At 46.4% G+C, this 121,896-nt stretch overlaps 1 protein-coding gene and 1 non-coding gene across 2 annotated transcripts; both read left to right on the top strand.

The window, feature by feature from the left end:
* The first annotated feature begins 17,562 nt into the window (after positions 1-17,562).
* LOC127222013 (small Cajal body-specific RNA 3) lies at positions 17,563-17,703 on the top strand. Its single transcript, XR_007834521.1, has one exon. It is a non-coding gene; the product is annotated as a small Cajal body-specific RNA 3 (non-coding RNA).
* A 3,589-nt stretch (positions 17,704-21,292) lies between these two features.
* Ypel2 (yippee like 2) lies at positions 21,293-69,066 on the top strand. The gene is made up of 5 exons (XM_051187893.1): positions 21,293-21,499; positions 41,097-41,410; positions 65,490-65,533; positions 66,287-66,395; positions 68,710-69,066. The coding sequence occupies exons 2-5, from the start codon at positions 41,294-41,296 to the stop codon at positions 68,797-68,799; spliced, it is 360 nt and encodes a 119-aa protein (XP_051043850.1). The 5' UTR covers positions 21,293-21,499; positions 41,097-41,293; the 3' UTR covers positions 68,800-69,066.
* Positions 69,067-121,896: the final 52,830 nt, after the last annotated feature.

Here is a 121,896-nt window from a genome sequence, read left to right as displayed (position 1 = left end):
GGTGCATCTGACCTGTTCTAGATGAATCCAAGTTGACTCTCTGGAACTTACAAGAATTCTTTGAGTTTGTGAAAAGGTATGTTTTAGACATATTAGTATTCCCATTGTTTGTAATCTGTGCTGAAATCCACATCGCACAAAAGGTGGTTACTCCCTTAGTGGTAGTATTCTGCCAGGTTAATAGCTTATCAGGATTTTATCAATTAATGTTAAAGACTATGATCTTTTGGAGTCTTAATATAACTATAGAGAGCTAGGTGTTGGTGGCACGCCTTTCATCCCAGCACGCAGGCAGAGGCAGGCGGATCTCTGTGAGTTTGAGACTAGCCTGGTCTACAGAGCGAGTTCCAGGACAGGCTCCAAAGCTTCACAGTGAAACCCTGTCTCAAAAACAAACAAACAAACCAAAACCCCATATATATTACATTGTTGCTGGTGTGCTGGCGTATGCCTATCATCCTGCACTACTGAAGGATAAGACAGAAGAATAATAAATTTGAGACTAACTTGAGCTATGTAGTGAGCACTAGGCTAGTGCAGCCTTCACTACATCATAAGATGTTGTCTATAAATAAATAAGCTGCCTAGAATTATAAGCTAAGTGAATTAAGTTTCAATGAACTAATAAATCAATCCTTTGTATGTCTAAAAATACCCCAGGCAAGGAGGTGTCTCTTCACAGCCTCCCTCTTCTCCTTTCTCCAGCCTTCTCCTTGTCCAGTAGCCCTGCCTACGCTTCCTGGCTGGCCAGCGGCCAGTGTTTTATTCATCAACCAATAAGAAAAACATATATACAGAAGGACATCCCCCATCATTCCCCGACATGTGTGGTATAGTCACATATTGTACTGCTTTTTAACGACTTTAAATGCATCAGCAGATCTTCTTTTATTTTTCAAGACAGGGTTCCTCGGTAGCTTTAGAGGCTATCCTGGAACTCACTCTGTAGACCAGGCTGGCCTGGAATTCAGAGATCTGCCTGCTGGGATCAAAAAGCATGGATCAACGTTGCCTGACTGCATCAGTAGATTTCTTGAGCTTGTAGATTCAGTGTTTAGGAGACAGGGGCAGAAAGGTTTCAAGTTCAAGGCCAGCATGAGCTATGGAGAACTTCACACACACACACACACACACACACACACACTTTTTTTTACCTTTTTTTTTTTTTTGTAAGAAATAACTGTACTGGTTACTTTCTTGTTTTTGCTACAAAAAAAAAAAAAAAAAAAAAAAAAAAATACTTACTAGGAGCCTGTATGGTAGCTCACCAGATAAAGGTACTTGTCTGTTGCCAAAACTAACAATATGAGTTCAATCACAATCACAGAGACATACACGGTGGAAGGAGAAATTCCTGCAAGTTGTCTTCTGACTTCCAGGCACAGACAAAATTAATAAATGTAATAAATAACTTTTTGTTTGTTTGTTTTTCAAAACAGAGGTTCTCTGTGTAGCTTTGGAGCCTGTCCTAGAACTCACTCTGTAGACCAGGCTGAACTCAAACTCACAGAGATCCTCCTGCCTCTGCCTCTCAAGTGCTTAGATCACCGCCCAGCACAAAAAAAAAAAAAAAAAAAAAAAAAAAAAAAAAGTGTCTGGTAAAAGTAACAGGAAAGAAGGTCTTGTCTGGGCTCTCAGTTTGAAGGTGCATTGGCAAGGGGGTCATGGTGGCAAGGATGAAGGTAGTTGGTCCATCGCATCCATAGTCAGGAAACAGGCTGGGAATTCTTGTGCTTGATTCACTGCTGGAACAACACATCCAGGGTAAATTTTCCCATGCCAATAAACAGAATCCAGGGAAACCCCACACATGCCTAGCAGCTTTATCTCTGGGAGATCCTGTCAAGACAACAGCTTTAACCATCACACAACAGCTTTCAGGATTCAGTCTTCCACTGTGGTTCAGAGGTCCACAGAGGTCAACCCAGGTCGTCCGGCTAGGCAGCAAGCGCCTCCATTGACTGAGCCACCTTGCCACCCTGAGGTTCCTAGACTGTGGGCTTTCAGGTGTCTACTGGAGGAAGTCAGTGTTGTCTTCACCTTTGATCTGGCAGAGGTCATGACCTACCTCCTTCTAGAGAAATCTAGACAGAAGTGATCAGCATACTACTGGAGCAGGGACTGTTCATGGTATTATCTCTCCTTCTTAGCTGTTTATTTTCTGTGCCAAGAAACTAGATATACCAGATGGGAGCTGCTCTGCCACTGTCATGGCCAACCTCCCAAAAAGCTGAAGGCTACAAAGGTACACTACACTGCTGCCTACGGTGTAGAAAGCCATAGCACACGAGTCACAGGAGTATTTGAAATGCTGGTGTCTGTGGTTTGTGGGTGTGGCAGTACAAAGGAAACAGATCTGGAGATCAGCTGAGCCCGTGGGAAGGAATGAGGAACTTACTTACCTTCTTCAAGAGGAATGTCCGCGAACCTGCACCCACGCAGTCATTCGAAAGCATGCAAACACTTTAATTTTTGTTTAAAAACATTAAAAAATACATCTTGTTATAAGCTATAGATAGCTTAATTTTTTAAAAAAGTTTCCTTCCACTGGAACTTCTTTTAGGGAACCCACTAGTCTGGTAGTAAGACAAAAATTCACACACACACACACACACACACACACACACACACACTGGCATACATACATACATACAACTTTTATTCTCTTTTGAGGAAGTTGGTCTTACCACTTCTACCATCTCCCTCTTCCTCAGCTAAATGTATATCAAGTGTGTGATAGATGCTCCTTAAAATTTCAAGTAGAGGGGCTGGAGAGGTGGCTCAGTGGTTAAGAACACTAGCTGCTCTTCCAGAGGTCCTGAGTTTAATTCCCAGCAACCACATGATGGGTCACAATCATCTGTAATGAGATCTGGTGTTGCAGAGGTTCTTGTCCACATGGGTCCTGCCACCCTTCTCAGCCCCAAATAAACACACAGAGACACACATTAATTATGAAACTATTGGCCAATGACTAAGGCTTCTTATTGGTTAACTCTGTCTTAATTATTAACCCGTTTCTATCAATCTATGTATTGCCACAAGGCTGTGGCTTACCCGGTAATGCCCCAGCATGGTGTTGCTCCTCTGGCAGCATGACGACTCTGTGTGGCTGGCTCACTCTGCCTGCCTTTCCCAGAATTCTCCTCTTCCAAGTCCCACCTATCCTCCCGCCTTATTGGCCAACAGTGATTTATTCATTAACCAATAAGAGAAACATACACAGAAGGACAACCCCCACCAGTCTGGTGCCCTCTTCTGGCCTGCAGGCATACATGCAGACAGAACACTGTATAAATGAATAAATAAATCATAAAAGTGGGAGGTGGAAAGATGGCTCAGAGGTTAAGAGCACTGGCTGCTCTTCCAATAGTCCTGTGTTCAATGCTCAGCAACCACATGGTGGCTCACAACCATCTCTAATGAGATCTGGTGCCCTCTTCTGATATGCAGGCATACATGCAGGCAGGATACTGCATACTAGATAAGTAAATTGAAACCTAAAAGAGAGCAGTGCCTGCTCTTCTGGAAGAGCAGGGTTCAGTCTCCAGCTCACAGCAGCTCACAACTGTCTGCGACTCTTGTGCCAGGGGATCCAACACATTGATCTCTGTGGGTATGCCCACGGTAGAACCACAAATGACGGAGAAAAGAAGTAAAGGAGAAAGTGGGACCTCTCTTTTAAGTTTACAGCAAAATTCTGATAGTCTTTTTAGTCCAACATTTGCAGTTAGAAAAAAACAATAGCAAAGAGCCAAATGTGGTGGCACCTGCCTGAGATCCCAGCACCTGGGAGTCTGCGAGCAGGAAGACTGGTTCAAGTTCAAGGTCAGCCTGGTTTACACAGTGAATTCCAGGCCAATTATAGATGGCTATATAGCAAGACCCTGTCCCAAAAACAGAAAAAGAAAAGAAAAATATTGAAGTATCTAGTGAGTAGATAACACTCTGGCATTGGTCAGTATTTTCTTGCTACAGAATCAGTCAAAGTACTTCAAAACAGGCTGGAAAGATGAAGGCTCAGGGGTTATGCTGTCTTTCCTGCTCTTGCAGAGGACCTGAGTTTGATTCCCAGCCCCTATACTGGATAGTTAACAACTGGGTAGCTCACAACTGCTTGCAACTCCAACTCCAGGAGATCTGTCACCCTCTTCTGGGCTCCAGGAGTGCCTGCACTCACATGTGTACACACTTATATATACCCACATAATTAACAATAAATCTTTAAAAAATATCCTTCAGGCTTGGCGGTGGTGGTGCATGTCTTTAGTCCCAGCACTCGGGAGGCAGAGGCAGGTGGATCTCTGTGAGTTTGAGACCAGTCTGGTCTATAAGAGGAAGTTCCAGGGCAGGTTCCAAAGCCACAGAGAACCCCTGTATTAAAAAAAAAAAAAAAAAGCTGATTGACTGATGGCTAGGAAGAATTTTGTGGTAGAGAGGATGCTGGAAGGATGAGGGTGGAGTCTCAGGAGTCAGGAGGAGGCATCATGAGACACAGAGAGAAGGAGGAGGTAAAGGAGGCTGGGCAGCACATAGATAATAGAAATGGGTTAATTTAAGTTACAAGAGCTAACTGAAAATAAGCCTAAACTATTGGCTGAGCATTTATGATTAATATAAGTCTCTGTGTGGTTATTTGGGAGCTGGTTGGTGTTCCCAAAGAAAAACTCCACCTATAGAAGTCAGCGGGTGTTATGGGGTTTCTGTTTTGAGACAAGGTCCCACCTTGCATCTTAGGCTGGCCTCAAACTCATGAACTTCCTGCTTCAGTCTCCCCAGTGCTGGGGTTTTTAGCACATGCTACCATGCCAGGCAGACAGTAGATTCTAATCCTTAGACAAAGCAGAGACATCAAATACAGCTACTTTAGCCTTCTCGAAGTAGAGACCAAGAACAAAATGGCCCTGTGTCACCATACACTGAAGAAAATGCAGGATCATTGAGTTAGCTCGTTGGGTAAAGATACCTGCTGAACAACTTGGAAACCCATGTTTGGTACCTGGAACCCACGTAAAGGTAGAAGGAGAGAATGACTCCACAAAATTGTTCTCTAATAAACACCCACGCACGTTCACTCATGCGCACGCGGACACACACACACACACACACACCAGACATACACCCAAGAGAGAATAGTCAATTTTCTTCAACAGTGCATGCAGAGAGCCCATTATCATTTAATTTACTCCCTAGTTTCCGGCTTACAATGTATCATGTTCTAGGGACACAGTAGAGAAAAAACGCACACAAGGTCCTATTGTGAGTGTGCACGATAAAGGCTTTAAGCCAACCGGGAGCAGTTTGGCTAACCTATGATTGCCTGTGTTGGACCCAGCTGCAGTGCCTCCTTCTCTAGGAGCAGAAGGGCCCATGTGCTGATCCCAGCTGGCTCTGGGGAAAGTGGTCATTTCCCCTCTCGCCTCTCAAGACAGTGCCGAGGACTGCAGGTAAGAGCTGCTACACAAGGCACTAATCGGTTTTGCTTCTGTTTCCCCATCACTGGGCTGTGTCCTCTTATATTTTTGAAATATGAGATTGTTCACCAGATATTTCTGTCTTTATTCAATATTTTAAAGATAGATCTTATGAAGTTCAGGGAGCATTAAGTTCAGCAAGCAAGTTCTCTACCACTGAGTTATATTTACTACCCCTGCTACCTTTACCCCCAGCCCCTAAACCCCCACCCACAAGACAAGGTTTCTTTTCTCTGTAGAGCCCTGGCTGTCCTGGAAATCACTCTGTAGGCCAGGGTAGCCTTGAACTCATAGAGATCCACCTGCCTACCTCCAAGCTACCTTTATTGTTTAAAAGAAGGCATATTATTGGGGGGGGGGAAGACCAGAAGAAGCCATGAGGTCCCCTGGAGCTGCAGCTGCAGTGTGCTGGGAACTGAACTCTGGTCCTCTGGAAGAGCAGGAAGTGGTCTTCACCACTGAGCTGCCATCTCTCCAGCCCTGAGACAGGTTCTGATAGACCGGGTCTTGATATGTAGTCACCTGATTTTATGTCTCTGCCTTCTGAGTATTAGGATTATAGTTCTGAGACCACAGCCTATGCCCAGTACTCTTCTCATTCCCATATTAAGACAATTGAAGTAGAGAGGTCTCAAGCTGGGTGTGGTGGTCCATGCCTTTTAATCCCAGCACTCAGGAGACATAGGCAGTCAGATCTCTGAGTTCAAGGCCAGCCTGGTCTACAAACTAGTTCTGTTATACAGAAAAACTCTGTTTCAACAAAAAAGCTCTCACTGGAACTGGCTTTGTAGAGCTGAGCTTGAACTCACAAAGATCCAAGTGCTTCTGTCTCAAGAGTACTGGGACTTAAGGTGTATACCACCATACCTGGCTGAAAAGCATGGGTTATGCTAGCCATTATATAGAAAGCTGTCTCAAGAATGGCAGAGAATTCTCTAACTAAAACATCTGTGTTGTACATACTTGGTTTAAATCTTGAACTCTTTGTTGACCAGGGCTTTCCATTTTGTGAAAGCCCTAAGCAATTTCAGATGGTTTGTCCTTGCATGGAAGGCTGCAGGAGGGACACAATGTTTCCTGTTAGAGCCATTTCTCAGAGCAGTAGAGCACCCTGCCTCTTCCAAGCATTGCAGGTGGCTTTGAGCTCTCTCTGTATTGAAGGGAGGCTTTAGATTCCTGACCCACATTCTTGACCTCTTTCACACTTCCTAATTCTCCGCTTCTGAAATGGCTTTGTTATAGGAGTGACGCAATTCTCCGGGTGGATGGATTTGTGGATTGTGCAGAACCAGTGAGTGAGATTGGTGAAGAAGTGATTATTGAAAACGGCATTCATCCAGGTTAAATGACTATGTGTGCGTGTGCATGCACACACGTGTGTGCATGTTCTTCACAGTGTGTGTAGAGGTCAGACGACAACCTCACATGCCTTCTACCTGGTTTGAGACACAGTCTCCTCATTGTTCACCACTACAGACTAGCTGTCAGGCTGGTGATCTTGGGGGACTGTCCTGTCTCTGTGTCTTGTCTGCCTCTCAGGGCACTGGGATTGCCAGTGTGAACTACCCTGACTTTCCATGGGTTCTGGAGACTCAAACACGGTTTTCACACTGTACAACCAATGCTTCACCCACTGAACTGTTTTCCCAGCCCCATTGCACTCCCTTTCTTTTAGAAACCGGGTCTCACTAAGTTGTGTTCCCTGGCCCAGCACTTGCTGTGCTGATCAGCTGTCTGTGATTTTGCAAGCAACCCTCCTGCCCTCCCTCCTCAGTGCTGGGATTACAGGCATACCCTGGCATATATGGGTTAAATGAGTCTTTGGAGGCCATACTGAGGGTTACAGCCTGTCATGTACTAGGCAAGGACTTCACCACTGACCATAATCCCAGCTGTTCTTTAAAACACACACACAGAGAGCTGAAGGGAAGGCTTAGCTGTTGAGAGCACTTGTTGCTCTTGCAGAGGACTCAGGTTCTGTTCCCAGCACCCACATAGTGGCTCCCAACCACCTGCCACTCCAACTAGCCAAATAGCCATATATACAAACTAAAATAAATACATCTAAAACATCAAACAAACACAACCAGCTTCTTACCTAGTCAGGGTTTTGCTAAATTGTACAGGTTGGCCTTGAACTTTATGAACCTTTTTGCCTCAGACACCCAAGTGGCTGGAATTACAGGCCTGCACCAATCACCCAGCCCAGCAAATCAGATCATTCATTTCCTTCAGTGCCACAGCCTGACATCACCCCAAACCATTTCCTTCCTGCATTACTGCAGAAACTCCTCCAGCTTCTTCCATTCTCAGCCTATTCTTTTTGTTTTGTTTTGTTTTTGCTTTTGCTTTTCGTGAGACAGGATTTCTCTGTATTACTTAGGGGCTTGTCCTGGAACTAGCTGGACTTGACTCAACTCACAGAAATTTGCCTGCCTCTGCCTCCCAAGTGCTGGGATTAAAGGCATGTGCCACCAACACCCAGCAGCTCAGCCTGTTCTTAAGGCAGCCACCCAAGCAGTCCAGTCCATTTGGCTCAGTAGTAAGAGCTCTTGTCTCCTCTTGCAGAGGACCTGGATCCATTTTTGAGCAGCCACATGACATCTCATAATCACCAGGAAGTAAGTGTGGGCATCAGCCACTCATGTGTGCACAGACATACATGCAGGCAAAAACACTCATACTCACAAAATAAACCAGTCTAAAAACAAAGTTGGGCAGGGGTGGTTCCCGGTGAGTTCAAGGCCATCCTGTCTATATAGAGACCCTGAGGGAAAAGAAAGGGAGAAGGAAAGGACAGTGTGGATGTGATGGTGCATGCAGTCCCAGCACTGCGAGACTAAGGCAGGGGCCTTGAGCTCCACACCAGTCTGGGCTGTAATGAGACCTGGCTCACAGAAACAAACGGAAGACAGCCACAAAAAAAGAGACATCAAAACAACAGTCATATTGTGTCTCTTCTCTAACCAAAACCCTCCACGTGGAGGCTGATGACACCCTTTTTTTCCAGCTTCAATCAGGAGACCCAGTGCCACACACACACACACACACACACACACACACACACACACACACACACTTTTTTAGTGTTTTGAGACAGGATCTCTCTGTAGCCCTGACTGTCCTGGAACTCACTGGGTAGATGAGTCTGGCCTCAGACTCACAGAGATCCACCTGCGCCTGCCTCCCAAGTGCTGCACTAAAGACAAGACATGCCTGCATGAATAAAATCTTTAAATAATCCCTCCTTTGATTTTCTTTTTCAACAGCTAAGCCAAAGGCCGTCTGCGGCCCCTTCCTTCCCCCAGCCTCGATTTCTCTGCCACAGCCCTCACTCTTTCCACTGCTCAGTGAATTGTGACCTTACTAGTGCCTCTCTCCTTCCCCACACACTCTGTCCTGAGGCCCTTGATGGGGGAAACTCTTCCATCTCTTCCATGGGTGAAACTTCTCAGGAAGTACATGGTCATCAGTCCCCCAACTGGGAGTTACCCTGTGGGGCTAGAGAGATGGCTCAGTTGATACAGTGCTTGGGAGGCAAATATGAGAACCAGAGCCTGAACTCCAGCACCCTGATTAATTAAAAGACCCTAGGAATGGTCCCCAGAACCCACAATCCAAAGGAAAGCTTCAGAGGTAGATAATGCTGCTCCCAGAAACAACAGGCCATTACACAAAACTTCCAGTTCCATGTGTCTGTTCACAGAGGCCCCAGAGACCTAATACAGACTATTGCCATCGTCCCTCCTTGCTGGGCCCTGGACCATTGTAGCTGCGGTCTCAGAACAATGCTCCCAACTTCCTCTCTGCATCTTATGGTGAAAGTGAACTCAAGATAATCCTATGCCTATGGCTTTGCACTTTTAGGACTATCTTTCATCTGTGAAAGTGCCATAAACTAATAAAAAACCTAGCTCTAGTAATTAGGTGACCTTTAAAACATTTTATTAGGTTATAGCAAAATGTGGCCAGGTTTTGTATAGCCTGTGGCATTGAATATTGGCGTAATCTTTTAGAAGAGTACGGAAGACAAGGAGAACAAGGACTGGAGATGTGGCTTGGTTGGTGGTGTGCTTGCCTCACACGGACAGGATTCTGGGTGTTGCCAGGCAGTGGTGGAGCATGACTTTAATCCCAGCACTCGGGAGGCAGAGGCAGTCAGAGCTCTGTGAGTTTGAGGCCAGCCTGGCCTACAGCTCGAGTTCCAGGACAGGCTCCGAAGCTACACAGAGAAACCCTGTCTTGAAAAGCTGGGGTTAAAAAAAAAAAAGGCATGGCTGTGGGAGTGGGTGAGGGGTAGACAAGGTGACTCAGCAGGTAAAGATTCAGGGTGTCAAGGTGAGGTCACCCAAGGTGAGCCCCAGAATCCACCTGGTGGACAGCTGACATCCCCCTCCCCAGGCACACAGCACCCCAATGCACAAAATAAAAAAGGATTATTTTTTTGATTACTTTTTTGGGGTTTGTTTTGTTTTAAGCCACAGCATGATATCCCATACCTCTAATCTCAGTGCTTGGGAAGCTGAGGCAGAAGGACAAGGCTAATGTGAACTGCATAGTAAAATTCAAGACAGCCCTGACAGACAAAACAAAATAAGCAAAACCTGTCTTTAAAATCCTAAATAAAAGAATGTATCTCCCAGCTCCCAAAACCAGAATTGTTTGTCCTCCACATTATAGCCGGGTTTTTTTGCTTGTTTTGTTTAACTATAACTTTCACAGTTCTTGGCCTCAGATTTTAAACCTCAGGGCCTGTCCTAAACACTGCAGGGTCTCTGGCCTCTGCTTACTAGAATGACAGTAGTGGCACTCCCAGAATGTCTTTTGATCTTGGCAAAATTTATGAGGCTGGGTGTGTGAAGGAGAACTCGAACTAATAAGGGATGACCCAGCTTGGGGGTGTGGTGGGGTGTGTGTGTGTGGTGGTTGGCTATACCCAAATTCCACCACAAGAGGTCACCCTAGACCCCATTATGATTTGAATTAGTCCTACACTAGGCTTTGAGGACTACCAAATAGTTTATTATTTGATGGTAAGTGATGAAGCTTAAACTAAAGCATTGCTGGTTCAAAAGAGTCCCAAATAAATGATGCACACATTCTAAAGAGGTACCACACTCCTTTTGTTCTTTCTTAAAACGGTAACGTACGTACGCGCGCGCGCGTGTGTGTGTGTGTGTGTGTGTGTGTGTGTGTGTGTGTGTGTGTGTGCGCGCGCGCTCTGTAACTGCTGTAGAGAAAGCCAACAGACACAAACTATAGTCTGATCTCTCGGGTGGTGCCAGTAAGATCAGAAAAACACCACCATGTAAAAATCTCAGGAAATGGGAAGAATAGGATTTAAAATGTACTTATGGGTGCTTTCCCAATTAATAAAACTGGGAAACTGGGGAGTTGGAGGATATAGCACACACCTTTAATCCCAGCAATGGCGGGTGGATTTCTGGGAATTAGGGGTTAGCCTGATCTACATACTGAGTTTCAGGCTAGCCAGAGCCGGAAGCATGGATCCTCCTCGCTGTTGGGCTCCGGATGCTACATTCCTCAAGAGAGATTTCCTAACTGTGGCTAGTAGTCATCTTGCTCTAGTCTTACTGGGTTATCCTGAGGGTCAGATGAACGTGTTTTGAGATGTCCAACAACCCACAAAGGGCACCACTGCCTCTGGAATGCAGTAGCTTTTGTGGCCCCTTGCCAATCTTTCTGCGAATTGTAACATGGAGTGTATGGACACTGGGATGGTCCAGACCAGAGAGCTGAGAAGAGGGTTGCCAGCTCCAGATTCCCTTTCTGAACAGGTCTTGGGGTAAACTGGGTGTGGTGGCTCATGTCTGTAATCCCAGTGTTTTAGGGTTTCGATTGCTGTGAAGAGGCCCCATGACCATGACAACTGTTATAAAGGAAGACATTTAATTGGGGCTGGGTTTTACTTTCAGAGGTTTAGTCCATCATCATCATGGTACAACATGGCAGTGTGCAGGCAGACACGGTGATGGAGCCGGAGCTGAGAGTCCTGCATCTTGATCCTCAGGCAGCAGAACCAGTCCGCTGGGCGTGGCTTGGGCATATATGAGCCCTCAAAGCCCACCTCCACAGTGACACACTTCCTCCAACAAGGCCACACCTACTCCAGCAAAGCCACACCTCCTAATAGTGCCACTCCCTGTGGGTCAAGCATCCAAACACATGAGTCTATGGAGGCCGTACCTATTTAAACCACCACACCTAGTATTTGGAAAGTCCAGTTAGAGGAGATTGCCTCAAGTTTGAGTCCAGCCTGAGCTGTAAATAGTAGGTTAAGTCAGCATAGGTGTCTTAGGGTTTTTATTGCTTTGATGAAACACCATGACCAAAGAACAAATTGGGGAGGAAAGGGTTTATTTGCTTATGCTTCAGCATTGCTGTTCATCACTGAAGAAGTCGAGACAGGAACTCAAACAGGACAGGATCCCGGAGGCAGGAGCTAAAGCAGAGGCCATGGAGGGGAGCTGCTTACTAGTTTGCTTCCGCTGGCCCCCTCAACCCACCTCCTCACAGAACACAGGACCATCAGCCCAGAGACAGCACCACCCACCATGGGCGGGCCCTCCCCCATTGATCACTAAATGAGAAAATGCCTTACAGCTGGATCTCAAGGAGGCATTTCCTCAGCTGAGGCTCCTTCCTCTGATGACTCCAGCCTGTGTCAAGTTGACACACAAAACTGTCCAGTACAATGGGACATAGTGTGAGACCCTGTATCAAAACAACAACCTAATTGGGGAGGCAGCTTAGTCCCTAAAGTTCGTATGACTCAAGCAGGAGAGGACTCAATCTTGAATCCCCAGCACAGTGTAGAAGCTGGGCCTATAGCCACAGTCCTAGGGGAGGGCAGAGAGGGAGAGGGCTGGAGCTCATTGGCCCACCAGTCCAACTGGATCAACGCATGAGCTCTGGGTTCAGTGAGAGGCCCTGTCTAAAAAAATAAGGTGGCGAGGAAAACATCAAACATTGGCCTCTGGCCTCTACATTCATGTACACACATGTACACCTGCACCCAAACACACACAACAACTTAAGATGTTCAGGCTGGAGTGTAAGGATTCAGGCATTATGCTGGCCTGCCTCTGTCACCTGGCAGAATGCACTCAGGCAGTACCCTGGTCAGCCCAGGGTTCCATGGCTATTAGTCTGCACAAAGGTGCAAAGGACCCTTTAAAAGAAAGACCCCGCCCACTTATGCTCCCTCTCTCCCGCTGTTCCCATGGGACAGACAGAACTTTTCCTGTCTCTTCTGTCCTCTCTGTGTCTCTGTGCCTCTTCACCTCTGTTCTCTTTCCTTCCCCCTCTCCTTCCCCTTTCTAATAAAACTTCTCACTTAAGCTCTGCCTGGCATGTTTGTCCCCTGACTCGGTCACCCTCGCCTGCCATGGAATCTGCCAAGGCTCCCCATGCGCATTATCATCACATGAAGCATAGTTTAAGGATAGTGTTAATGTACATGTACACAAGACCCTAGGTTTAATCTCCAGCACTGGCACTGGCCAAGGTTGAGGAGGGAGGGGGAAGAGAGGGAGAGAGAGATCTTGCTAGTCTTGGTTCCTTGTGGTTGATATAGGCCAAGCGTCCACTAAGGAGGCTGTAAAAGGATCTAAATAGAGATCCAGGCCAGCTTGGGCCTAGAGTACAAGGCCAGTCTTGATTCTGACAGTAAAAAGTAAAGAGAGCTGGTGGCCAGGCATGGTAGCGATGCTTCTAATCCCAGCATTTAGGAAGCATGAGCAGCTAGATCTTGGTGAGCTTGAGACCAGGCTAGTCTATATAGGGTGTTACAGGGTCATATAGGGAGACCTTGTCTCGGAAAGACACAGCTCTGTAATTCCAGCTTTTGGGAGGTGGAGGCAGGAGGGTCGGAATTTAAACCTAGCCATCTATGGTTGTGCACAGCTTTAATTCTGAAGTTCAGAAGAGGGCATCAGGTTCCCCAAGAGCTGGAGTTATAGGTGATTGTGAGCTGTGTTGTGGGTGCTGGGAACCTAATTGAGATCCTCTGGGAGAGCAGCCAGTGCTCTTAACCACTGAGACATCTCTCTAGCCACCCCACCACGCCCTGTTTTAGGGAGAAAAATATCTATCTTGCAGGTTGCCTTAAGAATGGATCAGATGCCTATTGGTGGTCATGCACTCCTTTAGTCCCAGCACTCTGGAGGCAGAGGCAGACAAATCTTTAAGTTCAAGGCCAGCCTGGTCTCTAAAGTGAGTTCTAGGACAGGCGGGGTTACACAGAGAAATTCTGTCTGAAAAAAACATAAACAAATAAAATAATGAATCACATACCTCTCTGTATGTGAGATACTCTGGATGAATAGAAACAGCTATTTTTATTAAAACAAGTTCATGCCCAGAAAGGTCCAAGGTACTTAGCAACAGTCTGGAAGGCACATCTTTTAGCTACATTCATGCTTGAAAACATTGACTTGGCCAGAGCTGAAAGCGTTTATTGTACATAAAGAAACAAAGCACAGTTACAATGTCTGTCCACACAGGAAGATGGCTCCAGGCCCTCCTCTGTGATGTAATGCCACGGGACTTTACTGATGGGTGTTGGGGGAACATGCAGTCAGCCTGTGAAGGGTTCTCCCCCCTCCCGGCAGGGGCAGAGTTGGAAGTTTTCCCAGGTGGGATGGCAGTGTGGGAGTGTGTAGCCTTTACCCTTTAGGAAGTTTCCATTGTAGTTTTTTTTTCTCTTTAATGCAGCCTGCCCCTTTTATTATAGATCATCCAGAAGTTTCGGGTTCAGCGTGTTCATACTTGAAAGCAGGGCTGCTATCGTCAGATCAGCACACTGACAGCCGACCCTATCCATTGATTCCCACTGGATTCAACTCAGCCGGGAACCTGTCAGGAGGAGCCACAGGTGCCAGGTGCTGGAAACGCACTGTTGATCTGATAAGTTCTTGCCAGTGGAGCCTGGCAGAGAAGACAGATAGCTGATAACTCTTCCTAGGGAGTGTGGAGGGTTGGGTGATGTAATGGAGCTATGAATAAAGTGCTATTCAGGGCACTGGGGAGAGAAACATTAATTTCATTAGGGAGGGTAAAGGAAAGTGCTCTAAAGAGACATTCGATCTGCTCTTTGGACCAAGGCACCAGGCAAATAGCTTTTCTTTTCTTGTCCAGTACTGGACATCGAACCCAGAGCCTTGAACATTCTAGGTGAGCACCGTTCCCCAGAGCTGCTTCTACTTCCTTGTTGTTATATCAATATTATTTATCTGTTTTAAATATTAAAGATTCTCTCCAGGTTTGGTAGATGCATGTGTTGAGATAGATTTCAGGTGACAGGGTCCTTTTAAAGGGACTGGCCACCCCCCCCCCCGCAGGAATAGCTGGAGTATGGTGGTGGTACAATAGCAACTGGCAAAACAAAGGAAATTCTCTAGGTTTATATATAGACTTTAGAAGGTAGGGGGTCTCTGAGCTTAAAGAGGAAGGGTTTCTAAGATCAGCAGGTCTGAGAAGCCTGATAGATGGGATATAATGTGCAAATATAGGAAGCTGATCCTATTGTTCCCAATCTTGGGGCCTTTACATGTTAGGAACTTCAAAGCTTAGGGAAGGTGCAGGTGGAGTGTAATGCATGGTATACTGAACTCAAGTTTACATTATAAACCAGGCCAGCCTTGAACTGATACAGATGTTCCTACCTCGGCCTTCTGAGTGCTGGAATTACAGGTATAACCCACCATGTTCTGCTTATTTTAATTTTTTTGTTTTATTTTAAATTTGGGATGTTTTGTTTGTTTGTCTGAGACAGGTTTCTTTACATAGCTGTCCTGGAACTTGAACTCAAAGAGATCTGCCTGCCTCAGACACAGGCCTCCCATACCCCAAAATTGGGATTGAAAACATGCACTACTAGGAAGGCTATTTTGATTTTTGAGACAGGGTATCACTCTTTAACCTAGGCCAGCCTTGAATGTGCAGCCATCCTACTGCTTCAGCCTTATAGGTTGCTAGGATTGAAGGTTGTTGGAACGCCCAACTCTCAGATTCTCAGCATTAAAGAATGAGTAAGGGGCAACTAGAGAGATGGCTCAGTGGTTAAGAGTACTGGCTACTCTTCCAGAGGTCCTGAGTTCAATTCCCAGCAACCACTTGATGGCTCACAACCATCCATAATGAGATCTGGTGCCCTCGTCTGCCCTGTAGGCAGACAGACATGCAGGCAGAACACTGTATGCATAATAAAGAAATCTAAAAAAAAAAAAAAATGAGTAAGGGAAGTCCAAGGAAGGAAGTCCTTTAATCCCAGCACTCTGGAGGCAGAGGCAGGCAGATTTCTGTGTGTTTGAGGCCAGCCTGGTCTACAGAGCTAGTTCTCAAAAAATGAAAAAGGAAAAGCCAAAATACAACCCACTGCTTTATATGATAGTTTTAAGTTAATAAAAACAAAAAAGAAGGGTGGGATGTGACTTATTTGGTAGAATTCTTGCTTAGTGTGCACCAAATCCTGAATTTGATGCTCAGCACTACATAAAACTGGGTATGGTGGCTAAATGCTTATAATCCCAGCACTTCAAAAAGTAGGGGGAATCCTTGGCTACATAGAAAGTTCAAAGACAGTCTGTCTGAGTTATAGATGGTCTCAACACAGAAGTATGCTTAAGCCCATGTGTGTGCGCAGGCGCACACGCGTTTGCACGCACACACACACACACACACACACACGACAGACACACATACACACGACAGACACACATAAACACGACAGACATACAGTCACACACAGAGAACTTAACTTGGTAGTACACACCTGTAATCCCAGTATTTGGGAAGCTGAGTGAGGCAGGAGGATAACTGTGATGGTGATGCCAGCCTGGACTACAGATTTTGTCTTTGTCTTAAACAATAAAACAAAATGAAGGCATATAAAAGTAATTTTGAGGCTGTAACTATTGCTCTAAAGGTAAAAGTGTTAGTATTCAGGCATCTGTACTGGCCTGCCTTTGGGGTCCTGACAAAATACATCCTCAACTGCAGTCACTAAGTGTACCACCTGTGCCCATTTGCTACATTCTCTTCTAAAAGTAGGGCTTTGCCCACCTCCCTTTTCTTGCTCTCTTTCTCTTCTGCTATTTTTGTCCTCAGGGACCTGTCTCTGCCCTCTTCTCTCTTCCAATAAACCTTCCATGTGTGCCCTGTTGTGTGGCATGGTTCCTTCCCACTGTTTTTTAAACTATTACAAAATAAGGGCTTGTACAACCTAAGTAATAGGTTTTCTGTCCACTGATAACAGATTTCTCTGCCGATGCAGTAAGTCAGATCAAGTATAACGACAGGTTTATTTTAGCAAAGCCACTCCGGGTGGGTTCTCCAGTCCCAGAGATGGAGGCCAGAGAAGCCACATGCCCAAACGAAAGCAGGGAGATTATATAGGTTGTAGGTGAGGAGGAGGATGTGTCAGCCAGGAACTGCGTTTGTGCCCAAGTGTGCTCAAAAGCTGAGTGCTTCAGAAGGTGACTTCAGTGGCTGGTGACTTCAGGGTAGGAAGCTGCAATAGCAGCCAAGTATGTGGAACTGAGCCTTTTGGTGCCTCTCCTCCTTTTGGAGACTCTTGAGTGGGTGGGGTTTGGAGAGGGGGTGGCGGAATGGGACTTCCTGGATCAAGTAGAGTTGAGCTGGAGGTTCTGACAGAACACCGAGGACCTGAGTTTGACCCCTGGAGTTTAGGGATGACTTAGCCACAAGTTCTCAGGACAGGTAGCCTGGAGTATGCAGTGAAAAGAAATGACAGGAGTAGCAGTTGGCCCTTGAGGACTCTCCTATAGCTGTCAACGTTTACAGTGCTTCTCTCTAATCTGTAAGCTCCCTTCACTCTGAATGAAGGTCTGGAAGGCTGGCTGAGTGGCTAAGAGTACTTGCTGTTCTTGCAGAGGATTGGGGTTCCATTTCCTGTATCCATATCACGTGGTTCACAACTGCCGGTAGCTCCAGCTACAGGTAGTGGAACACCTATTTTCAGCCTCTGTAAGCACTACATGCATATGGTGCCTACACATACAGATACACACACACACACACACACACACACACACACACACCAGTTAATAGAACCATCGAAGTCAACCATGTAGACAAATGAGTAAATATCTTTTGTCTGCAGAAGGCAGCCATCCAGCATTAACACGGAGGTCTCTGTCTGACTTGGATAGCTGGCTAAAACTTTTGAATTGCCACTCTAAATATATGTCTTTCTTATTTCATTCAACATCTCTTCAAGTTAAGTGTACTGGGTTATAGAAGCAAACAAAAGAGCAACAAAAAATAAGGAAGAAAGCCAAGTAAAGCTAGTTCTCCAACTCCCCTCCTCCAATCTCTACTTTTGCAAAACAAACAAAACCAAAGTGGAAGTCCAGAACTGACCCCTACAACTTGTTCTTTCCTGACTTCTACATTTACACAAACACACAGCAAAATATTCTTTAAAGACTGATCTTGAAAAATGAAAAAGAAGCCAGCCATGGTGGCACACGCCTTTAACCCCAGCACTTGGGAGGCAGAGGCAGGTGGATCTCTGTGAGTTCAAGGCCAGCCTGATATACATACTAAGTTCCAAGACAGCTGGGGCTACAAAATAGAAGACTGTCTCACAAAAAAACAAACCAAACAAGTTAATGAACTTAAAAAGAGAAAACAAGCCAGGTGGTGGTGGCATACACCTTTAATCCCAGAGCTCAGGAGGCAGAGGCAGGTGGAACTCTGTGAGTATGAGGCCAGCCTGGTCTACAGATCGAGTTACAGGACTGAAAAGGCGGTTAGACAGAGAAACCCTGTCTTAAGAAAAGAAAAGACAACAAAAACAAAGGTGACTTTGTTCACAGCTATAGCAGGGAAAAGAATGGCTATGAAGGCTTTGGGATGAATAAACTTGGCTTGGCAAAACTCCCTGAGACAGCCAGGCTGATAACACGCCTGTGGGACCAGGAACCTTTCGAACTTTTATCGCCACAATTCTTTTTTTCTTAACTGAGTCTTTTGCCTCTGTGAACATTTGTTGCTGTCCTTCTACACATTGCTTCATCCCTGTTGTTGCCCTGAGGATAAATATCTGTCTATTCTCAACTGTCCATTGGTCTGAGTCTCTTTCCTTCCAATAGGTTCTCAGAATAAGTCCTAGTCAAGCAGGAAATGGTGCTCAAGATGGGCACTGAGTCAATAAATGTGTACCAGGGCCAGAGAAGGTGTTTGGGTTTACAGAGAAAGAGAGCCTAGCACTTAGCTCCCCCCCCCCCCCACACACACTTTGTTTCAGTTGTCCTTTCTCCCGCATCATCAGCTCACAAAGCTTGGCTCCTTTGGCTGGGAGGAGGCATGATGTTTTTATTTTTATTTTTTGCTGACGGGTTGACTCTATTGTTTTCCAGCCGGGTGTTTTCTCCTGCCTCTTCTAATCGCCTGCAATCACACAGCAGGCCTGCAGGGGTCCTCAGAGCACCCCACACCAGACCAGGTCTTTAGCTAATGTTATCTTTTATTTAAACAGAAAACAGGAACCTCCATTCTTGTTACATAACATACCAGTATCCTGTATCCCAGGGTATATAGAATCTACTGATAGGGAGTAGGGAACTTGTACATGCAAATATACTCACTAACACAATATTGCAGAAATGTAACAAGTTTGATTTTCTGGTTCCTTATTTGAAACTTTAGAGTTGGAAGGGACTTCGAAAAACATTTTATTTCAGCCCTCCTTATTTATTTTTGCAGCAGTAGGAATTGAATCTAGAGCCTCAAGCACACTGAGCAAAATATCTATTGAGCACCATCTCCAGTGCCCCACCTCCATTTTAGGCTGTGAGAACTAAGGCCTAAGGATGCAAAGGAACATACCCAGGAGGCAGCCCTGGACTAGTAACCAAATCTAAAGAATTTAATACATATTTTCTTTTTTTTTTTGTGTGTGGTTTTTCCACACGGTTTTCTCTGTGTAGCTTAGGCGCTTCTCCTAGCACTCGCTGTGTAGATCAGGTTGGCCTTGAACTCATGGAGATCCACTTGCCTCTGCCTCCCAAGTGCTGGGACTAAAGGTGTGTGCCACCACCGCCTGGTTAGAATTTAATATGTATTCTTAAAGATTAAACCTTAAACCTTTCAAGTTTGTGATTAATTAGCTGGAGGCTTGTTGCCCCAGGATTTAGACTTTTCATAGTAGTCAATTGTAAACAATGGGTGTCTTTACACTTAAATCTATACCTGCTAGCTAATATGAGGCAGTTTTGTTTTTACTAACATTGGTACTGAATTCATTCCTAACCAAGTAATGCACATTACCTGAAGACAACTTGATTGATAGCATGCATATTAAAAACAGCTGGGTGGAGGAGTTACAGGTGAAGTCTTGAGTCACCTGGGGATCTACCTAAGCGCCACACTGGGATTATGTGTAAATCACTATGGGGTGGAAGACAGAAGTTACCTGGGCCTTCTGCAGCAGCTCACATCCAGAACCATACTTTTCTTTTTTTTCCTTTTCTTTGTTCCCTTGTAACCTAGGAGGGCTTGGAACTGGCTATGCAGCTGAGGGTGACCTTGAACTTCTCATCCTTCATCTGCCTCCACTTCCCAAGCACTTAGGTTATAAGGCACGGTCCACCCTGCCCAACTACCATGCATTTTTCTTTTTAATTTTATCCTTTCTAAAATGTCAGTGAAAACATGTTTATGCCCCCATGCCATGCAGACCCCCAGTGGCTCAGAGAAAAGGTTGGATCTGCCTTGTCTTTTGGCTCTGGCAGGAATTCTTTATCAAATTGACCTGTTTTCCGGCTGGGAGACTCTGCCCCACTCCACCCACCTGGTACCTCCCTGGATTTCCCGACTGTCATGAGTTTATTTTTTAACCTTCTCTTCCTTGAAAAGCACCACCCCACTGACCCAGAACGACAGCTCCTCCCCTTTGGTCATTTTGATCATTTGGTTGGTTGGTTTCTCTGTAGCTTTGGAGCCTGTCCTGGAACTAGCTCTTGTAGACCAGGCTGGCCTTGAACTCACAGAGATCTGCCTGCCGAGTGCTGGGACTAAAGGCATGCACCACCACCACCAGGCTAATTTTTTTGTTTTTAATTTTGACCATTGTTACTCTACTTTTTTGGTGCTAAGCGACCTCATTAACCTCTGAAGACCCTGGAAAACCATCAACAATAGAGCACCCCAATTCCTCCACAGTCCTTCAGCATGCTCTACCCCCCCCCCCCCAGCACTGGGGATTGAACCCAGGGCCTCGAGCACACCAGGCAACCCTTTCCTAGTTTTAACTGGTCGAAATTACTAGCAGGGCAGAGAGAAGAGAGAATTGTCTCAGCTTCTGAGCTGACCATGGGTGGGCCTGGTGAGACCGGTATTATCTTATTAAATTCACCTGCCTTGAAGTCTGAGCGCCACTTGTGGTAACTTAAGCTCTAGGTCAGGAATTAAAAGCGAATTACTATCTAGGTGCTCCTAGCAGAAGCACTGTAAATCCCACTTTCCAACATAGCCCCGGGTCCTGGGAATCCCAGCAAACCCAAACAAACAGCTTCCTATCTTGGAGCTCACCCATCCCAATCGTCTCTCCTCCCAGCCCCGCCCGCCTGCTAGCTGCCCAGACTGGCGGGACCCGGACCTCGCCACACTCCTCGCACGCGCGCCCCGCCAGGGCAGAGGGGCGGGTGGGGGTGGGGGGCGGAGGCAGGGGAAGCAGGGGCGGAGTTCCGTCCTCCGTTGATTGGCTCCTCGCTGATGGGCTGCGGCCGTCCCGGACCAACCAGTGGCGTGTTGCTATGTGCTGAACCGATGGGATAGGCGCGGGGGCGCGTCCGTCACCCGACAAGCCCCCGGCCCGGACTCGGAGGGATGCGGAGCGGCAGTGGCGGCGGCGGTGGCGGAGACTGTGGCTTTAAGAGTGCGCAGGGAGCGCTAGAGTCAGCCGTGCAGTCCTTCGTCGCCAAACACTCCGGAGCAGCCGAGCCCGGCGCTGGCGGGACCGGGCAGCCTGCTGCCAGGTAAAGGGATCGCTGGCCGGTCGCGCGTAGGCGTGGGGCTCAGTCCGCGCGGGATCGGGCTGTGAACCCTGCAAGGCGGTCTGGCTCTTGCACAGCGCGCAGCCCAGCTCGGTCGGGACGATGCTAGTGAGGTCCCTCGGGGGCTCCCGGAGGGTTCCCGGGGCTCCAGGGGCGGGGAGCGGGCTGCCGCGGCCACGTGACCGGTTTGTTTACAAACACTGGCGCGCGCTCAGAGTTCGGGGCTTGGGGACGACTGTGAGTTGACGGGCGGTGGTGGGGAACCGCAGATCTAGGCGCTGCCGTTTCCCTTGTTTGGCTTGATTGCCCCCGCGGGTAGCACACGGTGACAGCGGGCTGTGTGGTCTGTGTTTCCACCCAGATACTTGGGTCTGGGGCACACCGCCCTCAAAAGTCCCCGAGTGCTTTGCCAGCCCCAGGCCGAGGGAACCGCAGCGAGTTCCTGCCTGGACGCTTTCCGGCGCCTCCCCAGCGGCCTTGCCAAGGGGTGGTCGCGAACTCGCGCTGCCAGACTAGCTGCGGAGGCCTCTGCGGAGGGTCCCTCCCCGGAGCTGGCTCCTCTCTCTCCCTGCTTCAAGTTTCACCTGCCTGGTTGCTGACTCCCTTCGGGTGGTTTCCTGAAACAGTGGGGCATTGCTGGCTCCTCGCAGCTGGAGGGAGCATTCCTGTTCCTTTGGACCCCTTCTGTAAAGCACTGCTTGCCACCTCTGACTTCACTTTCACCCACCCTTTTTAAAAAGGCTGAGTGGGCATCCTCCAGTTTACCCAGCCTATCACAGTCGGGCCGCTGGAAATGGCAAATGGGTCTGCCCAGGAGCTGTGCTGGGGTTTTTGCTTTTTGGCCTTGTTGATTTGTTGTTGCCACGTTGGAGTGTCTTTGAGCTACTGACTTGGAGAGTCTAAGGGGCTAACAAGGGCCCTAGCTACTTCGTTCTAGCAAGATGGCTCTCTGTCCAGAGCACTGAACAAAACTACAGATTACTTTTCTGTACCCCATTTATTTACAGGACATTAGAGGCACAAGAGAATTACAGTGGATGCTTGGAGCTCTGCGGTAGTCTGGTTTGTGGGTTCAGAGTCTGTGACCAGTCAGGTGGGGTTCACATTTCCTTACCTTTCCTTTTTCCCACCCACTGCCACCGGCTTTACCAGTTTTCCACTTTTTTAGTATTTAATGCTGATAGTCTTACCTTCAAGGAAGTTCATTCTTTTTAATATAAATTTTAAAGTTCTTTAGTTTACAAAATAATGGCTTTATCATGACATTTTCATACATATGTATCATTGTGCCTGGTACACACTCACCTGTGTGTGTGTCCCTTCATGTCCTCCCCTACCCGCCCCTCCCCCCCTCCTTTTGTCCTGTCTGTGATGAGTGGCTGTGTTCTGACAACAAGCCTAGCCTGAGGAGAGCTGGGTAAACTTCCCTTTGGCACTGTGGTTTGCTCCCTATTTCATGACTGGATCAAACAGGATGGCGTGGGGGGGGGCCGGGGCTCATGCCCTGCCTCCGTTGGGGGCTCTACTTAGCAGTTTAGAATTCAGTGATACCATTTCTTTGATCTCTCTGCTTGAATTGAGATAGATGTGGATAGCTAGGACTAGTGGTATATGACCAAACCCAGAACCCTTAAAGTAGAGGCAGGGGGAATTACTGTAAGCTTGAGGCCAGCCTGGTCTGTATAAAGGGGTTCCAGGGAGACAGTCTTGTGTCAGAAAACAGAAACCTTTCAGTTTTTAGAGCCTTGATTTTTCAAGCTTTTGTGGGCTCCCCAGTAAGGAATACATTATAGCACTGTGCATTGGCCCACTGCTGAAAGAATTTCTGGGAAGCAGTGACTATTACCTGCAGCATGCTGATCTCCCCCCCCCCATTAGAAAAAAATAAGCTGGTGGTCATGACTCATTAATTTGATTTCCTAACCAAATGGGTCATGACCTTCAGTTTGAGAAACATTGGTTTAGGGCGGAGGGCCTCTAGCCTGAATGTGCAAGATGGCCAGAGTAATGTTTAGAAATACTGTGGTTAAAAGAAAGACATACATGTATATGCATTTTACATACACATTAAACATATATGCATATGTATAGTGTGCTAATCACTCCAGACATGGTGGCATACTACAGCCCCTGCTGGCTTTGAACTTTTCTGCAATCCTCCATCCTCAGCCTCCATAGTGGAGAAATTACAGGCATTTGGCACCACACACCTGTTTCGAGTTGCCAATTGGTTGGGGCTGCTGCATTTGGATGATGATGCAGGTAGCTGGTTAGAATCTCTGGTCTGCTGGGAGTGGATGTGAAGTGCATGGTCAGGTCCCTATGTTACACTTGGGCGCAAGCTTTCTTTCAGGTCCCCCCTTTGTAAGGGGGCCTGGCAAGGTGGTGGTCCCACCTCTTAGGAGACATTGGCTGTCAGATCTCTTCCGCATCTCAGCACATTCCAGATTAGCTGGGACTACACAGTGGGACCCTATCTCAAAGGCCCAGGTAAAGAGGGTAGGTCTTGCAGCCTGCTGCACTGTGGCTCAGGTGAGGCTGCTGCTCTCTCTGTTCTGTAGCACTGGCTGCTTCTGAGTGCTGGGGGGGGGGTTGGGGGGGTTTGGGGGGTTGGAGATGTGAGCAGAGCTGCTGTGCTGTTCACAGATTATGTGCATTCTCATTGTCATAATGATGTTAATGGTTTTGAGGCAGTCACTGTGCCTAGGGGATTAACAACTGGCCAGCAGAAGAAAGGATTGATTTTGTTTAATGTCTGGCTGGTATTCCAGACTGTGTAGCCTGAGGGAAAGGCAGGCTGTGACTTTATTTTGATTTGGGGGTTGGGGGTTAGTCGGGGACTTGTCTAACATCAGATGTTAATAAGAGACTCACCTTCCTAGAGACTCTTGCCTAGTCCGCTGTGTATGTGTGTGTGCAGGTGGGTCCTCTATCTTAGTCATCCAGTTCCTGATGCTTTTACCTCTGCCTTCAAGCACACACACAGACAGGAACACACACCAGTGGAGCTGTACATTTAAATTTCCCATCTTATTTTGTCCAAATAGGTTGGTAGAAGATATTTCTTTGAATTAAAGCTGCTTTTACCTATACAAATGACATTTAATTATCCAAATTCAGCTTGTACTATGGTCCTTCTTGGCAAAGAAATGCCTTGTAGGACAGCATTCACTGGGAGATTGTTTAACATTAATAACTCTCCATTTGGCCTTGCTGCTCACATTCAGTATATCCAGTTTTGAGCACACAGAAAAAAAAATAATAAAAACAAAATGACAGCCATAGCTGTGGAGATGAATGCCTTTAATCCCAGCACTCAGGAGGCAAAGGAGGCAAAGGCAGGTGGATCTCTGAAGTTTGAGTCCAGCCTGGTCTATAGAATGAGTTCCAGGACAGCCTACACAGAAAAGCCTGTCTCCAGAAACAAAAAACAGACACCACCAACAAAAAGCAACAAGAGTGGCAAGGGATAAGAAGTTTTAGGAAAAGCAGAGGGAAAGGATTGGAAAGGAAATCAGGCACCGTTTCCCTGGTAAACTATGTCAGCATTTCTCTCGGTCTGTCAACCCCAAACCCCTGGGTAGTGTTGACAGGTTCAAAGCATCATTCTGAATGGAGAGCCAGCCAGCGCCCTTGTGCCTGCCTGCCTGCCTGCCTGCCAGCTAAAGGTATTTGTTAGGTCTGACAAGTTTTTGGTGATGTTATCCATAACAAAAAGTTGCTGTCTGCTTGGATCTGTTAAAGATTGCATCTGCCTGAATTTCCCTGTGAGCTGTGGCAGGCTATACCTCAGGCACTTCATTCTCTGTGCCCTCCCTGGGTCTTCCCCACGGCCACCCTCATCTCTGCTGCAACCCCTTGGGCCTTAGTGAAGTTCTTGAGACATACATGCTGTTTTGAGTCTCTTAAGGTGCTCACAGACTGTCTTGCCCAGGCTGGCTTTGACTTAACCTCTGTGGCCCGACTTCTAGGATCACAGGTGTGCATCACCACACCCAATCTAAGCCTCCCCCCACCCCCCTTTCTGGGTCCCAGCATTTCCTTTTTGAAGATTTATTTTACTTGTATGAGCATTTTGTCGGCATGTATTTACTGTGCCAGGTTAGAAGAGATTATCAGGGTTCTCTAGAACTGGAGTTATGATGGTTGTGAGCCACCATGTGTGTGCTGGAAACAAACTCAGGTCCTCTATAAGCAACAAGAGACATAGTCTCTAACCCTGCTTGTTTTTGTTTGTTTTCTACTGTTTTCTTTTTATGGATGATAGCCGGCCCCTCCCTGACTAGTTATCAGTGCTGCTCTCCTCCTTGCCCACAGGCTTTCTTAATCCCTTAATTTGGTTTTGACAGGGTCCCTTGTATCCCAGGCTGCTCTTGAGATTTCTTACCTCCAGCCTCTATCTCCCTAATGGTAAATTACAGGCTCAGTTCTATGTCTTGCTGGTATTTCAACGTCATGCATACTAAGCAAGAAATCTACCAACTTTATTATTATTTTAAAATGCTTACTATCATCTGGAAATATATTGTCAACTTGCTTATTGGAATGGAATATTGAGCCTCCATCTGTCTGATTTGCTCACTGTTGTCAATACTTGGCTTTCAGCAGGTGCTGGATAAATTCCTGTTGGTTAAAAGCATAAATGACCAAAGGACCCAAGATCTAGTCTCTAAAATAGGAAGCTGCTGCTTTTTTATTTTTTATTTTTCCCTCTTTTGGCTTTTTGGGGCAGGATTTTTCTTTGTTGCCTTGTTTGGTCTACAACTCACAGACCCACTGCCTCTGCTTCCCAAGTGTTGGGATTAAAGGTTCGAGAGAGAAGATGAGAATTAAGAAAATTCTTGTCTCTTTCTTGGAATGAAGATAATATTTTCAGAATTTCTTTTGCAGCTTGTATTTTACACAGTATTTTAATTCTTTTTTTTTCCCTTCCATTTATATGTTGCTAGTTCCTTAAAGCTCAATGGTCACTTACTGCTAATAAACATCTCTTGCCTCTTCCACAGACTTTACTCTGTTCCTCACGGTTTTGTTTTGTTTTCTTGACATGCATTAGCATTTCTATTAGTAATCACACATTTCATTAATGTCAGTAGGCCCTGTAGTGGAGCTGAGGGCCTGGCTTTAGAATCAGGAAGAACCGGATAATTAGCTCTGTGACCTTGGGCAAGCTACAATTCTCTAAATCTTTGGTCCTTATTTGTAAAATGGGACTAATAATAGTTGCTATCACTCAGGATTTATGAAAGGATTAAGTGAGAGAATGCTGGGGAAACTGGGCCTAGAGCTTGGCACCTAGGAAGCACTCGGTGCCTGCTATTAATAACAGCATTAATAGTGCAGGTACCTTCCCATTTGCAGCTGGCAGGAGTCCATTCCCAATCGATTCACTTGGCAGAGTGGTGGGCAACTACCAAGTCTTGATTTAAGTAAATTAAAGGTCAGAGAAGCACTCAGATCTTACAGAACTAGAATGGAAATTATTTTATGTGTAGAGTTGGCCTCAAGCTCACAGACTTCTGCCTGCTTCTCAAAGGTGTGCACCACCAAGCCTGGCTAGAATGGAATTGTATACAGACTGCTGTATTGAAGCACCTTTGAGGTGGGGTCTCCCTGTAGCTTAGTTTAACCCAGAGCTCACTAGCTCCAGCTGGCTGCTCTTAATTGTAGCTTCCGGTTTCGGATTTAGTAACTTTGAAAGAAGTAATATTTGTGGAAGTTTAGAAAAAGCATGCTGTTAGCTGGGAGGTGGATCTCTGAGTTCAAGGCCAGCCTGCTCTACAGAGTGTCTTACAGGTCAGTCAGGAAGCCTGTCTTCAAACAGACAAACATGTTGTCTGCCTGTGGCCATGCCTTGACTAATCAAGCTGGACTGACTGACATCTTCTCCAGAAGTGAGCTCTTTCCCTGGAAAAAGAGCCAGGAGAAAGAACTTTAACTTGTTTCTTTCCGTGTTTCTCAGGGTTTAGATTGTTTTTGCTACAGCCTCCTATGTCTCCTTTAAGGAGCTGCCCCGAGGGAGAAATTCTTTTAGAACATAGTGCCAGGAAAAGCTTTGGCCCTCCAGAGGAACTGGTATGCTTTCTTTCTTTTCTCTCTCTCTCTCTTTTTTTTTCTTTTTCTTTTGAGAATTGGGAATGTATAACTGCTCATATTTCTCTTTTTGCGTTGGGAGCCAAGAAGTACAGAGCTAAAACTGGCTTGGTTTTTACCTAACTCTATAGAGGCCTCCTAATTATTATTATTATTATTATTATTTTGTATTAACCTTTTTCTTTTGGAGACAGGTTTTCTCTGTAGCTTTGGAGCCAGTCCTGGAACTCACTCTGTAGACCAGGCTGGCCTTGAACTCATAGAGCTCCGCCTGCCTCTGCTTCCCGATTGCTGGGACTAAAGGAGTAAAGGAATGTGTCACCACCGCCTGGCTTGTTTTGTCTTTTTGAGACAGGGTTTCTCTGTCCTTGAATTCTGCTGTGTAGATCAGGCTGGCCTCCTGAGTGCTGGGACTAAAGGTGTGTGCCACACCACTTGGCTAAAATGTAATCTTGTTTTTTGTTTTGTTTTAATGGGGTTTAATAGATAAGACCTTTGGGGGATATAGATGAGTTAAGACATGGACCTGGAAGAATGTTCTCCAACCAGTGATTAAGGCATGTGTGTAAGTCAGCAGGGTACAAACTAGAAAGGCCTTAGCAGGAATGGGGGTGGGCCTGAACAGAGAGGTTCTGAACTGGGGGCAGTGTATACTCAAGGGTGCAGACTGGAGTGTGGGGATGCTGCTTGGGTGTCATTGCTACAGCAAGTGAACTGCGACTCCCATGAATGAAGGGCTTGGAACAGCAGCTCATTGGTACACATTTAAATGTCCTCAGTGGGAAACGAGGTAACTCATCCATTCTCATTTTCTTGTTTCCCCACCCTCCTCCTCATGTGGTCCAGGCTACTCCTGGACCTCCTGCCTTCACCTCCGGAGGGGAGGGGGTTTGAAGATGTCTGGTTTCTTCAGGATTGAAGAAAAGGTTATCTCTGTGCCTAACTAAGGCCTCAGACTAAATTAATAAGATCCGAAGCCATGTTGCTTCTATGCCGGATCTGTCATCTTCTCTCTGGCTCAGGCTGTGCCCCCAATCCCTCCTACTGTCCTCAGTTTTGTAGTTATTTTATGTGTGTGGATGCTTTGCCTTTATGTATGAGGCCAGAAGAGGCTGTTGGATTCCCTGAGACTGAAGTTATATATAGATGGCTGTGAAGCCACCATGTGGGTGCTGGAAATTGATGGCAGGTCCTCTGGAAGAAAAGCCAGTGCTTTTAACTGCTGATCCATCTCCCCATTTCTGTCTGCTATTTATTGTTAAAGTATTGATTCTGGTAGTATTCCAATGACATATTCCAGATATGTGGTGCATACCTATAATCTAAGCATTTGGAGGTCAAAGGATTGTTTTGATTCTGAACAGGCTAGCTTTAGCTTTGTCATTGTCTTGGTCACATATACACACACCATACCCCCCAAAGAACAGTAATTTGTGTGTGTATATACACAAATTTTATTTTTGTGATGCTGGGAATTGAACCCAAGGCCTTGTGCCCAGCAGGTAAGCATTCTGCCACTGAGCTAATTCCTCAGTCCAAGGAATAGACTTGGAATCCCTATATTTTGTTTTTGTATTTTGAGACCTCTCACTGGCTTTGGCCATGCATATGGATTCTTCCATTCAGCTTAAACTATGGCAGGTACGGGGATGAAGAATACATTTCCCCAGCCCTCTCCTGTTTTGTCAGGGTATAAATAATCCATCCCAGTGCTAGGGAGGGAGGAGCAGAAGGTGCAAGAATTCAAGGCCATCAACTGAGCTATGGCATCAGTTGAAGCCTTCTGCCTAGGCTTGCCTTGAACTTTGATCCTCTTGCCTCCGCCTCCCAAACACTAGGGTTTCAGGTGTGCACCCCCACACCCGACCCAGCTGAGCTTAGCAGGTTTGTGCTTTATGATCAGCTTTAGGGGTAACCCATAAACTAGCTTTTTGGAGCTTCTTAAATGGAAAGGCTGAATTGGCAAAGTGCAGGCCTGAAAGGAAAAAAAGCTTTATCTGTGAATAAGGTCTAACTGTTACTCCTATAGAGAAGCCCAGAAATTCACCACAGAGTCAGTCAGCTAACCATCACATTGTAGGTGTCCGTTTGATACTGTCTTTTGCCTTTCTCACAGTTTTAGAAAAGTTGTATTTCCAGTCTCAGCTGTGGAAAGGCAGGCAGTTCAGCCACAGTGTCTGTATCTACAATGGGGGATTTATGTGAGCTGGGGATAAAACCGAGAAAGCCAGAAACACACTAACCGCTGAACAGCAGAACTTATTGGCAGGTCTGGGGTGGATAGCTTATAGTTAATTGAGGCCCCAGCTGTGCCCTGGAGACCCATCAGCAAGAGAAATCAAGATCGAGGCAGTGCCCATACTCGAAAAGACATTCATTAATTCAGCAGATGAGTTTGGGAAGCACAGCTATATCAGGAAAAAGCAAGGATGGCGCCGGGTGGTTCTGAGTGTGAGTTCTGAGGGTAGGGGGCCAGGCTGGAGCTTGAAGTCAAGGGGAGAAATCTGGGTAGTGTGGCTTCTGAAGCCGGAGTGGGTAAGTAGGGGATCACTGTTTAGCTAAGGCTGGCCTGGAACTCAATTGCCTTGGCTTGTCTCAAGTGTACAGCAGTATTCTGGGATTCCAGACAAGACCACTCCTAGCTGAGTTTTTCCTAAAGCTGTGTTCCCAGTAGAGCTTCTAGCACCTGTTTTTCATTATAGTTCAAGTATAGCCCTGTGTAGGGGCAGAAGAATGGAACAGTTCTCTGGGTCACAGACCATAGAATGATTGTTATTTGTTTTGTTTTAACCAGGATTGTCATCTGGGAGTGTGATCAAATACAAAAGGCTGGCACTAAAGGGTGGCAGAATGGGCCTGGAGGGGAAAAGGGTGGCTCAGGCCCTGTCCTGCATTCCTAGAGGCAAAGTTGGGGGGGGGGTCCTATGCCTGGCCTGGCCAAGGCAAACATCTACAGTTTAGACTGCCTATGGTTTTGTGGGGCACCATGGGAGATGATGCCTAGGTTGGAAGTCTGAGAACTTCTCTAGGGTCCAGAAGGCACATTCAGCCTGGGTGGGGTCACGTGCAAAGCTCTTACACATATGAGTTATAGTGGAGTATGAAGGCTCAGGGAGGCAGAACAGAAAAGGTCACAGCAGCCAGGTTCATGAGGCTCATCTGGGCTATGACCTCACAGTGCTAAGTCACAGACACCCATTTACCAGCCCTGGTGACTTGGCCTTTGTGGAGTGTTAATGGTTAGTCCTAGTAATGGAGTAATGCCCAGAATTAGATATGAGGTCTGAGCGGGTGTGTAAGAGTGCAGAACAGGTAAGACTTTAAAACCACCAACAGGGTTGCATTGGTAGTCGCTCATGGTCTCTAGTTAACCAGTTTTCAGGGCTCTCCAGTGTGCTGAATGCAGTCTCCAAGAGAAACCATCCAGAAGGATAGGTCAGCAAACTGGACCTTTTCAGGCATTTCCTTGTCTTGTGGGATAATTCCTTGTGTGCTGGGATTAGGGACTGCCAGCTCTTCTTAGGGCTTGATTGTGCTGCTTGCTGCTTATTAAGGGATGAGGAGGCATTTATGGGAGCATGGGAGATAGATTAAATATGGCAGGTAACTGGAATAATTTAAAACAGTGTAGTAACTTACTTGGTCATTAGGTTTGGAGCGGAATGGGGAGGCACTGAAAATTATATATAGTTGGCTCAGGCTCTTGGTACAACCAGAGGGGTTTGGACTGTGTCCTGTGTAGTCTGGTAGGAAACTGGTACAGGTTTTGAAACATGAGAGATGTGCTCCAATTGTGTTTTAGAAATAGAATTCTAGAATGAGCTGGAGAAAGAAGAGTTGAGCCAGGGAGTCAGGGAACAAAGACTGTAGGCCATGGTAAAAGGATGGAGCTTAGCTTGTATAGTGAGTGCTACTGCTGAGGATTGGCCATGGGCAATAGAATTAAGCATGGCCAGGACTGGGGTGTAGCTCAGCGGTAGAGTGCTTACCAGGAGTTTCTGTGGCCCTGGGTTTGATAGCTATCTATCTATCTATCTATCTATCTATCTATCTATCTATCTATCTATCTATCTATATAGATATAGATATAGATATAGATATAGATATAGATAGATAGATATACACAGCCAATTTACCCAACCATACAAAAAAAGCTAGAGTCAACTGTTTAGGGGACCTGAACTGGTTGGTTGGTGGGGTCTTTGAAGAGATGGACTAGACTGAGGCCCTAGTGGCTTATATCTATCTGCCTAACATGTAAGGTTCTGGGTTCAATCCCCAACACCTACCTGGTGGTTTACAACCATCTGTAACTTCAATTCTAGGGGATCCAATGCCTTCTGAGCTCTGCAGACAACAGGCATATAAACACAAAGGCAAAACACTCAATGCACATAAACAAGTCCAAACAAACTTCCTTACAAGGACTAGTGAGCCTGGAGAACTGAGTTTGAGTCACCTCTGAAAGCTGTCTTGATGCCCACACAGGTGCTTTAGTAAGCATGTGCAAGCATATATGCACAAATCCTTGTATACTCACACATTCAGACAATAATAAAGTTGTACTTCATGGAGTTGAACCCAGGACCTCATGGGTAGGTAAGTTTTTGTGGTGCCTTGAAAGAAAATGGCCCCCAAAGGGTGTGGCACTATTAAAAGGTGTGGTCTTGTTGGAGGAAGTGTCACTGTGGGGGCGGACTTAGGTCTCTTGCTTAAACTTTCCTCAGTGTGACTTTCAGTTGACTTCCTCTTGCCTGCAAGATGTAGCACTCCAGCTCCAGCCCCATGTCTGCCCACATGCCACCACCATGCCCCCCATCATGATGAGAATGGACTGAACTTCTGAAAACTATAGGAGAGCTGCCCTGATGAAATACTTTCCTTTATGAGTTGCCATGATCATGTTGTCTCTTGACAGCAATAGAAACCGGAGGACAGTGTTCTACCACTGAGCTTCATCCCAGCCCATGATGTCAACTTTGGTAAGCTTAGCTTGATGTGTCCTCTTAGGAGTTTACTAGAAGTGTCCTTTAGAAAAGGGGTCAAAAGGACACGACCAGAACACACAAGCTCAAGTGTTCATAGAGCAGCAGGCATTCAGGAGAAGGCTCTGTTTTCAAGATACGGAGTCTTGCTATGTAGCTCAGGCTGGTTGGAGCTTGCTTTATTGTTCAGGCTGTCCTCCTGAATGCTACGATTATAGGCATGCACCACCTTGCCCAGCTCAGTCCATAAAGCTTAGGGAGAGGGAGCCGAATGCCTCACCAAGGCTGAATAGTGTGTACCTCCATTATCTCACTGCATTTGGGCCGTAGTTTTGTTACTCAGTCTTGATTGTGATTAATGATAATCGTGAAACTTTGCCAGGAACTTGTGTAGCTCTTCACTAGTCAGCATTAACAGGAGGATCCAGCAAGACCATCAGCAATCCATATTCTTGGCCTGCTCTGCTTTGAACCCTGTTGAGTTGTAGTTTGGTGTTTGCTCTCACAGAGGGATGCTCAGAGCAGCTTGCAAAGATGGTCACATGACGAACTCTAGCCCAGGGTGGCCTAGAACTCAGTATGTAGGTTAGGCAGGCCCTGAACTATGGCAGTCCTCTTGCCTCACCCTAAGTATTGGGACTACAGGTATGAGCTACCATGCCTGGTTTATTTTGAGGGTTTTGTATATTAGATCTCCCATTGACTTCCCTGATTATAGGGGAGTTCAAAGCCAAATCTGCATTTGAACTCCAGTAGTATGTTAGCAGTTTTAAGAGCTTTCATTTCAAGCTGGTCTGGACCTCCTTATCATATATGTACACATGTGGTATATATACACTCCTATGTTTTTTTTTTTTTTTTTTTTTTTTTTTTTTTTTTTTTTTTTTTTTTTTTTGGGACAGGGTTCCTTTGTGGCTTTGGAAGCTGTTCTGGAACTAGCTCTTGTAGATCAGGCTGGCCTCAAACTCAGAGATCTGCCTGCCTCTGCTGGGATTAAAGGCGTATACCAACACTGCCCAGCACACACTCACATCTTAAGATTGTGTGTGTATGTGTGTACATAACCACATGGTTGCCCTTGAACACCAGAAGAGATTGTTGGATTCCCTGGAGTTGGAGTTAGAGACAGTTGAGATCTTCTGCCATGGGTTCTGGAAAGAGCAGCAGGGCTTTTTCTTACTGAGCCATTTGTACAGATTGCCATAGTCACTGTTATGTTGCTGTGAAGAGACACCTTGACTAAGGCAACTCATATAAAGGAAGAATTTATTTAGTTCAGGACTTGCTTACAGCTTCAGAGGTCATTCCATTATCATGGCGGGGAACATGGTGGCAGGCAGGCATGATGCTGGAGAGGTAGCTGAGAGCTACATCCTGATCCACAAGCAGAGAACATGACACTGGGCCTGTCCTTGAGACCTCAAGCAAATCCACCTCCAGTGACACTTCCTCCAACAAGGCCACACCTCCCAATCCTTCTCAAATAGTGCCACTTCTTGGTGACTAAGCATTCAACTTAAGTCAACAAAGTAAGCTCATGGGAGCCACTCTTCCTCCCTCTGTGTATTGTTTTTCTCTGTGTGTTGTTTAGGAACCTGCTCTGGAACTAGCTCTATAGACCAGGCTGGCCTTGAACTCACAGAAATCAGCCAGCCTCTGCCTCCCAAGTGCTGGGATTAAAGGTGTATGCCACCAATGCCCGGCTGGGCCATTCTTTCTCAAATAACCACAAAGCCCTGATTTTTTTTTTTTTTAATAGATTTGTGCATATGGGTTCTTCACCTGCTTGTATGTCTGCACTATATGTGTGCCTGGTGTGCACCAGAGGTTAGAAGGTATCAGATCCTCTGGAGCAGGAGTTAAGAGATGGTGTGAGTCACCATGTGGGTGCAGGGAATTAAACTCGGGTCCTTTGTAAGGACATCAATGTTCTTAACTTCTGAGCCATCTCTGTAGTGCTGCCCTATGTGGGTTTTGTTTTTGTTAGTTTGTTTTTTGCAAACCTAGAGTCTGCATTTGAAAGAGCCCATATTTCCTCCCATCACCCCCATTTCCTCCTCCCCTTTCCCTAGGCAGAGGCATGAGGCCTGCCTGGCCTACAGTGATAATTCAGGGCCGCCAGGGCTACACAGAGAAGCCCTGTCAGTTCCTCTTCTATGTTCATGGCCTGTATATATTTTCAGATTTAATTCTAGATTCTGCATATGAGAGAATCATCTTTTTTCTTTTACTACCTGATCCCAATTTTGTAATCTTACATTTTAATATATAGTAAATTTGTCTTTTTTTTTTTTTTTTCTGTTATGACTGTAGAACAGGCAGTCCTTGAACTCAAAGCCGCCTCTGCTTCTTGAGTGCAGGGATTAAGGATGTATGCCACCCTAGCTGGAGACCAGGCTAGCCTTGAACTCAGATCTGCTTGCCTCTGCCTCCCAAGTGCTGAGATTAAAGGCTGCAGCACCAACCCAGGACACTTCCCCCCACCCCCATTTTTCAAGACAAAGTTTTTCTGTGGCTTTGGAGCCTGTCCTGGAACTAGCTCTGTAGACCAGGCTGGCTTTGAACTCAGAGTTCCACCTGCCTCTGCTTCCCCAGTGTATCACCAATGCCCGGTTTACAGATACCTCTTGTATATAGCTCTGCACCACAAAGAAATTCAAATCCATGAGGCAAGTAACAAAACCCAGCAAGGAGCCAGGATCCTCCAGAAACAAAGCCAGCAACCCTCGCCACCCTGGACATGGGATCTAATATTGATGTCAGGAAGTATCTATCTCATGACAATCTTACATGATGATCTCTGACACAGGTTTCTCTCTGTAGCCCTGGCTGACCTTGAACTCAGATCCACCTGCCTATGCTTCTGGGTTTAAAGGTGTGTTGTCATCACTACTTCTCTTTAAAATCCTGACCCAATAGTCAGGCCATTCCCAGCCTGATTTCCAGGGGTTTTGTTTGTTTGTATGTTTGTTTGCAGGCAGAGGTGGAACACACCTTTAATCCCAGTCCCTGGGAGGCAGAGGCAGGAGGATCGCTAAGAGTTTGAGGCCACCCTGGCCCATGGGGCCCATGGTAGCCAAGGCTACACAAAGAAACTCTGTCTTGAAAAAACAAAAATTTAATGCACATGACTGTTTTGTCTGCATGTATATCTGAGCACCATGTGTGTGCAGTACCCTCAGAGGCCAGAAGAGGGTGTAGGAGTCCCTGGAGGGGAGTTACTGCTGGTTGTGAGTTACCATATGGGTGCTAGGAATCAAAACCTGGTCTTCTGAAGCAAAGGCAAGTGTCCTTAACCACTGAGCCATCTCTCCAGGCCCTCTGACTCCATGTTGTAAAATCTGTAAAAGGTTCAATATAGACCAGTGTGACTCAAACAAACTTGGGTCAGTCTTCTGGAATTGTAGGCCTTCCCCATCACACCTGACTCATGCTTTTGTTTTTTGTTTTGGAGACAGGGTCTCACTATGTATCCCTGGCTGGCTCAGCGCTCTGTGCATCCTCCTAACCTCCATGAATCAGCCAGGAGCACAGGAACACTTGTACCTTTTATCTTGGGAGTAGGAACCCTTGTGCCCTCTCCCGCTTGTTGGTAAGAATGAGGGTAGTTAACCAGGGCAGTTGAGAGCCATGTACCATCTGCTATGTTAGAATGTATGTTAGAATGTCTCTCACTCTATCATTTGAGTCATCTTTAGGGTGAAGGCTCTGTTGTCTCCTTTCAGGCAGTTTGCCCAGTTGTTAATGCACCTAACTAACTAGTGAGAGGAATCTAGACTGAACCCAAGTATACCTGCTTCCAGGTCCTGTGTTTTTTTTTTTTTTTTTTTTTTTTTTTTTTTTGCACTATGCAACCAGAGCTGTCCTCAAAACTCATGGCATCTTCCTCCCTTGGGTTCCCAAATGTCAAGTTTTACAGTACCACCACACATATCTTGGTTGGCTTAAGTCTGAATGGACAAGTGAGGGCTTGGTGAAGGGACAGGATGAAGTCGTACTGTGACAGAACTGGAAGGGGAAATATGAGTGTGCTGTGTTAGAACCACACAAAAGGTTCAAGTTGTCCTGTCCAAAGCAGCATCACCAAAGCTGGGTCATCTCACTTGACTCTTAGTTGCCTTGTGTTATTTGGAAAGGGGAGGCAAGGGACAGTATGTTGAGGAACTTGCCAGATGTCACCCAGCTAGGAAGGCATAGAACTCATTTGTGAAGATTTTGGAGCCACTTCTGTTACCGTCTGTCTACACTTAAACACAGGCCCATGTTAGGGACAGCCCTCTTTCCTGTGGCAGCTCCACCATGGGCCAGTTCTGCAGCTGTCTTAGGATGCTGCCTGGCTTCCAGGCTACCTCTCAGGTACACGCCACTCTGCCCTCCCAGTGATACCTGGGGAGGTACAGTCTTGAATTTCAGCAGCTACTGTGACTCACAGTGACAATGGCCTGTCTATCAGGAAGGCCCCTGTGAGGCTCAGTGTGTTTTCGCTATGCCTTTGACTCTCTAGATGGTATATCTGAGACCTTTGTTTTTAATCATAATATTTCACATTTTTCTTTCCATACTGGTCACCCACCATGAGCCAGCTACTGGTGGTAGAAAGTCTTCCTTTAATTTCCACTGGATTATTCCTTCACCTAAAAATGCTATTTAATTGTACACAAGCCCCGAGGCTTTTGATTATTGTTGGAAATCAATTGGACACAAATGCTCAACAAGTTGGACTCTTGTATTCCCTGCACACTGGCATGATTAGCAGGGACCAAAGTTCAGAAATTAAAATGTGCCAAGTACCGTGGCCTTGTATACCTAATTCATTTCTCTCTAGAAAATCAGTGCATTTTCTTTATTGAGACTTAAATCAAGCAATTTAAAAAGATGTTTAAATGGTGTGATGGCTATTCTTGGTTGTCAACTTGACTATATTTGGAATTAACTAAAACCCAAGTGACTAGGTATACCTGCGAGGGATTTTTCCTTTATTACTTGTTTGGTTTTCCCAGACAGGATCTCACTTAGTCTTGGATATTCTAGAACTCCCTTTTCTCTGTAGACCAGGTTGACCCTGTACTCACAATTATATATCCACACACATGCATCCCCCGCCCCAACCCAGTGCTAGGATCAAAGGCATGCACCACCACCACCCAGAGAGGGATTTTTTCATAATTCATTCAAAATAGGAAGACCTACTTTATTTATTCTGGATCTTTGAGGTAGGGTATGGGAAAAGGAAGCTTTGCTCCTTGCCTGCTTGCTCTCACTGGCAAGTCCCCCGGCACCAGAGACTCCTTCAGGATTGAGGCATATGCAGGTAGACAGCCATTAGACTAGCTGGGCCACAGCTGAGAGAGAAGGGGGGATTGAGAGAGGGGAGGGAGGTTTTTATTTTTAAGGGCCTGGTGCTCATCTCTGTTTTCTTAACTATTTGGCCTGTATTCTCTCTTATTAGGTACAGGATGCCTCTTGCCACTGTTTCATAATTCTTTGTGTGTGCTCGTGCATGTGGGTGTGAAAATGTGTGTGTGCTTGTGCATGTGGGTGTGAAAATGTGTGTGTGCGAGTGCATGTGGGTGCGAGTGCAGCACAGTTCAGAGGCATGGGATCCTCCCAGGCTTCTGGGAGCCGGCTGATGAGGGTGCTCAACCAGAGCAGTACTGCTCCTAACCACCGCACCATCTCTCCCGTCCTCTTGTTCACTGCCATTCTTGCTCTGATTTTTCTTCTAGGTCTTTGCTTGTCCTGAACCAGCTGAGCATGGTAACATTTCTAATACTTTCTTTCTGTCTGTCTTGCCCCCCACCCCAGGAGAAGTTCCTTCTCTAGGATGCTTGTGAAATTACTAATTGCAATAATGTAAGACATGATAGTTGTGCAAAGGCTTTTGTATCCCTGAGTTCAAGGTTCAAGGCCAGCCTGGTTTACATATCCCAGATCAGCCAGGGTCACACAGTGAGACAGTCTCAGAATATCCCCCATTGCCGGGTGGTGGCAGTACACGCCTTTAATCCCAGCACTTGGGAGGCAGAGCCAGGCAGATCTCAGTGAGTTCAAGGCCACCCTGGTCTACAGAGTGAGTTCCAGAAATGCAAAGAAATATTCCCACCAAGAGAACAATGATTCTGACATATATAAGGCAAATGTCCATGGCCAGTCCTTTGCAGGGCTTTCCAGCACCATGCAGCCTGGGCCCCAATACTTATATAGTAGTTCAGAGTCATGGTGAGGTATATTGCATGGGTCCATGTTTGTGACCAACTCATTTTTTTTCTTTTTCTTTTTTCTCTTTTTGAAGATAGAGTTTCCTAGTAGTTATGGAGCCAGTCCTGAAACTCTGTGTAGGCCAGACTGGCCTTGAACTCGGAGATCCATCTGGCTCTGCCTCCCGAGTGTTGGGGCTAAAGGCATGCACCAACACTGCCTGTCCATATTCAACATTTAATGCATGCAGCAAATTGCTTCCTCTGTAGAAGGAGCTGTGGATTTGTGTTTTTGGATTCAGGGAATAACCAGGAACCTCTGCCTGTGTACTTTTTTTAGGCTTCCTACAGAGAAGTGAGAAAAGAAATAATTCTACTCCAGGGAAATGCATAGTTGAGAAGATGTCTGCGTGTATAAGAAAACTCTGTGGCCTCTGTAAAGCAGAGAGGCTGCCAGGGCCATTGTTTTCCTTTTTCCTTGGTGTTTGTGTAAGACCCAGGGGTTTATGCTGCTCATCCTGGCTCCTGAGCAGCCAAGGCTGTGGACTTGAAATGTTTGGCTTAGACAGCTGGGCATGGAGGTGCATGCTTTTACTCAAGCTCTAGGGAACTGAGGCAAGAGGTTCCAGGCCTGCCTAGGCTATGAAAAACAAAACAAAAACATAACCCAGACCAAACAAAAGAACCCCCATGTTCCCATCCTGCTAATAAGACAGGCACTTAGCATGAACTGGGACTAGTTACTGCCTCCACTTTCCTCTGCCTCTTCTGGAATTTTTGTTCTTGCTAACAGCGGAACAAGAATATTGGAAATATTGAGGATATGGCAGGAAACCCAATGGAAAGGCGGGGGAATAGTAACTTAGCCCTGTCAGCCTTTACTCCCACAGGCTGCCTTGGGATCCCAGCGTCCCTGTATCTGTTGTGGCTAAGCCCGAAGCATTGTCTAGGGTATCCTTTCCTACCTCTGTCTACTGCCAATAATTACTGTATTGTCCGTGTAACCCAGTCCCTCATCTAGGACTTGTGTGAGATTGAGCAGGGACCCTGGCCCATATGGGTCTGAATCTGAATCCCTTCAGAAATCTGACAGATCACACAAGAGGTGTGTTGGGCATGGAGGTCATGTGGCTCAAGGATTTTGTGAAGAGTTGTTCACTGTTGGATAAAGGGTAGTGACCACCCTGGTCTCCATTATAGTGCTGGGCAGTGGCTGTGTCTGATCAGAAGAAAGGTATAGAGCCCAAATGTGATGGCTGTGGTGGGAAGAAGGAAAGGCAGGTGGGCAGGGGCAGCCTCTCATGAGAGACTTAGCTCTATTTAGTGGATTTAGAGGAAAAAGAACTCTATGATCTGACAGATGGATCCCAGATAGTACATCAAGAGAGAGCCCATTTTATTTGTCTCTGTCTTCCATGTCTCTAAATAATTTAATCTTCAAAGCATGATGCAGGTGTTAATTAACACTCGTGGCTCTCCTGGGAAGGTAGGCAGATGGGAATGCCTCCCCTATTAGTAAAGTCCAGGGAATAGACAGGTGCCAGAGCTGCAGGGGGGCAAAACTTTAGAGTCATTCATTCATTCATTCATTCATTCATTCATTCATGTGGTTCCAGTGGGAGCCCCATTCCTCTCCCCCATCCTTAGTGTCCCGTGTTCCCAGGACAATAAGAAGGCCGAGGCTAGGAGTCTTCTACAGGAAGTAATAGGAGATGTGAGAACTGGGAAGAAATTGTGACATTCATGGTTTTTCTGGGCATCTTGTCAGAGTAAGGTGTTGCAAGGGAATCACTTCTCGAAGACAAGCTGGCTACCGCCCTTCGGGACTTTACTGAATGTCTTTCCTTCACTTATTTCACTAGAGGCTGTTGTGTGGTTTGCTGTTGTGTGTTTGCACCTCTGCAGGTGGTGTCCTCAAGCATTGACATGCTCCTGGTATCTGAAAATGGATGAGATACAAGCAGGACTGTTAGATGCGGTAAATAGCTGCCAAGTCTGGGGGTGAGGACTCCTAGGAGGGCCTCCCTGGGGCTCCAGATAGCCCATCTTCAGTCCTGTGTGTCCAGGGATGGTGGTGATGCCAGTTCGCTAGGCACCTGTGTAACTCTTAATTACTGGGTTAATACTGAATCTCCAACTGCCTAACAAAGCCAGCAAGACCGGAGGGGGTGCAGTGTGAGGGAACAGAGAAGAGGCTCTTCCGCGGCCAGTGTCTGCTGCTGTTTGCTCTCAGGGCTGCACATGCACTCATCTTGTAGGAAGCTTTGTTCCATCTGCTGATGGTGTTTCCCTTTGCTGCTGCAGGCTGCTGAAACCTGGCTGTAGACCTCTGCTAGAGAGTCCTTCCTCTGAAGACGTCACCAGTGTGTGGAGCCTGCCGCACACCCACCCCCTGCTAAACCACGGCCTTTACCTGTGTCTTTCGGTGTTTCCCGTGCGACCCATCCTGTGGGAGTGCCTCGTGGGCTGCCCCAGAGTTCACCCCACGCTCCGCTGCACCCATGGTGAAGATGACAAGATCCAAGACTTTTCAGGCATACCTGCCCTCATGCCACCGGACCTACAGCTGCATTCACTGCAGAGCACACTTGGCCAATCACGATGAACTCATTTCCAAGGTATTGCTTTTGTAGAAGGCCTTTCTTGCCTCCCAGTTAGGACAGGGCATTTCCTGTTCCTGTGGTCACAGACTTGCATGCTCTCATACAGTCTGGGGTATTTGCATGCTGTGTTTTATAAGGGCAGGGCTGACCCACGGGCTGTCCACACAACTGAGAATTAACTCTGATTTGCAGGGACAGAGTAGTGGTTCAGTTTATATTGGAAATTAGATGTCAACCTTGTTGGAGGCTTTGGGGTCTGGCAGCTCACAGTTCTGTAGTCCATCGGGGCCTCTGCATGTTAGACAAGAACTTTACCGCAGAGCCCCACTCTATCCCCACTGTAGTTAGCTGAGAAGGGAGAGCCCCTGCCAAGCCCCAAGGACAGCTGTGAGGCTGTATTGTAGCATTATGAAAACTTTGCCTTTGGGGAGGGAGAAACAAAAGTGGCCTGCTGAAAAGCTGAGCCACTGACCTGTAGGGGCCTTTACACACGAAGCGGCACAGGGTAACATCTGATCATAGCTGAAGAATGAGTCCCCTTTTCCCAGAGGTGCCTTGATAGCTGCTTCTGAAGCTGGGGCTGGGGGTTACAATGAACAAACCCAGGTTCTCGATTGTGTAATACAGGAACTGAATACTTCTCAGGGGAGCTGTCTCCCTCCCAGCCCTGGATTCCCAGGGGAGGAGAAACAGGTTTTACTAGGCTAGATGACAAAGAGAAAAGGATCATGGGAGAATTTCCCCCTTAATAGCATCTTTCCTGAGAAGCTAGCCTCCACACAATTAAGGGACTAACAGATACTTATGCAGACCCAGACTAAAGGGGAAATAAAAATTAGTGATCCCTAACTATAAGAACCGGCAAAGATACTCTTGCTTTCTTTGTTTGGTCACAGCTCCAGCCAGCAATTACAGAACATTCTTCAGCTGGCTGAAGGCTGCCCAGATTAAGTCCATGGTCGTAGATTATGAGATGAGGCCCTGCTTAGTAACCTACAAGCTTGACACCGTAGTCCTCCAGGGCCCTGGATAAATCTTCACCTGGTCCACTCTCTTCTGCATTCCTGATCCTTGTTATTGACACTTAAGCAAGCCTTTAGCTATCTACTATAGCTTGTTGCAGATCTCTTTTTTGAGTTTTGGGGTAAACCCTTGACTGGAAATTTGGACGTGGGAGGCCATGTCCATGGGAGAACAAGCCAGTCTCTGGCATGGAATGTGAGCCAAAAACTTGTATTTGAGTTGGCGCTGTCTCCCTTCCACAGCCTTTTTCTGTAGACATTTCCAAAATAAGTGTTTCTACCTAGGGAGGCATCTAAAGGCACCACTTTAACACAAGGAAGAAGTCAAGGCTCCAGTACACTTTTGTGTACTGCTACCTGACACTAAAAAGCTATTCCATTCACCCTTGTGATTCCTTAAGGGAGTGGACAGTCATATGTTACACCAGCCAGGAAGCTGTTTTTACCTGCAAGTGCTCAGTAAGGATTTCTTTATTGGAGCTGGGACTGAACAGATGGATGGAAGTTGTAGAGATGGCAGTGGCTTCCGAGGTTATCATTGCTGTATTTAGTCAGGTGTACAGGCCTTCCTTTGGTCATCACTCCCTTGCTTTGTTTTAGTTAGCCAGGAGACACAAGCAGCCTTCCATGGATGTGGAGGTGGGGGCCTCTCAAGCTTCTGCTGAGAGCAGCCCCCCTTGACTGCCCTTCATGTCCTTCTGTTATGTTCTGTTTGACTTAGATTAGAATTTGACCCATGGCAAAAACTCAGTAAATGATCGGTCTTGGGAGAAGAGGAGACAAGCAAGCAAGCAAACAAACAGCTTCTTGGCTTGTGTACTTCTTCCTAGCTGCTCCTTCTGGGGCAGGGAAACGCAAGTCCAGGCCAGTGTCAGCACAGGCTTTGATTTCATTGGCTGCAGTCGGTGCACAGATGGGGTACATTAGAGCTGGATGATTTAGAGTCGGGTGAAATGCCTGGCTGAGGGAAGAGTGAGTGAACTGTTGGGCATTGTACAAAGACCCCTTTATTTCACTCCGCAGCCACCCCCCAGGATTAAATAATCTATACATTCTTATGCGCGTCTGCTTAATGGAAGGCTCATTGCCTCGGCCCCCTCCTTGGAAAAATGGGCCTTTTCTTTCCACACCCCCATTCAGGAAAGTTCAAGGAGAGAATGTCCCTCCTGTTCTCCCTCTTGACTCAGTCTCCTGTATGGTTTCAGAGTCTGCCTGCCCAGTAGGAGTTGGGAGTTGGGCAGCAGATAGCCGGGGGTGGGTGCACTGGAGCAATTAAATAAGGCATTGTACTTGAAATGGGGTCTTTAGTCAGAGAGCTGGATCTTGTTGTGGGGGTAAAATAATATAAAATAAAAAAGTGAGTCTGCTTTTTATGGTGCAAGTGATGAGGGTCTAGAGAGAACGGAGTGTGTGCCAAGGAAGAATGGGGACTTGAGGCTGCCTTCCTGGCGGCATGGCTAAGCCATCAGGGAGCTGCAGCACTGGAAAGTTTTAAACAACAGCTAGAGTGTATGGATCTGGTGCTGGGTTTTGCTTCCTCCCCAGCTCACTTTATATACCCAGGAGGTAAGTTGCCAGCAACCAGCTGTCCAACCTCTGGGTCTCCTTTCTTACTCATAAAATGGGCAGTGATATCCGCTGTGTTAGTGCAGTGCTGGAGGCTGCAAAGGCTGGTGTAACAATGGACCATCAACAGAGTGGCTCCTGAACAAACACATTTCCTTCTCACACTTCTAAAAGCCGGAAAACCCCAGATTTGGAAATTTGGCAAACTCAGTGTCTCAAGGTTTACTTTTCCAGTTCACAGGCAGCTTCTTGTTATTGTGTGGCCTTCCATAGTAGGAGGAGCAAAGGATCTTTCTCTGGCTTATTTATTCTTGTATTCTTGTTTATGTGTTTTGAGAAAGTCTTGCCGAGTTACCCGGAATGTTCTTTTAATTGATGGGCTAAAGAAATCTTTCTGCTTTGGCCTCCCAGGTATACAGGGCATGTGTCCCTGTGCTTGGCTTGTTCTGGCCCCTTTATAATGACAATAAACTCACTTATGAGGGCTCTGCCCTCACGGCCTAATTTCCTAAAGGCCACATGTCCCAATACATCTATTTCAATATTTTGGGGTGGGGGTAGACATTCAGACCATAGCAAGGAGGAGCCTATAGTGTGTGCCTTCATGCCCTGTCTCCATAGCAAGGGTTACCTCATTGGGTTGCTATACACTTCAGATGAGATCAGGGATGCATGGGTGGCTTGTAAATGACAAAGATCTTTGCAGTGTAAGGTTATTTTATTTCTTCTCTTGGCCTGATATGATCCAAAACATACAGCAGGGGGAATAGGTTGGAGGGGTATTCTGCACGAAGGGGGCAGTTGATAGCCTAATGTGTCTATAGGAAGGAAGTAACAGCCTTTGGCCTGTGGGAAGGGAGAGCTTTGAATTGATAATAGAACTCTCTAGGGAATGTGCTGAGGTGTCCTGTAGTCTTTCTCTTAGAGGGTGTTGTGGTCTACATGCTGGGGTGTTTGTCTGCAGAGTGAGGTATTTTCTGTTGGCATAAAGAATTGCTTGCACTATTGTTCTTAATGTCAGCCCCAGAATAAAAATACTTTGGTTATAAAATAACAATGACTTGCACTGGGCCAGTGAGTCTGTCTGCCTTAACCTCCCAAGCAGTGAAGATTTGGAGGCCTATGCCACCAAGTTCAGTTTCACAAAGCTTCTGTGTGGAGGTCTTCTTTCGCTGTCTTCTTGCCAAACCCTCAACCGAGCTGTAGGGTGTTTGGGAATTTGTGACTTCATTCCAAAACTTGATCCCACAAGGCGTTGTGGGAGGCTGTTGGGTGTGTGTGTCCAGGGCAGGTGGAAGGAAGAAGTATTTTGCTCATCCCCTGCTTGTTACTAGTTAGTTGGATCTGTGGGTCTGGTTATTTTTTGGAGACAGGTGCTCCAGAACTGCAGACTGTCTGGTCTTGGGGAAGAGTCAGTCAGGGTGTGGCTGGGACTACCCTTAGGTCACAGCCCTGTGAACCAGTGATCTGTGCCGTGCTCTGGGCCATGCTCTGTGCGAGGAGCTTTGAGCTGATATGCCTTCAGGCTCCGACAACCCTTCTGAGGCTGGGAACTCAGGAGGCAGGTTTTTTTCCTTGTGGGGTCCCTGGGCTGGCTGCCCTGGCATTTGGACTCTCTCTTCCTGTCAAGAGATTAGATACAGCATTGCTTTGAGAAGAGGGGGCAGGAGAGTTGTGTGTGTGTGTGTGTGTATGTGTGTGTGTGTGTGTCTGTCTGTCTGTCTCTGTGTGACATCAGGATGACACAAGCCCAAGCATGAGGCTGATCTTGTCAGTGGGGACTGGGTTTGAGTCTCTCCTGACAGTTATTGCCAGTATGGCACCTGTGTCCCACTAGCCTGTGTGTTACTTAAGATGGTTATGTCATGTCTTTCAAGATGGCAGATTTTCTATTAGTAGAACATTGGCACGACAAGGCAGGTTTTCACTAAAGAGTCCCCACCTCTAGGGTCTGTGAACTGACTAAAGGAATCCCTGCAATTACATGTATAATTATATACACATGTATTTCTGAAGAAGATAACTTCCAGCAACCCACTCAGAAGCATGTAGGAATGGTTAAGAAGGGCAGCATGATACAAGGGGCCATGGAGGAAGCCTGTGGGGAGAAGCCATTCTCTGGGTTAGTGTCTGAAAACAGATTGAAGGAGTAGGTTGAAGCCAGATTGTTGGAAGTTCAGGCTTCATCCTGTTAAGTCATGCGGTGGCCAGCTTGTGATGAGACTTACTGTCAAGTATGGAAGATGAGCTGTTGAAGAGGGGCAGCTTCATTATGTCCATTGCTGTGCTGCTGTGGTCTGAATGTTCTGGAAACTGCATGGTAATTCAGGACCCACTGTAGACTGCTGCTCGGCATAAAATACAGTCAGTAGTGGTTGAAACAGCGAGCCCCCCCCCCCCTTTTTTTTTTTGGGGCAGGAACAAGGGGAATCAGTTCCGGTTCTTAGTCTTCAGCTGAGCATCAGACTGCCCCCTTTGTCATGCTCCTCCCTGGGAAAGCGAATGACCCGGCAAATGTCATGCTGCTCACTGGTCTGTTATCCAGGGGGCTGCTGGGGCCATGGCTGATAATCATCTCTGTGTGTCCTGCTGCAGACTACGGGGAGCTGAAACACAAATCTGCTCAAATGGGACCCTTTCTGTGTAGCTATTTTAAATACCAAAAAGATGTTGACTTGACCAAATGAGGCATGTCCTGCAAGCCTGCTCTGTGGCTTACAAATAAATGCCTGCCAGATTTTACCTCTGGGTTATCTGGACACTTAGTGAGGTGTTTAAAAGCTTGTTTCCACTCAAAATACACATATACAAAAATATATGTGTATATATATTATATATATATAATATAGCATTATACATACACACACACACACACACACACACACACACACACACACACACACATATATGGTCTTGCTCTGTAGCCCAGGCTAGCCTAGAAATTGCTATATAGTGTCCTCAAACTTATTCTCCTGCTTCAGCCTCAAGTGCTACGATTACAGGTAGGCATAAACCACCACGTCCTCTGGCAAGAAACTTTCTCAGGAATGTCCATGTTTGGGAACAAGACTTAGCTGTATGTAGAACTGCTCCCCCTCAACCTCCTGTGGTTTATTTTAGCCCAGGCTCGCCCTATAGCCTCTGGAATAATAAAAGTGTCCCATAACTGGTTTGGCTGCTGGCCAGAGTCCACTGTTGTAAGTTTTGTCTTTTAAAGGCAGTCTTGATAGTTCCTTAGTGTTGCCTTAGCCTCCCTGGTCTAGGAGGAGAAGGGTAGGATCCTAGGCCCAGCCTGAATAACACAGCTTTACCCTTGCTCTAGGTGCCAGGGATGAGGAGATAGAACCAACATGTTTCCTTTCCTGTGGGTGGGATGTGGGAATGCAAGGCTCACTGCAGAGGGCAGAACGGTGCCTAGGAGACTGGTTAAGGCACCCCTAAAAAAAGAACTAAGTCTATCTACGTTGCCACTGTTTACAATCTGTTGTGTGCCAAGCTCTCCCAGACATGTAGGCATCGATGGCCTACCTAGTTACAGAGAAGTCAGATAGGCCAATCTGGATCTGCCCTGTTTTTTTTTTTTGTTTGTTTGTTTTGTTTTGTTTTGTTTTTCACCTCAACCTGTCTGTGTGGCCTGGGCTGCTCCTTGGGTATTGGCTGAGCTGTGATTGTGTAGAAGTATTGGTGGTAGATACACCCTCTGTTGCTGACAGAGCCCATGCCTGGGGAATCTTCCTTGTTTCTCCACCTAATTTCCACACATTGGAATGGTGGGGGTGGACCCTGGAATGGAACCTAGGGCCTCACCCATCTAGACAAGCACCTTGCAACTATACCGCTCTCCAAGACCACCTAAGGGTTTTTCCTGGAGCTCTGCCCTGCCTGTAAGATCCCCTTCCTTCTTTGTCCCTGCTTTGAATGACATAGACCTGGTTTTTACACCCCACCTGAGTCTCACTGTGGCCCAGGCTGGCTGGATCCTCCTGTCTCAGCCTCAATTGCTGGGATAAAGAAAGGGTCCACACCACCTTTGAGCCTGAGCTTTCTCATTGTACGGGTTGGGCAGCCAAGGCCCAGAGAGAAGTGGAGGACCTTTGGATTTTATTCCCTGCCCGCAGCTTACTTACCGTCCTTGCACATGCTGAGTATGGTGTAAGAGCTGGGTGGAACCCTTGCAGCCCGGGAAATGAAGGTGTCAGCCTGGGGTCTTCCAAGACTGCTCCATTCTGGTCTTCATTTGTCCTTCTTTCCTTTCTTCCTCTTCCCTCCCTCCCTCCCTATTCTATTCTTTTGTTGTTGTTGTGAAGGGACCTGGATTTTATTAAAGATACATGGCTGGTGCTCACACAACATGGTTAGCATTGCAGCCAGGGAAGCAGGAAGTTCCAGGCCATGCTTGGCCTCCCACCCACTCTGAGGGTAGCCTTGATTCAGAGCTCCCACCATAGAAAGTGGCCTCTTGAGAGAATAACTGTTGGGAGGAATGACTCATGCCTGGTCTCAACACTTCCATAAGCCGATGCAGGAGAATCACCAGACCAAAGGAGTACAAGGAAAACAATAACATAAGCAGAAAGAAAACCCAAGGCTGCTCCTCATTTTTCTACATGTATCCAAAGTGCGGTTTCCTTTGCCCTCCCGCCGCCAAGGCTGCAGCATGGTAAGGCATAATCTTGGCTGTTCACCTGGTAGTTGTGCAAATTAAGTGATGGGGAGATGTTGGAGTTTGAGAGAAAATAATCGAGGTGACTGGTGGAAAATAGTGTTTACAGTGTGATACAAAGTCCACGCTTAATAGCGGGCAGTAGCTTCTGCTGTTCCATCAAGATTTGCTGAATAAGATCAGGTGGAATATGGCATCCAGCTATAACCAGGGGCTGGTACTCTCTCTGTATTTTCTTTCTTTTCTTCTGGGAGGCTTGGCTAGCCATCAGGTATCCTCAGTGATCTACTTAGGCCTTTGCAATCCTGGAGTCCCACTTATTTACAATTCTAAGGTAATTAAATAGCAGTACCTAGAAGCAGTATTCTGAGGCCTTGCCCCTAGGCTGCACAGGGGTTCCCCCCACCTTCCCCACTAATCTGTCAAGGGAGTTTGGGTCTTTGTTTTTTGTTTTGCTCTTGAGCCACATTTCAACCAGAGATTTCAATCCACTGTGACAACCGCTGCTCTAGCATCTGGAAGAGGGTTTCCAGGCTGGTGTTGCATCCCTAGCTGTGAATTGTTTGCCTCATTCTGGAGGCTGCAGGGTGGAGGTTGGGGGGTTGGGATGGAGGTCTGAGGGGTTGAGCTGAGGAGTTCTTTTGAAAGGAGATATTTTCCCCCCCTTTTCTTAAAAAACAAAGCAAAACAAAAACTGATATCTTTGTTCCCAAAGTTCAGCAAAACTCCAGGACGGAAGGGTCTGACCTGGTGATCCTAAGTATTATCTTTGAGGTCAGGGTAGCCAAACTGTTCTCTCTGCTCCCTGGCCTGTGGCTGGTGTCTGGGCACTGAGTCAGGGGGGTGGGGGGCGATAGCTCCACCAGCTGCTGCTAAAAACAGCAGCATCCACTCCACTCATCTACAGTCACCCTCTCTAGACCACAGAGTGGCGGGGCAGGGGCCGCGGCAGGCACGTGGTGTTGCCCCACTTCTCCCTCTGGCTCCTCTCCCATCAGTGTAAGACAAGAAAGAGCAGGAGACTCGCTGCTTGCTGGGAGCCCCATCCCTTATCGTGCCGTAGCAGAGATAGCTAGAAGCCTCTTAGCCTCACTGAGTGGTCCACAGTGCTACACGGTGGGTGGCAGCCAAAATGGGAGTCCTCACCCTGGGCCTGACCCCAGCCGTTGTCTGGGGTGCTGCTTAACCAGCATTTCTAAGCTTTTCAGCTCAGACTGTCTTTCCATGAGCCCTCCTGACTAATCTGTACTGCCAAGACCTGTGCTAGCTCAGCCTAGCACAACTGCCTGCTGCTTGTTTCTGCTTTCAGGGCTAGGCCTTTTTCCCTGTTGGCAGGTGGCTGCTTCGTTCATAACTCTCACAGTTACCCAAGTTTCCTAGTTCTAGCTGCCTCCTCTACTTCACTCTCCATACTGAAAGCTCCAAATGACAGGTAGGGTACTGAGGAGGTTTGTTTATTCCAGACAGATTCACCCAGCAACCCTGAGGGAAGGAAGCAAATGAAATCATATTTCTTCATCCTCCCCTTCCCAGGAGAAAGAAGAGCCGCAAAATATATCTGTGGGGGAGGGAAGCCCCTCCTTGCCTGTCTGCCGCTCTGTGAAAACAACAGGCCATTCCTCCCTGAGCACTGAGAGGTGGGGGTGCTGCCTGAGTACATGAGGAGGAAGACAGGAAAGCCGATAAGATAAGCCCTGGCATATCTAGGTCACCAGGCTGCTGCCAGCCACCTGTTTGATTGGTCACCTTGAAACTGACAGGGGGGGCGGGGAGGGACTTTGTTTCAGGGCTAGACTGGCTGACTTCCCATGCCTTGGTTTATTCAATAAACATTTATTGAGCACCATTAGGTGCCAGGTCATGTGCTAGGTATTTCAGGCTCCTGTATGTCTCTAACAGGCCCATGTGGATCTCAGGCTTGCAACCAGAGCTAAAAAAAGAAATGACTTCATTAAAAGAAACCCAGCTTGTACAGGGGAGTTGGGAGTGGGAATGAGAGAGAGGAGTCTGTCCTCAGTAGGGAGGGCTTCTCTAGAGTCTTGAACCTCTCTTCTTTGGGTTAAAGCCAAGGGTCTGCAAGAGTTTATAAGACCAGGTAGAAAACATTAGGCCTTGCTGAGCCCCATAGTCTTAATGACCAACCTCTGTGGTACTGGAGAGAACATGAGCAGAGAGGCAGAGATCCACTGAGACTCTGTTACAGGAATCACTTGGTGGCACTAGCCTTGCTAATGCCGGGGGTAGATGCTTGAAATGACTGTTGTGAAGTGAATGTTGGGGAAAGTGGCCCCACAGGACTGAAAGAGGAATCTCCAGTTGACAGGGCATGGATAGTGCGGGAATTAAGGCAACTGTGGAAAATTCCATTCCACTGCCTTCATTTTCAGCCATTGAGTACGCACAGGTTCCCACCATAGGTTAAGCTGGTGACTAAGCCAGACAGTGTAAATAGTCTCCTCACTCTAACTGGAAAAACATTGTGTAACCCTATAGGGTAAAGGAGTCAGTGGCACTATTTTGAAAATCCTGAATGGGTCAAATCACTTTTGCTTCAGGCCTGGCTTTGCACTAAAGTTTCAGTGTTGTATTGGGCAAATCTCTTCACCTCCCTGATGCTTAAGCCTACAGTGAACACTGCTGTGTGTGTGTGTGTGTGTGTGTGTGTGTGTGTGTGTGTAGTTCTGGGGCTATAGAGGGGCCAGAATATAAATATAATTAAAGCCTGTAGGCAGCTTATGTTCTGTTGCAAAAGACAAGCTAGCTGCAAAGCTGTTATAAAAAGGGTTGAAACAGGCTTTTTTTTTAAAAATATCTGATTGTTGTCTATACTGTATAGATGTGTATGCTACAGCAACATGCATAAGATGATGAGATAGTGTATCTTAGAGAAATTCAAGCCTGGGGAGCACCAGGTAAGCCAGGAGGGCAGAGGCTCTTTCAGGGGAGCAGGTCATCAGGTGTGGGTGTCAGGGTGCACAAGGCCAGTCTAAAGAGTTTAGAGCAATTCTATGTGCTGTAGAGAACCACTAAACAGCTTGAAGGGAGGGAACAATGGGATTTGGTTAGAACTGGGTAAGAACATTATATCATGGCCTTTTTCAGGAGAATCGGCTTTTGTTAAACTGTGTAGCCTAGAGCTGTGAGTGCCTAGCATTGTTGATCATGCATAGCAGTTGGTAAAGCATTGATAATGTGCCGTGGCTGTTTATAATTAATAAGACTCAGGCTCCAGCCCTCTATCAGCTAAACAGGGGTCAGGTAAATTGTTTGTAAACAACAGGAAGCCAAGGACTTTTAGTGGCAGACCTGTAGAGGCTCACAGGGCCTGGACACATGATGTCCCTGACTTCTTGAGTAAGGGTGCCTGAACAATTAAAAGCTGGAGATTGCAGCCCCAGCCTTGGAAGCTTTTTCTATTACTTCCCCCCCCCCCCTATTTCATTTATTGGTGTGTGTGTGCACATGCAGTGAGTTTGCCTATGCAAGAATATGCATGAAGGCCAGAGGCTAGACTGACTGGCCATGAGTCCCCTGAATCTGTCTGTCTCCCAGCATGTCATCCCTCTCTTTACCCACCTGCTGCCACTCACCAGCACTGAGGTTATAGGCGTGTGCCACCATACTGTGGATGTTGGTGACTTGAACTTTGCCTTTCCTGCCTGCACAGCAGTCGCTTTACCACTGAGCCATCTTCTTAGCCCATATTTGGTGTTTACTATAGCCTAGACCGGCCTTGAACTCCAGATCACCCTGTCTCTACCTCCAGGTGTGGACCAGTAGGCCTGGCTCTGTGTATTTATTTATCTTGAAACCTTTATTTTTCTGTGTGTGAGGGATAAAGTATATATTTGGGTGTGTTCCTACTGTATCCCATGTGCGGATGTTAGAGAATCAGTTCTACCACATGGGTCCTGGAAATCAGTTTATCAGATATCACTGTCTCATCAGCCCCACCCCCTTTTTTAAAAATGGGGTTTTCTGACACAGGAGAGGATGGAGAAGGGAAGGCATGATCCCTAGCAGGGGTAGAGAGTAACCTTTCTAAAATTGTTTGCTGATTAACTCCCTTCTTTCCTGAAGCTAGAGGAGAAGAGGAAATGGGAGTCAGCAGGGCTTGGGAGCCTTAATTACTGTCCAACTAGGTCAGGGGAGTGTGACCTTTGGAGTGCTCCCCCGCCCCCCCTTCTCCCTCCCCAGACATGTATGCCCCAGCTCAGTGAAGCAGAGTTCCCCCACCACTAGGGGGTTGGGATTCCAGCACCCAGCCAAGGGCATCTGTGAATCACAGACCTGCCTATTCATTCCCTTCCTCCCTGGCACTCTGGCCCTGCTGGGGCTGGTGTTGAGTTGCCCCAATGCCCAGTCTCCTGTTTCACATCCTTAGGATGAGATCCTGCAAGCAAGTACCCCTTCAGCCGACCTTTCCTGCTTGCCTCTCACTGATAGATAAGCTCCTGGGGCAGAGAGGTGACTACCCACCCTCACACACCTCCAATAGACCCCTCTGTCAGTGGGCACAGTGCCCTGAAGCTCCCTGGTGCTGTGTTGGGTAGGTTGGCAGCAACTCTCTCTGCCTAGCTCCAGGCCCTTGCTGGCAGATGGATCCCAGCTTGGCTGGGACAGTTGTGCATATGCTGAGGCTTTACCTTCAGGTGGAAATGGGAGCCTGTACTTGGAGTCAAGAGACAAGGGAACTCTGTTTGAGGTGCGAGCCTCGGACACAAGGACTCCCTGAACAAGGCTCTGTTTCTGTATAATCTACCCTGGTCATGCCAGATTCCCTGTCCAATCCCCTGGGCTGGACTGAACTGAGACATGAGTGTGGCTGAAGCAAAAGGGAGAAGCCAGTGGACAGAATGTTCCTGCCCTTGGATGCCTGGGTCCTTGGAAACTGGGATGAAACCTTTGCATATACTGAGTAGTGAATGAGATTTCTGCCCATCTGCACTGGTTTCAGTTCACCTGGTGAGACGTGAGTAAATATGGCAGCAATGAGGAAATCTTCAGTCACTCCACAGGCCTACTTTGGAGAATACCTGTGGACTCTGAGGCCAAGACTTCCTCCCATTACCCAGTACCTGGAACCTGGTTATAGAGATGCCAAGTTACCTAGTAGAGTTGATGACCCAGTCAGTCTCAAGATACCTTCCCATGGCTATCAAAGATGACCTCTGGGTCCAGTCTACCATGACAGAATGAATCCAAGAACTGGGCCTCCATGTCTACATTGGTCTTGAGTATCCAGTGTTTTCAGATGCATATAGAAAGGTGACAATTAGATGTTTGTCTCAGAATAACCCCAGCCTCTGCATCCTCCCAGGAGCACTAGCCCAGGGAAGATGATTAAAAATAGATCTGAGTAGTACTTCCTGCCTGGCAGATGGCTGAAAGCAAATGCTAGGACTTGTGGCTGACCTTTCTTCTGAAATCTGCTCTGTGTTTCCATGATGCTAATTGAGTCCCTGGCTAGACCTAATCAGAGACTCTAACTGACTGCAAAACACCCGGGCTTGCTGTCATGGCTCAACTCATGAAGCATCATGAAAACCCTGCAGTGTGTGTGAAACTGCTCCTAGGTCCACCTGGATGGTCCTTGTTTAAAAACTAACAAGTCCTGATTTCAGGTTTACACCCTGTCCACCCCAATCCGTGATGCTGAGGAATGAGGGAGCAATAAGAATTCCCAATGTTTGGACATGTACATACATGGTAGGCAAGGCTCACAGAGGAAATGTAGATGGCTGAAAGGGGTCAGGGCCTCTCTTCGAGGTAAGTGGCCCATGTCTACTACTGCCTTTCCTCACCCGTGAGATGCAGATAAAACTATCCACATAGTCCCTGGGTTATCTTGAGAATTAGGAGAGTTCACTTATCATGAGTGCTTAGGGACCTTCAAGATGGCCCAGCAGCTAAAGGTGTTCAGACATTACAACTTTTGTCTACTGAAAGGAGAGAACTGATTCCTGGAAATAAAATTGTGGAAAATATAAAGGGTTCTTCATTTTGCCCACAAATGGCTGATACCTGTACTCACTCGGGTGGCTGGGGTGAGATCAACTAGGTCAAGGTTACCTGGGCTTTATATATTCATCTGTTTGGACCACCGTCATTTCATTTTTCCCCCCTCCCTCCATCCCTCTCCTCTTCCTTTTCATTTTTGTTTGTTTTTTGGTTTTTCCAACAGGGTTTCTCTGTGTAGCCCTGGCTTTCCTGGAACTTGCTCTGTTGACCAAGTTGTTCTTGAACTCAGGGATTCCCCTGCCTGCCTCTGCCTCCTGAGTGCTGGGATTAAAGGCCTGGCCCCACTGTTGGCTTCTATGACTTGCAATAGGGTAGGTTTCTGGGCTTCTGACTTCCCAGGCTTCTTAGACTTAATTCCTCTCCTGTGAACAGCCCCAGACAGTGTTCCCTCCCATCCTCTCCAGGCCACAGCCATCTTTAAAGGCACAGTGTGTTAGCATGTTTTATTTATGTATTTTAGCCCAGTTTCCTGCTTGGCAGATTGTAATAAGCACCTTCAGGACACAGGTAGCTGGCTAAAATCCTCCATAGTACCCAGCAGGTCTTACAGATTTAAATAAAGAGCACTAGCATGATCATATGACCATCCTGCATGGTTCCGAGCCCCTCCCTCCTCCTCCTTTATCTGCATACACTGCTTTAGGGTGCCACCTTTCCTTTGACTAGGAAACAATTTTCCAGGGCCTGACAATTTCACACTGAGCCTACTACTTTCATGTTGGCCCAGGAAGAAAGATGAGCACCAGATTGAGGCAGGGATTTCAGTTTCTTCATCTGAGTGTTGAGAGCTCTGAGCCAAGGGATCATCATCAGGTAGGTAGGTCAGCCAGTGAGCATCAGAGACACATAAAGGGGAAGTTTACCATGATTGAAGAGGTCCCACCCTGAGTCAGGATGTTCAGTGTGCCAGGTGGCTGTTCCCCAGAGTATGGACTCTGTAACAAGCTTGCTCATTAGGGACAGCATCCTCGGGAGAGGCCGGTTGTGGAGTTTTTTCCTGGCTGTAGGAGCCAACAGGCTGGTTATTCTGATCTGGTTATGTTCTATTTCTGGGGAGCCAGAAATACCAGGAGTCATCATTGTTGTGTAGCTTTGGCCCTTCAGCACCTTCTGTGCTCTGCCTGATTTGTGCTGTCCACACTGGCACTGTTACAGCACCCACTATATCCACCCCCACTCCCACCCTGGCCCCCATCAGGGTCTCTCTATGTAGCTCTGGCTGTCCCTGCTCACTATGTAGACAACGTCTGAAGCTCACAGAGATCTGCCTGCCTCTGCCTCCCCCAGAGAACTGGCCTTGCCGAGCTAGCCTCAGTTCATGACATTTCTTCTGCTTCAGCTTCCCCTCTCAGATGCTGATCATGACCTTTTAAGTAATGTATCGTAAGTGCATCATACAAGTCTGCTGGACCTAGTCCATGGAGTTGAGAGGCTGGAGGTGAGAACATGCTGACATGGTACACGCTGGACAGCTGCCCCCACAGGAAAGAACAGTCACCAGCCTCCTTTAGTTCATACAAGCAACCTGAAGCACAATTAATTGTCCTTGTACGAGGATTAGCATTTCCAGGAGGAGGAGTTATTGAGCATTTAGGGCTGAAAACGAGGTACAGAGGCATAGAGCATGGGCAGGTAGGTGTAAAGCCAAATTAGGTAGAGAACATTGGGAAGAAAGGATGTTTGAAGGAAAGTAGACACTGCCAGTCCATTGCATGGAGGACATGAAGCTGGTGATAAAGTGCTAGAAACAGGAATTGAGTTGAGCTTGCCCATGCACTATCATGTGTCATCATGTGTCAACAGAGTATTTCTGAGAAATTTGTCCCTAGATTTCAGCCCTGTACAGACAACACAAATCACAAGGCACTTACATAACAACCTTGATGCTATTCTCTCTCTCTCTCTCTCTCTCTCTCTCTCTCTCTCTCTCTCTCTCTCTCTCTCTCTCTGTCTCTCACATTGTATAGCCATGGATGGCCCAAAAGTTATCCATGTAGACCAGGCTATCCTAGATCTCAGATCTATGTGCCTCTGCCTTCCAGGTGCTGGGATTAAAGGTAAATGCCAGCCAACCCAGCTATACTGCTTTTATTACACCAAACTGTAGTCCGTAGATGTTGATGCAGGCACAAAGAACTTCAGATATAGACAACCCAAAGGATATAAGGTGGGAAAATGCAGGCAGCTCTACAGCAAAAGGGTTCACTCAGCTCATCTAAGGAATTTGGCAGTGTAGGGCCAGTTGACTGTAGTGAGTTTGTTCTAAAAAGCATTTGGGAGATTTGGTTGCACTGAGGGCAAGAGCCATGTGGGTCTATGAAATAAACAAGATGAAGTCCTATGTGTTTGGAAGGCTTCCAGTCCACTCAGTGCAGCCCACTACAGGGGCTTTCAAGCAAGCAACTGGTTACTGGAGGGTTTGCTGTACAAGTCCCAAGCAGCCTTCTAATCTTTTTTTTTTTTTTTTTTAAAGGAGCTAAAAAGCTAACTTCTTAGTTTTGAATTATTTATTTGCAGGATTGTGAAATAATCTTTCAGTAGTGAGCTGGAAAAGCTGTCTTTAGTCTGGGGCCCAGAACATTCCCTGGGTGGTCCCTCAGCCTCACACATCGTAGATCCATAAATCAAGGGTTTTTTGTTTGCTTTTTCATTTACTCAAGAGTGTTCAAACTCCCGAAGCAGGTTCTCTGTAACAACTAGTAGGAAACTGACTGGTAAAAGAATTCCAGTTCATTTATTTTTCTGTGCTTAATCTTGAAGGCTTGAACTGTGTGTTATCTTCCTTGAAGGTAAACCCACTTGGAGGGAGAGAATTAAATTTAGACCATTAAGTAAATATGGCACCCAAGCAGAGGCATTTGAATAGCCTAGGAGATTTCATCAGGTCTGACAGACTGATCCACCTCTCTTCATTAAAGCTTTTCCCAGTGAACACCTGGGAAAAGTTGGAACGGGAAGTCAGGGCTTCCTGAAGAGCTCGGGGCTTTTTTAGTTCTTTTGACTTGCAGGTGACATCCATAATGTACACTGTACACCCTGGTGCCCAGCATACATTTGAGAATATTGCCTTCTTTTTAGGAAGCCGTGTATACAATAACCTTGTTACCCCATCTGTGTGCTGGAATATTTGAGCCTAGGCATATTTCTTTTGGTTTTTAAGTCTGTAGCTTTGGAGCCTGTCCTGTAGACCCAGCTGGGCTAAAACTCACAGAGATCCACCTGCCTCTGCTTCCCAAGTGCTGGGATTTTAACCTTCCTCATTGTGTTGCTTAGAGGACTGTTTGAATCAAATTGGAATCGTGCCTGGCTCATGGTAAGTACCATTACATTACCATGTCGGTGTGAGCCTTGACTGTTATTTCAACCTTTTTTTTTTTTTTAATTTCAAGTTACTGTGTGGTTCTCTCTACCATGTGTTGGTCCTAGGAATGAACTCATGTCATCTTTACCTGGTCACCCATCTTGCCACCCCTTCAATCTTATGTATTATTCTTTCCATTTACACCTCAGTGATTGTTAGAAATATTTAGAAAGCAATTCCCTTTGTGTTGCAGGTAGCTTTAGCCTTGGAAGGCTTACTCCATTAGGAGTCTGTAGGTTTTAACCACTGATTCACTGTCATCCTAAGGACATCTCATTTGCAAAGGCCTCATTGACTTTGGGAGTAAGAGTGCTGGCTGATATTTTGACTTATAAATTTAGGTTAGTATATTTAAAATATATTATTATTTATACTTTGATCATAGTAATAGAATTGTCTGAATTGTTTCCAAAGGCCTGATGATTTTGAAAGAAATTTGAGCTCCAATATGAGTACTCTGTTAACCATTTTAAGTAAGTTTGATGCTTGAATTGCATCCAATTCAGATTTGATTTGATGCTGGGTACCTGGCTACCATCACCTCCAGTGGCCAGTTTAGGAAATGTCACCTTTCTAAGCAGGCTATGAGAGAGTGCCTCACCAGCCTTTGTCCTGGGGACAGGGTGTGTGAATTTCAGCATCCTCTCTCTGTGCTGAAGAATGAGCATTTGCCAAGCCTTACCTCTCCAGGGGAGGATGGGGAGATGGAGGCAGGATGCAACTGCCTGGTTGTTTACATTGGCAGCTACCACTCAAACCCACTGCCACATACTCAGTTTAGCCTGCCTTTAGTTAGTTCTACAGAAAACCAGCAGAGTCACTGAGTCTATCTGAGGCCCTAGGACAGCTGAGGGATGAACCTGTGGGTTCTGTAGACAGATAAAGGGCGATTTGGAAGGGAGTCTGGGAGGCCTGTTGGCACAAACATTCTAAAAGCTATAGTTGTGTGAAAGGAAACAAACTCATTAAGGCCTTTTTTTTATGAGGCAGGCTGCAGCATGCACTTTCTAACACAGCATCCCTCTTGCCTAGCATATTGTGGAGTAAGTACACATATGGATGCCACAGGCTCAGAAATGACTTGCCCAGGGATGTGCACCTACGGAAAGCTATTCCAGGGCTTCCCTAGCACCAAAGCAGCCCATATCCTCTTTCCCAAACATCAGGCAGACACGACTGGGTGACCTGTCTTTAGGCCCAGCCTTGACACTGCAGGGCACCTGGAGTAACAGGAAGGGAGTGTGAAAGGTCCCATCAAGACGGGAAGATCCCAGACTCTTCCTTTCAGCAATGGATCCGGGCACCCAGGGCTCTTAGCAAACCTGCAAATGACCGTGGTCATGAATTCTCCTGTGCACACACAGCACATATGCCTTCCTTTAGAAGTCCCTTCTCTGCCCTTCCTGTGTGCTAAAGACAGGGAGAGTAAATGAGACCCATGGGCCAAAGACATGGAGGTGGGGCCTGGAGAAGGCCATCCTTTCCTGCTGTTTGTTTGACACAGGGTCTGCCTGAGTAACTCTGGGTCACATGCTGCTCACCACAGCTGTAGGCAGCACTGGGGGTTGCAGTTATGTCACACCAGGCTTTATCACCACTAAGGTTGCTAGACCCCTCTGAAGTGGGTTTTTTTTTTTTTTTTTTTTTTTTTTGATAAATCATGAGGATATACAAATGGCTTTGTTTTATCCCATTCTTCTCAGTGACCTATGTCCCAGTGTGGAAACCACAGCCAGGAAATACCTTCATAATTAACCGTCTCCCCCATTTCCATGTGAGTCCATTTCCTTCAGTTCTTACTGTAGAGTCGATGGAAGAAATCCCCTGTGTTGTTAGTCTTTTCCCTCCTAATTAAACGTTCAGATTGTGGAAGTCCCTAGCATTGCTCATTATTACCACTCCTCACTTTCCCATAGGCTCACTCGAGCATATGGGTGAAGTCCAGTAGGGTCTAGTGCCACTTTTGCAATGGCTCCTACGGTTTATTGTGACCCTAGCAAACCTCATGGACCTTCACGATAGACAGAGTAAAGAATGAGAATAATGAATAATAGGAAAATGGCTGACCTGACCCTTTCTCATAACATGCCACATCTGTTTCCTGCTGGGTAATGGGTGGCGCCAGCTAAAATTCCCAGGGAAGAGGTCCTACTGATCCTATGTACCTATACCCTAACTACTTGGCTGCCATCCTGATGAAGCTCTAAAAAGCATTTCAAAGGTCATTTCTAACAACCTCTTCAGTTCCTGCAGCTCTCTCTGTAGGGCTGGCTGTCAGGAGCTGAAGCAGTGCACGGCACGAGAGAAAGAAAAGGTGAGAATGAATGTTCTGGAATTAAATCACGATAATGATGGCACAGCCTTGAGACTATACCAAGATCCACTTAATTTTGTGTTTAAGGGCACATCCCTATCATCTTTTTGATGTCTTGGAAGTATTGTTGAGTCAGAAGAATCTTATATCCTAGCCCAGGCTGGTCTGGAGCTCACTGGCCTCATTCTCCTTTATGATGACACTTGAGTTGCAAAAAAGGGGCTGAAGAGATGGCTCAGCTGTTAAAAGCCCTTGGTGCTCTTGAAGTAGACCTGGATTTGGTTTCCAGCACCCATATATGGTGGCTTACAGCCATCCCTAACTCCTTAGTTCCAGGGGATCCGATGCCCTCTGGTGACCTCTCTGGGTACCAGGCACACATGTGATACATATGTACACACAGAAGCAAAACACATTTCATTTTTAAGTCACTGAAGAAAAGAGCCGTAAGACTTAACGTCAGTTTCTCCATCTCTTCCCCAGGCTCCTGAGAAACAGAACTTTTCTACTCTGACCTTTTTCACCTCGTGAAGCTTACTGGGTTTTTTTGTTTTGGTTTGGTTTGATTTTCAAGACAGGGTTTCTCTTATTACAGACTCTGGCTGCCCTGGAACTCTTTGTAGACCAGGGTATCCTCGAACTCAAAGAACTCCATAGTCCTCTGCCTCCTTAGTACTGGGATTAGAGGCGTGAGCCACTGCCTGGCTACTTAACTGTCCTTAACTGCCCTTTGAACATGATTTCCATTCACAAATGGAAAAGAAATGGGAGCTGAGAGAGGCTCGAGTCAGTTGATAGTAAATGAGGTTTCATGGTCAGAGCTAGAACCTGAGTCTTCTGGGATGACTGACCTCACACCTTATGTAGATACACAGGGCACAGTCCCTTCCCAGGGGTTATATCTGCTCCCCACACCTCTGCATTCTGCTGCCTCCACCTCCCGATGCTCTCTTTCACTGTTTCTGAGACAGGGTCTTGCTGTGTAACCCACGCCAGCCTCGAACTTGCATTCCTCCTGCTCGCTCTCTCTCCCTCTGCCTGTTTGGGTTACAGGCGTGAACCACCACACCCAGCCTCAGCAGTTCTACTTTTAAAAGGAATTGTTGCCTTCCAGACTTCCAACAGGGCCAGAAATGAGTGGTTTTGGCTACTAAACAGGAAACTCAAAGCTGGAAGGGCTGGACCCACAACTGGTACTGTACTTTAAAGGACAGAAGAAAACTTTTGTATGGCTTGAAAACAAAAGGGAACAAAACCAAACCTTTGGTGAAGGCCTGCACACCAGCCTTAGTTGACACACAACATGGGAAAGAACTGCCTTGTTGCCTGGCTCTCATGACAGCAAACAAATGTGTCTGACAGCCTGGCATCTCCTGGTCTCAATTCTGATTGCCTCCTTTTAATTTGCTTCCTTAGCTCTTCCAGTTTCCCCATCTTTGGTACCACCCTCACCCAAGGGAGCATCAGGCTGTGCCAGGTTGTGCCGGGCTGGGCCGGGCTGGGCTGGGCCCCACAGAATACAGTGACCCAGCCGGGCTATTCTTGGCTGTGTCTATTTGCAAGAAGCCTGTTGTTCTCACTGTCTGTCTTTCTCATCGTAAATGTTGAGTTGGCAGGGTCCCCGGAGTGCTGGAAGCCACGGTAGATGAGTGTTCTGCCTCTGGAAATGCAGCTGCCTGTGAGTGTCAGGCTGAGGAAGCAATGGTAGACTCTTCTTCTTGGGGCGTGCCTGAAGACACATCCCACCAGGAGAGCCCTGCCTGGGTCTAGCAGGCACCGTTGGCAGGGCCTGGACTTGTGCCAGCATATTCTTACCAGACGTGCCTGGAGGATATGTCCTGGCATACTTGTGAACCGCCTTTGAGCCTAAGGAGATTATTTTCTTTGCCATGAGCCCTACCCCAAAGCCCCTGCTCTCTAGGAATTTTAATCTGTGTCAGACTCGAAGTAGTTACTGCTAGGCAATGCCCTGAAGCGAATGGGCATTCCCAGTGCAGTGGCCTTTAGCAAAATGCTTGAGCATAAGTTTTCCATACATATTCACGGATTCCATGAATATGCCGCTATAAAGTAGAAGTGTAGTGAACTTAATTTACATGAGGCTTGGAGACATGGCTCAGTGGTTGAGAGCACTGGCTGTTCTTCCAGAGGTTCTGAGTTCAATTCTTAGCACTCACAAGGCAGTGCATGATCCAGTGTCCTCTTCTGGTGTGCTGACATGCAGACAAAACACCTATATACATAAGCAGAGCTTTTTTTTTTAATTTGTGTTGCTTTTAATGTTATTTTATTGTTTGTCTCATACTAGATGATGACCACTAGTTGGTTTTTCCCTATTATCCTCTTTGAGAGAGGGTCTTCTTGCTTTGTAACTCTGGCAGGCCCATCAGTACCAACCATGCCTGACTTCTCTGATCATGCTTAAAACATAAAAACATGGAAAGAGCCTCGGAGGTGTTGCCTGCTGAAATCCCAGCTCCTGAGAGCTGGAGGCAGGAAGGACAGCTGCTGTGTAGTGGTTTTTTGGACAGTCTGGGTTGTGTACTTGAAACTCTAGCACAAAAGAGAATAAACTGATTGTAAATCAACATGGGTAATTCTTAAGAGAAGTGTATTAGAAGCTAAGGAGATGGCTCCCTGGTTAAGAGCATTTGCTGCTCTTATAGAAGACCCAGGATTCAGTTCCCAGCACCCTCATCAGAGAGCTCACAACTGTCTATAACTCCAGCTCCAGGAAGCCAGCACCTTCTCCTGGCCTCAGGGTACCAATTTACATACATACCCATAAAAAAATACAACTTAAAAATCTTTTAAAACTTATTCTGTGTAAAAGAAGCCAAGCCAAAAATGGCATAAGGTGTGAGGTGTCAGAGAGCATTGATTTCCTGCAGAGCCATAATTGAGAAAGGGATGCAGGGGAGATGCCCAGGGAAGTCCTTAGGTATGATGGATACTCAGTGATCTCTGTCCTTTGCTTTTTGTCTCACTATTGTCATGCTGACTAGCCTGGAACACTCTTATGTAGACCAGGTTGGCTCTACTAACAGATCTGAGTGAGGTAGGGTGGCACGTGTCTTTAATCCTAACATTCTACTACCCTAAAGAAAATGCACATCTGCCCATAATCAGACTATTTTACAAACAGATGCCTCGTAATGTTCTGAGATCATAGAGTAAATATGCATTTGATAACTGGTTATTTGATGGTGGGAATATAATGTATTTCTAGAATACATGAAGAAAGGAGCATGATATGATGGACACCAATGAGTTTTATATAAAAATGTATTAATCTAGTATGATGGTACATGTCTTAGTCCCAGGTAGAGGTGGGCCAGCCTGGTGTACAGAATGAGATCCTACCTCAACAAAACTCCTTGTCTGAAATGCCACCAGGCCTGGTGGTGATCCTTAATCTTGATTGTGGTGACAGCTTCACAAGCATATAGGTATCAGAACTCATGAATTAGTGCAGCCTAATAGTACTTGGATTAATTAGCACTTAATATATATGCTGACTGAACTGGATGTAATGGTTCATAACCATGCTCCTGTCAGCTCTGAAGGCTGAAGTAGGAGGATTGCTGGGAGTTCAAGACCAGTCTGGCCTAATAGTGAGACTCTTAATCATGTCCTGGGTTCACATCCTATGTTTTAGGGGTTCAAAGGACTTGAGATGTTAGTTTGCCTTCTGAAACTCAGAGCATAGTTGAAGGAATTTGATTTAAATCCAGATGCAAAGAAGAAGAAAAGCACAGGGACTAAGAGTGTTGGTGGTGACTCTTCCTAAGAAGGTTAGAGAACGGGGTGGGCAGAGCTGGGGCATTAACTACTGAGTGGCTGGGCTTAGACTGAAGGGCAGAGTGGTGAAGTAGCAGGAGCAGAGGCCCCTAAGTAGGCAGCTTGTTTGTGTAAAGTCTAGGCTTTGTCACTGGGACCTCCACGTTTGTTCCTGGGAGGTCCTATGCTCCCTCTGTTTCGAGAGACTTGGTTCTGGTCTGGAGAGCAGCTGGGGAACATCTGCTTGCCCCTTGAACTGCACCTGGGCAGGGAGGCATCCAGCTATCCAGTTATCCAGTAGCAGTGTCTCCGAGAATTCTGCCTTTCTTTGTGACCAGTGCTACCAACTTCCAAAGACCCGCACTTCTGACAAAATAAATGGCTGTCTTAGGCTCTTCTAGTAATCTGTCAACTAGATGCCCCAGATTCCTTCAGAGTTCCTTGTCTGTTTTTACACTCTTCCCCCCCCCCCCCCAGCTGACTAGGAAGTTAAATTGGGATATAACTGTCATACCACATTAAAAATGCAAGCAGCAATACAGAGCATGGCTGGCTCATGTCAGCCAGACAGCTCAGTGAAACGAGAGGAGGCCTATATTAATGGAGTAGATAGATGCCAGATTGCGTGGCAAGTTCAGGCTCCTTTCTGTCCCATCCATGCCTGATCACTCTGCCCCTAGCTAGAGGTTGAAATGAGACTTGTGCTGGGTAAGCATCTCTGAGAGCTAGAGACCAAGCCACCTAGACACCAGCAGCAGAACCCTAGAATCCCCCTCTGGAGCCGGACTGCTCCAGGTAGAATTGACCAGAGCCAGGCGAGCGAGCGAGCGAGCAAGTACAAGTTCTTGTGCTGGGATCTGAGTAAGAAGAGGACAGCCAAAAGTGTTGCTCCTGGCTTTCCATGCCTAGAGACTGTGTGAGTGATGGTTAGCAGCACAGATGGTCAAACCAGGAGAGGCAGTGTGGACGAATCCTCTCAGTGAATCCGCTGTCAGGAATGGAGGGGTTTTTAGTTACCTGGAGTTCTGGCGTTAAATAAAGATCGTGTTTCTCCATGTACCCCATGTTAGTGCTTGTATTTCAGGCTGCACCAAAATACCAGCCTGGATGCTTTCTTGTAACCTGTACCCCTGAGCTGGGAAAAACAGCCCACACATGGGCTGGTCTGATCGCTGTTGGAACTGTTTCTTATGCCCTCACCTTCTCTCCCCATGCCTCCTACCAGCTAGACTCCTTGGTGCCTGGAATTCCCTTCTGCATGGAAGGTCAGGCTTGTTGTGGTTTGGGGGGGTCTGTTTCCCAAGTAGGCACAGGGCGTGGATGTCTAACTATTGATTTGGCTTTTTTTTTTTTTTTTTGTATTTCAGTCGTTCCAGGGAAGTCAAGGACGAGCATACCTCTTTAACTCAGTGTGAGTGTCTCTGAATGGAGCATCTATATATCTGGTGAAATTCTTGAGGAATGGGGTACTAAATCAATGATTTGGCAATGACCTCTGCCTTCTCTGCCTTAGTAATATTAATAAGAACCCAGGGACATTCCCTAGTCAGTGTCAGTTACCTTAGGGGAAGTTTTGTTGGCAGCCCCTCCAACTAAAGATACTGTACTCACTACAGTGCCCCAGCACTGGATCCTCCCACAAGGGAGACCTTGGGGGGTGTCTTCTGCCAGCCCTTCAGCCCAGAAGTCAGCCAGACCTGAGATTTGGGATTAGGGAAGAAAGCTGGGGTGAAAAGAGCCTACAGTGGGAGAGCCACAGGCTTAAGAAGAGCCTCATCCTTCTGTAGAGGGTGTCTACACATTGTCAGCCACGGGCATGTGATTCATAGCCACTGGAATAGGAAGGCAGAGCTCACAGACACTTGATGAACTGTGGAAGGAAACGTAGCATACCCTGAAACAGGAGTGTGTGAAGGAGAGTGGTATGTATGATGTTATGGTAAAAACCTACAGAATTTAATCTTGCAGATCTAGAGTTTATTCCCACTGAGATATTTCCATGTGGCTACCTTCGAGAGGGGATGTTTTTCATTCCGATTTAGACCAGTTTCTTGTTCCCTGGGAGCAGCCTTGTTTAGTCAGTTTTTGCCAGAAGCTCAACTTGAATGACTAATGGTTGTTTACCCTTATGACTAACACACTCTCTTTCTGTCTTTTGGCATAGTGTTAATGTGGGCTGTGGGCCTGCAGAAGAGCGGGTGCTGCTAACAGGACTCCATGCAGTTGCAGACATTTACTGTGAAAACTGCAAAACCACTTTGGGCTGGAAATATGTGAGTATGAAAGATCCTGGGTGGGAGGGGGCTAGGAGCGATAGCAAAGGGCCTCCTTCCTGTCTGAGGACTGACTTCTTCCAAAAGCTTCCCTCAGCCCTGTGGGCTCTTCTTATCTTTGACCATGACAAGTGACTGAATCCTCCATGCTTGCTCCTTTACCTGACCTGAAACACTCCCGTGGGTGCACATGTATACTTTTATAGCAGGACTTGGTAACATCTCCTGACAGCATACTGTGTGGTAGGGACATGTTATGTAACAACACTGGGAAATGGCTCAGGCAGCAAATGCTTTCCACAAGAGTGAAGACTTGAGTTCTAATCCCCAGCACCCATGGAAAAAGCTGGATGTGGTAATATGTTTGTAATCCCAGAGCTCTGTAGGAGTAACCCAGGGGGATACTTGAGGCTTGCTGGCCAGCCAGTCTAGCTACTTGGTGAGCTCTAGGTTCAATGGGAAATTCTGTCTCAAAAAAGCACCTGTGGCTAATACACATCTTCCCTCCCTCCCTTCCTCCCTTCCTTTCTCCCTCTTTCCCTCCCTCCTCTCCCTCTCTCCCCTTCCTCCTCTCCCTCTCTCCCTGCCGTATGCACAAGTACATGTACACATAAACAGGTATATACATATACAGGAAAAAAAATAACACTGGCTCTCTAAAACTAGTACTTGCAATCCCTGCACTCAAGTCTGTGTTGTGTTGGAGACCCAGGTGGACCACATGAGACCCTGTCTCTAATTAAAAGCAGTAATGAGTCAGTCAGCCATCAAACAAAATAGACCAATGACTGGGTGCTGAGTCTATAGACAATGCTTTCACAGCCTCCAGCCAGATGAGGTTCAAACTGGGCTCTCTCTTGGCTGGCTTTATGTCCTCATTCTAAGCTTTTTGAGTGCTAACAAATATAGTGCCACCTGGACGTGGTGGTGCAAGCCTGTAATTTTAGTATTTGTGAGGTGGTGGCAGAAGGATCCTGGCCAGCCAGCCTTGCTGTGGAACTAATGAAAGCGCTAAGAAATTGTAAAGTTTATTGAGGGGAAATAAATTATGAGCAACGGTGGTGTTATTAGGTCTTGCCACGGGCCAGATTGGCCTGCAGCTTGGGCCTTTCTCTTCAGCCTACCATAACCTAGGACCACCATGCATGCGGTCACAGTTCTGGTGCCGATCATCTAAGGATATTATTATTCTGCTCTTACTGCTTTGTGACCTTTGGATGCCTTATTCATTGATGCTGGATTGGAGGCAAGAGCTAAACCCCAGGTTAGCTGGTTTGCTTGAAGTTCACATTGAGCGATCTGACAATTGTATGAAAAGCTATTGACTAGGGATGTAGAATAGTCCTAGCAGTATACAGCCCTGAGTTTGCTCCCCAGAACCAGAGGAAGGATAAAAGAATGTGACCCATTCCCTGTCGTGATGAGGGGGAGGACTGGACAGTGGGGAGACATCTGATGGCTCACGTTGATCACCTTGGTGTACCAGACTTTGTCCGGCATTTCTACGTGCTTTCAGAACAATCCTACAAACCATTGGTTCTCAACCTTCCTAATGTGATGACCCTTTAATCCACTTCTTCATGCTGTGGTGATCCCCGACCATAAAATTCTATTTGTTGATACTTCATAGTTGGAATTTTGTTATGTTATGAATCATAATATGAATGCTTTTGGAGACAGAGGTTGGCTATAGGGGTCACAGAGCACAGGTTGAGAACTGGACAAGTCAGTTGGTTAAATGAACATTCTAGAGACCAATCCAGATCACTGGCTCTTCCACTGGAGTCTAGCCACACCACTACAGATGCCCATGCTTTGTTTGTTTCCTACATAATAGGAAAACTCTGTCTCCCTGGCTGGCTGGGAATTCAGTGTATAGCCTAAGGGCACTCTCCTCTCCTCCAGCCTCTGTTAGCCTGTTAGCAGGACCGGAGTATTTTTTACTCCTCGGCTTTTTCACCCTAAACATGGGCACAGCAGGTCTTATTCCCAAATCTCTCTCCTGTATTCCTAGAAACTAGTAGAAGTAATATGGAAATTTTAGATAACATCTGTAGGGCAGAGTTCTAGTAAGCTTCAGAAATTTACTTGAGTTCTCCCAGTTGGGGTTTCAGGTTGAGAGCAGTAGAGAAAGAACTTGCCAAGGCAGTGGCAGAGGTTTAAAAGGATTGAAGAGAAATTGCCATGATTTGACGCCTGGATATTCCCCCAGTTCAGGAACTCAGTACGCTGCCCCAGGGCCCCCCCTCAGCAGCATCCCCGCTTTTGTGCCTCAGCAGTCACCAACTTTTGCCTTTCTCTTCCCATTTTATAGGAACATGCGTTTGAAAGCAGTCAGAAATATAAAGAAGGCAAATACATCATTGAACTAGCACACATGATCAAGGACAATGGCTGGGACTGACCTGACAGCATCCATCTGGTCCAGCATCCACACGAATGCCATCCAACTGAACATTCTACCCAAGCGTGAGAGAGTGACTGAACACTTGGTTCCATCCATTTAGGGGCCTTGCCATCAGGGGGCACCCTCCCACCCGGACGCCATCTTTCTGGGTGACTGGCCTCTAAATCGCTGTCTCTCTGTCTCTTTGCTTTGTATCTGTTTGTGAGTTGATCTTGGCTTCTCTGTTCTAGTGTTGGCTGAAAACAAAATAACGAACAGAACAGATCCTTGGCCTCGTGGTGGCAGTCCACCGTGTGAAGAGAGAGCTGCCTAATGGCCTCTTGTCAGAGCGGTGGCCCATGGGCATGAGGGAGCGCAAAGATGAACCTGAGAGTCTGCGGTTGGGGAAGGGGACGGAGGGTCGAGGTAAAGAAAAACTGTACTGCTCTTGGGGCCTAGCTTGAAATAATTGACTCTTTCAAAAGGACAAAGAGAAAAAAATACCTCATGGCTGTGTTCTCTGACAATGAACTTCTGTCCTAACATCACATGTGCCAGGATAGCAGATTAGCACAAGCAATGGCCTGATTGCAGCTGACAGGGCAGACCCTGGCATTCTGGGCCTGAGCTGGAGAATGTCCTACTAGGGTGGGGGGGGGGGGGGGGGAGTAGATAAATCCCACATTGGTTTTAGTGACTCTGCCCCCCTCCCCTGCCTCAGCTCCACCTTTGGGATGTAAGATGTAATGGAGAAGAGCTAGGGAGCCTGGGAGCGAGGAGAGGTTTTGAGAAGGAACAGTTGAGATTTGAGCCAGTATGGGCTCAGCATCTTCCCTCATTGTTGTGCAGTAGCTTCCATGGGATTAACAAACCTCTGTGCATAGTGTTTCTGGTTTTTTTCCCTCCAGTTCCATCATAACCTGGGAAACAAAGGCCCAAGATTCCCTCATGCCTTTATTATTCTTAGACCTGATTATCTTTTATGTGAAGAGTAATCTTTTGACAGTGAGGTTCAACAGTGGGGAAGAATTATAAATTCAATAGTGCCCCCTCACCTGTCACCAGACTCAAGCTTCCTTCCATTAGGGATGGAGAGAGAAATCCCTCTTAAGTCTCATTGCATTGAATCAATACTGAATGTTCGGCTATTCATGGCCGAAATTCATTTGAATTAATTTCATTTCTTAGGCAGAAAATAATGTTAAAATACATTCGTACTAGGTAATTGTCAGCATGATTCTCTAACTAGGCTGGTCCTACAGGAAAATTCACCTCTTTGAAAAAAACCTAATAAAAGAGAGTTCATGAGGATAAGAATTGATTGACCTGGATTAAAGCAGCTGACCCAGGACATTTTCCAAATCTCATCTTCAGCAGAATTGAGTTCGAAGCAGGTGAGAGCTGTGGTGGACATGGCTTTGCCTCCCTTGTCCTGATCTAGGAATGGAAGAACTGAGACTTGGCCCTGCCCTGCTAGTGATGACAGCGGGGTGGCAGAAAGCAGGCCAATTCCGTTTAGCAGCAGGCTGCGCCTCTTCTGGGGCACAAAAGGATTCCTAGAAACAGGATTTTGTTCCTTGTCCAGAGCCATGGAACACTAGCTCAACCTCCTGCCCCACCTCCTGGGCTGCAGGGCTAACTGAACCTCAGAAGGACAGAGTTTTGCTTCCTGTGGCTCCCAGGCTAAGTTCCAGTGACACACATTTTTCCACTTTCACATTCCTGAGCTGGTTTGCTGGCTCCGAAGTCATGCATTGTTATGCCCACCCCCAATCCTGCCCGAGGGAAGTGGCCTTCATTTAAGGATTTGATTATATACACCCTTTGCTCAGGGAATATCCCAGCTATATATATTACAAGAACTTAGTTTTCTTTTTTCTTTTTTTAAAAAAAATAGAGGATGGGGGTGATTAAACCTAGGTAGACTTTTTTTTCCTTTAAAACTAAAATTAGTGACATGTATGTAGAACCTGGATATGTGATGCCCTGCCATTCTCAAGGGTCAGAGAAGGAGACCAGTGTGCCACTTGATCATCTTGGATCAGAGCAAGCTCCAGTAGGACCCTGGTTCTGGCTTTTTCTTGAACCGCTATCTGTTGAGCATCCGGTGGATGGCTGGCACCATACTTGGTGTGGACGTGGCGTGTCGGCTCTTCCATAACTAGTTTGGGGTGGGACCAAAGCTCGTAGGCTTTGCTCTGTGACAGTGACACCGAAAGTGCTTCTTATGACCTCAGCTCATTCATGTGGCTCATTCGTCTGCCTAACACTTGGCGGTATTAGGGGGTCCACAGCTGAGCAATGGAGACAGACGTACTCAAGGCCTCGGTTGGTTTCTTCTTTATTTTCCTCACCAAATTATTGACTCAGCATAACCAAAGACCTCATCCAATCGCCTCACGTAGGTTCAGGGAATTGGAGTTGATGTGGTGGACTTGGGTGAGTTGGGAAGAGAGAAAGGGAGGGGCCTGAAGTTCTGTACCTCAGCCACAGCTGCCTTCATTATTGAAGACTAGCTGACCAACTCACCTTCCATCTCCCCCGTGTCTCTGTAGGCAGTAGGGCCGTGAGCACCCTGGGGTAGTCCACCACCCACCTTTTCTTATTTCCCTAGGCTGCTAATGGATGAATCACCATGAGTGTAGCCAAGCTGGATGCCCACAAGCTCTCAGCTGGGCCTGGCTGAGTACCGCCTCAGCACCTATCACAGTCGGGTTATGTAGATAAAGTAAATCTTTGCTCTGAGATCAGTGTGTACAAAAGCAGAGTCCCCTTTATAAAAAGGTTTCCAAGTATATATACAGTCTCTTGTGAAATATACTTTTGTAAATAATATTTAATTTTTTAAAATAATATATTTGGTGCTGTATTCTCAGACCCCTGAGAGCACTTTTATTTTCAATTCTATGGCTTCCTCTGTGTTTCTTGAAATATATTTTAAGGGAAAGAGTCATCAGCAAGATTTTTGTTTTAAGATCTGTCACTTTAAAATGGATTGAGGCTTTAAAACTTTTTTTTTTTTTTTGCATTTTGCATTTTGCCCCAATTGAACAGACTGTAGTAAACTATCAGGTTGTGAACTGATAATTTCTTGCCTAGCCTTGGCTGGAAAAGAAACAAGTTTTAGAAGTAACAGCTTAGTGATTACTGTAGTTGGGAGAACTTCTAAGAAATTGGAATCGTGTGTGTGTGTGTGTGTGTGTGTGTGTGTGTGTGTGTGTGTGTGTGTGTGTGTTCATTCATTAGTTAGTTCGTTAGTTCTGGATTCTTCTGCTTCCTTTTCTACTGAGGATACTATATGGACTACAGTTTACACCTTGGGCACATAGAGTATTCACTCTCTGGTTTCCATGTCTGAATGGATCAATAGCACAGAGCAGGATTTTCTTTCCCTGAGGTGGAGCTATGTGGCCAGTGTTCCTTCTTCAAGTGCTCAGCTTTTAGAGCTGGCGAAGCAAACTTGTGAAGGTGAGGCTGGAGTCAAGTCCACGCTTCTGAGATGTGAGCAGATCAGTCACACATCCTGGGGCTCTGATTGTTAATAGAAGCCATGTCATACTAAACTGGTTCAGGTTAAAAGGATGTTGATAACACAATAGCTTTTCTCTTTCTTCCTTAAGGTCAGATTGTTTCAGGTTCAGGCAGAAGCTGGCAAATCAAATTTTGAACACAATATTTGTATTTCAAAACAAAAAATCTGCCTCAATGGAAAATACATTCAGTTCTGAGTAGAAAAAAAAATTGTTTTTAAGACATGATTGATTTTTAAAAATGACATGAAATGTACCAGAATAAAAGATAAAGCCAAGAAAGATATTGTCTCTATCTAGAAGGGTTAATTCTGCCCAGTGTTTCACAGTGTTTTGGTGAAGGTGGGAGTCAGTTCCCTTTTCCCAGCCTGCAGACTTGTGTACCACAGGTCTGTCTGTCTGTGTTTACAACTGTATTGTTGGGATTAGAATTGTTTTTCATTTTTGGTTTTCTTTGGCATTCCCCCCGCCCCAGGTCACATTGATTGCTTCAATAACAAAAGCGATTATTTCTAAGTAATCGTCTTCACCTCTTTTCTGTATCTGTACATAATGATTCAGTATTAGTGAGAAGTGCATTGTTTGTCATTTCTGATATGTGTTGGTGCTCATTTGAGAAAATAAAAGTTTTCAAATATTAACTCTTGGAGAACGCATCTGTTTTACATTGACACAATGCGTGTGTATCTTAACACTGGTTACAGACCTGTTAGAGTCCACAAAGGGCATCTCCCTTTAGGATAGCAAGCCAGTTAGTGAGCGAATCTCAGGTCTCCTGTTCTGGCTTTAGCTGTCAAGTGCAGAATGACCTTTATCCAGTTACCTGTGCCATGACCCACCTTCTTCTGAAAGCTCTTCCAATGATGTCATTGTCTTTAGACAGAAGATTGCATTAAGAAGAGGGTGAGCTAACAATGGGAGATAAATATCCACAGTCATAATCCATAGTGAAAAAATAAAATCAAATCTTGTATTAAATTGAGATTACAAGCCTGGCAATCTGTCACTGTGGTAAGTCAGCTGTTTATGTTTTACAAGTAAACAATCCTGAATAACAGTCACTTGTAAGTACAGTTACATGTACCTATATGCCCTGGTGCCTCCCTTTTTTAAAGATACTTGAATTCAAGGCTTCATGCATACTAGGCTAGGCAGGGACTCTACTGAGCTTCGAGCCCCAACCCATGCTCTATATTTTTTTTATTTAAATTTTTTTTATTTTTTAAATTTATTTTATATAACAAAATCCATTTAAATGAAAACAATATTTGGGAATTTGGGCGTTCTTTCCAAACTACTTCCTGCTGTACCATGCTCTGTATTTTAAATGACTTCTTCAGAGGGTTGGACATGGTGGTGTATCCCTTTAGCCCCAACACTCAGAAGGCAGAGGCAGGTGGATTTGAGTTAGAGGCAGCCTGGTCTACAAAGTTAAATGAGTTCCAAGACAGCCAGGGCTAACAGAGAAACCCTGTCTTAAGTACATGTATTGTGTGTATAGATAAAATAAAACCCCTTGCTTCCCACAATTTTTCAGCTATCTTCTCTAGGCCCAGCTGCAGTGGTCTTTTATTTGTCATTGAACATATTATCTTATTCCCGTGACCTGTTTTGCTTCAGTAGACTTCCTATTATCATATTATCATATAACTCTTGTTTGCCTTTTGTGGACAGAGATGAGGAAAAAAAAAAAAATAATGCAGCAGATGGCCAGTCCCAGACCAGTCGCCCCGGACTCTTGTTCTGATCTTACAGTGGTTAGGGATGGGACAGCACAGGGTGCCCAGGTCTCTGCCTGACCTGTGACTTGTTGGTGCTTTGCTTGCAGAACCTGATCAGTGTCCTTAAGCTAAGGCACTTCCTCACATCACCCTAGTCACCCTAGAAGTTCCCAGTGCCCTATGGGAAAGTGATAACAAATGCTGAGTGCTTCATTACAAGTTATGGGTCAGGAAGCTGCCCATCTGACTTCATGACTCTTGGGTTTTCCCCTATACTGTTTCAAACTGGGTTTTATTTTTAGATTTATTTTACTTTATGTGAATAAATGTTTTGCTTGCATGCAGAACTTTGGAACTGGGTATAGGGATAGTTGTGTGCATACTGGGAACTGAGCCTGGGTCCTCTGCAAGAAGAAGTGATCTTAACCACAGAGCCATCTCTCCAGCCCCTATAGTGAGTCTCACTCACTATGTAAGCTTGGACGGCCTAGGACTCAGGTCCTGGGACCAAAGGTCTAGTTCAGGTTCTAAATTGTAGTGTCTCTTTCTCCAGCCTTAAATCGGCTGTGGCTTCTCCATGGCACAATATAGTCTGTCTACATTGGCTGGACTTTGCTCTCCACAGCATTTTGTTTTCACAGTAATTCTTCCATTTAAAGGTGAGGAAACCAGACTCTTGAGACCATAAAATAAACCCCCAAGGCAAAGCTGGGATTTTGGGGCCTGATGGCTGATGCTGTAACCTTAGCACTGGGGAGACAGGTGGGAGGGTTTCACTGAGACCTGCCTGAATATCCATGTGAGACACTTTGAAAATACAAAAAAAAACTTAAGACCTTCGTAGTGGTGGCACACACCTTTAATCCCAGCACATGGGAGGCAGAGGTAGGTGGATTTTTGAGTTCAATGCCAGCCTGGTCTACAGAGCCAGTTCCAGGAGAGCCAGGGATATAAAGAGAGAGACCTGGTATCTTCTGAAAAGATATTCTTTTCCACTTCTGAAAAGAATACTGTTTGTAGCACCAGCCTACCATGAAATTTCTATGTAGAATCCTTTTTGACGGATGCTAAACACCAAGATGCCATGGTTTTTTCTTTTTCCCTTTCTCTTCCCCCTGAATCTTTAACAAATACAAAAGAGTTTATCATTAAGAACAACAACAACAACAAAAAAACCTGTTTACTATTAAATTTTCAGGTCTGGGAGCTGGGAGTACAGCTCAAGAAAGATGGAATGGCCAGCAAGCAGCAGGCCCAGGGTCAGATCCCTAGCTCTTCCATACCGTGCTGGAGAATGACAAGTCTAAGCCATCCTCAGACAAGTTGAGTTTGAAGCCTGCCTGGGATGCACCCGAGTCTTTTTGTCAACAAAAAGGACCAGCTTTTGGCCATCTAGTCTATATATGGATTGGCCAGGACCAGGTTAAGACTGAGGACCTGAGGGAAAACTCAACATTTTGGCCACTGGAAGCCCAGAGCTTAGAACTAAGAACTGAGAACGTCTTAACTTTTTTGTTTTTTGTTTTTTTTTTTCAGGACTGATGATGGTTTGTGTTGGAGGCAGCAAAACTGCTGCTTTCCGTTAAGAATGATTAAATAATAAAATAACCCAAACTTGCCCATATGAACATGACCAGGGTCTCTCAATACCTGGCAACTGCCTTGCCGGTGAGCCTGTTGTGAATAAGCCAAGGTGAAGACTTTGCGCACAACAGCCTTGCCATCAAAGCAGCTGTGACTGCAGGTGCCCTTGGGATTGGGCCTGCTGGACTCCTTTCCAGAAGGCATTGCAGAAGGTCATTAGACCCTCACCTGAGTCCCCAGCGGTGCCTTCCGATACTTCCTCTAGCTGTCTGTAATCCTGAATCCAGTTCATCTATCGTTCACTAAACAGCAGGCTTGGTGTCGCACCCCTGTAATCCACCAGAAGGAAGGCTGAGGCAAGAGGGCTGAACATTGAAGAGCAGAATGGGCTATATGCTGAGGTTTTTTTCTTCAGCTTACTTTTTAAAATTAAATGTCATTTGTCAAATGAAGAGATTTCTACTTTCCAAGTGATATGAGATTCATTTTAATAAAACAGCCAGAATATTCTGAAGGCACTTAGCAAATTACTTTAAATCCATGACAGAACAATTAAGTGTGTGTGGGGGGGGGGTAAAATAATGTTAATGGTTAATGATTTATCTCAAGTTCATGAACTCAGAGTCATACTGGAGATAGTGGTGGCTGCCTGTAATCCCAGCCCCTGGAAAGTAGACACAGGATCAGACCAAAAGCCATTCTGGGCTACATAGCAACCTTGTGACCAACCTGAACTGCATTAAAAGCAAAAATAAAACAAAACAAACACACATACCACATCATCATCAGAGTCAAGAACATTGGCTCCTGGTTTCCTGAATAGACATTCATCTCAGAAGTTACTGCACTTAGAAACTGATTTCTGTCTGAGACTCGGATGCCAGCAGCAACCCAAGTTATTAATCAGTCAAATACAGTAACACCATGTAGTATCCAGTACAAATAGGCTTTGGTGCATGTGTCCTTTGTGTGGCATGACAACTCATTCTGATAGACACTGCCAGCAGGTAAGTACAGTACTCATTCTAACCTAAGTTCTACAAGGAGGCAACGCCCACAGGTTATGTAATTCAGGGTTCTGCCTGCTAAAGTAGTAGCATGAGATTCAGACCCCAACCGGGCAGGTGGGCTTTTAATTTTAGAAGCCAGTGTGTACAAAAGGAGAGCTGGGCCATGGCTCAGCAGTAGAACGCTTACCTAGCATAAGCAAGGCCCTGGGTTCTATCCCAAGCACCATTAAAACAGAACAAAAGACTTTAAAAGATGGAGTAGGGAGGGGATCAGAAAGTCCATACTTGATTTTGATGGGCTCTACCTTTCATGGCCTTCAGTAAACCAACACTGGCTCATTACACTTCCACCACAGTGGAGAAAAAAGACAAAATATGATCAGTTAGATATGCTCTCCCAGCCTTCCCTAATTCCCCCAAGTGATGCCATACAGACAAAGCAGCCATGCTAAAGAATCAGAAATGGTTTATTTATGGCCTTAAAGGAGTTTCTTAATTTTGGTTTCTCCTTTGTACAAGCAAGAATGTTTCTACAGAAAGTTTTTATATTATTTCTTTCCCCCTCAGCCCCTCTTTTTTTTTTTTAAAAAAAAAATCCTTAATAGAGTTTAAAATATACATTTTCAAACATGGAATGAGCTGTCTTTCATTTGGCTGGTGGTTCTGTACCAACCCAGTCCCCTACAAACACTGAGACTATAGTCTGAATTATGCTTCTGCTGGTGGCCCAGCTCTGGGTCGAACGTGATGTATGACACAAACTGCTGCTAATCTAATGGGAAACCTGTTTAGCCTTGTCCAGTGCCCCATCTTTTACTGCCCTAGCAGTTGGGAGAGGACTCCCAGCACCCACATCTCCTGGAGGCTCAGGCTTGATGTTGTTTCCATGGCGACAAGACATAGCCGAAGTTCCGATTTCATTTTGTTTTAGATCTCAATATTATAAAAGAAATTGTTTACCAAGGAGAATGCCAGCCATCTGAGAGCAAAGGCTGAATGGGAGGAGGAACCACTGACCATCTGGAGACTTCTTTATAGGAGGCACCTAAGGGAGTTTCTGTTTAACAGAGGGGTTGGGCAGAGCTGCCTCCCAGATGACTGGCACAAGCCAGTTGTGTCCAGAGCATTGGGCACTTCCTCTTGCATTGGTGAAATCCATGTTTAGCTTGAGGGAGGCTTGTCTTAAAAGACTGAAGACTGAAGAACCAGTGCTGGGTTGGAGCTCCCTCCTGCCCCTCGGCTGGGGACCCTGAGGCTTAATGCCAGGAGTTAGTTTTCCAGGTTCTGAGCATGGATGGCTCAGTTACCCCCTGAGGCTCAATTGCCTCTTAAGGACCAAATCAAGGGAGGCCTAGGTGCCACACAGGTGCCTAAGTGGATCTGGATTCCTAAACCTAAAGTCTCACTGCAGTGATGACGGCAAAGCTGGATGTGTGTTCATTGAAATGGAAAATCAAACATGCAACTGTGCAAAGAGAAGCACTGGTGATATAATGTGGGATCCTTCCCTCCCTCCCTCCTCTCCCTCCTCTCCCTCCCTCCCTCCTCCCTCCTCTCCCTCCCTCCCTCACTCCTCTCTCCCTCCCTCCCTCACTCCTCCCTCCCTCCTCTCCCTCCCTCCCTCCCTCCTCCCTCCTCTCCCTCCCTCCCTCACTCCTCTCTCCCTCCCTCCCTCCCTCCTCCCTCCCTCCTCTCCCTCCCTCCCTCCTCCCTCCCTCCCTCCTCCTCCCCCTCTCCCTCCCTCCCTCTCCCTCCCTCCCTCCTCTCCCTCCCTCCTCCCTCCTCCCTCTCCCTCCCTCCCTCCTTCTCTCTCTCTCTCCCTCCCTCCCTCTCCCTCCCTCCCTCACTCCTCTCTCTCTCCCTCTCCCTCCTTCTCTCTCTCTCTCTCCCCTCCCTCCCTCCCTTCCTCTCTCTCTCCCTCTCCCTCCCTCCCTCCTTCTCTCTCTCTCTCTCTCTCATTTTCATATTTTTTCTTTTTGGTATCACTTCCTAAACAAGTTTGTCACTTTGATATTTTTTTCTGTTTTGGTGGTGCTAGTGTGACGAGTAGGAACTGAGGAAAAGTGTGTCAGAATGAACATGTGACAGAAGCCAGTCTTCTGAACACTAGAAGCCATCCTTTCTCTGGCACCATCTAAGGAAGAGAACATGGTGGAAAACAAAGAGAAATAAAGGCTCACTAGAGGGTTGGCGGTTACAAATGACTAAAACCCTGGCTGTGCTTTGGGCTCCATCCCAAGCCCACTGGAGTGTTGTTTTTTTTTGGGGGGGGTGCTTGAGACAGGGTTTCTCTGTATTGCTTTGTAGCCTGTCTTGGAACTAGCTCTGTAGACCAGGCTGGCCTCGAACTCACAGAGATCCTCCTGCCTCTGCCTCTCGAGAGTGCTGGGGTTAAAGGCATGTGCCTCCAATGCCTGGCTCACCATACCTTTCTTAATATCCCATCTGTAACTTAAAATGCATGGCTTTTTCCTCCATCTTTCTTCATGGTAGCTACTAGGATTGTTCACATAACTCATTCTAGATTTTTCTCTTAAACTCCATTAAAATTGTCCTTGAGCTGTCTTCTGGGGATGGAGAGATGGCTCAGGGATGAACAGTTTCTGTCCTTGCAGAGGTTCCCAGGTTCCCTTTCAAGCATTGAGTAAATTATCCTATAAAAATATTGTGCACATTTTTAAAAATTTTTAACTTGTGCACGTCTATCTTATATGCATTAGTGTTTTCCCTGCATGTATGTCTGTGTGAGGGTGTTGGATCCCCTGGAGTGGAGTTTCAGACCGTTGTGAGCTGTCATGTGGGTGCTAGGAACTGAACCTGGGTCCTCTAGAAGAGTAGTCAGTGCTCTTAACCACTGAACCCTCTCTCCAGCCCATGTCTCCTAACTTTAGAAGAGACTAAGAACCTTAGTTTTACCAATAACATTGGACATAGCACTCAGGTCCTTGTACATAGTAGACAAGTACTCCTACCACAGAGATATACATCCCTGCTCTTTCTAACCTGTTTTGTTTTGTTTTGAGACATTCACATAGCCCAGGTTGGCCTGTCCATGTGTTGTCAAGGTTGGAATTGCAGGTTTGTAGCCACCAGAAACCAAGGATAAAGGGTCAAAGCCCCAGCACTGCAGGGGTTTTCTCAGCACTGCAGGGGTTTTCTTTAACGAGGGAGTGCCTGCTTCCCTTGCCCAGTGAAGAAGAGGTCAGAGTCGCCCGCCAACTACCATTTAGACTAGAAAGCATCTGTTGGAAGCTGAGCCTGTAGCTCAGTGATAGAGCAAATGCTTAAGTGCAGGTCCTGCCTTCCACCTGCCCTCAACCCACTCTCCATAAAATTAACAGTGGAGCAGGGTCGTAGACTTTCCCTCCCCAAGGGTTTAGTCCCCAGAACTGCCTAAATTGGACACGCTTTCTATGTACTTGTAATTCCAGCATTAGGGAGGTCGAGACAAGGTTCAGGACCATCCTTAGCTACTTAGAATTTGAGGCTATCCTAGGCTACATGAGCTCCCATTTCAAACAACAAAAAATAGGTCTCTTGAGGCTAGGGAAGGCTCAGGGGTTCAAGTTCTTGCAATGTAAACCTGAATTTGATTCTTAGCACCCCACATAAAAATGTGGTTTGGGGCACACACATAATCCTGGGTCTCTCTGGCCAATCAGTGTGGCTGAATCATGGAGCCCCAGATCACTGAGAGAACTTGCCTCAAAAATAATTTTAAAACCAACAAAAATAATGAAACAGTGCCACCCACAAACACAGCGACTTGTGAGGAATGGCCTGCGCTTCCCTTCCATGTCCAAGCCCTGACAACCTTTTCTGTTCTTACTGCTGGGGAATTCCATACACTCCGTACCACCCCACCCCACCCCTGCAGCCTTCCTCATGCTGGAGTTTGAACCCAGGGCTCTGAGTGTGCTAGATCACAGCTCTCCCATTGAGCCACACTTGCAACCCCAAAGGTAGCTATCTTTATTAGTTTTGTTTTAGAGACAGGGTTTCACACTATAGCCCAGGCTAGTGTGGAATTCACTGTGTAGCCTAACCTGACCTCGGGCTCATGGTAATCTTCCTGCTTCAGCCTCCAGAATGTTGAGATTATAGGCATGAGCCACCATGTCTGGTTCCATACACAACCTTCAATTCCTTTTCTCTCACCCAGTACGATTGATGGATTCATGGATCAATAAGGTGTTCCTTTTTATTGCCGAATAGCATTCCATTGTGTGGCTATACCACAGTATAGCCACTGTCAATGGACATTTGTGTGGTTTCCAGTTTTCTACTGTTATGAAAAAGCTGCATAAACATTTGTGGGCTGGTTTAATGTAAATGTACATATGTAATATATATATATGCATATATATACATACATACATACATATATATTCTCTTTGGGGAATTCCTAGGAATGAGATTGCAGGATCTTGTGGTAAGGGGAATTTTAAATTTATAAGGAACCACTCAACTCTTTTTTCTAACAGTTGTGTCGTTTTGTACTCAGCCGCATATTAGAATTCTTGGTTGTGATCCTTGTCTGCGTTTATGATTAGCCATTCATTCATTCATCAGTTTAGTCATTGCGACAGATGTGCATGCTCCCCCACCTTTGGATTTTACTAACACTTTTCTTCCTTGGGATAAATGTACAGAAACTCCTATTTGACAAAATGAGGTCCAAATCCAAGAGGAAATTCGAGGGTGACTTTCTATACTGATTAAAAGTTGGGAGCCCGGTGGTAATGGCACACGCCTTTAATCCCAGCACTTGGGAGGCAGAAGCAGGCAGATCTCTGTGAGTTTGCAGCTAACTTGGTCTACAAATCAAGTTCCAGGACAGCCAGAACTGTTACACGGAAACTGTCTTGAAAAACAACAAAAAACAAAAACCAAAAAAAAAAAAAAAAAAAAAAAAAGAAAAGAAAAAAGAGAAAAAAAGGTCAGTGAGATGGGTCAGAGTGTAAGATTCCTTATTCCTTGCTGTATAAGCCAGATGACCTGAATTTGATCCCCAGAATTTACGGTACTAACTCCCAAAATGATGTCTGGGATGGTTTGGGAGAGAGAGGGGGGAGGATGAAGAGAGAGAGAGAAGAGAAGCCTGGGGATGGGTGGCACATAATTTTAATCCTAGCAGATCTCTGGGAGTTGGAGGCCAGCCTGGTCTACATAGAAAGTTCCAGGACAGCCAGAGTTACATACTAGATACTCTGTCTCAAAAACAAACGAGGGAAAGAAGGTAGGAAGAACTGGAAAAAGAAGAGGTAGGGAGAGATGAGAGAGGGGTGGGGCTGAAGATGTGTGTAGGATGATACATCAAACATATATAACAAACAGGCCAGGGGTATAGTTTTTGGAAGAGCACTTATCTAGCACATTCAAGACCCTGAATGCAATACCCAGGACCCACCCGCACCCACCTGCCCCCTCACACACAGGATCAAAACACCCCACGGCCCACCCTGAGATAAGTATCTGTCACATTTCCCTCCTTCAAGCCCATAGTGCTTGTTTTGTGAACTGGCTACGACAGTCATCTCTTTCAAACCAAGCAAAATGGACAAGGGACAGCAGGAGCCTAGGGGTGGAAATGTCAGAGTCCAGGCGACCCGCTGGCAGAGCTTACATTTGGTTTCCGGGCAATGGATCAAAGCACAGAAGCACGCATCTCCTCCTAGTTTCTGATTCCGTTCAGGTCCATTTTCCCCAAAGCCCCAGGGTGACGCAGGCAGACGTGAACCCTGATGAAATAAAGCACCACATTTGAGAACTAGAATCCAAACATTTGGTTTCAAAAATAATGGTGACACCATGGGGTCAAATGAAGGAAAATAGCCGGTAGCAAATTGGTAGGAATGGGGTACAGCTCTGTGGCCCTCGCCACACACCATAAGAACCTGTTTTATTAACCATCACATTAGCCCTTGAGGTAGGCCTATTGCTCACTCAGTTCCCTTCCCTCCTTCTCTTTGTCCCTTTGATTTTGTTTGCATGCAGAGTCTCACATAGCCCTGGTTTGCCTTAAACTCTTCATGTAGCTGAGGTTAGGAATATGGGCGAGTGCCACCATGCCTGGCCGTGTGTGTGTGTGTGTGTGTGTGTAGGACAAAAAAACATATGTTGGAACTTAATTGGCATGTTGGGGCCATCCTTTCTTTGCTTCCCAGGTACCACAAGGTGAGTCTCTCTGGTCCATTACACCCTCCCCACCACGATACACTGCGTTACCACAGGCCCAAAGACCAGTCCCTCAGTGATATTTTGTTAGAGCCACACAAGTAAAAACCGATACTTCAGCCAGACAGTGGTGGCATACACATTTAAACCCAGCACTGGGAAGGCAGAGGCAGGTGGATCTCTAAGTTCAAGGCTAGCCTGGTCTATAGAGTGAGTTCTAGGACAGCCAGGGATATGTGAAGAAACCCTGTCTCAAAAAACCAAGAGAAAAAAAAAAAAAAAAAAAAAAAAAGGATGTGTCTGAATGCTCCAGGTTGTATGGAGAGGAGACAGACGTGAACCAATAGTGTCTCCCAGCAACCCCGTCTCATTAAACAGCACTGTCCCCTTTCCAACTTTGCTAGGACTCATATCTAGTTTGACTTAGCATCTTTGGTTTCTTTCTTTCTGTCGTTCAACAATCACATTTGACTCATTTGCAAGACCCCCACATTGTACAGCCTAGCAGCTTTCACCATCTGCAACTGAGTGCCATCCTAGCCCTCCTGTTTAGGATATTTGTATTTTTATTTCTTTCCAGTGTGCAGGGGGCATAACCCAAGGTCCTGCACACTAGACAGGCACCGTACCGCCTTTTGTGGCCTGAACCACAGTCATCCCCTTAACCAGCCAGTTTCCCTACTTCCTGCCATGCTCCTTCCGGTACATTCTCAACAGTCCTGAAGAGATCTTTTCAGAGCATGAACAAGAGCTTGTCACACCCCTATGACTGCATGGAAACCAGACTCTTCGAGGCCCTAAAATTCTGAATCAAAGCCTGGCAACACCCGGCCATGTAGTCCTTGAATCTGTGCCTTCACCACACCCACTGCCTGGGGACGTGGCACAGGTTTTTAATTCAGATGTCAAGGCATCGTGTGGCTACTCCACATCATCCCTTTGTCTCCCTGTCACTCTCGGTCCTAGTCACATGGGTTTATGTTCCTCATCCCACCGGTCCCTATTTCCTCCCCCCTTCCCTCCCCCCTCCTCCCTTCTTTCTCTTCTCCCTTTTCTTCTCTCTTCTCTCTCTCTAGATTATCGTGGAAAAATAAGAGACAGAGACAGATGACGGCCAGCAGGTTCCCATCCCGAGGATGCCTCTGGATGCTATCTGTCTCCAACCAGGAAGCAAGAGAGAGCCTCTGGGGTCCCCAACCCCAGACCTAGTTCTCCCAGGTCACACCGGTCCCCATCCAAATGGGCGTGGTCAGTGCAACAGGTGCTGGCAGAGTGAATATCTCACTACACTAGCCACTTACAGGATGACCTGACCGCGCTTTGTTGCCTCTATACCCCACATGCCTTGCACATAGTAGGTGTTCCACGAGCTTGGCTCCACTAAGGTGGTGGTACTGATGGCTACCTGCTGTCATCCAGGGTCCAAGTTCAGTCTGACCAATATCAAGAGCATGGAGCTGCACCAGCTGGAATTGTGGGAGCCTCATCATTTCTCAGGTCCTGAAGTATTCACCTTTCATCCTTTTTATTTGTTTGTTTTTGAGACAGAGTATGTAGCCTGGCCCAGAATTCTGCGCAAACCAGGCAGAACCCAAATTCACAGAGATCTGCCTACCTCTACCTCATGAGTGCTGGGACTAAAGGTGAGTGTCACCATGCCAGATCTTAGATTTTAACAGTATCCAGATTTTAAAAGCTACTGTGGCCAAATGGCTCTAGAAATAGATGCTTGGCCAGTATCCTTTTGTTATTATTTTTATTTTTTAATTACTATTACTTAAAGTTATTTTATTGCTGGAGTACAGGAGATATAGTTATATCCCCAAGGCAGAGGCTGCATGCAATCCTGTGGGGTTGGGGCAGGGATGGGTGAGGCAGCAGGACACACACACACACACACACAGACACACACACTCTCTCTCTCACACACACAGACACACACAGGCGTGCACATACACACACAGGCACACATACACAGACACTCACAGGCACACACACACACTCACACACACACACTCACACACACACAGACACGCACACACACAGACACACACAGGTGTGCACACACACAGACAAACACACACTCTCTCTCTCACACACACACAGACACACACAGGCGTGCACATACACACACAGGCACACATACACAGACACTCACACACAGGCACACACACACACTCACACACACACAGGCACACACACGTACACAGGCACACACATACTCACATACACACACAAAGAGACAGAGGGTTGTGGTTTTGGTTATATGGTTTTGGTTGGTTTTTTGAGTCAGGGTTTCTCTGTATAGCCTGGCTGTCCTAGAACACACCCTGTGGACCAGGTTGTCTTTGAACTCACAGTGATCCACCTGCCTCTGCTTCCTGAATGCTAGGATTAAAAGCCTGAGCCACCACTGCCCAGCTTGAGGGAGACTCTCTTTAATTTTTTTAATTTTTATTTATTTTTTGGTTTTTAGAGACAGGATTTCTCTGTGTAGCTTTGGAGCCTTTCCTGGCACTGGCTCTGTAGACCAGGCCAGCCCTGAATTCACAGAGATCCACCTGCCTCTGCCTGAGGGAGAGTCTTAAAGTGAAGGAAGCACTCTGAATTTGGGTCTCTGTGTGACTCAAATGGAATTTAGCATTGTTATTCTTGCTGTTCCTCTCACCATGCTTGTAGAAGGCAGCTGCTTTCACAGTTAAGTGGTGGAGCATCTCAGGAGGTTCAGGAGCAAGTGTCCATCATCCTGTCCCAAAACACACCCTGCCGCCGTGGACTTTGAAATTCTCAAGGTTTCATTGCCAGTCACAAATGTACTTGCACAACATGTGACCTCTTCTGGAGGGAGTCTGGCTTTACTCTGCTTTGTCAGATGTCAGCTTCAGCCTTGTGGGGGATGTTACTGTCATACAGCAGAGCCTGTTTGGACAAGCTCTTCCCTGGGGGTGCATGTAACCCGTGATGGCTGTCTGGCAGTAAAAAGCTACTGTTTTGTTATTGAGACAGGGTCTCATTGTACAGCCTAGTCTGACCCAGAACATCTACGTAGCCCACACTGTCCTCACACTCACAATCTGCCTGTTGTGGAATATTACTTTAACTATATAAAGATATGTTGCATTTGTTTATACTGAATTTGTTTAATTATGCAACCATGTGTTGCAGTTTTACCTTGCCTGCCTAAAGCACCTGATTGGTCTAATAAAAAGCTGACTGGCCATTAGCTAGGCAGTAGAGTGGTAGGTGGGGCTGTTGGACCGAAAGTAAGAAGGGGGGGGGAGAGAGAGAGACAGAGGGAGAGAGAGAGAGAAGAGGAGATGACAGAATGAGAGGAAAGAGAGGATGCCTGGGGCCAACCAGTCAGGCAGCTGCCAGCCAGCCAGGCATGGAGTAGGACATACAGAATGGAAGAAAGATGCAACCCCAAGGCAAAATGTAGATGGAGAGAAACATGTTACGTTATAAGAGCTAGTGGGGCAAAGCATAAGCTCAGGCCAAACATTCGTAACTAATGTTGTCTCCTGTCATAATTTGGGAGCTGGTTATTAGCCCAAAATAAAAATCCTGCTGCACCCTCCTGCTTTAGTTTTCTAAGTGCTAGGGTTATAAACACGAGGCACTGTGCCCGGCTTTTGCACAGATTAGTTATACCTTGATAGAACGACCAAGACTCCCACTAGTAGTCTACCTCTTCCATCCCAGCCTTCTCCCAAACGTCTTGACTATTTTTACAAGACTCTGCAGGGCAGGTAACTATCCTCCTCATCTTGCATGTAAATAACCTATAGTCCAAAGAAGATGCATAATGTGTCCAAGGTCAGGGTGGAGAGGAGATGAAGTTCAGACGGAGGTCTGTTTGGTCCTGATGTTCTGAGCTGGTTTTATGGCAGACTGAATACCCAGATCCTTAACTCAGGGGGTATATAGCCTGATATCTATCAGCTAGCTAATGCTAATTTAGGAAAACAGCCCTGAAATAAAGAGTTATAGAAAAGTGACTCTAATTAGCTGGCCCAGCAGGAATGGTGGGTTGTATCTACTGAAGTGCAGTTCTATTGGCTTCTAGAGATTAAAAGGGAAGACTGTGGAGACCCTGAGGAAAGAGTTTTGAAAGATGGTGAGACCATGAAGAGCTTCCCAGGGTTTGCCAGAGAGGGCAATGTCCTCACAGAGGAAAGAAAATCCTGGGGTCAGAACCAAGGAAGCCGGCAAAGGAGACAAGTGCAGGACAAGAAAGGCCCCAGTAGTGAGGGCAGCAGGGTGCTAGGGGCCATGGAGAGGAAAGAGACAGTTGCTTCCCAGCAGAGATGGAAGAAAGGTTGTTCAGCCGCCTCCCTTCTCCCAGAATGCATTTCTAGGTACCTTTATGTTCTTCTTGGGGCTTTCTTTTTGAGACGCCACCACCATCAATGCCAGGCTCAGGGACTTTCATCTGAGTAGTGAAAAGAGACCTTCATGTCCAATTGCTACTGAAGTCCCTTAGTTCTTAAGTGCCACCCTTTGGGCCTTCCCTTTCCTTCCCTTCTAAATCAGACACTGAGTCACCATTGTTTCTCTCTCTCTCTCTCTCTCTCTCTCTCTCTCTCTCTCTCTCACACACACACACACACTCTCTCTCTCTCTCACTCTCTCTCACTCTCTCTCTCTAGCATCTGCCATGGTTTTTATTATACACACTTGATAATTCTATGCTTATTGTCTAGGCCACAGATTTTTTTTTAAAGTTCATTATCTTGTGTTAAGAACCTGGAACAGAGCTGTAAGGTATTGGTGCACATCTTTAATCCCAGTTCTCTGGAAGCAGAGGCAGCTAGATATCTGTGAGTTCGAGGCCAGCCTGGTCTACAGAGCTAGTTCCAGGGCAGCCAGGGTTGTTACACAAAGAAACCCTGTCTTGACAAAACCAACACCTTCCCTACCCCCGCAAAAGAAGAACCTCATCTTGACTTGTGTTTGTAGGTGGATCCAGGCTAGGGATACCACAAAGGACAGGCATAGAAAGCAAATATGGACCATGCTCTCAGAGGTGTTGAATATACATACCTATGATGTAGAGAGGGGAATTCCACGCTGCCCTTTTCAGACAGAGTCTTACTATAGATCCCTGGCTAGCCTGGAACTTACTCTGTAGTCCATGCTGGCCTCTCACTCACAGAGCTCCACCTGCCTCTGCCTTCTGAGTGCTCAGTTTAAAGGCGTGGACTGCCATACCCGGCATGAGCTGCTATTATGGAAAGAGGCCTGAGTCCAATTAGAACCAGTCTTCTCTCCTGCACTTGCCCTAGTCATCAGTGTCAGACTAGAGGCTGCACACAGGGGTGGGGGCAGGTCATGCTGGGGCTTGGCCCACTTTGTGCTGCCAAGACCTGTGGCTGTCAAGCGGAAGCCAGCTTTTGGCAAACAAGAAGGAAGCCAGCTGAGCTGGGGCAAGCTCATCTCCTAGCTCCTCCCTGACAGGTGAAGGAGTTTGGTGAGGAGAGCCAGCTGGTACTGGGTGCGAGAGATCATTATTTTTAGTCTGATAATCAGGTTTCAAGGGTGGATCTGGTCTCTGCTGGTTGAAAGTGACATGGTGACATTTTGTGGTTCCTTTGACCTTCCTGATAGGAGTGTTTTCCTGAGGCCAGGTTGACCTCGTTTTAATGCAAACCTTGAAAAAGGAGTACTCCATGGCAGAATCAGAGGAATCCTTTTGCTTACTGGCGCTCTCTCTCTCTCTCTCTCTCCCTCTCTCTCTCTCTCTCTCTCTCTCTCTCTCTCTGTGTGTGTGTGTGTGTGTGTGTGTGTATAAGAGGGAGAGAGAGAGACACAGAGAGAGAGAAATTGGGTCTTATTTCCAGCTCCCAGCTTGTCTGGTTTTACTAGGAAGAAACTAGATGAGGGTTAGGCTAGGCATGAAAAAAGACAGTATTTTTGGTAGAGTTCAGTGTGATCAAAGTACCGCATCCCATCCAGCTAATCAGAGCTCCTGTAAGTAGGTCACTGCATTACCGCAGAGGCTGAGGAAGGATGACCTTGGTAGAGACTAACTCCAGTTTGGCACAGAACTGGACACCTAAGGTAGCTGAGGGATGCACGGTAGATATGTCAGCAGCCACACTTTTTCAGTGGTGTCCAGGGATCCCTGGGGGTATCATGGCAGGCCGCATGCCTAGCTCCTGCTCCAAATCAGGGTCAGATTCACAGGATGGAAAGCCCACAGCAGCTGGCTTGTCATTTTAGTTTCCCAACCTCTGCACCAAAGGGCCTCAGCTGGTGAAAGGCAGCCACAGCCTCCCTCTGTACTCCAGCTTGAAGCATGTGCTCCCTGCAGGCCCCTAGCAACCCAGCTCAGGAAGGGCGCAGCTTCCTTGCTCGAGATGTATTATTACACTGTAATCATACTGTGAGTGGAGTCAGCCAAAGCAGTGGCTATTAATAGGGAGGTGAAGAAAGCTGACTCAGAAGGAAGCTGACTTAGGCTGGCGAGCGGGTAGGCCACCTTGGCCTACAATCCTGTGCGAGAGGTCAGTGCACAGACAGACCTAAGCTTGTTTCCCTCCTGGGCAATCATCAGCATTATCTGGATTTCTCACTTGGGGAGATAGAAAAGCTGCAGTGGTCCTAAGCAAAGGGCCATTTAGTTGTCTCTCCCTGGCCCTTGGGGAGTCGCGGAGCTACTTGTACACAAATAGCTAAAGTAGCTGTGACTCAGCAGCACCTCTTCTCCCCTTGTCATGGGTCCATGGGACTTGGAAAGGGGCACTTGGGCTCCACTTCTGTGGCCTCTTTTGGCCAGGCAGCCAGTGCTGACCCAGCCCCTTGGCTGGTCAGAGCTCCCTGGAGGCTGAGGCATCTGAGCAGGGTGATTCCATTTCTGGCTTGGTGGCAAGACTTGGGGAGGTGGTTGCTAGAGGTGGGTGGAAGTGGAAAGGTGAGGGGCCACGGGGACCCTAAAGTGTGCAAACAAGATGTCCTCTGTAACCTGTGAAATGTATTGCCCTTCCACGGGTCCTGGCCTTAGTCATGTTGACATCATCTGTCATCAGAAAACGTGATAGTTCCCCAAATCATGCCCAGAGGATGTCAGGGGAGACTTGAAATGGCTTCTAGAGCTGGACTCCTGCTTTCCAGTCCCTGTCAGACCATAACTCACAGTCTGAGTACTGCCTCACAGTCGGTGACTGTTTCCACATTTATTAAGTAGTATAAACCCCGCCCCCCCAAGAGAGGTAAATGGTGGAGTGACTTGGTGACAGAGATAGAATGAAAACTTGAGCCTGTGTGACACTGAGGGAGAGGAGCCAGGATACAGCTAGCAGCATCTGTACTTGAGGCACACCTTGCCTTTTGTACATCTCCCATCCAGGCAGCTGTAGTCTCTTTTTTGTTGCTATTGTATACTCGCCCTGAGGCCATGGATGCAGGTGTGTGCATGCATTCCTGTGTGTGTGTCTCTGTCTCTCTATGTGTCTCTCTGTCTCTGTATGTGTGTCTCTGTCTCTCTCACTTTCTCCCTCTCTGTGTTATGAGAACGTCTAGACATGTCTAGAAAAACTTCTTTTCATTGATTAGGTATGTTTACCCATACTAGAAGACTGATTTTAGTTCCTAGGTCACTAATGGAGGATGGAGATCAAACATGGAAGATGTCTTCTCCTGCTTCGTAAACTACTGATTAAATATGCACTGGACTCCAGCTCTGGGTAACCTGGGGACTTGAACATTATAGAACAATTTAATAATACCATTCATCTGTTTGGGGTTGTTTGTTTGCAGTATTTGTGTGAGTGCTCAGCAAGTACTCACCAAGCTACATCATAAGCCTTCCTTTTACCTGTCCGTCCATCCATCCATCCATCCAAGACCCACCTCCCTAAACTGCTCAGGCTGGCCTTGACTTACTCGGTAGCTCCAGCAGACCTTCAGCTTGGCATCATAATAGCTCAGCTTCCCCAGTGGCTAACATCACAGGCCCACACTTACACCCTCAGGTTCATCTGATCTGGTGTGGTTTTTTTTGTTTTGTTTTGGTTTGGTTTGGTTTTTTTGTGCAGCTTTCTAACACATATTAGCATGATTTCCTGTGGTAAGAACAATCCACAGATTACTGCATGTGGTAGTACCAGCCTACGAGCCCTGCACTTGGGTGGAGAGAGTCCAGGGATTAGAAGTTCAAGGTCATCTTTGGGTACATAGTGAGTTGGAAGCCAGCCTGGGCTTCATGAGACCATCTTAAGCAAACAGATATCCCCGTGTATCTGCATTTTTAGTTACCTAGTTGTCCTTACTGTGTACTTAGATATCTCCGTAGAATAACTTTTTTTTCCCTTTAAAACTTGGATCAAATTCCCCGCACAGGGGGCTGGAGGAATAGCTCAGTGGTTAAGAGCACCTGGCTGCTTCCCCAGAGGCCTGGGGTTCAATTCCCATCAGCCATATGGTTGCTCTCAGTCACTGGTAATGTAGTTCCCAGGGAATCTGATGCCCTCTTCTGGCGTCAGTGGATACCAAGAATGCACATGGTACACAGACAAGAGTACAGGCAAGCACTCATACACATAAAATAATAAAATTAATTTAAAAAATTTCCAGTCAAAGGGGAAGACAGACATCTCAAAGTGGTTTGGCTTTCCTTCCATTGATTGTCATACGAGTCAATTCCTGAGCCTGAAAACGATCCCAGGACTCTGGACACGGCCTTGGGCTTAGCAATACTCAAGAGTTTTCAGCCCACAGCTCTGGCATGACACCAGACCCGGCTTATGGGAACACATCATCTCTTTATAGTCATACCTTGCTTGCAAAGAGCCTGAAAGAAATGGAAAACAGATTCCCCTCCTTGTTTTGAAAGGCAAATGGCTTCAGAACAGTGCCAATTAACAGGAGAGCAAAGCACCCAGGCCCAGACAGCTGCCTTCTCTCTCTGTGGCCAAAGTTAATTAATTCTCACTGTACCCTGAACTAGGTCACCTGCAGGTCTATGCTGGGGATGGACCCGGCTATCAGAGGAGGACATTGTCCAATTGGTTCTTGGGGTGATCTCCTAGGGAGGCATAAAAAGGGGTATATTTCACCTTTGTGTGGGATTGTCTCTCTTCATCCGGAGAAGTGACCATTTTCAGATCTGTGGGTGGAAAGGAAAATCTTCCCAAAATAACCTCTTTCTGTAGTGGGTTTGAAGCCGGACTCGGCTGCTTGCACTATTTTTACCCAGCTCACAGTTCGGGGTGTAAATAGCAACTCTGCCTGTGTTTTTTCCTGCAGCTGACAACAGGGTCAAGCTCTCTGAGGCAGAGGCGTCCCGGTATTTTGCACAGATAAAAACCAGGCAGAGTTTACCCTCGGTACAGGTGATGATTCCTGGACCATGGGGTCAGTGTATAAACACAGAGACATTGCCATGGCTCTGTTATCTCTGCTGTAAACACCGGGCCACGTGACAACCATGGTGGGCGCTGAGGCTGATTTAAAGATGTAGAAGCAGAATCACAAGGGGAAAGGCTGGCCCACAAAGCCCAGTGCGCGCTCTGAAGCTCAGGCCACTGCCCTCACTGCCTCTTGCATTGTCAAAACATTTTCTCCAGTGCTGCTTCACAGCCACAAGATCAGGGGCTGAGGAGAGCAAGCATTGACTAGGTATACAGAAGGTCTCAAAAATCAAAACCACTTTGTTCTCTAGAGAATAGAGGTCCACAGCCTTCTGCTCTAGTGTCAGGACCGGCTCCCTCCAGGTCCCCAGCTGACAGACCACGTAGAGCTAACCAAAATCCTTGTCTTACATCTGTCACAGGAATGGGAAAGAGGCAAGTTCGGCTTCCTAGGGGGGCACCTTGTTCATGAAAGAAATAAACCAGCCAAGATGAAGGTGGGCTCACCACAGCTGGCAATTCTCTACTTCTTCTCTTCTGGTTAGGTTTCTGTTGCTTTTGCCCGTAGCCATGTTTGTTACCCAATGCTGTCCCTTGGGCTTTGTCTCTAAATAGGGACAGTTATGAGTCAGCAGGAAAGCCCGCTCTTGTTCGTTATGAATAGCACAAAGTCATTAAAATTATTGCAGTGTTTGTTATTATTGTTATTGCCACATACACCTCAACTTGAACTGAAACTCTGGAAGCTGTCCCCAACCTCCAGATCCTCCTTCCTCCACCTCACACATGCTGAAGTTACCGGTGGGCCCCACCACACTTAGCTGCCAGCACCTTCTTGGAGCTGCCATGGCTCCCTTACTCATCAACCCAAGCATTTCTCAAATATCCCATGCATACTCAGAACTGCGCATCTAGGTAAATTGGTTCCAGTTTCAGATTCCTCTGGCAGATGATTTTGTAGGAGGCAAGAAAAAGAATTAAAGGACAGGTAGGAGGCTGAGTAATCCCCCAGTCAGCTCTTTTGGAGGAAATTATTTGATTGATTCTGGGCAACTGTTTATTGCAAAACTCGCTGCCAGCTATTGGTAGCTAAAGTGACACTAGAGAGCCTTGAATGGTACAAGTGGGGCGGGGCTAGATGAGAAGATGGCATTCCATTTGAGGATGGGAACATTGTCTCAAACTGCTGTGTCCTAGATTTCCATTGTTAGTCTGGGCTATTCCCAGGACTGGGTGCAGAATCCAAATAGTGAATACCAGTATAGACTAGAGTGAGTCTGTCTCAAAAGCCAAAGCCAGGGGCTGGAGAAATGTCTCTGTAGGTAAAAGCCTTTGTATGTTTGATTCCCAGCAGCCATGTTAGGCAGCTCCCAACAGCCTGAAACTCCAGTTCCAGGGGATCTGACTCCCTCTTCTGGCCTCCACATGTACCCCCATACATATGTGTGACATAGACACACACAGATATGTCACACATATATATAAATGAAAATTTAAAACAAATTAGGTCAGGTATGGTAGCATACACTTTTACTTCCAGTGCTCAGGAGGCAGAGGCAGAGACAGGTGGATCTCTGTGAGCTCAAAGCCAGGGTGGTCAGCATAGTAAGTTTCAGGCCTGCCATGGATACATAGTATCTTAAAACCAAACCAAAGATAAAACAGCTATGGCTAAGCCAAATGTAGATGTATGGGGATGTAACTGAACAGAGCAATTGGCCTGTGTTCAATCCCTGAGTTAGGGCAGGAGGTGGTGGTGCATGCCCTTCATCCCAGCAGAGGCAGGCTGATCTCTGAGTTCGGGCCAGCCTGGTCTTTAGAGCAAGTTCCAGGACTGCCAGGACTACACAGAGTACCCTGTCTCAAAACAAAAACAACAAATGAATATGGAATCAAAAAAGGGGGTGGTGATGAATGTTAGCTGAGGATGTAGCTCAGGTAGTAGTAGTCTATCTGCCTAGCATGCTCAGGTCCTACATTTGATCCACGGCGGCACAAACCGGGTGCAATAACACATGCCTGCTATCCCAGCACTCAGGAGGGGGAGGCGAGGTCAGGTATTTAAAGTCATCCTCAGCTGCATTGGGAGTCTGAGGCTAGCCTGAACTCCATAAATCCCCATTTCAAAACAACAAAACCACCATGTAAACCCCTAGAAAACAGGAGCAGCGCAAAGTGCCCATGAGAGAAACCAAAAGCACGTGGCAAGCAGGCAGGCAGGCAGGCACACTGCCAGGCTGGCTATAGCTTTGACCGATACTCATGCCCCAATGTTGACACAGTGGAAAGTGGGGACCTGAAGCTAACTGCTAAGCCTGCATTTCCCAGAATCCATTGCAATGCACCCTCTCCTGCCAGCCGGAGTTATGCTTTGGTTCTGCTCTCCCTCCGAGTGACTCACATGCACTTGTGCTACTCTGAGATCATCCAGAAAGACACTGACAGTTGGCGTGGGAGGTATATGAGGCTTCCGTGCTCTTGGAATGCCTTTGATGGGCATGGCGAGTGGGCACAAAGGACTATTGCCACCTAGTGCCCCTGGTTATGTAATTTCTTTCTCCCCACCCCCAACCCCCTATGAATTCAAGTTTCTTTGCTTGAATTTTGTTTAATTTCTTTTTTTCTTTCTTTTCCCAAACAGAATTTGACTAGGTAGCCCTGACTGGCCTGACAGAGATCCACCTGCCTCTGCCTCCTGAGAGCTGGGATTAAAACTGTACACCATCACCATGCCTGCCTGCTCCCTCCATTTTATTTATTTGTGTGTGTGTGTGTGTGTGTGTGTGTGTGTGTGTCTGCAGGCTTGTGCATGCATGCCAAGACACATGCAGGTGTAGAGGTCAGAGAACAACTTATGGGAGCATCTATTATGAGATCTCAGAGAACAAATTCAGATCATCAGATTCAGTCACAGGGTTCTACCTCACAACCGTCTTCCCAACTGAGTTTTTCTTAATACTTTCTACACTAAGAACTCTAATTCCTGTGAAAGGTGGGTATTGCCATGGTGTATGAGCTATTTCTGGAGATAGGTAATTTAGATTCAAACTCCACAGCTTTGAAGAAGGATCCATTTTGTCTGAAAGCAAAGTAGAATTATTGACAGATCCTCACCTAATAATACACAACAGGTGTAGTGAGATAGATATTCACTTTGAGGGCGCCTGTGGCACAGACCACGCCCATTGGGGTGGAGACAGGGCCGGATGTGACCTGGGGGAACTAAGTCTGAGGAGGGGCCTCAGAGAGCTCTCTTGCTTGCAGCATGAGGACAGGAGTACATCCAGAGGCATCCTTGGGACCAGGAACCTGCTGGCATTCATCTGTCTATGTTGTAAGTTCTTTCTCCCTGAATAAACATCTATTTGGCCTATTTGTTTCTCCTGATCCTTATTAAACATCAATAAACAGGACAAAACAATACAGTCTCCTCACTTTTAATTCCTTCCCTTCCCCTCCCTTACCATCCCAATTCTCCTCTCCTCTTTCAAAACAGGGTCTCTAATTTTGTTCAGGCTGGTCTTGAACTCACTCTGTAGCCCAGATGGCCTTAAACTTGTAATCCTCCTGCCTCTGGTCCTGGAGTAGCTGGGACTGTATCTTTGTACCTCCAGGCCCTGCCCAGCTGACACCTTTTTTTTTTTTTTTTTCTATTTTATTTTGTTTTTCTTTAAGAAAAGGTCTCTTGTAGCCCAGAATAGTCTTGAACTCACTTTGTAGCCAAGGATAGTCTTAAACCCCCGGTGCTCTTGACTCAGCTTCCCAAGTAGCTCAGATTATAGAGCCCAGAACCCTTCCTGGCTGATGTTTTCTTCCTTCTGAAAGAAACCCAATTAGCAGAGCACTCTTGGCTTCTCCTCCTCACCCCTCCCTGAGAAGGAGGAGGAGTTGAGTATGACTGATGGGCAGGAAGGAGAGGAAGCAGGCCTCATCCCCTTTTCCTGTCTGCCTGGGTGCAAGCTTTTCTCTTTCAGGGTGGGAAACAGGAGCCCATTATGGTCCAGGGTCCTCTCCCTGAGTGGGAAGGATGGTATAATCCTAAGACTGAGTCCTGGAAAACTCAAATTTTGAATAGCATGAGCCACGTTCTCTATCAGTTTATCCGAAATGAAGATTATTTTGGGTTCTCATTTAACTTACTACTGCCTTCTGATTCCATTGGAAACTTGCAGGGAAGGGAAGGGGCTGCTATTTTTAGTCCTCCACAAAGACCCCAACAGATTTTTACTGGGAAACTTCCTGCTAAGTCAGAGAAGCTGGCTCCCAGTGCCTTGTTCCTTGTCTATAGAATGCCAGGATCCTTAGTTGTCAAATGAGCAGATGAAGTGGGAAGGTGTTTTCCCGTCTGAAATGCATCAACGGTGACATAAGGAATGTCCGGGAATGCATGGATGATGGAGAGAGACATTCCATGCCATCATACTTTATAGTCTAACTAACTAGGGTGTATCAATTTTGATGTTTAATGTTGTAAATGAAACAAAGTGATTTCACACATTCGTTGGCTCATTGGAGATCTGGGAACAATTGGGGCCAGAACTCAGACAACACAGGCTCTGCTCTCCCGGGGTTGAATTCATTCTTTAGTCACCAGTGACATCACTTGTTTGTCTCCTGGCAGCTTGGTACTTCCCACTCATTGGCCGCAGCAGAGTGTGGATGTACCATTTACCAGCCAGTGAAGACCCTAGCTGTCCCTTTAAACTCCTGAGGTCTACTGTGATTGGACCATCTTACATCTTAGGATGTCTTGGGTCGTGCACTTGGAGGATAGTATACACTGAGCAACTCACACCCAGAGGGTCCCACCCAGGTGTCGGAAAGTTGGTTATCTTTGCCTGTCTTTCCATCTGTCTCCTTAAATGTGACTCACTCTTTGTGTGTGTGTGCGTGCATGATGTGTGTGGAACTGCACATGTTACAGAGTGCAAATGGGGGTCAGAGGGCAATTTTATGGAGTCCATTCTCTCCTTTTATGTGGTTGAAATTGGGGTTTTGGATCTTGTAAGGCAACCTTTACCAGCTGAGCCATCTCCCTGGTACTCTATCTCTATTTCTTCTGTTGCTGTGATAACATATTCTGACACAGGGGCTGAGGAGGTAGCTCATGGTTAATAACACTGGTGGCTGCTCTTAGAGAGGGCTTAGGTTCAGTTATCAACACCCAACTGGTGGCTCACGATCATCGTAGCTCCAGTTCTAAGGGATCCAGCACCCTCTCCTGGCCTCCAGAGACTCCAGGCACAGAGGAGGTACACAGACATACACACAGGGAAAGCTCCCATATACTTGGTTTTTAATAAAAAAAAGAAATACTCTGAAAAAAAGCAATTTAAGGGGAAAAGGGCTTACAGTTCAGAGGTACAGTCCATCCCGGCGGGGCGTCAAGGCAGCAGGAGCTTGAAGCAGGTAGTCACATGATACCCACAGTCAGAAAACAAATGGGTGAATGCAGGACAATGCTCAACTCACTTTCTCCATTTTGTTCAATTCAGGAACCCTGGGCTAGGGAATGGCCCCACCCACTATCAACATGGATCTTATTAATATGAGATAACCCCTCTACATCCAGAGGCCCATCATCTCTCAGGTGGTTCCAGAGTATGTAAAGTTGTCAGTGAACACTAACTATAACATGGGACCTTTCCACAAGGCTCAGGCATTTGGACTTCTCATTGGAAGGGAGAAGGGACCACAGCTCTACTGTTTGTTTGTTTTGTTTGTTTGTTTTCCAACTTGACACAAACCTAGACATATTTGAAAAGAAGAGATCTTAACTGAGACAATGCCTCCATAAGATTGGCGTGTAAGCAAGTACAGGGGTACCCTCTTGACTTTTATTTGATAGGGGAGGGCCCGGGTCACTGTGGGTGATCTATCCCTAGCCTATAAGAAAGCAGGCTGAACAAGCCAGTAAGTAGAACTCTACTTTCCTGTCTCCAGGTTCTTGTACTGAGTTCCTGCCCTGATTTTCCTCCATGATCATATTCTGGATGGGTAAGATAAACCCTTTTCTCCCCAAGTTGCTGTTGGTCATGGTGTTTTATCATAGCAGTAGGAGAGTAACTCATACAACATATGATAGCAGCTATGTCAGAAAAAAAAAAAGGCAAAAAAAATACACTGAGTATTCTCTACAGGGACATTTCAGTCAGTAGAAGACGGAGACCTGGCGATTAGCAAGTACACTCTCTACCTTGGGTATGGGCCTGGTCTTGCACACTGTGGTTCTCGGTACTCAGGAGTCTGAGACAGGATGATGATCAGTTCAAAGCCAGCCTGGGTTGAAGAATGTTTAAGGCCAGCCCAGGTAACATAGTGAGGCCCTGACTCAAAATAAGTAAAAAAAAAAAAAAGAGGGCTGGGACAACTTGGCAGCAGAACATTTGCTTAGTATGTGGATGGAGGGCCCTGGTCAAATAACAGTCGTGGTCCCCCCCATGTACCCCCCGTCAGAAAATAAGGCAGGTATCATGCTGCTAGCTGGTGTGCAGGGTGCAGGCCTGGGAAGCCAGACTTTACATTGCAAATTCTACGCAGGTGTTATTCAAAGCAGACCTCTGGACACTGTGGGGCTAATGACTCTGCTTTGTTTTGTTTTGTATGCATGGGCATCTGTATATGTGTGTTTGCAAATGCACAGACCACAGAACAACCTGGGGTGCCATTCTCAGAGACTTGTCCTATCTCTTTTGAGACAAGTCTGGATCTTGACTTTTAGGCCACACTGGATGGCCAGCAAGCCCCAAGACTCCCTTTGTGTCCCCTTCCCCAGCCCTGGGCTTCCAAATGTGTAGCACCACTCAAAGTTTTACATGGATTCTGGAGACTGAACTCAGGTCCTAGTACTTGCCAGGCAAGTTTTTTACTGAGAAAAGGGCTCTCTCCGTCCCTAGGTATTGCTTCTTTTTGTTTGTTTGCTTTTGTTGTTGTTGTTGTTTGAGACAGGGTTTCTCTGTGTGGAACTCAGTAGACCAGGCTGGCCTCAAACTCTCAGAGATCCGCCTGCCTCTGCCTCCCAAGTGCTGGGAATAAAGGCGTGCACCACCACTGCCTGGCCCACATTACTTCTTGAATTGGTCCTCGGGAATTGTCGTTGTGGTAGATTTTCCTATTCTGTGGTCCTCCCTTCCCCTCCTTTCCCTTTTGTCTAAAATATATATTTACATATTATATATAATATCAATATTATATAATTATACCATATAATTTCGGGGCTCTCTTTTCCCTCATGGTCCGTTGGCCACCAGTCCAAGAGGACAAAGGGGCAGTAGTAGTAACAGAGAACTTTTTATATGGCTTGTGAACACAGTAGAAATAGCCTTCCAGGAGACAGCTCAACTTTATTCCAGAGGGAGGGGAGATATAAGTATGGAGACAGTGGCAAGGTATCACCTAATTTGCATTAAACAGCACGTCCCTATCATAGGGCTCCTAGTACAAGTCTAATTACCATGTGGGCAGCAGGGGAAAAGCTTCTACCAGGGACTGTGTCAAGGGTCACATTTGACATAAGTCAGGTATCCTGGCCTAGGGGCAATCTCCAGATAAGGTCAGGTAGAGAGCAAGAAGCCCCCCTGCCAGGGAGAGGGAGTCCTCCAAGTTGCTGAACTCAAAGAGCTGCCAGGCTGTGGTATACTGCAACCTCTGAGTAGCAGGGCCTCCTAATATACTATATATATACACACATATATATATACATATATATATGTATATATATAGTAATATGTAGCACGAACCTAATTGGCCTTAATAATAAAAACCTGGCGTCAGATATAGAGGTAAACGCTGAAAGATCAGAGAAGTAAGGGACAGACAGACAAAGTCACCTGTCACCTCCATGACTCCTCAGACTGAAAAGGGCCAACCTCCTGTCTCTGTCTTACGTTTCTCTCTCTGCCCAGTTACATCATTTCCTGTCTCCCGTCTATACAGACCTCCAGACTTCTAAGGTTAACTAATGGCTACCTCCACCCTCTGATCTTCAGGCAAGCTTTATTTGTTAGAGCACAAACAAAATAACACTATAATGTGTGTATATAATAATACATTAATATTACACACACGCACACACACACACATAATTTATGTTCTGGTTGTGGTGACACATGCCTTTAATTCTAGCATCTCTGAGTATGAAGTCAGTCAGGTCTACATAGAGAGTTCTGGGCCAGCCAAAGCTACGTAGAGAGAACTGGTTTTTAAAAAATTATGTTTTAACCGAGTCTCATGAGGAACAGACCCACCTCAAATGTACTATGAAGTTGAAGGGGTTCTTGAACTTCTGTCCTTCTGCCCTGCTCCACCTGAATGCACCGTGGCAGTTTATGCAAGGGATCCAGTGCCCTGTGCATGCTAGGCAATCATTTTACCGGCTGAACTACACACATACTTAGCCCCTCGGGATTTTGAAACAGGTTCTTATGTAGCCCAGGCTAGCCTCGAACTTGTTCTGTAACCAAGGATCATCTTAACCTAGAAACTCTCCTGCCTCCACCTCCTGAGTGTAGAGATCACAGGCGTGTCACCGTGTCCAGCACTCTTCTGTTTTGAAAGGAAGGTCACACGTGCCTGAGAGAGGCTGGGAAGGTAACTGAGGCAATGTCCATAAAGAAAAATGTGCAAATCACTTCACTCAGGCCACCTATTAGTGTGGGTTTTTTTTTTTTTTTTTTTTTATCAGATGTGAGGGCTAACCATTAACCACACTGGGGCAGATCAGCACTGTACGAGCTATGAGCCATGAAGATGCACTGGCCCTCGGTGTTCTAAGTTCAAATGATCTGTGAACAAGATACAACCTGAGCGCGCTGAAAACCCATGGAGTGCAGCCAAATGCACAGTGTGAAGGGAGTGTGCTTGCTAATCACCACCGCTGCTGGTCCACAGGAGCTGTGAGAACCCACCAAGCAACTCAAAACTGCCCGTCTGTGGTGCCTGCACAATCCCCTTTTCCAGGGGTTCCCCTGCCTCTGTCTCCCCAGTGCTGGGTCGATAAACATTTTTAGGTACCTTTTATGTAAGAAGCTGTGGCAAGGAACTGGGGGTGTATCTCAGCGATAGTCTTTTCTCAACAGATGAAAAACTTGGGTTTGGTACAAAACCATCCCCACCCTCCCCCTAGAAAAGTAAAATTAAAACAAAAAAAGTTACAGCAGGGACACCCAGTCTGGCTATACAGCAGGCTCTTGAGTCCTTTTTAAGATAAGGAAGAGGTCATGTAGCCCAGGCTAACCTCAAGCCTCTGAGGATGATCTTGAATTTAGGATTCTTCTGACTCCATGTCCTAAGTGCTGGAACTACAAATATGTGCTGCGCCATGCCTGGTGAGTGCAGCACTGGGCACCCGGGGCTTTAAGCTTGCCAGGTGGGCTGTTACTAAGTAACATGCTCCAACCCTCCTTTTAAACATGGGCACTCCTTTGACCCCAGCACTCGGGAGGCAGAAGCAGACAGATTTCTATGAATTGGAGGCCAGTCTGGTCTACATAGTGAATTCCAAGCCAGCAGAGCTACGCAGAGGGACCCTGTCTCAAAAACAAAACAAAAGAATAGGTATATTGAACCAGAGAGATATATATCCCATCTTAAGAGCAATTACTGCTGTGCCAGAGGTCCTGAGCTCAGTTCTCGGCACACACATCAAGTGGCTGTCAGCTGCCTTTAGTGCCAAAGGGTCTGATTCCTTTGTCCTCCAAGGGTAACCCCCTCAACAGACACATCTACACAATTAAAAATTAAAAAAAATTTTTTTTTACCAATGGATAAATTATTATAAGCAACTACATGGAGCTGTGATGAAGTGAAACAAGAGTGTAATGCCAGTACTTGGGAGGCTAAGGGGGTGCATGCATCTGGAGTTTGAGGCCCACCTGGAATACCAAGTATAGTCAAGGTGAACCTGGGCTTCAGGGATAGAAAAGGCAAAACTGGTTTCGTTTCCAGAGAGGGAGTGAGAGAAGGGATTGGCTGAGAACTGACCTTGAACTAAGCCGTAAGCAAGTAGGGCCAAGAGGATCCAATCAGTCATTCCAAGACTTTTGCATAAATGTGACTCAGCCCCTCTGGCCATGACAGCAGTAGCCTATCCTGACTCGTGTCACAGTTGATGATTTATTCACTTACTTATTTGGCCATTCACTCAGTGAACCATGATAGAAGCTCACTTGACCTGGAGTCATGCCAAAGGCCAGGTACACAGCAGAGCGAGTGAGGTAATATATGCTCTTACAAAGCAGGGGGAGCAGGAGGAGTGTGTGTGTGTGTGTGTGTGTGTGTGTGTGTGTGTGTGTGTGTGTGAGTGATGATAGCATGGCAAGTGCTCTAACAGAAGTGTGCCCCAACTGCTTGGAGATGAAATCTTCACAAAGGAAGTGACCTGGAAGAAATTTCTAGAACTGAATTTCCAGGGGACTGGGAAAAGCCCTGAAAGAGGAGCTGATATGTGTGCTAAAGTTGTTGTAAGTAGTTTGGTATGCAAGGATCCTGGGTGTGCAGGAAAAGCACCCTGAAAAGGTAACAGGGTTTTAAGTCACGAGGGATGCTTTTTCAGTAACCAAGATGAGAGACGGTAAGGTCTTCAAGACTGAAATTGGAAAAAGAATGAACTCAAAGAGTTCAAGGAAGAATAGAGGAATCCAGTCAGCAAGATGTGGTCCACTAGGTGGGCAATGATGCAAGAAAAGGGAATTTATAAAGCAAAGGCTGGACATCAGGGCCCCTACCCCTAATCCCAGCACCATGGAAACTGAGGTAGGAAGATTATGCAAATTCAAGGCCTGTCTGTGCTGCATTAAAAAAAGGAAAAAGACTTGGGAAAGGCCTGTGCAGCTGAGGAAATGGGGGGCTCAGATCTCCACAACAGGTAATAGACCAGCTATAACATGACATCCAATGGGCACACCTCACTTGTAGTTAATTCTTCCCAGAACTCACATAGGGCAGTTGTCAGCTACCTGTCTGTGACTCCTGCTCCAGGAGATCCGATTCCCTCCTCAGGCCTCAGAGGGCACTGCATGAAAGTGCATAACTCCCCACCCTCATATACACCTAATTAATTTTGAAATAAAAAAATATTTTTATTAATTTTTGGTTGAGACAGGACCTTACTGTAGCCAGCCTGGAACATGCTACATAGACCAGGCTGGCCTGGCACTCACAGACATCTGCCTGCCTCTGCCTCCCGAGTGCTGATACCACACTGGGCCAAAATATTTTCAAGAAACTGGCTTTAGAGTTGAGAAAGATGGAAGCTAAAGGTTGACTCTGGCATGGACAGGTGCCATGTCTGTGACTCGTGGCACAGCTGTAGAACCAGGAAAGGTGAAGCACTCAGCAGCTCTGAGGCCACTCTCACACTGCCTGGTCGAGCGGTAAGGGATGGGGTGGGGTAAAGGAAACAAAGAGAAGGTTCCAGAGAAGAGCTGGGAGGATCAGGAAACAGCCGGAAACCACAACAAACACGAAGGGGCAACCGTTAGGTCAGAGTGGCTGAGCGAGAATTTCTGAATAGCATTTGGGACGTGTTCCCACTAAAGAAAGTTAGTAGATGCTTGTCTCACTTGCATGAAACCCTGAGTTCCAGCCCCAGTGCTGCATAGACCAGGCATAGTAGCATACACCAGTCATCCCACTACTCAGAAGGTGGAGGCAGGGGGATGAGAAATTCACTTCTACGTAGAGAGTTCTAGGCTAGCCTGACCTAAATGGAACCCAGTCTCAGAAAGGGGGGTGGAGTGGGAGGGTGTATGGATTTTTTTTTCTTTTTTGGATGTGGGGGGAGCTGAGGACCAAATTCAGGGCCTCATGCTTGCTAGGCAAGTGCTCTACCACAGAGCTAAATCCCCAGTCCCAGGCGTGTGGATGTTAATCTTCTTCAAATTCTACTAAAAACCTGGTGCACCAGCCTGCTTATTTCTTTGCACTTGGTCTTCTGGAGGACATACATGCTAAATACTATCTAATGTGGATACTGTGGAAATGTAGTTTGTTGGCATTGGAGAGCTCGACAGAAGTTGCTGGAACACAGGAATTGATGTAATTTGTTTGACATTTTAGAAAAGTCGTTCTGAGGCCACCTTCATAGTGTCTTCAAATGTCATGCAGCATTTCAGCCCTTTGCATTTGCTTGTCCTTTCAGCCTTGAGTATCTGGAAGGGCCGAGAGAGTGCAGGGAACAAAAGGCGCCTTCTCATCTCTGAAGGAGCTCATTGTCCAGGAGATCTAAACAAGGGAGTGTCACTGAGGTAACGCCCAACTGAGCTGAGGATGGAGGACATCCCAGTGCAGGGGCAGGAATCATGGATGCTAGCATGGCTGGAGAAGTCTTCCCAGGAGAGGCAGGAGCGGGTGGGGCAGGCCTGTAATCTCAGCAGGCATGCACTGCCGAGGAGGCAGGAGGACCAGGAATTCTAGGTCAGCTACTACATAGCAAGTTCAAAGCAGCCAGGGATACATGACACCCTATCCCACCTCAGCACTTTGGAGGCAGAGGCAGGTGGATCTCTGTGATCTACCAAAGCCAGTTCAAAGCCAGTCACAATTATATGGAGAGACCTGTCTCAAGAAAGAAAAACAAAACAAAACAAAACCCATCAACAAAACAACCCCGCCCCCAAAACCACCCAAATCAAACCAACCAACTAAATAAAGCAACAGAAGAGGCAGTATCTGCCAGGTGACACGCTGGAGGATGAGGGTCCAGATCCAAGGGAGAACAATAGTAGAAACAAGAACACAATCCAGTGTGTCCAGACAGGTACAAAGAGGAGGATGCAAGAAATGAATGGGAGGTGGGTATCAGGTGGCTTTGTCAGCCCCGTGGCCTTCTACAGTGTGAACTTGCTGGGATGTACCTGTGTGGTACTTGCTTGGCATTCACAATGCTCTGGTTTCAATCCTCAGTTAAGAGAGGAAGGGAAGGAGCAGGGGAAAGTGAGTTCAAGCATGCATCACAAATGTGGAGGTCAGCGGACTGTGTGTGTGTGTGTGTGTGTGTGTGTGTGTGTGTGTGTGTGTGTGTGTTGGGAAAGTTCTCTCCTTCTCCCATGTGGGCTCCAGGGATTCCACTGAGCAATCTAACTGCCCTACTCCCTTGTTTATATTTTTAAAACTTCTACAGGGCTGGAGAGATGGCTCAGTGGTTAAGAGCACTTGCTGCTCTTCCAGAGGACCTGGGCTCTCTCTATTCCTATCCTTTGTGGAGGCTCAAGGCTGTCTGTAACTCCAGCTCCAAGGGATCTGAGTCCTCTCTGGCCTCCATGAACACTGCAGGCATGTAATTCACAGATATATACACAGGTAAAACATCCATTCATGGAAAGTAAAAATGAAGATTTAATTTGTACCATTTCCCCCCCATCTTTTTCTCTCTCTTATTTTGTTCTGCCCTTTGTTCCTTTCTGTTTGTACTTTCAAATCCTAGCGGGTCTGGCCCATCCCTAGGGAGGATAAAGGCAGGAGGTTATTTATGGCATGTCTATGCTTTGGTGTGGAGAAAGGTTAAGAGTTGCAGATTCCAGCTCCCATGATGGGAAACAAACAGAGAGAGGGTCTCGGTCATGCTAGGCAAGTGCTCTACCAAGTGCTCTACCATTCCCATGTCCAACCTTAGGTTTTTGAGACAGGGTCTCATTATGGAGCTCAGAGTGGCCTGAAACTTAGTATTCTCAGATACCGGAAACACAGATATGCACCACTGTGCCAGCTTGCATCCTAACTTTTGGTGATAGTAAGAAACAAAGTAAGAGGGTCCCAGGAATAATTCATATTACTCAGAGACTCTCCTCTCACCCCAAGCTGCCTGTGTTCTGATTTGGTACCCCCAAGGGGTGAACAGGGATCTTATTTGCTAAGAGAGTTCTAGACATACTATTAACAATGTGGCCCCTGCAAACTCAGCATCACCAGGGAACTGGCTAGGCAAACAGATCTCCAGCTGCATCCATCAATCTCCTACATCAGAATCTATTCTATTAACATATGGCAGCGTGACACCCATGCACATTCGGGCTTGAAAACTCTGATTTTCACAATAGGAAAATGCCTAGTTCATAAACTTTATGTCACAGCATTATAACCTGCACTTTGCATTGCATGCTCAATTGACATATGATCAGTTTGTCAGCCTCTATGAGTACAAATTTATGTCTAAAAGTAAACTCTTTTAAGTTTTCAAAAATGATCTTTTCATCAGTATCAGGGATTGGACCCAGGGCCTTCTACATGATGGTCAAGTACTCTGCACTTAGCTATGTCCCCAACCCTTTAAAATGTTTTTATTTTGAGACAGGCTCTCACTAAGTTGCCCAGGCTAGCCTGGACTCACTTTGTAGCCCTGGCAGGTCTTGAACTTGTGATCCTCCTTGCCTCAACCTCACAGAGTAGCTGGAATTGCTACAGACCTGTGCTGCCATCATTGTATCCAATTTTTGTTTTTGAGACAGGCCAGGATTAAAGGTATAAACCACTATGCCCGGCTCATTGTATATAATTTTTAAGTTGTGGTGCAGTGAATTTTGTGCATTGGCATGGTTGAACATCATCACCACTGTTCATCCACACAACATTCTTTTTCCTTTAGTGTAGTGGAATATTATTTTAACTAGGCAAAGATGTGTTACATTTGTTTATGCTGTGGAATACTACTTGAACTGTGTAAAGGTGTGCTACTTTTGTTTATGCTGCCTTTGTTAATGATGTAAAGATGGGTTCCATTCGTTTATGCTGCATTTGTTTAATTATGAAAAGATGTGTTGCTGTATCACCTTGCCTGCCTAAAGCACCTGATTGGTCCAATAAAAAGCTGAATGGCCAGTAGCTAGGTAGGAGAGGGGTAGGTGGGGCTGGTGGGCAGAGAGAATAAAGAGGAGGAGGGTAGCAGAGAGAGAGAGAGAGTGTGGAAAGAAGGAAGAAGAGAGCAAGGGAAAAAGAGAGGGAGATTCTTGGAGCTAGAAGCCAGGCAGCCACCAGCCAGCCAGACACGAGAAGCAATGGAAGTAAGCTATACAGAAGGTAAGAAAGGTAATAAGCCCAAGACAAAAACGTAGGTGAAGAGAGACAGGCTAAATTGTAAGAACTAGGGGAACAAGCATAAGATAAGGCCAAACATTCATAACGAATAAGAAATCTCCTTGTCATGATTTGGGAGCTGGTTGGTGGCCCAAAAGAAAGTCTGCTAGACTTTTTAAAAAGATTTATTTCATTTGTAAGTGTGTGTGAGTTGTGGGATATGTGTTTGCTTTTGTGGGTACCAGAGGAGTCACTGAAGCTTGAGTTACAAGTGGTTGTGATCAACCTGATGTGATGCTGGGATCCAAATTTAGGTCCTCTGGGAGGGCAGTACACGCTCAGCCATTCAGACATTTCTTCAGCCCTGCCACCACCCTTTGCTGCTTTTGTTTGTTTGGGGCAGGATCTTCTACAACTGAAGCTACCCACCCTCAAGCTCACTATGTACTTAAAGCTGGCCTTGAATCCCTGATACTCTGGTCTCCACCTCCTGAGTGCTGTGATTATGGGCGTGTAGCCCAACTCCAAGGTGCTTTCATCTTCTTAAACTGGAATACAATTACACAATGACTGCTCATCTGCCCACCCCGACCACTACTGTACTTTTAGCCCTATGAATTCGAATACTACGGGTGTCAGTGAACTCTGTGACACTTGGCTTTCTATAGCTGGCTTATTTTACTCACTGTCTTTACAATGCATCCCTCTTGTAGCGTTTTGTTTGGTTTTTTTTCCCCCTTGCATTTATTTCTTCTCTCTTGTGTTGAAGCAGGATTTGTCTTCTTCCTAAGGCTGACTGATATTTTCCATCATGCATCCAGAGTACTTTATCGTTCATCCAGGGCAGACATTTGGCTTGCTTTTGTGGATAATGCAGTGGCATCTTGCCTTTATTGCTGCCACTGGATGGGCATAAAAAATCCCCCCCCTTCCTTTCTTGAGACAAAGCCCTCATATGCTAGTAACCCTCCCTCCCTCCTGGATCTCCTAAGTAGCTGGGACTACTGAGGTGAACGCCACCATGCCTGCCGAAGACTCAGTGGGTACGGGGGGGGGGGGAGTGTGACAGGGTCTCCCTTTGTATCTATAGTTCAGGGTGGCTTCGAACTCACAGCCTCTTAGAGCTGGTGTTATTGACATGTCACCACTCAGAGCCTTTGAAGAATGATGATTTGCCGAGCATGGTGGCACACACGTGAAACCTGAACACTCAGGAAGTGGAGGGTGGGAGACAGAATTCAAGGCCAGCCTGGGCTACATCCTGAAACCTTGTCTCAGGAAAGAGAAGAGACCTTCTCACAGCCAGCATCACCGACAACCAAGTAGCCCTCCCAGCTTAGCTAAACAAACGCAAAATCCCCAGCTAGGAGACGCTCACCATGGATTTTTCTTTATCAAGTCTCTTGATGACTCTCATTAAGAAAAATGAATTTTCTGTTGTTGGGAGCAAACTTTCCATTTCATTTAGTGTCTCTGTCTTAAAGGAGGGGCTCCAGACACAGAGCCAGAGCCCAGACGTTCATCTGTGGAGTACAAGAATTGATCCGATGCACCACTTTCTTCTGATGCTATTCCTATGCACCCAAATTATCTGTGTGAATATAGGAACTTTTTTTTTCCTCCCTAGTGTGGTGACAAGCAGCTGTCTGATGGGCTCTGACAGAGAAGCACAGTTGGCTGCCCTGGGCGAGCGAAGCCTTCCACTCTTGTCAATGTTGCTTGGCAGAGACATCTGTAAGCTCAAAGCCCAGGGCAGACAAGGCCCAGGAAGTCTCCCTCCCAGCCCCATCCTAACTTCATCGATCTCCCAGCAGGGCTCACCCAAAGGGAGCGGCAGCTGAACTTATTTATGTGTGACCTATTGTAAAGAATTAGGGCGACTGGGGAGAGCTCAGGCAGTAAACTGCTTGCTGTGCAAAGTTTGAGCCTCTGCATTAGGCTCTCCCGGCACCCAAGTAAAACCCAGGTGCAGCAGTGTGCCTGTAATCACAGTGCTGGGAGCTGAAGGCAGGAGAGCAGGGTACCTGCTGCTTGCTGAGGCTTGCCGGCCAGTCTAACCGAATCAGCAAGCACCGGGTGCATCCAGAGACCTTGTCTCAGAAACTGCGCCGTGTGTGTGTGTGTGTGTGTGTGTGTGTGTGTGTGTGTGTGTGTGAGAGAGAGAGAGAGAGAGAGAGAGAGAGTTATGAATTATGTAAGAGTGTTATCTCCCCCAAATGTTGATAGCTCTCTGAACCCTGGCTTCTGCAAATCCTCTTGCATGCTTTCCCTTGGGCATCCAGTGGGGGCGCTCTGGCACTCTAATTTGTCCCTATTATTCCACTTCTAGAAGGTTGGGGTTATCAGACTCCCAGTGAAGAGAGGGTGATAATCACACCAGCTCATTTGGAAGGCAGACACCAACACTCTGGATTTCACCTTTCATAGAATCGCTTTCACATTGTAAAGAAAATCTAGACCTAAAGATGGGGAAACAAGACCAACTTCCCAATTCTCCCATAAAGGCCTGGTCCTCAGGGATGATTAAGGGCTTTGGCAGAGATGTGCACCTTCTCTGATGGAGGCTCTATCAATTTGGGAGAATGCACACAGAAGGAATTTCCATTCACCATCTTCCAAAAGAAATCACAAAATAACCACAAAACAGCAAACTGCGCAAGGGGGAAAGGGGCCAGGGCCCATCTGTATGATGCTAAAGAAGCAACCGTTTGCATATAGGTGCTCACACTTGGTAGCTCCCCAGGAGAGCCAGTGACTAGCCAGAAGCTAGTTTTACAGGTAGGCAGCAGGTGACACGCTTGTGTGACAGCAGGTGCGTGCTTGTGTGCGTGCATGTCAGCAAGGATTCATGAAAGCCTGGGGACATTCATGAACTACTAGCACAGTTGCAGGAATTTACCACCTTTCAGACTGACTGATCCCACTATGTCCACTAGGAATGCCCTTCCTCCCCTGTGCTTTCCAGCCCAGGGCCTTATTCTAGAGCCCAGAAAAATGTACTGCCTGCAGAAAACTGCCCAGACTGACCTCCCTTAGCTGTGGTCAGTGTTTTTTCTTTGCTTTTTCTTTTTTTCTTTTTTTTTTTTTTTAAATTCTTGAAATTGAACCTAGGGCCTGGTGAATGGATGCTAGGGAAGCCGTACAGTGAATACATAAGAAAGAAGAAAAGCAATGGACAGGGAAGGCTCATACATTCTTCAACCTGCCTCCTGAGGGGGTTAACATTGTGAATAGCTGCACTGCAGCATCAAAGCCCAGAGGCTGATCTGGGAACAGTTCCCCAGGCCAACCACCCTATTACTGTTTTCTTTTTCTGAACAGTCTGTTTTGAGACAGGGTTTTGCTGTGCTTGAGTTTGCTTTGTAGCCCAGGCAGCTCTTGAGATCCTCTTGTCTCAGCCTCTTGAGCAGCTGGGATTACAGACCCAAAGACACCAGGCCTGGCATCTCTTTATTCATCTTTGTGGTCCTTTGTCTTGGGTAGCCTAAAGCAGTGGCTTTTTGTTTTTTACAAAGAGTCACATGTGGTCCAGATTGGCCTTCAACTGGATACATAGCCAAGGATAGCCTCCTGCTTCAGCCTCCCAAGTACTGGGATTACAAAGTGTTTGCAACCAGGCTGAGGTTCCCATTAGGTCCAGACTACACCAAGGCTCCCTTGTTTTAAGGCTTGGGAAATGCCAACACCTTGTAGCTTCAAGTTGTGGTTGAGGGACAGCTGCTTCTGCTCTTGGGACTTGGTGTCAAACTCTGCCTGCTGGAAGCTCTCAGGATTTTTTTTTTTTAAATCGGTTAACTTTGAATTGGTAGTTGTTTCTAGGAAAAGTTCCCTTCTGAGGCCAAGCCCTTTAAGCAAATGCTACCTTCTAATAAGGTCTTTCCCTGCTTTGATCACTACCCTGTCCTCTAAATTAGTTGAAGTCCGAGAACATGGTTTTGTTACAGGGCAGTTGTTTGTGTCTGTCCTTAAATTCTTGAAACTTGAAAGGCTCGGTGAGTTATTTTGGGTGTGTGTGGCTCAGCCCTGTAATGCTAGGCCACTCTTGATAAGAGCCACAATCGTACCAGCTACTTCCCTAAAAAGGCATGCATTCTACCTGGCATGCAGAGCTGAGATTGTGGGCTCCGCCATCTGACTCCTCTCTCTTTTCTCAAGTGTGTTAGGTACTTCTACTTCACCATGGATAAAGAATTCTGCCCTGGTTTCACACAAATTCATCCCTCTACGCCCTACCCCAGACATAGGGTATCATGTAGCCCAGGCTGGCTTTGAACTTACCATATAGCCGAGGATGGCCTTATATTTGCTATGTAGGTGAGGCTGGCCTTGAACTTCTGATCCTCCAACCTCCACCTGATCCTCCAACCTCCACCTCCCCAGTGCTGAGAGTCCTGACCTGTGCTACCTACCATGCCTGGCTCAAATTGGTAGTAATTCACTCATGCTAACTAGACTTCTATACACAATTTGAAAGGAGAGGACAGACAGATACACAGGCTGGCCCTAGTGAAGCCACACCCACACTGGGATGGATTCCTAGCACAGAACCAACAGGAAGTTGGGCCAATGTGAACAAGAGGGCACCCAGTGTCAGAGCTTTAGAAGGCATTGGGCTGAGTATGGTGGTGCTCGCTCATCTGTGATCTCAGCCCTTGGAGGTAGAAGCAAGGGTCAGGAGCACTCAAGGTCATTCCTGGTCACACAGGGAATCTGAGACCAGTCTGGGCTACATGAGATGCTGTCTCAAGGTAACAATAACAGCAACAACAAACCTAGAAAAAAAGTTAAAATCTAGGGGTTGGCATGGAAATTGTCTACCCAGCTTAAGGTCTGCTGTAGAATCTTCTACCGGAAAAGCAGACACACAGTGCACAGCTGGCTGCTGCACAACACAGTGTCACGGGGTGTCTTGGCTGACTCACCGTTTCGCTGGTCTCAGCCCAGATGCCTGCCCTGATATGGAGCTGGGTTATCCCTTCCTAGAAAATTCGGTGCCTCACTTTGGCCCATCTGTTGTGGAAAGACCCGGAAAGATGTGCCCTGTGCTGCCACCTAACGGCCGTGCTCTGTCAAAGCCAAGCTCTTCTGTCCCTTTCTCCCTGCAGTCCTTGCCGCCATCCCGAGGCTCACAGGAGCCAGGAGAAGAGCTCTCTCGCTGGTGCCCTCATCCACAGAGCCCAGTCTCTAAGACTGTCAAGTGTTTTCAAACACCAGTATCCTCCTTGTTATTTCCTGACTGTTTCCCCGCCGTGATTAACCCTGAAAGCAGAGAGGGCCAGGAAGGAGAGAGGAAGGAAGTGGGAGCCTTGGGAGCAGGGATCCCCGGGTTGAAGGGAAGCAGCAGCCTGGCTATGAGGTGGGTGGAGGGAAGTGACAGGAAGGGAGGCTGAGTCCTCCAGTTTGTTAGAAAGAGGAAAGAGCAGGTGCCAGCTACTTGGAACGAAGGGATCAGTCAGGTGGCTCTGCCAGCCTTTCCAGGTTTATCTTTTAAATTGTCTATTTGAGACAGTCCAGTCATGCCTTTGGGTCTTGAACTTTCCTTTTCTTTCTTTCTTTCTTTCTTTCTTTTCTTTTTTTTTTTTTTTAAGACAGAGTCTCTCCATTATGTAGACCAGGCTGGCCTAGAACTCACAGAGATCCTCCTGCCTCATCTCCTAGCAGCTGAGGTTTCAGTACCGAGTTACCGTACCTCTCTGTACACACCTGTTTACAAGAAGGAAAATGAGGCAAGCAGTCGTGTTGCCAGCTAGTGCTGCAGGTTGCAAATGGCACCTTGGTAGCAAATGGCACTCCCAGACTGTACAGGATCCTAAGTACACATGGCTACAGAAAGGCCACACATATATGATGCCCGTCTGGAAACAGTAAGGAGAAGGCTATAGGGAGTGGTGGGGACTGTGGTAAAGGAGAACAAACGCCCCAGCTAAGGAAGCAGCAGCTGCTGAACCAGGGTGGTTATGAGTTTAATAACACGGTGCACCTGCATTGTCAGATCTTTCAGACTCTAAGGAGCTGGGAGCCCGGATTCTTCTGTGAAGTCTTTATTTTGAAGTGTTGGCAGCTAATGCTGCTTTAAAAAAAAGCATTCTGTGGGCCAAATAAAACATGTCAGTGAGGCATATTTAGCTCCAAGGCTGACTCTGAAAACTTGGATCAAGGGCTATTTGTGTTCTGGAATCGTGACACACTAACAAACCCTTTCAAGGCATGTGGTCTCTTTCAAGAAAATTCTAGATAAAGGGACAGCGAGCCTGTATAGAGCTTTGACTCACACTTATTAGCACCGATGGTCATACCTAGAAGTCTACAGAGAGCTAGTTTGTTAATATTTCACATGCTACTAGAAAGCGTTGAATGTATTCATTCACGAATACATTCTTCATTCCAAAGAAGCAGTTATCAACTAGACCCAGTGACAGAGGCCTGTAATCCCTGCTCCTCAGAAGGCTGAGCAGGAGGATGTCACACGTGGGGCCTGCCTGAGCAGCATAGTGACACCTTGTCTCAAAGTTAGAGTAAGCACTTGCCTAGTGCACATAAGGCCTTAGGTACAACCCTTAGTAATGAATTTATAAAAAAAACATTTATTGAGCACCAACTATATGCTAAGTAAAGACAAGTCTGTCCTTTTCGGTGATGGTCCAGGTTCTGTTTGAGACTTTTAGGGCCACAGAGTCTCCATCAGAGCTATTTATCAACCACTGTGCTTACAAAGCATCTTTAGTCGTCACACAAGCCAATGGGTATGGCTGGGTGAGTTCAAGGACAACTTCCAAAGCAATACAGAGAAACCTTGTCTCACCCCACCACCACCACCCAAAAAAAAAAAAAAAAAAAAAAAAAAAAAAAAGAGAGAGATTTAAGAGAACTTACAGCCTAATGCAACTATTTCCTTCCTTCCTTCCTTCTTTCTTTCCTTCCTTCCTTCCTTCCAGTTTTATTGTGTTTGGTTTTTTTGAGACAGGGTTTCTCTATATAGCCCCAACTCTCCCGGTACTCACTCTGTAGACCAGGCTGGCCTAGAACTCACAGAGATTCACCTGCCTCTGCCTGCTAGGATTAAAGGTTTTTTCCATCACTACCAACTTAGAGTTGGTTCTTTCTTTCAACCTTGAGGGTCCTGGGGATTGAATTCAGGTTGTCAGGCTTGGTGGCAAGTGCCCTTACCCATCATCCATCTTGACACCCCACAACTGTTTTTAAGGAAACCTATATGTTGCATTTCGCCTATCAGGACAAAAATTAAGATGGTATCGTTCTATGATTTTAAAGTTACAAGTAGGATACTCAGTGTGACAGTATAATTCTCTCTCCCTCCTTCCCTCTCCCTCCCTCCCTCCCTCTCTCCCCACCCCTCTCCCCCATACTTCTCCCTCTCCCAAATGTGAGTCTAGTGGCCTGAACCCTTCACTCCTGGTACCACAACCCTCTTGTTAGCAGTCCTTATCTAATTCAAGCCGTGTATAGCCAGCTGACCGGGGCCACTAGAATCAGTGGAGGTGGGTGCTGGACTGATCTGACCACCTGGTTATTTTGTCCAGACGTCTGAATATGAATTTAAAATAACTTTCACAAAGGGAATCATTTCCACAGAAGGTTGGCTTTTTTTCCCCCCCAAGACTGAGTTATTCTAAAGGGGTGATTCAACTCTTTCTTTTTTAAGCAGAGCAAATGTAGATTTGTTAGGTTTATTAAGGACTATGGAGGCCGGATAGTAACCACGGGAGGAGTGCCCCCCATTTTGATGGGATTAAAAACTGCCACTGAGAGGCAACGGGGCCTGAGCACACCTGTTTGTTCCTGAGTCCCCCAGGACTTGCTACTTGGAACCTTCAAAAATATGATCTAAAGAGAGTAAACTAGAGTGGCATTTTGTATTACAAAAATTAGACCTGTTAGTATAATTTTCTCTTTCCCCTTTAAAAAAGATTTACTTATTCTGTAATATGTGTATGTGCCTGAATGTATTTATGTGTACCAATTCATGCAGTGCCCATGGAGGCCAGAAGGGGGCACTGGATCCCTCGTAACTGGAGTTACAGATAGCTGTGAACTGCCTAAGGCAAGTGCTGGGAACTGAACTCAGGTCCTCTGGAAGAGCAGCAAGTGCTCTTAACTGCAGAGCCATCTCTCCAGTCCTTTCAGAGGGTACTTTTTTGAAATATCAACCACAGATGCTTTGGTGTTCACGTAGCTGTGCAAGATTGGTTAATAGGTACCAACGAGCTGCTCATAGCCTTCTTATCTGTATTCGTCTCCTGCAGACTCTTCTGCAGGCAGAAGGCAACATGTGCCAGCTTTATTTAACAGATGTGGACGGAAGAAGCACCTGTTTAGGGCCCTGGGGAAAGTTCTCCAACAAGGATGAGTCTGTTTGGCCTCTTGGCTGTTTCTTTTTCTTCTTGACTAGAACATGCATGTAACACCTAAGTTGTTCAGCAAGTGTCTTGTGACCATGAAAACAAAAGCTATGAACTGGGCGTAGTGGAGTAAGGGGCAGATGACATCTCTCTCCTGCCCTGAACTGAAGGCCTTTGTTTCTTTTACTTTTTTCTTTTGCTGAGATTTACTTATTTATTTTAATGTGCGCATATATGAAGAGGGCATCTGGCCCCTGAGCTGGAGTTAGAAGTGCCTGTGAGTTGCTTGATGTGAGAAATGAAAACCAAATTCAGGTCCTCTGTAAGAGCCGTAATTGCTGCTAGTCACTGGACCATCTCTCCAGAGCATCCTCTTCTATTTTTATTTTTTCAGGGCCCTGCTATGTAGACCAGGCTAGCCTCAAACCTGAATGGTGGCACAATCCTTCCCCTTTTGCCTTCCAAGTGCAGGGATTAAAGGTACACCTAGCTTCCTTAGGTTTCTTACTCTGTGAAGAAAGATATGGTCTCTCTGGGGTAAAGCCATTATCATCTGGTGGTTTTTTTTTTTTTTTTTTGGAGACAGTGTGTTGTAGGCTGGCCTTGAACTCACTATGTAGCTGAAACTTCAAGAATTTCCTACTTTCCCACTTCCCATGTCCCAGCATACTGGACTCTATTTGAGCAATTTAGAGTTTTCTCATACTCTCACAGTCCATCAACCACCTCAGGTATGAAAACACAGGTGATTCTGGCAGCCAGACCTGTATTAGAATCCAGTTCTTCCTCTGCCGCCTTGCAAGGTTAGAGTTGTTTAAAATCTCAAGCTGGGTTGTAATTCAATAATAAAAATCTTGCCTTGTTCTTGCTCGAGGTCTTGGGTTCTATCCCAAGCACCAAGGGGAAATAAAGAAATAGGATCTTGTTCCAAACTAAATAACATATAAAGATCAAAAGCCCTTGGCGTCCTCCAGAAGACATGCTATCACAATACATCAACATGAGATTCTGAAGAAAATGTTCAACAAGGCAACTTCTGGTAAAATCAAAGGGCCTGTCAACAGACTTCCCCCAGAGTAGGTAGCAAACACATTATGTTGACAGATTACCCGAAAGTATTTAAAAATACCTGACACTGGCCTATATTTTAGAGTTTCATGTCCTTGTAGTCCCTCATATTTCGTGGCATATAGATTAAATTAAAGGCCTCTCAGCTCTTCAAACTCTGACTTGCTAAAGTTAACACCATGTGCATTTCTAATCATAGCACTGGTGCTGGATGAGAGCATAAGGTGTGCTGAGGGAAACCTCTGGAAGTTTGAGGTAACTCAGGAACATGCCAGCTGTTAGTAACCTGTATGCCAAGGTCAGATGCCTTGGAATTGGAGTTACATGTTGTGAGCTGTCCAGAGTGGGGTGCTGGGAATCAAACTCCTCAAGAGCAGCAAGCACTCTTAACCACTGAGCCCTCTCTCCAGCCCTGCTGCTGTTTTTTTGCTGTTTGGTTGGTTGGTTTTGGTTTTAATCAGCAACCTGGAGTTACAACATAACCAATTGCCTCCACTCTTGGTAGAAGCCTAAAGAAAAAAAAAGAAAGGAGACAGATAAGAAAGCATGTGAATGTATGTCTGCACACAATTTGACCATCAAAGCCAGCACATGCAATCCTGGCTCTCGGGAAGCCAGGACATGAGGATCCACATGAGTTCGAGGCCATCCTGGGCTTCATAGAGAGTTCAAGATTACAAAGTGAGTGCCCTCCAAGTATCTTCAGCCCCGTTTCCCTGCACATATTATTTATCCCAGGAACCATTGTGTGTGTGTGTTTGTCTGTCCTTCCCCCTGAACTAAGACCCCTCTGATGGCAGAAACTTACTGTCAGGACCAGCCTCACTGGTCCTGCATGCAACCTGTGCTGTCATGCAAGATCCTCTGCCAAAAAGTAGCTAAAGTTGACTTTGAACTTCTGATCCTCCTGCCTCCACCTCCTGACTCCTGGGATTACAATTGTGTGCCACCAGGCCTGGTTTGAGCAGTGTCCTGTCCCTGGCATACAAGCACTCCTACTGGCTCAGCCCCATCTTTGAAATTCTTGATACTGTTTGGACACGAACAGGTGTTGCTCCACCCCGCCATTCCAAACTTTGTATTATGCTGAAGTCCTTCCGAACCCATCTTTGCACCCCCAGTTCTTAGTGTAGTCATGATGCACAGGGTGTGCTCCACAAGATTCATTCCCTTTGCCAACCTCCCTGGGTCAAGAACGTAGCCTTGACCTTCAGAATGGGAACACTGCAGCTCCTTATGCTTCAGGCACTGTATTAGCAGCTGGGGAGGCCGCAGTGAGCCAAGGCTGTCTTCCCCATCTCTGCAGGGAGCTGTTCCCTGGGAAGACAGAAGGGCCTACCTCCAACTGCAGTGACAGCAGCGTCTGACTCATTTGTACTTTTGGTTAGAGAAAAACACATCACTTTGGGATCCTGACTATGTCAGTCCCGAGGTTACAGGAAATGGGAGTCTCTGATGGATCTGGATGCATCTAGTTCTTTTCCATGGTGTGAGTAAGAAAGAAGTCTACTTTGCCTTTTAAGTGTCTTTGTTACAATCACATTGACATCCATAATTAGAGAGATCTTGTCAGCACCTCCGTTCACTCTAGTTTCATTGTACAAAACAGCAATAGGCACTGTCATGGGAAGACTGTTGCTGGTGCTCTCTCTCCCTGTCTCCCTCCCTCCCTCCCTCCCTCCCTCCCTCCCTCCCTCCCTCCCTCCCTCCCTCCTTCCCTGTCTTCTCTCTCCCTCTCTCCCTCTTTTGCTTTTGGTGTCCCGAGACAAGGTTTCTCTGTATAGTCTTGGCTGACCTGGATCTCACTCGGTAGACCACAAGGGCCTCTAATTCATAGAGGTCCACCTGCCTCGGCCTCCCGAGTGCTAGGATTGAAGGTGTGCACCACGATCACCCAGCATTGCCAGCAATTCACCACCAGGCAAGAGCAAGCTAGAACCCAAATTCTTGACACCCTGACAGGCATGGCATTGCTACATGTGCTTACCCAGTGAGTCCCTGGGCCAATTCTGTAATCTCTCTAAACTTGGAGGATTAATATAACCCGGAGGTCTGTAAAAATAAAATAGATCCTGTAGGCCAGGCACGGTGACCTGTCTGTAGCCTTCACGACACAGTGAGTTCACTGCCTGCCTGGAACATATAGGGAAACTCAGTCTAAAAACAGACAAACCGGGTGTGGTTGCTCATGCTCATCATCCCAGTACTTGGCAGGAAGATTACCATAAGTTAGAGGCCAGACTCTTTGAAGTAATGAGTTCCAGGCCAGTCTACACTATGTACAAGACCTTGTCACAAACAAATAAACAAGAGCCAGAACACGAACAATTCAAAGCACAATGTCTGCCCTTACTAGGAACAAAACCAATTATATATATATATATATATATAATTGTATATCATACACAAACAGAACTTAAAACGTCCTATAAAACTGTTGGTTTTTCATCCTCAGAGTTAATTGTATCTTTCCTGGCACAGAACCATACTTCTGTTTTGCCTAGGACCAGAGTTCTGATTCCAGCGCCCTCTCAGTGCCACACAACCCACCTGCAACTGCAGTTCTAAGGGATCCAGAGCCCTCTTCTGGCCTCTAAGGGTGTCTGTGCACACTCACACTCTCACAATCACATACTCTAAATCTTAAATAAAAGTATGTAGTCAGAAATGCTATGCTCTGTGCATCAGATTAAAGACACGTTTACTGCTGTGCCAGGAAAACACTGAAGTACTTATTCATTTGTTTTTATTTCTCAGGGCTTCCTGCATGCTAGGCAAACCCTCTACTCCTGAGCTACACCTCCACCTTTATCCATTTTACTCTTTATTTCCTTTTAGTTTTATTAAATTATTTTGAGTTTATAATAAAATTACATCATTTTACCTTGCCTTTGCCTCCTTCAAATCCTCCTATATATTCTTTCTTGCTTTCTCTTCCCCCCAAAGCCCCTCACTTCCTACCTCCAGCCAATTCAAGACCCTGCTATATAGCTGAAGTTGGCCTCTAATTCACCAGTCTCCTGTTTTAATTGCTCCAACGTTGTGATTGCAAAAGTGTCACCATGCCCAGCTCCATTTAAGCTTTGTGAACATATATTATTAGAAAATAAAAAACCAAGATGGCTTAGTAAGGGGAGAGTGAAGACCCTTGACATTTTTATTCTATATTTATTTATTTTTTCGGGACAGGGTTTCTCTGTGCAACAGCCCTAGCTGTCCTGGAACTAGCTCTGTAGAGGCTGGCCTCAAACTCACAGAGATCCATCTGTCTCTGCCTACCAAGGGCTGGGATTAAAGGTGTGTACCATCATCACCCTCTTGAAACTTAATTTTAAAAAGGCTAAGTCTCACTCATCTAGCAGCCAGTCCTAGATGGCTAATGGACAGAAAAACCTTCCATCCACAAAAGGGTCCCAGCTGGGAATATAATTCAGCGGTGGAGTACTTGCCTAGCATGTATGAGGCCCTAGCATAACGATGAATAGGAACCCAGAGTATGGCACAGAGTGGAGAAATGGTGTCTTCCCTCTGAGATATTTTGATATTCTAAGTTGTAGGTGGCTCTCCAGCAGCCAGTAGAGGCCTCCAGCCCAGATCCTCGGGGACCAGGCAAGGCCATAGCCATGGGTAGGAAGCAATCTGTTGTAAACCATGGTTTGAATGACATTGTCAGGCAAGCAGAAAATAAGGTCAAGGACTTGGTCCTGTGCCCTTTCTGAGTGCCTCCTGACAGGCTGGTTCTCTCCACACCAGAAGCTCACATTTTGAACTTTAGTTTCTGAAACACATTAAATCCTATTTCAGCTTCTAAGGGGCAGGAGGGGTTGTGCATAATGACAACTCATCTGCTTCATGCCTCATCTAAGGAAATTATCTCTTCAAAAAATGATCAGGTGCTCCTGACCCGTTCTTAAGTGTGGGTATTTTTGAGCTAACTTAGGAAGTGTGTAGGATAATTGCTAGCACTCAGAAGACCTAGCTCTAGCCTAGTGTTTAAAATCTCAGAGATGCACAGATGCCCCTTTCTCTGTGGAGGAAGAAAAAAAATACTTGCTCATGCCAGGAGAGCTAAAAAAAAAAAAAACAAACAAAAAAAACAAAAAACCTTGGGGTAGATGACAAATTGACAGCTCTTGTGGCTCAACAGTCATAGCCCAAGTATTCTATTTTGTTCTCTCTCTCTGTCTCTTTCTCTCTGGGTGTGTGTGAAGAGGACATGTGTATGAATTCATATGGAGGCCAGAAGTCCATGCTGGTGTCCTCCTTGGTTTCTCTCCCCTACCCCCAATTTCAGTTTATATGTATGGGTGTTTTGCCTGCATGTGTCTCTATACCATGTGCATGTAATGCCCTCAGTAGCCAGAAGAGGGCACTGGATTCCCCCTGGAACTACAGTTACTAATGGCTGTGGATGCTGGGAATAAAACCTGGGTCCACTGGATGCTCAGCCAGTGTTCTTAACTTCTGAGCCATCTCTCCAGCTCCTCCACTTACTTTTTTTTTTTTTTTTTTTTTTTTTTTGAGATTATATCTCTTCTTGAACCCAAAGATCACCCATTCAGCAAGATATACTGGCTAGTGAACTCCAAGGAATCCTCCTGGCTCTGCCTCCCCAGGGCTGAGATTACAGACAGGTACCACCATGCTTGACTTTAAGTGGGTGCTGATATCCAAACTCAGATCCTCATGTCCCTGCTATACACACTTTGCCAAACTAAATCGCCTTCCCAGCCACTCTCTGCCCTTTATTGTTTAATTTGTTTAGAAACAGGCTGCCCTCAAACTCACTATGTAGCTGATGCTCACCTTGAACTCCTGACCCTCCTAACTGCTGGAATTACAGGCGTGTGTTTATCATTTCCCCCACTGTTTAATTTATATTTTTGTTTGCTTGTGGAAACACTAAAATACGGCATCTACCAAAAGCAGTCCCCATGTGGAGAAAACCACTGTGTACTGAATGCTTGTTTGTAGCAGGCACTAAGCTAAGGCCGTATACTGTTACTCATTCAATCCCCACAAGTATCTTCAAATACGTTTTCTTATGGGTCTTATTTTATGGATGCAGAAATTGAGGCTTAGAGGGCAAATATCATGTTCCTAACCAGCCCCCTAGGCTGTCCCTGATTCTCTCTAGGGTTGGATTCATCTGCAGGCTTTCACGTGAATACAGCCAACCTTGAGGGTATATCTCCCATCAGTACAAGAAAAAGGGAAGAGCAAACACCCCCCACCTCCACCAGGTTGCACTGTAACTCTGCTTACCTGTGCCCTTCTGCAAACGTCTTCCACAGAGCTTTGAACTT

The sequence above is a fragment of the Phodopus roborovskii genome, unplaced genomic scaffold, assembly GCF_943737965.1.
Source record: "Phodopus roborovskii unplaced genomic scaffold, PHOROB, whole genome shotgun sequence".
NCBI lineage: Eukaryota > Metazoa > Chordata > Mammalia > Rodentia > Cricetidae > Phodopus > Phodopus roborovskii.
This window is presented reverse-complemented; position numbering and strand designations above follow the sequence as displayed.

Bases quoted from the DNA above. Each gene is read 5' to 3' on its own strand.
- Ypel2 (XM_051187893.1), top strand. From the start codon at position 41,294: ATGGTGAAGATGACAAGATCCAAGACTTTTCAGGCATACCTGCCCTCA. The intron at 65,534-66,286 runs GTGAGTGTCTCT...CTTTTGGCATAG, and splicing joins GCATACCTCTTTAACTCAGT to TGTTAATGTGGGCTGTGGGC. The intron at 66,396-68,709 runs GTGAGTATGAAA...CCCATTTTATAG, and splicing joins CCACTTTGGGCTGGAAATAT to GAACATGCGTTTGAAAGCAG.